Genomic DNA, 109,754 nt, shown 5'->3' on the forward strand with positions numbered 1-109,754 from the left:
ATATTGATGAAAACATTTCTTTCTACAGAGCGTGTAGAAAAGGTGCAGTTTGTCGGGTCCAGAATGATTGTTTCATGAATCCTGACAGTTCTGACAGCTTCTAACAAGGTTTGTGAGTCAGTAGTATAACAGCGTTGGCATCACGTGGTATCTGTGTTTCAACAGCGATCAACAGTCTTGGTAGTTGCCAGTTTGTGGAAAAATGGTTGAGTAAATGGACCTGCATTTCTACAGTCTACTGGCCGCTTAAAGTGCTTTACGACACTTGTCACATTCACCCGTTCACACACACATTCATACACTGATGGCCATGCAAGGTGCCAAGCTGCTCATCAGGAGCAATTTGGGGTTCAGTATGTTGTTCAAGGTTGAGCTTCGACATGCAGCCGGGGGAGCCGGGGACTCCAACGAGCGACCTTCGGCTTACTGGATGATCCGCTCTACCTCCTGAGCTACAGCCGCCCCAGCATACTGTACTGCCCTGACGTGAGCTAGCTAACGTTAGCAACAAAATGGCAACCACCTGAGGAGGCAGATGATTGGAACAACAGCAGTGTTGTAACATGAATGTAATGGAAGGAGGGAGATGGTGGAGACATTTAGTGGCTGAATGTTCAACAACACCTGCAAGTAAAGTAAAGTAAAAAAAAAGATTGTCTAACGGCACTAACATACATGTTACATACAATGTTTATAACGCATTATAAACATTGATGCAATACTTTATGATTGCTGTGATGAAGAATTATAACTGTTAACTGAATATAACTGAATTATAAATAGCTGTTAACCAGGACTGTGCGATATATACGATGTATACTGTTATTGTGAACGTCTTTTTTGGATATCGTGATATGTCGTGTGTTTTAAAGGCTGCATTACAGTCAAGTGACCCATTACTGATAAATATTTAATTAAATGAATTAAAGTAGTCATCCTTATAATGTGTCACAATATCGATATTAAGGTATTTGGTCCAAAAAATCATCCTGGAGATATATATCATGTGCCAAGATACAATATTTTGATAAGGGTTTTAAGGCCATATCGCCCAGCCCTACTATTACCTAAACTTTAATTAACTATAAATGTACGATTTATTAAAGATGGTTGTTAAAAAGTGTCACCCTCACTTAAACAAATACACACCTAAACATGCTATGAAGTGCTATGACACTGAGGGAGTGTCAGAGATGATGTTAAACTGATACAGCGGACAGAACAATACACTGAACACACATGTTAGCGTGTTACAGCGTCTGCAGAGGCCACACAATGCGCACAGGGATTCATAAAAAAGAAGCAGCCCCTCAGGGGAGGAATCAGCGAAGACAGGGAGTCATAAAACTGTAGATGCATGGCCACTGTAAAGTATATGGGGCATTCTTACATTGAAAACAACTGCAGGGTATTATTACACACTACGTGTGGCAACCAAATCCACCTGGTGCAGCCACCTCGGCCACCTGGACATCATTTATCTTGTGTGGTACAGTTTATGACACCACGGACAATCTTACAGCGGGGTTTGCCACAGGTGAAGCTCCTCGGCTTGTGTGGTACCTATTATGTTGATCCTTTCCCTCTCAAACATCTGGAAGGACTTGTCTGAGAAAGCCCAGTTAGGCTCCTGAAAGCCTCTCACATGAGCACAGGGAATGTTTTGCATAAGGGAGTTTATTTTAAATACCTGTCTCGGGATAAGAGCTCGCTTCTGACAAGCACAGAAAGTATGCCTGCATGACTCCTGACCCTCTGGCCCTCATAATCCTGCACAATGACTCCCTGAGGTCCTCACTCTGAGGACCCTGCTGGAATAGTTCACCCCAGCAGATGCCTGCCCGCCCAGATCCCTTCTGATCTTATAGCCCCGAGGTCCACAGACTTCAACACCCTTTTCAAGTGTTGATATTGTTGTAAAGGCTCCCACCAAAACCCCAAAACCAGATAAACACCACACTCTGCGTGAAACTGGGACTTCAAAATATACTGCAACTGGCTGCTTTTGAGGAAAAGCATTCCTTCAAATCTCTTAACAGTAATCATAACTTCGCTTTATTCTGTGATCAGATCAGAGAATAAGCCCGTCTTCTCGCTGACGCACAAGGTGCACATGGGAGTTAATGCAGCGAGTTTATAAAGTTACTTGAAGTTCAATCTAAACACTTAAAGAGCGTACGTTAACATTCCTTCATATGTAAGCCGAGCAGTGAGTGGGAGGTGTCTCCAGACGGTGTGAGGAAAAGGAAATCTGCAGTGATTCAAAGAAAATTCGAAAGAAAAGCATCAACTTCATCCTGTTTTACTTTGTTTATATGTGGCGGACCCTGCCACCTTTCTGGCTTCAAACAGTGTTCTGGGGACCTGAGAACAGCTTGTGTATTCATTCATGGAAAAAAACACATATTTCTGAGTTTGTGTTATTAATATTGTAAATATTAAAGTTCTGAGTTTGAATGAAACACAGCGTCCTGGACGAAAGAAGCAAATCAATCCAGCGTCTGACATGAAGTAGAGAGAGAGAGAAAACTGCAGCTTCGAGGCCCCACAGTGCTGAAAAAACCAGGAGTGTGTGAGTCAGTCAATGTTCCTCTCTGTGTACCAGAGGTAAAGAGAGGCAATTTGTCGCCGAACGCTTGACGTATTCTCTTGGCGATAGGAACAGAGAAGCTGTTAGGTAACATCTCTCTCTCCTTCCAACATCTCCTGTCTGTTTCTTCTCACTCTATTTAACACACACACAAAGACGAGCGCGCAACATCTCGCAGTCATTCTACACATTTCTAGAAACGTGCTCCTTAGCAACCCCCAACACGCTAATCTGCCGTGGATTCACTCTCTTTGTGGGCAGGCTGTGTAATGCTGCAATCCAATCTCATTTTTTTCCCCCCGTGTGTTTAAGACGCCCCTGTTTGCGGCTTAGCACGTGTGATTGAATAGGGTCCTGCGTGATCAATAGAGCTCATTAAATGTCCCTGTGGGCAGTTGTCTCACCCCGAGGCTCTCATAGATTGCTTTTACCTGAGGCCCTCTCTGCCTCTTTTCCTCCGAAGTGGTTGCAACTTTGTTTGCGGCGTAATTAATTTTCTAATTGAATCACTCAGGCCCGGCCTCTGCGTGCTATTTTTTTCTTAAATGTAGACTGAGGTATCCATTTGGCTGTGGGTGTTTTGGTGTGAGAAGGCTTTGGGTAGCGCTGTATGTTCGGGATGGGCGGGTGTTAGACTCTCGTCCAAAGGGAGGCTGAAGGAAACAGTGGCTGCACCTGTTGTTCCCCGCGGTTGCTGTGCTGCGGGGTTAGCACCTGCTCACACGGCTGCTGTGTGGCTGTCTGTGTGGGCAGCGGGGATAACAGGGAGACCATTCACACCCGCTCACACTGCTGTCTGCAGCCCCTCTCCCTCAGCGCTCGTTCACTCCGCGAGCTGCCCGCTCCATCATCTCTTCCTCTGCCTTTTTACATCACGGCGAGATTTCTATCCGCCACACTTTATCCTTTGTACCCCCCATCTGTCTGTCTGTCTGTCTGTCTGGGTTCCCATCTCTCCCTCCTCCTCCTCCTCCTCCTCCTTCTCGTCCTCTTTCTGTTTTATTTGTTTTTGTCTCCAGCCATCTCTTTTTTGCCTTTCAACTCGCGCAGAAAACACAAACGACAGCAGCTGGGAGCAGTTACAGTCCTTCTGTGGAACTCGATAGCTTTTAGTGTGAAGGATGAAGTTGTAAACAATAAATTACATATAGGAAAAAAGCCCTTCAGTACGAGCCGGGACGGCAGTGAGTGAGCATTTAACTTGGGCCGAGGAGGTTGAGAGTGTGGGCAGTTTAGGTGACAACTTATTGCAAGTGTGCAAGACAAAAGGATTTACTTAAGAGGTCTCACTCCTCCAGGTTTGAGCATCGTCATCTTTGGGAATAAAAGTAAAAATAAAAATTCAAACATTAATGAGGTGATGGCACAGACTCGGACATTTTCTTTTTTTTACATAAACAAGAGAGAGAGGATAAGGTCCCCAGAACACTGTTTGAAGCTAGAAGGGTGGCAGGGTCCGCCACATGTAAACAAAGTAAAACAGAAATCGTGTTCTCCTTTAAGGTCAGTTTGTTTATTCAGTTTGTTTAGGCATAAAAAAAAAAAAAATTCAAAATGACTTCCACAAAAAAACTACAGAGTGCTCCTTTAAACAGCAGGGATACGGTGTGCTCAGTGCATCCATCAAGCCACTCCTGTAATGACATAATCAATTGACTTTATGGGCTCCCAAATCATCACATGTGACCTTTCCTGCAACCTGAAACCCTTCAGCAAACATTTAATAACACAGCACGACCCCACACGATCCAATATCACATTTGAAAAGCTGATTTAAATCCCGACCTGTGATCGGGGTCGTGATCTAAATGAGAATTTTCGCACCAGGCTTTTGTGCTCGTCCCCCCCCTTTTTTTTTTTTTTTTTTTTTTAAGCAGTGCAGCGTTGTAAGTAATGTGAGCTCCTTTCTGCTGAGACATCACTGGGAGAATCAGCCTCCATGCAACACGTGAAAGAACAATGATATGCAACAAAGATATGCGCATGACACGCATGTTAGAAAACACATCAAACTTGCAGGCAGCAGACACAAAGGTCCGGGGCGATGCCAGAAACGCACATCCACAGGGCTCAAGGATTTAATGCAGCATCGCTTTTGGTGGCGGTGATAAAAAAAAAAAAAAAATTGCGCACATGCTGCATGTACCTGTTCATCCCATCCAACCCCCCCGGTCTCCCCATCGCACATATCCATCTCTCAATCCCACCATTTGGCACACTCACCGCACCAGATGGCCAGGTAGGGAGGCGGACGCAGGTGCCAGTCGCCAGCTCGCCCTCTCCGCTCGCTCTTCTTCCTCTCTGTGGAGAAAAGGGGGTGATGGATCGCACGGCTCTCGGTATCCAGAGCTCCTCTCTCTCTCTCTCTCTCTCTTTCTCTCTCTCTTCTGAAATAGCAGCAGCTCCTCAGCCGCACCTCACCTGTCTCTTCCCCTCTACGGTTCCTGCGCGTCGCCGCCGGAGCATCACCGTTTACCGAGCGCGTCCAAAACCGCCCAGCCAACTACAAAACGCGTTTTTCTTTCTCCTTTCCTTTTTTCTTTTCTCCCCCTCTCTCCTCTCTCTTCCGCTGGAGAGAAAGAGTCCGTAGTGTGGATGCGTAAAAAAAAAAAAGGCAACCTAAGGAGGCTCTGTGTGATCCAGGATCCGTAGCCTTGTTCAGAGCCTTGCAGACAAAAAAAAGGAAGAAGATAAATAAAAAATTATCCCAAATCCTGCAAATGCGGACTGTATTAAGTCTCGTGTCTGTCAGAGAGAGAGAGAGGGGGGGACCGGCCAGTTGTCTGCGCCTGGTCAAGCTTCAGCTGTGAAATGAGCAGTCAGCAAAATGTAATCCCCTTTTTGAATTTACAGTGGCGAGGTGAAATGTCCAACGCAGAGCAGTCACAGTGACAGCAGGGGCCCATAATTCACACCCCCTGAAACACAGTCCTGCAGTGGATCAATGATGAATGGAGGAGCTCTCTCTCTCTCTCTCTCTCTCTCTCTCTCTCTCTCTCTCTCTCTCTCTCTCTCTCTCTCTCTCTCACACACACACACAGACATCACACAAGCCATTATGCCAAGCCTTTACTGAAATACGTGTTCGCTGTTCAGGAAAGTTGTAAGTTAAAAGGCCCTTAAATATAAAAGCTGCAGAGTGCAGTGATATTAACCCAGGCAACAATCTGCAATAAATAAATAAATGAAAATGAATTAGACTTTATCACAGTTACAGTGTGTAGCAGAATATACTTCATCATCTTCAAACAGAATACAGATAGATTTTTGTTTAAAGATAAAGAAACACATCTGCACTCTTTTGGAGAAACCACTCCGGGGAGTATCAGTCAAACTGGTGTTTAAGGCTGCAACTAGATTATTTTCATTATTGATCAATCTGCCAATTAGTTGTAATTGATTGTAGTTTGGTCTATAAAATGTATAAGAAATGTGAAAAATGTCCAAAACTCAAATACTCTTCATTTATTATCATAAATGATGAAAAAAGGAGCAAATCTTCACATTTAAGAAGCTGAATCCAGCAAATGTTTTACATTTTTGCGTAAAAAATGCCTGAAATGAAAAGTCAATTATCAAATATGTTGGTGATTAATTTTCTTTCTGTTGAATTATTGATTAATTGACAAATCGATGCAGCTCTACTGGTGTTGGTGTTGCTTTTAAATGAATTCTCCATATAGATACAGATACAACACTGTTCTTGAGTATCATTTTTACACTTGCATAATATTTATTTTTCTTTTTTATGCTTGCCTGGACTTTAGAGGCTCTTGCCACAACATCTGAGAGGCAAATATTGCACTTTTTACTCTGGTACACTTCTTAATTACAATCACATAAAGATGAAACTTTGTGTTTGAGTAATGAACAGTTTCTAAATACGATTCATTATCGGAGTGGTATTGTAGAGACTGCCCAACAATAAAGGAAGTGATTAAAGTGGACTCCCGCTGGCCCGGCTATAATATTAAGTGCTGTTTAGATGATAATACATTAGTAGTATTATTCAAACAATGAAATGTAAAATCTTTGATAATAAAACACTGAAAGGGGCCATTCTGCAGCATAATGAGGGCCTTAACTTTTTATACAATTATATTTTATTTATAATACTTTTGTACTTTTAATCAGGTAAGATTTTGAATGCAGACTTTACAACTTAATATTCTTATTACTGTACTTACTGCGACATCCTTCACCAATGAATCAGCACACTTTGATCACTTTTATTGTTTTCTTATACCTTCTGCTTTATTGCTATTTACATTATGTTAGTAATTATTGTCTTTGCACGGCCTCATGTACATACATGTATTCTGTATACTCTGTTTTTGTTTTTCTTTATTTATTATTTTTTATTATTTCTTATATACATTTTATTTAATAATTTACTATTCACCCTTTCTGTGGTGGAGTCTCTAAGCATCAGAATTTCCCACCAGTGTACTACTACAACCGTAGTGACAATAAACATCTTTAATCTTTTTATATTGTAGTAAATTATCTGTTAATTTAACATTTAGGCTGGAGTGAATATAAAACACACATTATTAAACCTAAAGCACATTATTTGTGCTACATTCTGTATAGATCATTTTATTCTTCAGTTTCCCATGTTGGATTGAACAGACTCTTTTTTTATTGTTGATATTTTTCTAAGACTTTCTTTTGTTTGTGGGTTTTTTAAATATTTTGAAATGTTGTGTTTTGTGACAGAATCCTAACAAAAATGTAATAAAACCACCAGAAAAGCCTATTTTACCTTCAATATGAACTGTTATGTTGTCATATATATATATTTTTTTACAGATACAAGGTTTAAATCATGGTTAAATGAGTTTAAAGACTAAACACCTTGATGATAAATTAGCTGAAGACACATTATAATAAAGTTTTGAAATGGAATAGGCCCTGACGTCACTTCCGGGTTTAGTCGGACAGTAGTAGAAAAAAAAAAAAAAAAATCTGGTTGCCATGAATTTCAGCTAGCTAGCCACCGACAGCTGTCAGCACGCTTGAGTAAAACCATCCATGTCAAGACAAAAGCAGGATTTTCGGAGTCGTGTGCTGCTTCTGTGTACATATAGGCGCACACCAGCCTGCCTGCCGACCTACTGTGAATCGGTAAGTAGCTAGCTTTGAGGCTAGCGAGCTAGCGAGCTAGCCGCCGCCGCTAGCAGCTCTGCCTTGCTAACGGGTAAGTGGTGATATTTTGACTGTTCGCTGGCGTTTAACCTGCTCCGGTGGGTGGGTGTCGCTTGTCTACCTTCCCAGTTTATATGTATGCAACGTCAACGTACTGCTCCCGGGGGGTTTGTGCCCACATCACTGGCTAACGATAGAGGTTAATATCGTTGTTAACCATGTAGCTACCATTAGCATATCAGTCGCTCCCCTGTCGCTGTCTGTGTCTGTGCTGAGGGGGTGTTTTAATTAGTCACCGGTGTCCACGATCACATTAGGGGCATCTGAGTCACTTTAATCCCGATGTGAGGTTGTAGCAGCCCTGGTTCGTGGATAAATGCATGTAACTTTCGCCCTAATAAGCGCTGGTTGGTTACAGGAGCTGTAAAATGATGACAACAACAACAGCTGTCGCCTGAACCCATTTAATGAGTCAGTGTTGTCTTTTAGCTGCAAGTCAGTTATATCTTCCTCATAGCTGTCATCTCAGGTTACTGTTATACTACACTACCCTATGCCCGGTTTCTGTGTAATTTGGTCCCAACAACTGTATTTTATAAAGTGATTGTTAATATTTGTCACGTCACTTTATATCAGCACATTAAAGCCCCAGAGAGAGCTACAGTACATAAGAAAGACCAGGTCAACTTAGGTGATCGTGCCTTTGTGACTATATGTTTACACGTACGTTATGTTGCCACATGACGTCAAGCCATTTTGATGTGTTCTCATTTCTTTTTTTTTAATAAAGATCCAGCTGGCTAAGTGACCAGAGCAGGAAGCCTTGGCACCGTCGTGTGCCAGTTCATTTCAAGACCCACGGATCTCTGAATCCAGGTGAGTTCATATCGGGATAAACGTGCAGGGTTTGCACCTGGAAATCGGTTAATGGGTGGAGGTTGTAAGCACCATCTGTCTCTGCTGTTACTAACTTGAAGAAAGAGTTAATTTGAGCCTGAGCCTTGATGAGCTGAATATTATATTTTTAATAAAAATGTAACATGTTCTGGCAACAGTGGAGGCACAGACCCTGTTGAAAATCGAGGTTAAAGGCTCTTGTTATTCTGTTTTCCTGCCACCTAATTACTCCATCTGCCATGTTTGTTTGTTTTTTTTACCAGAAGATGAACGGTCTGTCCATACGAGAGCTATGCTGCCTGTTCTGCTGCCCCCCATGCCCCAGCCGCATTGCAGCCAAACTGGCTTTCCTCCCTCCAGAGCCCACCTACGCCCTTCTCCCTGACCCAGATCCAGGTTCTGGAGCTGGAACTGGAACTGCTGCTGGACCCACCTCTGGGGCTTCTGTGCCTTCTATCGGAGCCCCAGGACTGCGTTCCCGGCTCGGCACTAGTAGTGGAAGTGACCGAGGAGGTGGAGGAGGAGGCGGAGGAGGAGGTGGAGGCGGCGGCGGTGGAGGTGGAGGAGGTGGAGGGGGAGTAGGAGGAGGAGGAGGTGGTGGTGGTGGTGGTGGTGGTGGTGGTAGCAGCAGCACTAGCACTAGCACTGGGGCTGAAGGCAGGTGGAAGCTTCATCTCACAGAGAGAGCGGAGTTCCAATATTCACAGCGAGAGCTGGATGTGACGGATGTGTTCCTGACCAGATCTAGCCGAGGGAACAGGGTGGGATGCATGTACATTCGCTGTGCCCCCAATGCCAGGTGAGACGCACACAACGACCCCTTCTTTGTGTTTTGCTTGTGCTTTAAATGTGGCAGCTTGTCTGTCTTCTGATGGAACCAAATACAAACACTTCTCTTAGTCACACAGTTATATCCCGTGTTTTTCCATCAACTCCCAGTACAGCAGTGTCCCTGCCTAACCTCAGCCTGCTTCCTAACTTCCTTCTTTCCTCTTCCTCCTTTGTCTCTCAGGTTCACAGTGTTGTTTTCCCATGGCAATGCAGTAGACCTGGGCCAGATGAGCAGCTTCTATATCGGCTTAGGCACACGCATCAACTGCAACATCTTTTCCTATGATTACTCAGGCTACGGTGTTAGCACCGGCAAGCCCTCTGAGAAGAACCTTTATGCTGACATTGATGCTGCCTGGCACGCCCTGCGCTCCCGGTAAGCAGGCACAAACTGTCCCTTCCTGTTCTGATAGGGTCCAAAAATGAACACCAAATGCCAATTCAAGTGATTTTGGTGGATAAATCAGTGAGAGTCACTCACATAACTGGCCAGTAACGTTTTGTGAGGACGGCATTTGGTTGGCTCAGTTATACACAAAATTTGTCCCTGCTGACCACGGTACTAATCTCTGTGACCATCAGCCAGTCAAATCAAAGCTAAACAATGGCTCTGTATCAAACAGGCTGGTGATTGGCTGTCGCACGCTGTGCTCTGCAGGAAGTCACATCATTTATAATTCTGAAAAATAATCCTGTTGTTTATCTGCTGCCAGCTTGGTAAATGAGCCTAATGTTAGCAGAAACTTACGTTCCCAGGTGGCGATGCAGGGGAACTTTGAGGCCACTGAAACACTCTGGCTGAAGAAAACAAACTTTTATGGATTATGGAGTATTTACTCAATGAATCTGTGTTTAAAGTAGTCTTTACACAGGTAGGGTTATATGCTGTATTGGTATTAAAAATGGCTGGTAGTAATTGTTACATTTCACATTTTTTGGGGGCTTTGCAGTCCTGGGCAAGTGAGGCATGATGCTCTCTGCTTATGATGTTCTCGTTCAAACCGTCTATTGTTGATATGATACGAAACACAAAGATGCCTGTTCCCCTTTGTCGGACTGGAAGGCTTACCGAACCATTTGTTTATTTGCAGAATAAAAGAGATTCCTATTCTGATATTCTGTGCTAAAATCTGTGTGTGTGATGTCTCAGGTACGGCATCAGCCCTGAGAATATCATCCTGTACGGACAGAGCATCGGCACTGTGCCCACTGTGGACTTGGCATCACGGTTTGAGTGCGCTGCTGTGGTCCTCCACTCTCCTCTCACCTCTGGCATGAGAGTGGCCTTCCCCGACACCAAGAAAACCTACTGCTTTGATGCCTTCCCTAAGTAAGTTTCTGGACAGAGAGCGTATTTTAGTTTTATTTTCCCGTGTTTTCACTATAATATCCTAAAGTGACATTTCATTCTAAATCAATTTTTTTTAGTATCGAACACTCACACCACTGTAAACTCGAAAGGTTTCTGTAAAAAGAACAGAGCTGTGGTTGTTATTACTTGAATTTACATGAAACCCGAACTGCGACAAATTATCACGGCTGAAGAAGGAAATCTGAAAATGTCAAACCACTCCTGTGCTATTATCGACTTCTCTCCTGTTGGCCAAAATGTTCCAAAGCCGAAACATTTGTGAATCCAGAGCCTCTATTAAATTTAATATAATCGGTGTGACACGTCTAACTGTTGTTCCTATGGAGGTTGAATGAGCTTACTGTGAGTCGCGTCTGAGAAAACTGCATAGGAAATGAATTAGGCTGGACAGTGTTAGAGATTTATGTAATTTTGGTCGAATTATTTCTCCTCTTAATATCTCTGGTTATATTAGACCTCTGTGTGCAGTGTTGCGTATCATTTAATGAGTTTACAAGATTTTATTGTTTATTTTATATTTGGATCCCCAGTGGTTGTTACCTTGGCAACAACTACTCTCCCTGTAGTTCATATGTTTGTGTTTTGCAGATGTGATAAAGTACTATTTGTATTGCATATGCTGGTTATTTAAAACTTCTGAAAACATTGGGATTTCATGATTTATTCTTATAATGTGCTGTAGTGTATGGAGCCATGTTTTTGATTTAACAATGATAATTAGTATTTGGACGTGGATGAAAATGAAAACTTGACTGACTGGAATCCGTTGTAATGAAGAAAAACTGACTGAATCCACTGTTTTTTGTCAAAGGAGAAAACCTTTTACGTCCATCGTTACGCCCAACGGGGGTGGTTGATACTCATAAGACAGATTTTAGGTGTATAGTTTCAAAGAAAGGAGGAGGACGGAGCACACTGATACATTTGCAGGCTTTAATTGTTGTCTGCACAATTGATTTTATACAACGTTGTTTGCACAATTAAAGATAGCAAATTTATCAGTGTGCTCCAGTTCCCCTCCTTGCTTTAAAAGTTCTGCTGCATTTTGCCGGACGATGAGCGTCTAGTCTATTTATCCACCTTTTAATTTATTTTTGTTAAGCTCCGTCCACAGTTCTGATGTCACAAATCTTTAATACTGTCTTCTGACTTTATAACTGTACTTACCTGTTGGCAAAATGTAGATTAACCTAAACAAAACCTACGTCTTAATGGGATCATATATATATATACTACATAACGTAATACTTACCTAATTTGCTTGAATGATAATAATTAAAAAAAGAAGATAGTTTGTCCAAAAATCAGACCTAAATTTGGTTAAAAATGATCTTGAAAAGGTCTTAAAACCATTAACTTTAGGTATATGATACTGTAGACACCCTGAATTCACTGAAATGTATCTGAAACATGTTGACTGAAATGCACATTGTCATTGTTGGTCGATACAGATGGAAAAATGACCTGGTGTAACCTGATTTGTGCATTAATAGCCTGCCATCATTTCTTTTTCCAGCATAGAGAAAGTGTCAAAGATCCCGTCTCCAGTGCTCATCATCCACGGTACAGAGGACGAGGTGATCGACTTCTCTCACGGCCTCGCCCTGTTCGAGCGCTGCCCCAAGGCCGTGGAGCCCCTCTGGGTGGAGGGAGCCGGTCACAACGACATTGAGCTTTACAGTCAGTACCTGGAGAGGCTACGGCGCTTCATCAACCAGGACCTGGCTGCACAGCACGCCTGAGAAACAAACATCAGCCTCTCTGCGTTTTGTATGAATGGGACGGTGTGTGTGCGTATGTGTGAGTCGGTGAGGACGTCAGCATGATACAAAAGTACGGGTGAGAAACTGACTTATAATGGATGTGTGATTTTCGTCACATCTGTGTGTCTTTGAAGCAGCACACCTTTTAGGTTACTTTTCAACAACACCTTTGTTGAGATAACTTCCTGTTTTAAAGGTGAAAACGGTTTTTAACACATCATTAGCTGCACCCATCTGTGCGGCGGAGTGTGGTGAAACACTAAAAACAACAACTTCACAGATCTGTTTTTTTTTTTTTTTTTAAACATGGAGAATGTTATGAATTATAGTTTTAAAATGTGTCACTCACATGAATTAATTAAGAAGTAGAGACGTGTTTTGTCCTAAAAGGCACACAGATGTAGTTTTTAAGTATGCCATGTTAGTGAATGTATGAGTGTGTACTCATATCTCTCCTGAATAATGTGTGCACATGTTTGTATGTGTGTGAGAGTGAGTGTGTGTTAGTGTGTGTGTGCGAGCGGGGCATTGCTGAAACAAATGAAGGACATCCTGATGACTTGGACAGCTGCAAGTGGAGGAGGCTTACGGAGACTTATCAATATTGATGTTTTTTTTGTTTTGTTTTCTTTGATTATGCGTGTATGTATGAAGAATACCTCCACAGCTTGACCAGTTCTCTCACCAGTGGACAAACGCTGGTCAAGCATGTGCCCCTACACCCCTCCTCCACCTCCTACACTCCCTGTTTACCTGTTAATGGACATCCATCTGACTGCCAGGGCATTTCCCAAGTTGTTGTCCAGCTAACACTAACCTACTTTACTTGTGTGGTTTTGGGGGTCCATCTACTTTCCTTTCGGTGTCGGTTACGGCGGATACACGAGGACTAGTCTGGAATACTGTCATGGCTCGTACGGCTGTCGGGTGTCTCATACTTTCCCTTCATTTTTTTTCGACTCTGATAAGATCACAGAATGGCCGGCTTCCACTTCATTTCCTGGCTGTGCTATATAGCTTTAGCGTTTTTACTGTCCACAGAACAGGGGAAATTATTTAGATTTCCCCGCTTTTTCCCATCCAGTCGTACATATTTGCGATGAAGAATGATGGTGTGGTTGAAATGGGAACAGGTCGTCGAGAGCCACACCGAGAGTGTCTCTGTTCATGTGGACATTTCTTTGGCAGCCATAGAACAGCTGTAGGAGTGCAGGTTTACACAGTAATTTCCATGTCACATTCGATCTGTTGGCTCCCGTGACATGGTTGTATCCCTGCTGTATTTACTGATATTTGATGTTTAAAGGTAGACCGCTTTGACTTGGCAACAGCAGGAATAAGTCAGATTTAAAGGAATAGTTTGACATTTTGAAACGTGCTTATTTGCTTTCCTGCTGAGAGTTATGAACCTATCTGCAAAACCACAACACGTCATTTTCACACTTCAACTAATCGGTAATCGATTGACCGTTGCTGCTCTACTTTCAGGTGGATTTTGTTACCTTTGCACAGAGTCAGGCTAGCTGTTTCCCTCTGTTTCCAGTCTTTATGCTAAGCTAAGCTAACCGGCTGCTAGCTCTAGCTCCTTAATGACTGCGCAGACATGAAAGCAGCATCATTCTTCTGATTGAACGCTAAGCAAGAAAGCAAAGAAGTGTGTTTCCTGAGTGTCAAACTGAACATCTGAGTCTGAAGTGCAGCTGTTGACGAGGTCTGTGTATAATTTGTCTCTTCTGGTGAACGGACCCCTTCTGGAGCTCGATGTTCTGGTTCTAAAGGTGTAAGGAGACAAAGTAGCTGCTTGGTTCACCAAACTAATGAGGATCATGTCTGGTTTATTCAGAATAGTCGGAACATCTTTTGTGTAATATCGATTACTTGTAGTCTTACAGCACAGTTTGTTTACCCAGTGTTGTTGCAGTAGGACTCATTACCAGGCTCGGTCAGCCCGCTGTTCTCATTCACCCTCAGCACATTTGTGTTTTTCGTCGTTTTCGTCTCGATGTAATTAATCCGAACGTGTTTTTTGACGTAGTGTAGGGCCATGGATTATTTGTCTCAGAACCATGTGTCGTCGTCGTTGTGACTAACAGTGTGATTCAGATCGGGCGCCCGGACGGCACATCATGCCTACTTGCTCTGTTTAACCTCTGTGGCCCTAAAAATGTACAGGAGCTCTCTTATGGGTGGCAGCACGCTTCATGTCTGACACAAGCCATATTTGAGCCTCTCACTGTTTGTGTGGTGCAGGTTCCACCACACACACCTTTGCACATCATTACACATGCACACACACACACACATTGAAACACAACATACACATGCATACACGCGTAATACATGTACTGTAGGATACAGTATCTTTACACATTTATATATATCAGATCAAGCATGACAAAAGCAGGTCTTAAGTTCAGCACTATTGTACAAAGCATCCAAAGTGTAATAAGGGTATAAAATGTAAGTTTGTGTGTCTTCATTATTATTGACTGTCTTCTACAGGCCAGCATTAGGGATACTAACATCGCGTTTGAATCAGTAGGCTCCGTGTGTAGTCCTGAAAACGGACAAGAACTGTGGCGTCGCTATCACCACATTTCAGATCTACACAAGGCGTCTGCTGCATCGGAGACCCGTCAGTTTCAGTGATAGTAGCTGCGTTTTTTTTTTTTAAATTTTTTTTAAGGGAACATGTTCTGAACTAGCACTGATCTGATTACTCCATTTTTGGGAGTACTAGTGGGTCTCGGTAAGCAGTGGAAAGTTTACTAAAAACACCACTCGCTCTCTGTCATCTCTTTCGAACAGGGAATCTTTCCATTCTCATGCTGCGCTTCGTGTCTCTGATATTTAAATAATGGAAATCTGTTACCATCTTGAGCCAGGGATCTGAGCTGTCAGAAGAATTAGAGAGAAATATCGCCTCTCTCTGAGAAGTAGAAGTAGGCCTCAGTTTCTCCTGGACAGGTCGTGTTTATCAGGGAAACCACTGGATCCACCTTTTCATTCATGGGGTTCAAGAGACGGGGTGGAGACTTGCCGTTTTATTGATGCACCACTATGGTTGACGTATATTGTATCCTCTGGCCCTGAATGTTTATTGATGGGGGTGGGAGGGGAGGGTCGAACAGTGAAAACTGTATGCATGTCTATTGTGTTTTGCAGAGCAAGTGACGGGGTGGGATGTTATCTCTATTATGTATTCTATGTGAGGGTAAAGCTGAACTCATGGCATCGGAACATTGAAGCGCTTTTTAAAGAAAAAAAAAAAACGGGACGTTTATTTGAATTTTTTTATTGCTGATACTAACTGATGTATTGTTATGAGTTTCGTGCTAGAGTTTGAGCGGGGCAGTGGTGGGCGGGAGGGTGGCTAGGCGGGTGGGAGGGGGCTAGACAATATTAGTGGGCTGTTTATATGGTTACTGTACTTACCTATTCTATTCTTTGTATTATGATTTGTAATTTTATGTTGCTTTTTTGAACTGAGAATATGATGTAATGAAATTAATTCATGGGACTGAATCTTGACCTTTTTATGGACAACAAAATAATAAAAAAAAAGATCACTTATGTACAAAAATATGAAACTGAATGTATTGTTTTTATAATATACAATTTTACAGTCATTGTACATTTATACAGTGCATAAGATAATAAGAATGGGTACAAGATGTGGTAGTGATACAAAAATTGCAATATTTATATGTACATAAAGACTCGAGATATAATATTTGGATGACATGACTCGTTATACCAGTTACATTGGTGTTTTGAATAATATAAAAAAATCATACAATCACTTATGTATCACCACAGAGTTTTTAAAACCACATTATTTATTGTACCTTTTCAATGTATACACAGAACTCTCCGGATGTTTAGTCAGTAAGTTCACCCAAAAATTAAAATCCAGTCATTATCTACTCGCCCCCATGCCGAGGTAAAATGACTCCATAACATACAGCTCAACCGGCATAATCCAAGTCTCAGGAAGCTCCAAGATCCCAAATTGATTTGAAAAAACATTGTTTACACCTGCTGCTCAGTTGACCATGAAGCTAGTGGTCCTATTAGCTGACTCTGACTCCTGAGCTTTACTATCAGACGATCCCCTCTCCATTTTCAGAGACCGGCCGAGCCAGAGCTAGCTGGTTAGCATATTAACTTACAAAGATATCTCTGCAACACAATACATGAAGATTTTTAACGCAGTTTCTTCAGTTCTTTTGATGTTTTAGGTAAGTTTTGAATGTTTTAAACTAAAATTCTTACATGTTGAACCTCTAAAGCTAAAATCTCCACTGTAGGGTGTAAATAACGTCTTTTCAAATCTATTTGGGATCACGGCGCTTCCGGAGACTTGGATTACACTGGGGGAACTGTATGGAGCCACTTTATTTATTTTGGGTTTGTTTATTTTACATTCTTAAAGAAGTACCTATCTGCTTAAGTTGTTACGACTATGAAACTTCACCCTGTTATCCATTAGCATGAGGGTGAGTAGATAATGAGTTCCCATGTTTGGCTGATCTTTAAAATTGGTTTCAAGTCATGGAAATCAATCATGGCTGTCACAGACTCTCCAGTGTCTATAAACAGGGTTGATTTGACAAACAGGAAGCAGCAAAAGTTACATAACATTTTATATTTTGAGACATTTCAGTGCCTGGAGAGAACTCAGTGAAATCCTGCCTCTGCCTCGTGTAGCAGCCCTGCCCTCTGCTGGCTGATTGTTGTCATTAAAAGTCTGACGTGACTCCTCCAGCAGTGAACTTAACTGAATGTGAGCCCTCATTTCATAACATACAGATGACTTAACCTCAAGCAACGACAAAGAGCTTCTTTGTCAAGCTCGACTCGGTTGTGTTCTCACTGTTACTGGTTGTGTTGATCCAAAATGGCAGGGACTCCAGCAGCCTCTGCTAGCTGAGCTCAGCTGTTCACCGGCCAGGAAATAAACATGGCTTCAGCAGGCCGCCTCCATATGGCTCAGTGCAGGAGATCTTCGTGTCAGTTTTTGATCCGTCAGCAGAAAAAACAGCGCACTCCTCACAGAAATATTGTCCTGGTGTTTCTCTGCCAACACAGCCAGTCATCCAATGTAGTTCACCGCGTGAGGCCTGTTCAGACATCCCAAAAGCATCCTACTGCTGACCTGCATCCTCTGCAGACAGGGTGTTAACGCAGGAGGCTTATTTTCTACTGTGAGTCAACTTGTTAGTGCACAATGTTGTACATCGCTTTGGACAGAATGATTCACTGAAGGTGCATCGCATGTCAAATGGGCTGAGTCTCGCAGATAAGATGCTTTTGGGAGTGTGTCTAGACAGAGATCAATGAAGAGCAGAATCTTAATAAAGTGGATGCAGAGAGTTCCTACAAGGATTTGTTTGTCACGGCGTCCTGCCACTCGCTACGTTTCTTGGAACCTGCAGAAGAAGAAGAAGCAGCATGAGGAGGAGACAGTGGAGGAGGAACTGATCCCGATACCCGGAGAGAACCCACAGAGACAAAAAATATTTAAAGTATCAAATCTAAAGTTTTCAATTATGCAGAATGAGTCTAAATTTAGATGCATTAATATTTAAGCACAATTCTACTGTAGCTACTTTTCGTTTAATGTCCATGTTCAGTGCATCATATTTTATGTGCGGTGTTGAGCACTTGTAGCAGTCCAATTGTTTGACTTGCTATTTTTCTTAGTTTGGGCTGATTTTCCTCATGTCTGATCGCAGGGGATTCAGATCGCCTGTGCACAGGTGGGGAGACTGACTCCTGATTGAGGAGTGGAAGCAGCTTGGGGAGTTTCCCTCCCAGCCAATCAGGGTGTGACGACATCCTGATTGAAAGGCTTAAGAGAGGTGGGAAATGGCACACCGGTGGCTCTCACCCTCAGTCTGAATCGCTCCCTGAATTACCGAGAACCTCATTCCCCCTTAGATCGCCAGCCAGAAACTCTGGTCTGTTTAGGCCCTATTTTGTTTTCTTGTCTGTCCACATCTTTCTTAAGGGAACTTTGATTATTTGGGGAACCCCTTAAAACCCAGACACCTTCAGTTTACCATTTTATCTTCCTGGGGCTTGTAGGAGCACATTTAGCACATTGTAGCGGGAAGAGGCATTTGTTTATTGTAGTAGCGGACATTGGGCATTCCCCTAGTTTTACACGTTTTTTGGTTATATTTTTATGTAGTTTGGGCTGGCAGCCAGTACCGCCACATACTAAACAACATGTAATCAAATTACACTGGTAGTTTAACCAGAGTTCAAGTTATAATCGCAGCTATGTTGGGTTTTCGTTAGGAGTCAGCAGCAGCCTTTTGTTTTGGTGGCATGGGAGCTACTACTGTACCTACTTATTTTCTTTTAGCCTGTTCATATCATTCATGTAAGTGATATGCATGACATGGAAACATGCATTAAATTGTGATTAAAATAATGGTTGTTGGTAATTTATTAGCAACCCCCACAGATGTGTGATTTTACTGCTTTCATGGCAGCTCGGCCCCCACTGGCTGAGTTTAACTGTATCTTGCAGTAGCTCGGCTTGTGGCTCATCTACGTTCACATTTCCATCGTGATTCAAGTAGTTATTACTTTTTTTTGCCATTTTTTTGTGTAGTGAAACAATTTTGAGCCATGAAAGGCCAAATTTATCATTTTCTTTAACCATGTAGTTTTTGTCTCTTGGCTTTAGTTAAACTATATTTCTCTCCCTGGCAGCTGTGCTGTAGGTAAACTTCTAGTGTGGAGTAGTGGTAGCTTCCAAACTTAGTCAGTTCTATTTAAGTAGTGGTGCCACACTGTCGTACAAACCGGTGCATCATCTCAACACGTCAACGTTTAAACTGGGTGTGACGCTGCTGGAATGTGATCACTTATCTTTTGTCTACGCTGCCGTCATGAACCTGCAGAACTACTCCCACGTCTAATCTGATCTGCAAGTAATGGTTTTAAAAGTCACCTAAAACTGGTTTGAGCCATCTTGACGTTTTATTCCAACACACTTCCTTTTCTGTGTCCTTTTCCTCGACCTTTCCTTTTGTTTGTGTGTCCACTCACTCTTTGTGGCGTAGAGACAGCTCGGTCAGCGCTCCCAGAGAGTCCAGCTGTGCCTCCAGAGCCACGATCCTCAGGCCGATGTACCCCGACGCCAGCAGCAGCACCACCATCCTACAAGACACACGATAAACACTTTGGCTTTTACGCTCACCCACTACAATGCACTCTTCACTCACATACTTTCACTCACAAAGTGAAAGTATTGCACAGAACAAATCGAAAGCTTAGCAGACGGTTTCAGATCAGTACAAACTGTACAGTCCTAACAATAAGATATCAGTAAATTGCATCTGTGTTGAGCCTGAGAGAACATTGTGTGATGTTTCCACAACTCGAGGATTAGATTATTTTATTTCCTTGACGGATTCCAGTCCATCCAGAAAGACAACATACCGAAAGTTTCATGGAAGAATTCAACAAAAAGCAGACAAACTGTGTTATAGGGCCTTTAAGTGCTCTTTGAATGTCTGAACTCACAAAATCAAACTCCATCGCGCTTGTTTAACATCCATGTTTACTACTGAGATATGAGACATAAAAGTACTTCATTACCAGTAAAAATCCTGGAGTTAAAGCCTACAGCTCCGGTCAAAAGTAACTGCATTATTATAACTGATGCATTAAAGTGTGAGTATAGTTTTGTAGCTTTGTAATTTTGTAATTGATTGAGGCAGAGAAGATTTTTTCTTGTTTTTTTTTTCTTGTTTTTTTTTTCCTTGTAGTTTTTGGGTTGTATCTTTATGGCAAGAAAGCTGGCAAGCCACGGGCGGCGGTTTAAGACGGTGTTTCAACATCTGTAGGTGTGAAACCACTGGATATTTCTTTAAGAGGGACCACTGCACTTCAACAATTGTAATCATGACACCACTGGATGTTTTGAAGGAGACCTCGGGACATTTCCAGCCAAGTTTGTAGCAACTAAACCAGGTCTTTTAGGCCCAAACATGAACTTCATCTGAATATCCAACGCTGACATTTTAGACATTTATTCTGGTGATTCGGTACAAGGAGCCTTTATTTTTTGTTGATTCTGGTGGCCCCTGTGGACAAAAGCACTGCATCTGTTTTGGAGACCAGTGAAATTGAAATGTTTTCTTCCTTTTTACAGAGGGATGTATAGGGATGAGGTAATGCATCTTTTTGTGGCTATGTAATTTTAATAACTGTAATGTGACGATGGTGAAAAACAATCATTTTGTTGTGCTACAGCTGAGGTTATCAACAATCCCTGGTAATGTTACAGAAGGTCTTCACAATAATAAGCCAACAGCGAGATGTAGCTCTGTAGCTAGGCCAACGTAACATGTTCAGTTCTGCACCAGTTGTTTCGTAAGTATCTGCTGCTGACACCTTCAGCTTCTAAATATTGAGTTCGTTTTGTAACCAGTTAAAAGTTCCTTGTACTACGTTTAAGTAAAGTACTTGAGTGAATGTAATTAAAGCAGTGACGGTGGAGCCTCAGCTGTGAGAAACAATAACACTCACATCAACATGTAAAGGTAGAAGAGGAGGCTGAGATTCCTAATTTCTCTGAGGAGGAAGAACGGTGTGACCCTCTCAACGATCCTCCAAATCCACGATACAGCTAGTAGAGACAAAAATCAGCTGGTTATCAAATGATGGCACTCTCCTCTTTGCTTTATGGGTAACTATAAGTAGATATTACAGTATGTGTGTATCTGTGAGCTCTTACTCAGGGCTTCTGTATCTATTAAGCTGTTTTGACGGCTGGAGCTGCATCTTGGTGGACCTGGAAAGACACAAATAAACATTGTTGCATTCAGTGGTCTTGTTCTGATGGTGATGATCCAAACAACACAATATTAACCAGTGATGCTCACTCCACCACACACTCCTCCCTCTGTTTTCTCACCTTCGCTGGATGTCAGAGGGAAGCCGTTATCAAGACAAATGCTGTTCTGTCTGCTTGAATCTCGATCCATGCTGTCCTCCAAACTTGAATAACTCGAGGCCTGCTGACAAGGACATACTTCAGGTTAAAGTCTGTCGTTGCGTATTGTGCGCCCTTATCATCTCGACTATAACAACATGACTGAAATTCCTGCTTTGGTTGAGTTCGATGACAATACCTACCAGGTCGTGATCTGCCTCGTTCTCTGCAGAGGAGAGATGTGGGCTGCTCACGCCCTGTTTCAAACAAACACACAGAAGAAACACGAGTTTAAGCTGCAAACGGCTGTTTGATAAATGATCTCGTTATTCGCGTGTGGATTGGTGAATGAGCTACCTGTGCGTGCGAGCAGACGGTTTCGAGGAGTTTGTAACACATCTCACGGTTTCTCAGAGACACAAAAGAGTGCTACAACAGAGAAAAGAAAGAGGTTATTAATCCTGCACGCTCAGTGCTGAGGAAGTTAATTTGCTTTGAGAATCTGCTCCTTTCACTGCAGGAAGTTTGAATTCCTGCAATTTCCCTTCTTCTTCTTGACTCAGTTCTCATCTTTCTTTTCATTGATTAGTGGTTAACACTAAAACCAATGAACACACTGAGTCAATAATTAATTAGGGGCAGTGGTGTCCTAAGGGTTAGAGCAGCAGGCTTGTGACTGGGAGGTGAAAACTCACTACTACTAAACTGAATGTTTAAAAAGGTGCTATATGTAAGTTTACATGCAAGGGGCAGCAGTGAAAACGCTAATGCTAGGCTAACTATTGTTCTGCTTCTACTTCCTTCACTTGGTTTCTTGCCCTCGAAGCACCATTTCTTTATCCTCTCATGTTGGACTGACTAGGCCCTACAGTAACTCGCTTTCGCCTCTTGAGGTACAAAGTGGTATTACGGGACGAGACAGAGGACAACCTCAACCTCCTCCTCGTCTTCGGATCCCTATCCTGTAGCCTTCATCAACCTGAGTAGCAATATTTAGCTTTAGGTTGGATATTGGACAGACATTCACTCCGGAGACACCCAGCGACGTCTCGTTACTCAGTTTCACCCAGTGTTGGCAGCAGGAGGACGGTTAGCTGTGTGCTTCATGAAATCAGTTTAATATTATTTTTTTTTAAAATCATAATTTTCACTAATATCGTCAGCGTAGAACATTTTTAATCTATGTTTTTATTGCCGATTATACGCGTTACTCACTAACTGTATAATATTTAGGATGCTCATTTAAAAATATAAAGTCTTATTCAATGAAAGTCCATATGATTCTTCTTCATGTAGGACAGGTTGGGGCCCTTGAATTCAGAAGGTGTACCGTTGTATTTAAAAAAAAGAAAAAAAAGTGGTATTTTTCAGTTCAATGAGGAAAATATGTGTAAAAATATCTCCTTTCTTGACATCAAGAATAATAAATCAGATAAATAAATAGTGAATAAGAAGAATTCGTCTGACCTTCTCTCCATCAGCAGTTTGAACAGACATCATGGACAAAGCTGAGTTGTGTTTCTTCACCTCCATGACGCTGGACGCAGGAATCACCACCTGCAATGTGTTGACAACATACTTTTGATTTTGATTCCTTCAAAACCTTCAGGAGAAAATTACAGCCATGTAATCACAATGAGGCCTGCACATGGATAACCACAGTGAAGAACAAGCTTGTTCCTCCGAGAAGTCAGCCTTTATGTTAGGGGATAAAAGCCATGAGTGAAATCTCAGAAAGTGTGTTACCTTGGTGTCTTTCAGCAGCACAGACGAGTGAAAGCACACATGATGCTCGGACACAAAGAGTTTTCCATGATAGAGGACCTCCTTCTGCAGGGCACAGGTGAACGCTGCAACACAGATCGACACACAGGAACACAACAGGTATAATTTGAGGTTGTGAGGTAATAAAAGAAAGAGCAATGTCAACTCGACCGTGACGTGTTTCAGCTCCTACAGACCACAACAATAAAAAGGCAGCACTTAATCGAACAGAGAATAAAAAAGGTCACAATGTGTGAAGTCATCTCCATAATCAATATCAGCGAATGAGTAACAGACTGTGGACCTGAGCTCCACTCACTCTGTGTCAGGTTCTCCGCCTCAGGAATCTCTTGGAACAGTTTGTGGAAAGTTTTGTTGTGCTTCAGGAAGCTCTGCAGGGAGAAAATACTCAAGTGTTCACACAAGACGGTACACAAGCGGTATGATGAGTGACGTTTTATTTGTAGCACACAGGAAACAGGTTCGCTGTCTGTTGTCTGAAATGCAACACTTGGTGCAATATGTGAGAAACAGCCACCTGTTGAATTCATGGGGGAGTATTGTTGACACGTTGGCACAGGAGCTTTGAACCTGTACGGGCCAGGCTAGCTGGTTAGCGAGCTAACTTCAGTATATATTTCTGTTATAATATACAAAATGTCAAAACTGTTATTTCTTCACATTGTGTTGATTTTTTTGTTACATTTTTAATGCTTTCAACTAAAATTCTGACGTATTTCACCTTCAAACCTGCAATAACTCTTTTTGGCCAACATTTACTCTCTTTTGCCTCTGTTTTTGTTCTCCACCGCCAGCTCCTGAGTTAAATATCTGGCTCTTCAGCTGTTGAATGTTGAAACAGCTTTGTTCACAAGCTAGCTGCTAACTGTGTCTGTCTGGTGTTTGGTGCTCAGCAGGTAGTGTTCAGAGTTGTTAGAGATTATTCACTGAAAAAAGCTGCCCGCTGTGGTCGAAAACAACACGAGAGAATCAGGCAAAACTGTATAGTTGTAGCCAGACAGCTAAACAATGAACTGCAGATACATTTGGTGCATTATTATTATTATTATTATTATTATTATTAAAAAATATTGATCACAGTTGAATTAATGTCCCCTGTGCTGCAAAGAAAATGTGCTAAAACACTTGCAGGGAACAGGAAGCAGGACTTACATGACTGCTGATGAGCCCGTCTGATCGCTCAAGGTTCTCCTCCGCGATGGTCTGCCTCCTAAGGACACAAGCAGGATAAATGTACCACACTGAGACAGACGAGATAAGGCTGTTATCAGGTCTTTGTCTTGGCTCAAGTTTAAATCACCTGAGGGGCATGTTGGAGTTGAGGCTGTGATTCAGCTCCTGGATCTCCAGTCGGGCATCGTCCAAACTCTGACTCTTTCTTGATTTCTTACTACTGAACCTGCTGCCTCTTCTTCCTCCGAGAGGTCCAGTTCCCTCCAGAGAGCTGCCCCGAGAAAGCAGGAGCGAAATGTCACACTCATGATCAGGTTTTTTTATATGACGCACACAGGTGGGACGGATATAACGACAACGAAGTCAAGAAACTGAGAAAACAATGTGTTGGATTGTGATTGTTGGCAACAATCTTCTCTTTCATTGTTTTCATCGGCGGATGCAGATTTCCCACAAAGATTAGCCGGTTCATTCACAGACACAAAGAACTCGTTACGTAAAGGAACTAAACAAAAGTATCTTTTAAAAAGGGGTTTGAAACTAGAAAGGTGGCAGGGTCCGCCACATATAGAAAGTAAAACAGCATGAAGCTGTGTTGTCCATTTGTTGATTCAGTCATGAAAACAAAGACAGTTTGATTATTTAGTTTGTTCGGGCATAAAATAATCAGCCAAAGAAGATCTTTCTCTCTCCCGATTGAAATTTCTTCCCCAAAACTACAGAGTGCACCTTTAACCTGCAGCGCTAACAACACTGTGGACTGAAGGTAATATCTAATATCCCTGTCTGTTTGAATAGTTCCTATATGTGAGGGCAAAAAGGTTAATCTGGCTTTAAATTCCTTGAGAAACCTCCTCGCGTACCAGCTGTATTGATTTCCTCCCTTGCTCGGGCTAACTGTCAGCCCATTAGACCCTGTGGTTAGTCTGCAGTCTCTGGGCAACAGCAGCAGGTATCCTCTGGAGAATAGTTTCACTTTTGTAAACCAGCAAGCTACAAAACACTGGCGACATAACAAAGACTGTGTGCACACCTGGTGCTTAAAGGGGCTTCATCAATCACACCTGTTGCTCAGCTGTGAATGATGATTAGTGTTGTTTAATTTGAGCTAAACATGATGAAAGATGTGAGAGGAGCAGAGGAAGGAAGGTATTTATACTCACACAGCGCTGTCAAGTGAGAATCTCCTGCTTTTCATGTTCATCATGGAAAATAAGCACTTCCAGCTCACACACATGCACACACACAGACTCACACAGTTTCATACATGCAGAGTGACACTACACCACAGAGTGAAACGACTTGTGTGTGATTCTTGATTTCCTGCAGCTACTCAGAGGCAGGTGACAAAATAACAAAGGATTTAGGATTGGTTTGTTATTGTTGAATCAGCCAATCAGCTGTGAGAGGAGGGAGTCTGCAGTCAAACTGAACCAATGGGTGATGGCAGGCAGGTGGGAAGGCCACACGCTCTGCACAGCTTCTGCTCCTCATGGCAACAGTTCACACACACACACACACACACACACACACACACAAAGGTATGACACAGGTATGCAGGGACAGCGGTCAGGTGTTTGAGACATGTCTCCTGCTGGGTAACCTGCCCAGCCCTCACAGATAGCCATCAGACTGACTGATGCAGGACAGATAGATATCATGACACGACAGTTTTTAATAAAAATATTTACATTTCTAAAAGACATAATAAAAAATTACAGGCACGACTGGAGAAGAAAAGCGTGTTTTTCTGCTTGATATTGAGCCGAGCGCACTGAAATCGGTGCTACTTACTTTGCTAATGACTTATTATGACTTGTGTACATGCACAGTGGTGTGTTGTGACACGATCAACATGCTACCTGTCAAACAGAAATACAATAAGAGAAAAATATTATGCAATACAGTTGACTTAGCAGAGACACAAGGTCATATATATATATAGAGAGAGAATTGTGAGTCTCTTCCACTCAGACATCAACAGCTTACAATCCTGAGGAGGACGACAGACTGTGTGAGCTGTGTGATTTAAGAGAAGTGAGTCTCATTTTCCTTTTGTAGTTTCTGCACAGACTTTGATGATTTCAGAGAGCATTTTCCACGAAATGGCTCGACAGAACTCAGATGATCAAATATTTGTCTCAACAGCCGGATCACAAGAACTATTTTATCAGCGCTTGACTTCTCCGGCACAGACGATGAAGATCTGAAGATCTGACTGTCAAAGCTGTTTCACTTTTCATGTGTATGCATGCTTATACAGTACGAACGGTGTCTTGTAAGCCCATGCTGGCATAGCTTCATGCATGATATAATAATAATAATAATAATAATAATAATAATAATAATAATAATAATAATAATAGCATCTAAGTTAAAGGTTGGCCATCTGTCAAATAGGGGCAGCATATCACCCAAGTAAATGCAAACTGCTGCTAACTATAGCTGCTGTTAGTCAGTTAGCTCATTTAGCCATGCAGCTAACGGTCCCGCCGTTAGCTGCATGGCTAAGTGTTAGCGTTTACACCGCTAGCTCAGGACCTTTGACCGGGACAGACCAAGGCTAGTGGCGAGCTAATTTAAGTAGATATCTCCTCAATGCAATACAAAGACGTCATAATGACAAAACTGTTATTTCTTCACATTCTGCTGAACAGTTTTTGTTTAGTTTTGAATGTTTTCAGCTACAATTCTTACATATTGCACTTTGCATGTAGCTCTGACTCCAGTCAGGAGAGTGGGAGGAGGCAGGCGTACTGTATGTGGGCACTGCAGCGGTGCGTTTGTCGAGTAGCCTTTGGACATACAAGCTGATACTGCTGCATCCATACTGCAGAAAACTAGCACTGAAACCACTTCAGATATTCACAATGGATATGTATTGTTATATATAGACATGTTTTAATAACAATGCTGCACACAAGTCTTTTAGCACAGCCTCATGTGTACACCACTCTTCATTTTACTGCACATATTATTTAAGCACGTGACAAATACAACTTTTGAATCCTTTGGAAAACAATGTGGCCGTTACAGTTTGGTTCGGCTGGAGGATATACAGAAGAAACAGAGCGATCGCTTGTGTTAAAGGCCCACAAACAGACTGAATGTAACACCAAATCTAATCATTTTGGTCCTTTAGTTTAGTAAAATACAAGATTACACTTTCTCTACGTAATGCTTTGCGATCACTGTATGTATTCCTCAAGCAGAACCACACTATGCAGTACAGAAGCATCACCATCAGTCTCTCTTTGTTTTGAAGTTGTGGAAACCACTGGGCTTCAGCAACTTTCACATCCAGCTGCTCGCACCGTCACACCACAGGTGGTCACATGATTGGTGTCAGTCCAGATGTTGGCTCTCTCTTCACGCTCCCTCCTCACATCTCCTCCAGCTTTGTCTCCGTGAGCAGCTCACAGTTCTGTGTTTGACTCTGTTCAGGACTGAAACTGCCAAAATCAAATCAAATCAAATCGCATAATGAAACTGAAATGCATGAGGAAACGTAAAAAGGCAATACATAAATACATCACTTTGTGCAAAGGGAAAACAATCCAGAAATAGTTAAATAAAAAAATCTAAAAATGAATGAATTATTACATAAAATGGAAAATTACATGAACAGTAAACAAATGAAATAATAAATAAATGAATAGAAAAGTAAATAAAATCCAGCTACAAATAAAAACAGAACTGTGAATTTATTTCACTTTTTATACGTGTATGCATTAATACAGATGCTTAACATTTATTTTCAATATTATTTTGTTGCATTTAATGGCATATTCATTTATGTATTGATAAGTATTAGTAGTCAATATAACTGTACAGGGACGGGCTGGGTTAAATGATTAAACCGAGCTGCAGAGTTACTGTGTGTGGGTGAATTTACAGTAACTTCTCATAATGCACATTCTGATCTCACAGCAGATAAACAGGATCTATTGTTTGTTCGGAGCAACAGCAGTTCAGGGTCACGCTTGACTTATCTTCGTGTGCGGTGAGAACACAGCAACCTGCATTAAAAACTAACGCTTCCTTATACAAGTGGGTGAGATCGGTTTCATTGTGAATGAACCCTCTAGTGACAGTTGGAGGTGTAAAGTTACCGGGCCTGTCTCAACACATCTCAAGCGTTCAGCGGATGGACAGAACAATTCATTCCTCACATCCCCTTTTTCTTCTTTTTTTCTGTTTTCCTCTTATTACTAGAAAACATTACAGACCAATGGGGCGGCTGGCTGGCTTTCTGAGAGGTTTTCGGGGAAGTAGCCGGTTAAAGGATGAGCCAATCACAACCTGTCTTCAGTGGTAAGGGACACAGCAGGCTACCGTTCAGGTGGCAGCTGTCCTTCATACCAACAGACGGATTGAGAAACAGTGAGGACGATGTGTCTGTAGGTGAACTTTACACAGGCAAAACACTGAACAGAGCTGTGCTGAGTTTCATTATTACCGCTGGCTTTATCTCTTCATATATGGGTGTGTGTCCTGCTGTGCTCAAAATAAACACTGTGGTCACCGATCTGACATAAGGAGCAACATTCCTCTTCATCTCCTGATCGTGAGCGTAACTCGAGCAGCCGAAAGAATGTTAATGGCTCAAGGAAACGGTAGACAAACGCAAAATAATTCCTTCCTCGTTCCTGTAATCATGTGTTCATTTCCCTACAAACGTTTAAAGAAAAATCACCTACAAAACTCATTAATTAATACATACTGATTTATTTTATCAGGACAAAAGCTGAAGGGCAAAAATTAGGTTGTTGTGGTGGCCAATTAGCTGGTTGTGTTAGCCTAGCCTACCTTCAAACAGCTACTTCCTGTCCATCAATCTAACCAACGACCATATTCACACGGCGGCCATTTTACTCTGACATCACGTTCAGGGTGGGACGCTCCAATGAACTTGATAAAACGAGGTGAATGTGACAAATCATTATCATTTCAACACTTCCTGAAAAGATGATGCGTGGTAAAAGAAACCGGGAGGCCATACTTCAAGGTAAAACAACACGCTTGATATCGCCTTAGCTCCTCGCTTACATTATTATTTGACTGTTTCACTTGTAGGCTTAAATAAATGTGTCCGGGACGTGCGCTGATATTTGAGAATCATTTACGCTTTTCCTAGGGTATTGTGTAACACTATCAAACATGTATGTCGGCTAGGAAGTGGTTAAATGCTAAAGGTAGCTAATTTATATTTCTTGTCGGCTTTGATGCTGTAGTTCAGGTCGTATTGGAGTTATTGGAGTAAGTCTCCAACATCCAAGTCGTCATTATGACTGCGAAACAATTTATCAGACATGGCACTAATTATAGGCGACAGAAATGCCTGGATACCAAACAAATACGCCTCATAACAGCCGTATAATCTTGTCAAATGTAAGCAGACTAAACCAAAAATCTTTTGTATATTTTTTTTATTCGCCAGGAAGAATATTATTTGTTTTCACCCGTGTGTGTGTGTTTGTTTGTTTGTTGGTTGGTTTTTCAGCAGGATTACACAAAAACAACCCAACAGATTTCCACTAAACTTGGATGGATGATGGGTCTCAGCCCAGAATTGATCCTATTAACTTTTGGTGTGGATCCAGATGAAAGGGATGGATCCAGGATGTTTTCTCTCACTGTATTCGACATTGCGAGATCGGGCATTTTTCCAGCACTTTCGTTAATTCCTCAGGGAATAATGCACAGTGATGAAAACAATCAGGTGTATTAAGGTGGCTGGTATCTATGAGTCTATGAATCCTAGATCTGGTGAGCTTAAATTATGGTTAAAATTAAACTTGATACACGGCTATCGAGTTTGATATTGGATTAAATTGGACTGTTGGACCTTGGTGGAGGTATTCTACTTGTCAATGCAGAGTTTTTTAATCCTTTCGCATCTCCTGCTGTAGCAGTCCAGTTGTTTGACTTGGTATTTTTCTTAGTTTGGGCTGATTTTCCTCATGGCTGATTGCAGGGGATTCAGATCACCTGTGCACAGGTGGGGAGACTGACTCCTGATTGAGGAGTGGAAGCAGCCTGGGGTGTTTCCCTCCCAGCCAATCAGGGTGTGACGACACCCTGATTGAAAGGCTTAAGAGAGGTGGGAAATGGCACACCGGTGGCTCTCACCCTCAGTCTGAATCTGTCCCTGACCCATTTTGAATCGCTCACTGAATTACTGAGATTGTCAGCCAGAAACTCTGGTCTATTTAAGCCCTATTTTGTTTTCTTGGCTGCCCACATCTTTCTTGAGGGAACTTTGTTTATTTGGGCCACACTGCGTCGATACCACATGTCTCCGTCCTGTGTAAGTGTAATTCTAAAGCTGAAGTTGAAGCAGAACTGAATTTCACCTTGAAAACCAGCTGCAAGACGGGAGATGCTTTGTGCATCTGGTGGGAGACAAGAAGGTCAAAGTTGAATCAATTATGTGTAATTTTGTGACAGTAGGTGCAGTGACAGACATTTAAGAGCCACTTTGGTCCCATCTAGTGGACGAGGAGTGAGTAACAAACAAACAAAACAAAAAAAAAAAAAAGCCACAAGAACCAAGCAGCTCGTTGTGCTGTATATCCAATCATCCTGCTTTTAATACAAAGTCAAGATACAATATCTACATCCATGGTTTGAAAGGAAAGAACAGGTACATATGTGAGGGGGATGGCGTCATTAGAGCTGGCCCTCGACACATTTCATATTACGTTTCATGTGTGTGCCTCTTATATTTCTCTTGACACAATAATCATTAGAAATCCAAGGAATAACATATTTCATATATGTCACACACTGTCAAGACTTCTGGACCACACATAAATTTCATATCAGAATAATTTCAGGTTTTAAACAATAGCTTTTTTGAGTGTGTGTGTGTGCGTGTGTGTTTGTGTGTGTAGCGGGGGGTGATTCCTCACCCGTTCTCTGTCAAAAATACACTTGCTACCATGTGCTTTCCAGCAAACTAAATACCAACAGCTTGTCTGAGGTTTTCACCCGCAAGTCTGCTCTATATATCTAATTTCTCTGATGCCCTTGAACCTATCACGGTGGGGTGGATCATACCTCTGCTGCTTATGATCGCACAGGGAGGTCAACGTGAGGGAGAGGGCATCGATGTAAACTTAAACTAGGTCTGCCTCTAATGTACATCTCTAGCTATCTAGTCGGACATCAGTAATCAGTATCAAATAGCACCCTACACAGAGGGCATACTTTATAATAATAAAGCAAATAAAAAAGCACCAAAACTGACCATTCAAAATAAAATAAAAAACAAAACAAACAGCGACAATATCATACTTTAACGTTGGCTCGCCAAAGAAACAAGTAAACAACATCTTATTGGTTATAGTTTGCTAGATATCCCAAATAAATAAATGAAAAACATACGTAAAAAGTAACAAAATAGAATAATAAATATCTTAAAAAAATCATACGAAATAAATATGACAAAGTGAACGATAACAATAAGGCTTTTTTTTTTTTGCGACGATAAGAACTACATCACATCCAATCCCACGTTATATCTTGTGCTCAGACGTATGTAACTGTACTGTATAGGACTCCAATGATAGACAGTATGTACAAAAAATCGGTGAGACCGCCCGAGACGTCTGATACACTGGAACATCGCTGTGCTCTTCAAATCACCACATGGGGGACCAATTATGATTATATGTCAAATCAAGAAAAGATATATATCGATATCGAGGGCTTGTGCGGTTGTACTGGAGGAGACGGAGGCAGGGGGACGTCGTTTGGTTGGGTTGGGATGCTTCTGTACAGTGTGACTCAGGAACAGAGAGAAATTCATATGGAGGTGGGACAGTCTGGGTGAGGAGGGGGGAGAGGACTGCTGAAAGTGGAAATTCACCACTCGCGCTGGATGTTTCTGGGATTTCTCTCGTCACCTTTCAGTGGCTTTAAACAGTAAAATATCAAAGTGATTTAACTGCAAAGTGGTGCAATTCAAGTAGGTAAGCTTCAGAGGAGGAAGATGGTCAGGAAACAACTTTCATCCTCAGTTTAAGATACTGTATGACAATAAAAGTTTAGCACACAACGCGTGAACATTAAGCAGCATGTTAAAAACACAAGAAATAAGTCAGCATAAGGCAAAGACGTACAGTAAAAACACACAAAAAATAACGGCAGAAAAATGGACTGAGAGCTGCGAAAGAATTCTGTCATTAGCAATCTCTTTCAGTAAGCCACTGCTGAACTGACACAATGGGGCTGACATCAAGAGGAGCTGAGCTGGAGGATGAACACGGACCACAGCAAATAGCAAGCAAGCTTTGTCGACTGAAGAATGCACTGGACTACAAATCTCAGCCCAGTTGAGGATATGACGGGCTCTAATCACTGTTCAGAGGCCAGCTGTTACACAGCGAGGAGGACGCGATCGGGGAGCGTGAACTGATCCTCGGCCAGTGCGTTTTAAAAGGGTCTCTGGTCTGACTCTATGTTATGCTGGCTCTGCTCGTAGGCCGCAGTTCACGCTGTATGGTTTCTCTTGGCACTGTGTGTCGGGTAAATGAGCATCCACAAAGCTTCTCCAACAGTCCTCGGTGGTGATGAGTCCGCACTGAGGCGCAACCTAGTCGTCTGCTTTAAAACTAGAATCAGGACTACCTGTGGCAGCAGGAGACACCTTCGAAGCAGACTCACGGACACATAGAAATGTTCACCTTTTGCACTTTGTAACCCCTTAGTACACCAAACCAATAGATACAAAGTTGAGGATAAAAAGCCCATTTAGGGTGCAGCAAATATCCAGGCTCTTTGTGTTTTTTTTTCTTTTTGTTTTTTTATACACATATAGTATCATAATTCCTGTTCAGAAGCCGTTTGTATTTCACTGGTTCATATTGGAGATAGCTGACCACAACACACATGTATTATACGTCCTTCACACTGGAACACTGAGGTAAGTTATATGGATTACACATGGACAGTCTCCACACCCACCAGCTCCTCCTGATGAGTGTGGCTGCTGTTAGACACAGATTTCTTGTTGCTTGTTTTTGTTGTTGTTGTCGCTTTTTGTCCTTGTTGTTGTCGTCGTCGTCGTCGTCGTCGTCGTCGGTGTTGAATTCATCTTTGAGTCTCGCTCCCGGAAAAAAGAATAAAGGTTCAATGTTCTCGTTGTTTCTGGCCGTCTTTCTCTTGTTTTTCGCTTGTTGGTTTTTTTTGTTCGTGGACCTCGAAGCAGAAAGATGGATGGATGGTCGTCTCTTCACTTACGTTGCATAGTGGTCAAAGCTACCCAGGTACTCCAGAGCAGCCTGGTAGCAGAACTGGTACTCGTCCTGGGCGGGAAACAGAGGATGGAGACGAAAATCAATAAAAATGTTGAATTGAGCAGCTCACGCAAATACAGTCTCATTTTTTTAAACATTCAATTGTCACATAGGAATAATGATATTGAGGAATGCACAATAAAAAGAGCACATGAAATATAAAAGGTGGAAAAGAAATTGCATCATATAAATGGCCAAATATCTAGTATGATGAAGACTATTGTCATCTCCCAAAAAACAGAAGTTAAAGCTACATATCCTGGAAGGTTTTAGGTGGTACTGTGTTTGTTTTCTGCCTCTCAGTGCATAAATCAGTTGGTTTCCTCTTACCTGTGGTGCTATTATTCATCTAGATTGTTTTGCCACTTTTTGGAGATATCAGCTGTGGAGGTCTCATTAATGTAATGTCTCTAGATCACTTGTGGTGCTCAAAGAACCAACAAAATGTATCTGAGAAAACTCAGCAGCAATGTCTCTTTCCAGAAATCATGACCTGGTTAGATGTTTATGGTGTTTGTGTCATCGGTTAGGAGCCGTTTTCTTTCTACCAGCTGTATCACTGAGCAGAAGGAAGCAATCTACTCATGGACGAGAGGCTTGTGCCGTGTGCTCGTTACAAGATGGGATGTTATCGTTAATAACGGCCTCCTTTGGCTGATCTGTGATCTAGAGTTGCAGACGTCTCTACAAAACGCTGCAACCCACACCAAAACAATCTTGGTGGATAAATGGCACTACAGGAAAGAGGAAAAATATGTATTTCTGATTTTGGGGTGAACTGTCCCTTTAAGGAAATCAAACAGTTTAAAATATTTACGATCAGTCAAATATAGACGATAAAAACATAAAAAAATATAGCCTTAAGCAGGAGCATACTGTGCTGTATCTGCTGTGCTTAATGAATCAATTAGTCCCGCCTGCTGTTCAGTGTTTACCTCAGTCTGCACCATGGCTGGTCTCTGTGTGCGCAGCATTTTGACAGTCTGGAAGATGTCCACCGCCCCTTCGTAGCGCATCCTCTCCAGGACAATACTCAGAGTGATGAAGACACCTGTCCGCCCCACGCCAGCACTGCAGCCACGAAGGGAAACAATTAACCAGAGTTTACAGTGTGCCGCAGCGGGGACAACAATGCGCTAAAATCTGGCAAATATGCAAATAAATGTACTTTTAAATGGACTACAAGGAACTTTTAACTGGTTATGAAACACTCTAAATTTAATACTGATCCTTAAATATGACCTACATTAGCAAACAAGACCATCAGCGAATAGATTGGCTATTTCTTCAGAGTTATTACAGTTCTTAATGGCTGCACCGGGTCAGATTCAAACTTTTCCTGTTCGGATGAGTCATAAAATTTAAACTTTTTTTAGTGTTGAGGATGAATTGAGGAGACTCTCTGGTTCGCTTTGTCCACAGGGGCCGCCAGAATCAACACGAAGAAGAAAGTTCCTTGTAGCAGATGAAATTAGCAATGAATAGTTCCATCATGAGCTGCCATCAAGATGCTCACCTGCAGTGAACGCTGATTGGTCCATCCTGGCCGAACTGCTCCTTGGTTTTGTGCACCTGGCCGATGAAATCGATGAAGCCCTCCCCAGATTTGGGCACACCTTGCTCTGGCCAATCAGTGAACTGGAACTGACGCACTGTCCGCGATTGGCCGTCCTGAAGGAACGAGGAAACGTGTAGTTACTGTTTACGTGAGGTGATGATTTTCAAAAAGAGCTTCGTCTTGCTGTATTGACCGAGGGGTGAGACTCTGCCAGGCAACATCCTCCCCTCCATCTAATGATTACTGTTATCTGACCCTGGATCAGCGGCTGTGGTTAACTTCAGGCTGTAACGTCAGTGTGTCTTGCTATTGTCAGCCACTCAGTAGGCAATTACATCTTTTCTTTCTGCACAGCCTCTCTGACTCCCCTTTAATGGAGATCAATACAGCAGTTGTCAATGTGGCGTCAGCCCGGGACAGGCCTGACTGGAGTTATCTGTAACTGGCACATATGTGCACAAGAAGAGGTGCACACACACACGTAATGTCTGTCAAGGTATTCTGGAGACAGCACGGTTGAATGAGTAATTTAGGGCTGCTTGTCGATAGATGCTAACCTGTTGTGGCGCACACATTCACGTACAAAACACACGCTGACCGACACACCACAGGTCGATAGGACATGCTTTGCACAGCTGCCTTCTGACAGCGCCGACGGATCGGGAATAGAGCACGAAAAGTCAAGGAGTGCGATGTTACACTGCTGTTTGAATACAACATACAACACGAAAACAAGTCTTTAAACACACAGACGGCGTCAACCCACCCTGGCGTCCGTAACTTTGAACTCCCGGAGGATGTACTGAGGCATGTTGTACTCAGCCATGGGGTCGACCACGAAGTACTGGTACCTGGCAGAGCGCTCAGCGGGCCAGTACTGGTGACACTTCTCCTGATAGAGCAGAACAGACAAAAAAAGGTATTGATGACATTGTGTACAAGGTAGAAATGTTATGTTATTTGTAGCACTCGCGTGTGTTTATATAATTTGTCCCTACCCGTCCCATTTCTCTCAGTTTAGTGAGCATGACCACTATAGTGGAGTTGTGTTCCCACAGCATCCTCCAGAAGTCCTCAGTAGTCTCCGCCAGTGGACCCTGGGTGGCAATGTAGCCTCTCTGCTGCCTACACACACACACACACACACACACACACACATTAAGAAGACGCCACCTCCTCCTCCTTGTTTCTTCCTCTGTCAAGCATCAGACTGAAAAGGGGGTCAGGCCTCAAGCAAGAAGAGGAACAGTCAAAACATGTGTGTACAAACACTCTGAATGCCTGAATCATCAGACGCGATTCAGCGTGCGTCCCCTCCGATGGGGTGGGGGGGGGCGGGGTCCGGAGCGAGTGCCGTGCAGCGAGACAAATAGCAGGAACATGTATACAGTAAGGACAGATCTGACAGGACGTGACAGGTGAGAGCACTGTGGTGAAAACCTATCCGATCCATTCACTCGTCAAGCCGTCATAAGAGGACGAGGAGGTCGGGTCATATTAGCGTTTACGGGATGAAAACATACCTGTATCCGTCTATGTAGCTGGCGTTGATGTAGTCGGAGCCCTCCAGGCCTCTGATTGGCTGGAGGCAGACGCGGGTGGTTTCATAGGGCATGATGTTCACCAGTCGGTTCTTGAATTTGTTGCAAGGCAGGTTGGCTGTGACAAACCGGGACGTGTGGGCTTTGGTATTAGCCAGTCGCTGAATGGATGGCGAGAGAAAAATGTATAAATAAAGTATATTATCATAAAAAATAAATATATTAAAAAATAGATTTTATATGTAAGACTGAGGGATTATTCAGGATTATTTGTCTTGGTAGCTAACGTACAAGGCTGCTCTATTCTAGACTCTCGTTGTTTCTAGCTTGGGGGGTTTGCAAAATAAATCTGAGGGGTTGTGAGATGATAGGATTAATTTTTCTTGGTTTATTTTGTTAATTAGCTGTACTGTTAATTTTTTTGGGCTTTTCTTTAATTTTTTATGTTTTTCTTCATGGGCACGTTTACATCTTCAGGCCTCCTAATGTTATTCAAGGGAGCAATTTTAGAAGAGAGAAACAATCTCATGTTGAACAGCTCACAACTCATACTCGCTTGAGTAAATGTATACAGTTACATTCCATCATTTCTTCCTGTGATAAGTAGACATGACTTCACTTCAAGGAGCCACAAACTAAACTGTCAGAAGCACTGTTGTACGTCAGACAGCATATCGACTCCAGCCCTCCCCCCTACCTTAAACTCCAGCTCCATGCCGGTGACGTGCTCCCCGCTCTCCACCTTGGACAGCTTCTGCATGTACGAGTACAGACTCCTGGCGGCCACCTCAGTGTTCCCGCAGGCCACAGCCTCCAGCAGGGCCTCGTGGATGAAGCTGTACTGGTCCTCCGTCTGCACCATGTAGTTCCTCTGTGAGCGCATCAGCGTCACGTGACCGTAGATGTCCACGGTGCGCTCGTGTCGAATGCGTTCCAGCATGGCGTCGATGACGATGAAACAGCCGGTGCGACCGACACCAGCACTGACAGAGGGAGACAAATGATTTGGATGTTAGGGAGGATTTTATTTTTGACATTTCTTTTGAAGCAATGTTATGTAGAAATCGGCATTTTTTGTGTGTTGAAAACTTGCATCTTGAAGTAAACATGTGTGTAACGCTGTGATCCTGTGCAGAAACAAGTGACAGAGAAACCATTCACCCTATTACAAGACACTGTACCATCAGCATGATGTTGAAGCTGTTATTTTCAGGTAAAAAAAAAAAGAAAGTTACATAATGTTGAATTATTGAATTATTCAAGATTTGGGGAAACAGTCTTGTTTACTTTCTTGAAGAGAGTTTAATAAGAAGACTGTCACCACCTCCAGGTTTGTGCATCGTATATGAAGCTGTAGCCAGCAGTCAGTTAGTTTAGCTTAGCATAAAGACTAGAAACAAAAGATTAAAACATTTATAAATCCACCCTGCAGCTCTTCTAAAGCTGACTCATTAATATCCATAATGCAAAAAGAACAAGTTAGGATTATCCAGGGGCTTCAGTTTGTGTATGGAGGCAAATAAGGGTCATTAATATTTTTGAGCTTGTGAAATGGTTTGCACATTTAATTGCAGTTGTTTGTTTGTTTGTTTGTTTGTGTGGAGGTGTTAAAATGAATTCCTGTATCCGAATGTGAAAAATTGTAAAAGAAGAAATAAAATAAATTGATAAATAACCAATTAAATTCAATGTGTGGCAACGATTCGCAGCTGTAGAAATAGTTTATGTTGTATGTGTGATTACAATTTATGCAGGAATATTTTCAACTGTGTATCTGTGTATGCAACGCTGAAGTTAAAAGCTAAAAGCCAAAAGCTAAAGGGTTACAAGCACATATTTTGACCCTGATTTTACACCTTATCTGATCGGCCAATCAACACGTTGCCCACTGACCATTCAGTAAAGTCAGCCATTATAAAATCAGGCTGTGAAATTATTTGTGAACATCATTTCAGAAGCTCCAAATATTAATGACCCTTTTCTGCTTCCACATACTGTATGTGCTGGACTATTTCTTGTTTGGACGTGGAGACTTCATGGAGTCGGCCAACAAATGGAGACTGCAAGAAGTTATTACAACCAGCCAAACTACTAGCATCCAAAGGATGTGACTTTATGCCAGTCTCGAGTGCCTCGCCTCAGTGCCTTTCTCCGCTTGACTAACAGAGAGCAACAGTATCTAAGATTAGTTTAGGAATGAAGTCCGCCAACATAAACTAAACGATCAGCTTCCAACACATCCATGGAGCAGATATAACAAATACGATGTGATATGCAATTTCATGCTGATAGATGTATTTTATTACCCTTTGGTCAAAACTAGTCTAGCTGTGAAAAATAAATAAAACTCTCGGCAAGAAGGCAAATCCCCAAGTCTCAAACAACCCCTTTAAGATAAACTTGGCTGTGTGTACTGTACCTGCAGTGAGCGATGATAGGTCCGGCGTCCGGAGGGTTGCAGGCTTTGACCCTGCGGAGGAAGTTGAGGAAGGGGGTGGGATACTCCGGCACGCCGTGATCCGGCCAGGCTGTAAACTGGAACTGACGCACTTCTCTCCGTTCGCTGTTGCCACTCTGATGTGACAAGACAGGAGATTATTGTTCGTGTGCATGCGTACGCTGTGTCCCTGCTGCATTATTAAATGTTACAAGACAAAACCTATTAGGTAGTCAAAGGGAAGTGACACGTTTGTCGATTTGTTTGAGTGCAGCTTCTCTGACATGACTCCATTAATTGTGACTGCATCCTAATTACTGCCAGTCATAAAAGCCACGACACACTTTCTTCACACAGAAAGAGGCTTTTATATTGACGAATGCAACAAACCCTGTATTTATTACAGGAAAATGCACCAAATATTCCTAGATTCTAACCAAAAGAGTACTAGCATTGCTGAATATTTCATGTGCATTACGACGGATCTCCTATCTTGACTTTTCCCAACACATCAACAAAAATTTGGAGAAGCGATGCTACACTTGGAAGCTACAGTTGGCCTAGTTTTCTGTGTTTGTAAGTAGGCCACAGTGACACGCTAGTCTGGCGGTCTTAGATTAGCCCTGTGCTATAAGAAAGTGCTCTGCTTCCAACGGTGATCAAATCTCAGCGCCTGACACAGGGAGCCTGGCCTGGTTTGAACACTACGTGAAGCCCCAGACTAATCTATTCTCCCCCGCGTGTCCACCTGCACTGCTCATCGAGCGACGGTGGAAATTCATGATCACTCCGGTTGGTCCTGGCACCTGACTGTAAACTCGACAGATCAAAGCAGGCCCCGGTGGATGTGACAGTAACTAATGAGAGAGAGAGGGCCGAGTGGTGAGTCAAGGGGTGGAAGAGAGGAAAATGGAGCGAGATAATTTACCTTATGCAGGGAAAAGGTGCGAACACAGAAAGTAGCCAGCTCCATTGTGTCCAGCAGGCTGACCTGGATCATGCCGTAGGTCTCTGTGCCACGACTTGGCCAGTACTGGTCACACTTTATCTACAGGGAAAAGCATCATCATCATCATTACTACAACTGTCACAGCAAACAGCCTCTAGTGCTTTAAATTACAGGTAAACTAAGGCATATATTATGTAACATTACTAGATTACTGGTTCCCAACCCCTACTAGGGGTCGTCGAAGCTTCAGGCCTTCTTGATTTTAACACCGTGTCCTAACTGAATGTGATGCAAGCGAGTGTCACCAACAAAATCAGCTTGATTTCTTTGAGTCAGATTGGACTGTCATTTTGAGCCCGAGGCCCTGTTTCTATTTTCAGTCCTGTCGCTCGTCTTGAAAGTGCAACATGGACAGGGAGCGGATTATTCATGTAGTTGAAATGAGAACTGATCGATACAATACGGTCTCATCTTACTACAAAAACCTGAATAGGGTATCATCTGGCTGGAGGGAGTTTGAAAGTTTCTGGAAAGAAAACACACCATTTCTGGTTGTTGTTGTTGCCTATACCGCATGTCATGTGCAGCAGAGAAACATCTAAAAATGACAGTATAAAATGTGTGTTTTCTGTTTTAAAGTGTAAACATAGGAAGATAGGCTATTTTAGCAAATTCATCCATCTTTTACTAGTGGATTCAGTGTGGACAGCACGCATTCAAAATTGTGTTGCATTGGACGATCGAATGCAGTTGTAAAGAAGCCTATTAAGTATGTAGGAAATAATCTGCTCATTATGAACACAAATGTCCTGCAGTATTTGGGTTTATTGAATAGATTATCAGTTGTTCTCGGCTGTTATTGTTTTGCACTGAATATAAAATGAAATGTCCATAAAAGATATCACTTAGTCCGGGGTCATCACTTTACTTAATGATAGGATTGGGTCCCTTAAGGCATTGGTTGGTTAATTTCTAGGGGTCGCCAGATGGTTGTGGAGACATAATAAAATAACATAATTTAGACTGGAGAATAGTTTTCACATTACATCGCCTGCACCAGCAATATAATTTGATTTCAAGGAGACATATTATGCTCATTTTCAGATTCATAATTCTATTTTGTGTTACTACTAGAATAGTTTTACATGTTTTAGTGCTCAAAAAACAAATCAGTTTTCTCATACTGTCCAGTGCAGCAGCTCTGTATTCCCCCTCTGTCTGAAACGGTCTGTTTTTGCTCCTGTCTCTTTAAGGCCCCTTTGCTCTGATTGGTCAACTCACACACGCCTGAGCCAGGGGGGGAAGAGGGGTCGTGAACATCTTCCTGACTTATCTGGAGGATCACGACTTGAAAAACATTGGGAACCAGTGCCTGCCGTAGAGAATGAAACCTGTGGGTCAGTGGGTGAACCGGCATCCTACCCGTGACTTCTCCTCCAGGCGCGTCATCATGACGACAGAGGCGGCCCGCTGCTCCCACACCATCCTCCAGAAGTCCCCGAACGTCTCTGCCAGCGGCCCCTGGGTAGCGATGTAAGCATTCTGCTTCCTGTAGCCATCAATGTAGTTGGCGTTGATGTAGTCACTCCCCAGGATACCTGTGAGCGAGACACGAGTGAGGCGCTCCCTAAACTGCAATCTGCATAAGCGACATAATGAATTAACCTCCACGTATGACATCAAACAGCCTAACGAACTGTGTTGTTTCTGGCGGCGGCGGCTTCCAGCTGATGACTCGCGGACGACAGCAAACAAACAAGACTCTGTCGGCGTGAATTCATGAGCTCCAGATCAAACCCATTCTCCCCCTTCTTGTTCTGGAGGAGCGCTGGCTGCACTTGAATGCACCCGCGCTGTTTGTCAGTCTCATGCCGCTGCACACAGCCAGGCATGGGCACTGCTTGCACTTTCAGTTTTCATCCATCATGCAGCCCCCCACCAACACACCCACACACACGTGAATAAACACACACCATCTTTGTGTTCAACCCCCTGAACCACACACATGCTCAGACTCTCCTTTTATCATATAAACATCTTCTTGAGCTTGCTGATCCTCACCTTCTATTGGCGCCAGGATGACCCTGGTGTGGTCGTACGCTATGACGTTAGCGTAGCGGTTTTTGGGCTTGTTGACCTCCAGGTTTGAATGCTCCCAGGTGAACTGCTGACTGGGATCGATGGACTGGAAAAAAAAGCAGCAAACACACACACGCGCGTTAACAGTGTGTGGAGGCGTATTTACCAGTGCATTTGAGGATAATGGAAAGAGAGTGCTCCGTAATGCAGAGAAGTTACGCGTTAAATTGCGGCGCTGAATAAATCATGAACATATAGTCTGCACACAGAGATACAAATGTTAAATAAGATCTGCTTTATGAGCCTTAACTGGCTTAACATCTGTAAACAATGAGGATGTCATCTATTTACTCATATGGAATAATAATGTGTTTCTCACCTCGTACTCCTGGGAGAGTCTCAGGTTGTCGTTGGCTTTCAGCAGCTCGATGTGCTCAGCCAGCTCGCTGATGGGGATGGGAGGATGGCTCATCATTCCTGCGTGACAACGAGGGGGTCAGAGGTGGCACGCGACTTCAGCCTAAACCTAAATCACTGCGGGTCAGCATCACTCATATGCAAAGACGTGAAGATAATTATCCAATCAGAGAACATCACATATCATTAAGGAACCCAGTGAGGCAGAAAATCAATTTTGATCCATGTGTGAAGACAAAGTGAGGCGAGTGTTGGTTGTTTGTAAATTGTTTTTCTTTGATAAATTGCTTTCTCTGTGATCAGAGGAGCAACGACTCAGAGAAAACAAACACAGAGCACTAATTAGGAGGGCTGTGCACACGCACGTACAGACACACACACACACACACACACACACACACACACAGGAAGCAACCTATGCTTCCTGCAGTCGTTTCTTTTCACAGCTGGAGCGAGAAAAGAGAGGTGATATCGCTCCTTTGTCAATTCAAAAGGCAAATAGCTACAACAATGAATCAAAGCGATGCATACAATCCATTTAATGCCAAAGTCAGAGTGTGTTTCGGCGTTTTTCTCTTATTGTAATGTACGTCGATGCACTATGCAGAGCGTTTAAGTCGTTCTGCTGCTACAGCTATAAAAAACAGGCTCATATCAACGTTTACTTTCTCCTGCAGCCTGGCACCGCAGCGCCCACAGGTAATCACGACAAAACGCTCCTGTCACGACCAAAATGACCTCGGATAGCATCAGCCGGTTTTGTTGGAAACAAATTTAATCTCTGCCGAGCATTTCAAAAGCACAAATCTCAGGGGAGAAGAAGTGGGTGAGCTGGGAGCTTCAAGGTTGCAGCCACATGAGAGTAAGAAAAGATAGAATAGAAGAGCCGAGGCGCTTTATTCTGTGGGTTTCACTTTGCTTCCCAGGAACGAAGCAAAAAGGAGAATTCACACCTTCATCTATGGATTTAATAAAATATCGTTTGAATTTTATATATCCTGGCAGGTTAGACTAAACCTTTCTCCCTGGCGACACATTTGCCACCTTTTCAACAACTGTTAGGCAGCTATGAGCATGAAAATGCAGCGAGAACAGTGATTGAATTCCTCCAGGCCATGCGTGTTATTAGGATGTTGTTAATTTAATGGGAAGAAGAATTGAAAGCGAACCATTATCGGCTTGGTTCCACTACCAAAGCGGCTGTGTTGTTAGATCTCACTCGGCAGGGGGGCGGGGAGCGTCAGAGTCCATGTAGTTACTTCACAGTGGGGTTTTGGTTGGTTATTCCTGCTAAGACAGAGTCGATTCCTTCATAAACGATCACAGTTACCCCACCGCTCGCCTCTTGATGTACCATTTTGACCATTAAATCTGAATTTGAAACATATGAGAGCGGCGCGGTTTCTGTCGCTCCTGTCTGTTTGTGCTGCCTGGCATGTGGACCGTGGGCGAGCGGAGATGATCAGATTTTGTCACACCGTCATGACTCAGCCGTGACTAAGCACTGACTGTGCTACCTGGGTGGCGGCCATTTTGATTGTGGCTCTTGGTTGTGATGCGGAGGAGTGCTTTTCACAATCTTGTCTGCATAATCTCACCGAAGTTATAATTGGTCGCATGAATATTTCATTATCCAAAGATGAGCAATCGGAAGTATACTTTATTATGCAAATAGAGAGCCTGTGTTTGGGTGTGTGTGGGTACATGCTTCATACCGGGAGTCTGGAAGTTGATGCGTCTCATCTCCACGGGGTCGGTCGGGTGATGGGCCATCATCTCTGCGTTGCTCAAAAGGCTCTTGGTGCCAGGCTCGGAGTCCTTGCGTTTGCTGCTCACACACCAGTGAGTCAAAAGAGCAATTAACACATGCAAACAAGCAGTGAGAGAAAACCAGACGACTCACTGCTGACACATCATTAGCATTGCTACTTGAAACGAGTAAATAGCGCATTAACAGATATGCTGTTTTAGAGCTTTGTACAAGTTCTCCGTGCAGCATCTGGTGTTGCGTAATTGCTGCGGGTTAAAGCGAACAAAGTGCTTGACATTGGTTTAATCTCACCTGTCAGGTTTGCTGCTTCCAGTGAAACAAGAGCGAGGAAGGAATAATTAGAGGAAAGAAAAGGAAGGAAACAGACACATTGTTAGGGAGGGGAATCAATATTTTGCATTAGTATTCAAAAGCTTGATGGTTTGCAGCAGATATCACAGTCTTACAGCTGGGCCGGGCCGCTTCGTGGCTGTCTGAGGGGAGCACAAACTTCTAAATTGGAACAAATTTGATGAATATCGGACTGAAAGTTGAGCATTTTGTGGGGGGATAGCAGGAGATTAAACAGGCCCGGTTTGGGAAATATCAGTGGGAGCCGCTGGCAGAGTGTAGCAGGATGGAGAGGAACTTAAGGAATAGAGCTGGAAATGATTTCTTACTGTCAACAAATCACGAGAGACCAAAACTAACATTTAATTAAAAGAGTATTAACAAGTATTGTCTGTGTAACCTCAGCATTAGATAGTTTGTTCTCCCCTCCATTTTTTAAAGACTAAGACAGTGATGATGAATAAGGGCTTGAGCGACAGACTGGTGCGTTCTTTTTTCAGTGGATTTACTGACGTTAAAAAGTCATAATCTCAGCTGATCAACTATCTGTCTCATGGTTTTTGGCATTTCGTGTCATAGAATGCATCCATCCCACTCACTTTTTGTAAAGGAGGATAGCGATGACGATGCAGATGATGAAGACCACGGCCAAGACGGGTCCGACCACCCAGATCAGGCCATCGCCTGCGTCCAGGGGCTGAGGGTCTGAATCTGGGGCAATGACGGGGTCGGTGTAGGGGCTGGCCACGTACATTTTCTGTAAACAAACACAGGCACATGTTTAGGAAACCCCTAAAGGAAACTGGACATCTTTTTCTTTTTGTGTGTCTATTTTAGAGATAACAGATTAAATCATTTCAGCTGTAGCAGTATGACTTTTTATCAAGGAGACGTGTGTGTTTTGGTATTTCTCAGTAATTTGTTTCATCTCAGTGGACAAAATATTACGCAGCATTAAAAAGCAACATATAAAGAATGTACCAAAGCTCATTTGCATTTAATGTGTTTTATAATGCCTTTTTATTTGCTCTGAGGGACTTCTAAAGACAATCCCCCGGAGCTGAAAGTGCACCCTATAAAATCTAATAAAAATAAAAATCTATCCTGTTGTTGTATATTTAAGTCTATTCCAATTCGAATGCACATATACAAGCAGCGCACAGGGCAATATCGTTTCCACTGCCACAGTAGGCACACTCACTCTTTATTATCGGTGGTGATGGAAGTACGTGAAGGTTATTGCCTTTTGCTTACACCACTTTGACTGGCGTGCATTTTATTGTTTTAGCAGCGAGGCCTTATTGATTACAATGTATAGTGACAGCCTGCAGGAGAGAAACGCAGGCAGCGGTGGAAGGAGGGAGTGGTTATAAAGGAGATGTGACACGGCGGCTGTTTTACCCCGGTCGTGGAGTTGAGCTCCGCCAGGATGAAGAAGACGTACTCCTGCCCTGGGTCTAGAGCTCGGTTCTCGAAGCCGCCGTAGTCCAGCTGGTCCCCCAGGGTGAAGAAGGCTGGCAGGGTGGCAGGTGTGAAACGGGCTGTGATGTAAGCACGGCGCAAGTCCACCTGCTTCTGCTGACGAGAATCCCTCTGCCTTTGACTGATGTCTTTTAACAGCTGAGAGACGGAGCGAGGAGAAAACACGGACAAGAAAACTGAGTCCTTCCAATATCTGTGACTAATGTTTAAACACTGATATTGAATTATAAAGGGTAAGCTTTGCCAGGAGTTCTTAGCAGTGTGTGTGTTTATAGGTCTTTCCCTCCTTCCAGGCACAGACATCAGTGGCTGCTGTCATTGTTGTGGTTCTCACCTCCTCTAGGTCCATTTCATCTGGGCTCTTGAGGTGTCTGATGACGCCGCGGGCTCTCCTCAGCGGAACCACAACAACATAAACATTCCTGTGGGAGCAGAGGAGGACAAACAGCATAACACCACTGGTACAACAGCAAACCTGTCTCAAACTATTTTCACGTTTTCCTCGCCTACTTGTCGCACTAAATACTGTCTCCACCATCTTATCAGGCAGGTAGCGTTATCATCATTCCCCACATCTGGACTATCTCAAACACTAACAACATCTGCAACTTCAATCTCACTTGACAGGACTGCGAGTTTCCAGAGACGGCAGGATGATGGTGACTGTGGTCTCGGTGTCGCGGGCGTGGTCGATCTCGGGGCGGCGGATGGTGATTGGCGGGGAGGTCTTGGCGGAGATGCGGTGGCGAAGGCCTCCCATGTTGCCCTCCGGGGCAGTGATCTTAAAGTCGTAGCTGGTGTCAGGCTGAAGGTTTGGGATGACTGCCTTTCTCAGACGAGCGTCCACCTCCATCTTCTGTCGGTTGTACTCCACCTGGAGGACGGGAGAGGGTTAGTGAAGTTAGAAGGAATTATTTACTGGATTTATTAACTGGAGTAGTGAATGTTTCCATTGCATAAAGACCTTATAGGATACTTTTTTTGTAACTGTAAGCATCAGTTGTTCAGTAACTGTAACTGACAGACCATCTATGTTTATTCATGTATTGAGGGAAGGGCAGGTACAGTTTGATGTTTTTCCTCCCTTGCTCCTTTTCAGTCATAGAATGTGAGTCAGTTTATTTATTTTCTCGCTGGAGTTGAGCTGAATTAATAATAATAAAAAAAAAAAATCAATGAAGGAATTTTTTACTTCAAAATTGCCCCAATTGACACCATATTTGACAGAAAAAGTTTATCATATTTCCCAAAAAGTTGTGCCGGTAAGCTGATTTTGTTAACTTTGGACAGAGCCAGGTTAGCTGTTGCTCCTTGTTTCCAGTCTCAATGCTAAGCTAAATTAGCCGGCTGCTGGTGCTAGCCTAAAATTTTGCATACAGGCATGTGAGAGGTTCCTTTAGGTGAGAAGCCTGACACCTCTCAAATATCTGTACCACCATCAGCCAGTTAACTTAGCTTAGCATATAGACTGGAAACAAGGAGCAACAGCTAGCCTAGCTCTGTCCAAGAGTTACACAATCTGCCTTTCTGCACCTCAAAAGCTCACAAACTAACACGTTTGCAGAAAATGGGTTAAAGTTACATCATGTTAATTAGTAAGCTCAAAGGTGCTGGTTGGACTTTGTTATATATAGTTAAAATAATTCATTTTCAGGTAACTTTTCAAGGCATTATTCCATGAGATTCTACATGTTAGTGTGGCTCCGTCTTTTTCCCAAAAATGCCCACTTCATCGGTAGAGTCAAAGCATTTAGTTGACGCTTGCTTCAACAAAACTCTTTTCAACTGTCAGCCTCAAAAACAGGATCAAAAAATATATATACATACAAAAAATTAAAATATACTACACAGATATGATAAGCACATTAAGAATGGTATGCTCAGCATCTTAAGGATGGTCAAAGTGTGCTCTCAAGGCTCCCGAACTTCAACTAAATGATCTAACATAGGACAGCATATACCTTTTAACCAATCAGAAGCCAGAGCTGACAGCAGTCTTAATTGGTGCTAATTAAGCATGCTGTGATAAAACCATGGAGCTGCTTATCCTTAGCAAATCAAATAGAGTAAAAGATAAATTATTTACAACTATTTTTCTATTGTGTAAATGGCTCTTACACCACACAAGGCAAACATCCCACAGATGGATCAGAGGGTGCTCAAAGTTCAAAGCGTCCACAGTGGGGAGTAAAAGTCATATCGGGGCCATGCATACTTAAAAATACATAAACTCATGATAATGTGAGGTATTATGATTGGAAGCATCTGGGGACAACATAATACGCTGTGTTATGTTATAAATTATCTCAAGGAATGACCAGACTAGGCATATGTTACTACACGTGTACATACAGTAAAGCGGTAGGGGTTGCTGCTCTCTGGGAACTCCCACGTCAGAAGAACGCTGGTCTTAGTGGCCAGATTGACTGAAAAGTTCCTCGGCACATCTGGGAAGCAAACAAAGAAAAAAAACACAGTCACGCGTGGTGAAGCGGCATTCAGATCGGCGGCTCCTCTGCTTTCTCACTGCAACACCTGTAAAAACTGAGGACACGTCAGTCAGATCTGTTACTGGGGGAAGAAGTCATGACGGTTAGGAGGATGGGCAGGTGATGCGGAGAGTGGATGGCGAGAGTAAGTAAGTACAAGTATCAGACAGAGCGGCTGCAGGAATGTGACATGCCACATTCTCAGAGTGTTAGGTCGTGTTTGTTAGACTCAGAATTCAGCATGTCAGCAAAGGCTTTTGGAAAAAGGTGAAAGTGGAGGTCTATCAGATAAAAAAGCTTACCTGCAGATACAGCAGCAGACGCCACACTCACTTGAACTCAGACTGAACACTTACCTTGTGTATTAGATACTGTATACTCAGCCCTGTATTGACTTTTACCTGAGGGTTTGTGATAAGCAGTGCTCTCGAGGCAAACATCCATTAACATTCAGCCTGCTCCCACTGGTGGTGAAGGGTAGGTGATGAAGGTATAAGTGAGTGAGTGGAGAAGATTGGGGGGAGTAGTCGTGTTCCCCTGGACTTTGCAGTTCTTGGCCTCTCTGAGGTGCATGGGTAAAAGGCCGACCTGTAAGAACTGGCCCACACTTCGTTTAGTTTAGTGTATCGGAGTGAAATCCACATTAAGGGGAGATGTGAAGCTGCACCAGTGCTTACAAGGTGAAGGGTTGTTCCTGAGGCCTGAGGCCAGCCCTACCTGTTTCAAAGGCCAGGGTTCGGCTCCCCACAGGTGGGCTGAAGGGGCCTGGCCCTGCCTTGTTGTGGGCTCTGAGCTGCACCTCGTAGGCTGTGCTGTGATTGAGGCCCAGGATGGTGTAGCTGGATTCACGCGCTGGTACTGTGATCAGCCATGGGAGAGAAGGAGGGGCTGGTAAGGATGAAGGGCCAGCAGGGTCAGCAGAGGGTTTGGGGCTTGTAGCCTCTTTGTAAGCTACGGTGTACTCTGTGATGACACCGTTGCACTCGTCTGGGGCAGGGGGCAGCCAGGAGAACTGGAGGGAGCAGCAGGTGGCGTTAACAAAGTCAGATATTTTGGGGTATCCCACGGGTGGGAACATGGGAACTGTTATTTCTTGCTGCACTAAATCTCCGTAGCCTGCTCGGCTCTTCGCAGAGAGGACAAAGACGTAGGAGGAGCCTGGGGAGAGGTTTCTGACAGTGAAGTTTTTCTCCCGATCGGTGAAGTCCACCGTGGTGTCTAAAGACGTATTCTTCAGGCCAAACTGTAGGCGGTAGCCCAGAATTTGCAGCGGGGGCCCCCGGCTATCGGAGCCTGACTCAGAGCACTCCAGAGGAGGAGCCCACCGCACCACCACTGACGGACCCGATCCTGGACGCACCCAAAGAGAGGGGGGGCCGGGCACTGCAAACGACAGCGTAGGCAGCAGAAAATCAATGGGAATACATATATAAAAACATATATCATGTAGATCTTGTACAAGAATTAGAATTGATTCGGCTGTTTATTTACTGCCTGCTCCTGGTGCAGCTTACTGTTAGATCAATTCTTGAGTATGTTACTAAATCCAGTGCACTGAACTGTATACGTGGCATATGCTTACCAATCCCCAGGGTCTGCACCAGCTTGGCTTTGCTGTGCGCTCCATCCCCTTTGGTGGTGTATGCCGCCACTGAGATGGAGTACAAGGTCTCTGCTTTCAGAGCTCCCAGGATCATCTCCTGTGGAGGAAAACACAAAACAGTGACACATCACATTACTGCGAACAAACAGATTTCTTCATTACCTTTCTTTTTGGTTATGCATCAGTAGGAATTTATCAATAAATTACATATCAGTGGCTAAATGAGGATTTTATGACCGTCTCTGTGTATGTATTAATAGTGCACTCATTTATAATGAGAAGAGGATGGGTAGTCTGCACTCACATATTGAGTCGAGTCATCCTCCTCCATCTTATCCCGGAGACGAGACACACCCCGCAGGCAGCCGAGACAGATGAGAGTGAGTCAAAGGACAAAAGGGGAGAGCGACGACGTTTAATGAAAAAATAAACGGCCTTCATTGAATCATTTAAATATTCAGCCGTGACGTCACCTGGGACTCGTCCAATAGGAGGTCTTTGATCCGGGGAAGGTTTCGTGATTCACCGCTCTCTGCGTGGTTGAAGTGCACCTGGTAGCCACGGATCTGGCCTTGCCGTAACCGTGGCAACACCGACCGCCATGTGACCCGAAGTGCAGAGGAGTTCAGCGGCTGGACGTCGACCTGACGAGGGGGTGCACCGGGAACTGAGCACACGCGCACACACACACACACACACACACACACACACACACACACACACACACACACACACACAAATGCAGAAGTAATTAAGTGACCAACAGTCTAGCCAGTAAATAATCAGCTGAACAATCAATACTGATTAGGTCTGATCTACGGCCCTCACTCTTACCGTCCTCATCAGTTCTGCACAGCGCGGGCAGGCTCTCGGGTCCAGTTCCCTCTGCAGTGTAGGCTGCCATGCTGATGTTGTACCAGCTCCATTTCTCCAGCCCCTCTACCACTGTCTGCCCCTGCTGGGCCGGGATAGGCAGCCCCTGCACCTCCTGGCCCTGACCTCCGCCTCCTGCCCCAGAAACTCTCTGGTATCTCAGCTCATAACCTGCCAACTCGCCATTCTGGCCCTCCACTGGAGGGGGCCTCCAACTAACTCTCAGCGAGGTGGAGCTGGCACTCTCGCAGGACACACCCTCGGGTGGAGCGGAGGGCTCTGATTGGACAAGGGGCAAGAGGGGCAATTGGCAAAGAGTTTAGGAGAGACCCAAGAGATTGGGGGTTGAAAAAGCAAGAAGGATAGAAGATAAGGATAAAAAGGAAACAATAAGAAACTGAGGTAAACTGAACTGAAAGAGACAAACATAACTCTGGCATACAAAGCGAGGGGTGACCACATAATGTAAAAGCATAATGTTGGGCTTAGAGCCTAATGAAATAAACCAGAGACGAGAGTATCGACCCTGAGTGGACAACTTAATTACACCCAAGGAGAACGTGCATCTAATAACCAACGATTACATCTTATCCTTTGGCCGTGGCTCGTGGCATAAAAGGATCCAGATTTATGAATGAGACACAGATAAAAGTATTTCTCACTGAAGCAGGGATGTACAGGAGCACGGACAAATATACACATTTCAGAACAGCAGCCCCCATGGTGGCATAATCCTTGAGTCCTTGGGATAATAGAGTGGTCTGAGACTTTCCACTGCGGACTAGGGGAAGGTCTTCACAGAGGGAAGAAACAAACAAACTAAAACAGATCTCACACAGCGCAGAGAGGATTTAGGAGGCGGGTTAAAAAAAACAACCAAAAAAAAACAAAAAAACAGGGAGCCCGGGAGAGAAAGGCACTCAGACGGATATTGAAAGTCAGGCTAGAGTGATGAATCGTAGACGAGAATTGAATCAGAAGCAGGCTGGGATATTTACTGTAACAAACACGAGGACAGAAAGCCAAACATCGACTTCATCACCACAGATTTCTGAACTGTTATCACTCACCCTATAAAATGTTCCTTAAACAGCACATACACACACACACGCACAAATACACAGACACAGTGGCGAGCCCAGCTGAGGCGTGCTTGAGCTCGGGAGTGTATAGCATGTGTGTATGTGTGGGAGTGTAATAGTCATAGCTGACAGGTTCAAGTATCTATCCACTCAGCCGTACAGCCACTGTTCTGTTGGCCTCGGGGGACAATCTAGATGTGCACCAAAGCTTGGCGATAACAAAGCACACATAACCTCCCTGGGAAATGAAATCTGCTGCATGAAATAGTCTGCTTATCTGGCACCTTCCCTTTCCTGAACCCCCCCTCTCGTCTTCTGCCACCTCCTCCGATGTACCACCTTGGTGTCTCTTTCTTTTTGAAGGTAAAGAGAGAATAGCAGACAAGCTAAAAATGTTTAGCACACTCAGGTCTGAAAATAATCTGGTTATTAATACACTGATACCCCTTTTACACCAACATGGAACCGGTTCTGTGCATTTCATTTGTACAGTTCAGAGCTTTTCGACCAAAAAACAAATCGGTTCATCGCTTCCAGAACCAGAGCCATCATGGTAGAAAAGGGGTCAATATGAACCTTTTGTGTCTGTAAATACTTTACAAAAACTTACCACTGAAATGTCACGGTGCCATGATCCGCAGGACTTGGGGCTCTTTTCTCGATCTCGACTACTTTATTAATTCTTTCCCTCGCACCATTTTCTCAGTTTTCTCCCCATTTTCTTTTCTATTCCTTCTTGAAGGCAGACATGAAATGATTCGATATGAGCTTATTCGACTCTATCGCCGCTTGTGAAGGAAAAAGAAAATAGAAAAACGGCGACGAGGGAAAGAATCCAAGTTCAGAGTTGGATAAAATACAGACTGACCGGCACTTACCTGTCAACACAGCGGGCCAGCCACCATCCTTTAATGCTCGTCGCCACTGGCTGCTAGCCAGTAAGTGGCAGACAGTTTCGCCCTTTCAAAGACATTAGACACTGATAGAGTGGAAAAAGTGAAAGGAGGGTGAAGAAAAGGAAGAGCGAGACATTAATCGGTGCTCCATCTCCATCTGTCATGATGCTTCGGCTGTGTAAGAAAGCGAGAGGCTGAGCGGAGGAAAGAAAGGCACAGTCAAATGTAGATGGATGGATGGGAGGGGGTGTTGGACAGATGGGTTGATAAATGAGATAGATGTGAAGATGCTTCCCAGGTTTCACCAGGTCAGGAGCTGAGGACAAAGCACTACAAGCTGCGTGTGTAGAGGACAAAATATTTGAATAAAACATGTGCACAACACTCACACATAAAAACATTGTTTAATTAACATTTATGGCGTCTCTGTGTGTGTGAACCCAGTGGGATGGAGACGTACTGGCTTGCGACGTCCTCTGCACCAGTTCGTTGGTAAAAGCTCCGATGCCTTTGGTTGAGATGGCGGCCAGGGAGAAGGAGTACTCAGTGTTGGCTTTCAGACCCTCGACTGTGTAAGAGTTTCTCGGCCCGAAGGTCAGCTTCTCCTGCGAGAGAGAGAGAAGAAAGGGGAGCAGAGGACAGGACGAGAGGGGAGTGAAAAGAAGACATTAAAGCAGAGTTGGAGAGAAAAAGAGATGAGGACTGTCACCGGACGCCTGGGTTAATCTTTTTAACTTCCTCTTTTATCCGTCCTCTCATCCCCTCTGTCTGGTTAGGAAATCTACTCAGCAGACAGATTTATATTAAAAAAAAAGAGTAAGAGGTCTCACCAAGCTGCCAAACTTGACAGGTTTGTAGAGCAGCTCATAGTTGACGATGCCCTCCTTGGTGTAAGCAGGTTCCCAGGTCAGCTCGATGCTGGTGTCTGTCACTCTGCCAACTTTAAATTTGCCTGGTTGGCCTGGGACTGAGGAGGACACGCACAAACAGTCAGCCAGGTCTCCGTCTTATCTAAATATATATGTTTACTTCCTCAGCACAAATTAACAGTAACAAATGAGTTTTATTCTAACTAAATACATTCTCTCATACCAGTATTTTGTGTTTAATTTTGATATATTTGATAAGTTAGTATGTGCAATTAATAACAAGACACTTTTTGATGTATTTGTGGGCATCTCTGTTGGTCTTAACAGCATTTTAATCCAGTAATGATTAATCATTAACACCCCTAATCCTTCATTTTAATTTCTGCATTTAATCCTTTAAAGAATGTCTGATTACGTTAGCAGGGTTATTTTCCTCTCTCCTGGTTACCTCATTACTTCAGAGAGTTATGCTCTTTCTTTCTGTGTCGCAGGTTTTGTTGGTTTTACTGTAATTGTTCTTGGAAAAGTGCTCTTGAAATAAAGTGTATTATCATTAATGATATCCCTAATAAGGGAATGGGAATTATGTTGGCGGCGTAATGCTCATGTCAATCAAATCTGATTAAACCACTCGCAGAGTTTTGTTTGCTAGTGTGAGATTATAATTAAGTCACTGCTACGGATGTTTGTTTTTGTTACTTTAGCTGTAATAGTTCTTTCTTTCTTTCTTTCTTTCTTTCTTTCTTTCTTTCTTTCTTTCTTTCTTGCTTATTAATTTTCTGATTAAAGTTGTTCTGTTATATTTCTGGTAGATTAAACGCTTCACAGAAGGCGACACCACTTTGAGCGTGTCAAAGAAGTTGGTTACAGCATATTAAAAGCATTTGCATGAATGTAGGCACACATCTAATCAGATCACTTTATTAAACTGTAAAAAGTTTAGTTGGAATCAGAATGACTTCAAATCGAAGATTCACACAGATCCATGTGGAGTATTTGGCATTTTATCTGTTTTATCTTATTTATTTGAGTATATTTAGATTTTATTCTCTATTTTATGTTTCTCTCAGTCAGTTCCTGCTCTCGCGCTGAAACTATTGTTTGCAAACTGTTTGTTCCTTTGCGCTGCTGTGCCAAACTGAATTTCTCCTAGTCAATAATCAATAGAGGTACAACTTATCTTATACAATCTTATGTTATCTTAAGAAATATTGTCCATGTAACCACAGTTAAGGTCACAGAAAAGGTGGTTTGAAGTCATAGTGGAAGCAAGAAGGAACCAACTGACCCATAAATGCCCAAACCCTTGCATTTTTGTGCAGTTTTTAGATATTGTTATTCCTCTTAGGTCCTGGGAAATGAAAGGCTTTTTAGGGACATCTCATGGCGTAGCAGTAGCCGGAGCTACACGAGAATTTAAACCAGTAATGCCATCAGAGTAATCACCTCTACGTCCCTCCCTTCTCATAAAACCTCCGACAGCAGCTGTCACAGCGACATGAGCAGTGGCGAGGTACGAGGGACATGTTTGGCTCTTAATCCCTGTTTCCTTTTCAGAAGTATGCACAGCTCCGTCCCGGCAGGTGGAATTTATTCATTTTAAAGCAGTCATATTTCCTGACAGGTCAAGCTTATTCGCAAAAGCATTTCACAGTGGATTGCCTAACAAACTTCACGTAAGTCACTCAAATAAGCTACTTAACAGTTTGTATACATGCACACACACAAATAATGAGTCATTTGAACTCCGCTGCATGCACACAGCCGCACAAACAACCACTTCTCTCCTGCACATGAATAAATGAAGACCGTTACTCGGATGTTATTTATGCACCGGCATGCGAGGTAAATGCGATAGCTTATACAAACTAATGATTATGTTGATGCACATTCACATTCACAGCCACACAAAACACACACACACTGACCTCCAGGCATGACTTTCACATGGACAGGGTCCGAGAAGGGTCCGTCCCCCACAGAGGTGAAGGCCAGGACCTGGATGGTGTAGGTCTCCGAGGTCACCAGGTTCTGGATGGTGGTGATCACGCTGTCCTGGACGTTGTGGATCTGCCACTCGTTCATGGGCCGGGACGGATCCATGGTGTAGTACACACGGTAACCTTTCACCTACAACAAAGGGCCGGGTTTTAAACTCAATCCATGGTAATCCATAATACCATCTTTCAACACAACTTCATTACAGCAAAGGTCATCATCTGTGAACGAGTTTTAAATCCAGATGGTCGCGTGGATTCGTTTGTTCGCTGTTGTTAGAGGTCGTTGTCACAAGGTGATGACCTCGCGTCGTTGTTCACTTGATTGATAAATCTCAGAAGAGTTCAAATAAAAACTGTCTCACACACTCATACTGTAATGCTTAAGATATAATCACTATACCTCCTCCTATGGGGGTTTGTTTATGGGCAGTTCAGAGTGTAATCCTGCTGCCGTGCCATCGCCATCACCCTCCACCTCTACCACCTCTCCTGTTATTACTCTTTAATATCTATAATCCCCATATGCACTCAATTCAGTCGTGTACTTTTATGAACCTACCGCACGGTTAGGTAGGCCAGAAAAGGAAAAATAGGCCTCAAGAGGGAGTGCTCTTAACTTAGAGAGGACAGTCCAATTACCTTTTCTTTCTTTAGAGGGTGGGGAAAGTAGCGAGGGAGTTACAGGAGGGAAATCTCCAGCAAGACACAATCCCTGCAAAAGGACACGAACCTGCACGCTGGAATAAAACTCCCAGTGGTGAATTTTATTAAAGCTTTATCGTTTTAACCTCGTGCGAGATTGATAATAAGTTCAAGTTAAATGTTATGTCAAATGTGTGGGGCATACACACTCCATACCATCTCACTACTTGTTCTGTTTTAGATATATACACAGTAAAAATGTACGGCTTTTTAAATAATTTTGGAACAATGTACTTCAGTTTTAAAAGACAATAGAGTTCATTTTTACTCAATCAGTCACTTTATATGTTCCCATTAATGTGAAAAATAAAAAATAAGTAAAGATTATGTTGAATTATAGTAAAAACTAAAAATTTAGGGGCTGAATGACTATATGTGCTGAACGTTACTTTATTACTTGCAGACTTGAGCTGAGAGATGCCCGAGGGTGTAAGCGGTTTTTATATGTTTTAGTTTTGGATTATGGGAAAAAAAATCTGAAAATCTGGATGTAGGATCTGCGGGCTGTCACACCAAACACTGTCTTTAACGACTTTTGTCTTATTCAACACATTATAACGAACAGACTGGCTTCGCAGCAGACAATTACCAGCATGTTTGGAACAATTTGTCTGGAAGAACAGAACACCCACAAAGAAAACAAACTGCATGTTTTCCTCTGCCGAAAAAATGATCACAAAGAGCTGTTTCAGTCCTCATCCCACCTGTCCATTGGGCTCCTCCGGCTCCTCCCAGCGGACCATCACTGTGTTCTGTGAAATAATGTGGGCCTGGACGTTTCGGGGAGGGCTGGCCGGAGCCTGCTCTCCTGTACGGGCCTCCACCCGAGTAGAAGACGGCCCCTGGCCGATGCTATTGAAGGCTGACACTCTGATTTCGTACTCAGTGTTGGGGTACAGGCCCCCGATGCTGTAGCGGGTGGTAGTGATGCTGTCCACCGTTTCAAACTTGCTGTCCGGCCCCTTGGCTCGGTATTGGATGATGTAGTAGGACACGGGGTCCGGGTTGCCGGAGTCCCAGGTGATGGTCACACTGGTGGCGGTGGTCTCGGTGACAATGGGTGTGCCCGGAGGCTTTGGCAAAGCTGGAGATTAGAGAGAGGGGAGAAGAGATATTGTTTGGTTTATATTATTGATTACTCAGTTCACTCTGTACCTATTACTGTTGCATTAATGACATATTGTGACTGCATTTATTCAAACAAATCGCACACAGAAGTACATTACTCAGGTACTTTTCTACTACGTTGCCCTTCTATTCCATGATTCAGAGACAAATATTGTACTTTTTAATCCACTATATTTATTTTACCACTTGAATCACTAATTACTTTGCAGGTTTTATTTATTGATACAAAATATAATCCAAAAATAAATTATGATGTATTATTATAGATTAAGTCTTCCCAGCAGACTCACTTTCTGAAGCGGTTAAACTGCCTTTGCCAGCTTCAGCTTTACAGGAAAGTGCTGAACACATTAATGCATCAATAATCCATAAAATACATTATTCTTAAATGGGCCATTCTGCATAATGGATATTTTTTACCTCTGATACTTCAAGTACATCTTGATGCTAATACTTGTACTTTTATTTAAGTAAAAAGGAAAACAGAAATGACCCAGTTGTCTTTGCAACAGCGGCACGAACAATAATACCACTTGGTAACACTGGGGGGGAAAAGTTGTTGCCACTTTAATTAAAAGATCAGTCACCTCTCTATTAATATACATCTGTATGCCCTTTGTGTCTGTCTGCAGTATCTAGTAAAAACTGCTTTTGGTTGTCATAGTACTCACTGCGTGCAATTACAATTAAGTTGAATCTCATCTAATCTAATTAAAAGAGTACACTACATTAATTAGGCAGCTTTATTTGACCAAAGCCTCCTACAATAAGGGATATATTAAATGACCTTCCACACTGTCATGTGTCAATGATAAACTCATGATGATGAATGTGCCTCAATCATACTTTAAATACGTGCTATAAAAGGTGAAGTACAGGGGAAATTTGCTTTAAATCTAAATTAATATTCTGGAAATTGAATTATATCAAAAACATGGAAATACAGAAATCTATCCTCATATAAAGCAACAATAGAGGCGCTCTCCACCCGCTTCTCTCTCTCCAACAGCCAAAATGATTAATCATGTAATTAGAGAATCTCTTACTCTTCACTAAGACCTGAGCGGTGGCCTCAATGATGCCCAGGCTGCTCATGGCCACACAGGTGTAGTTCGCAGACTCCCGGACACCGTTGAGCTCCAGCACGTTCCGTCCGATCGGCATCTCGTCCTCGGGCGTCAGGTCCTCGGTGCCCAGCATCCACTTGACGTAGGGCATGGGCGAACCCACGGCCACGCAGGTGATGTTGACGCTCCCTCCCGGCATGATCTCGTGGTTGGAGGGGAGGATGGAGAAACGAGGGGGCACGCGGCGCACTGGGAAAGGAGGAGAGCCGGGGTAGAGAGGAGAGGTGGGGGGATAAGGGGTAAGGTGAGGGGAGGAGAAAAAGTGGGGAAGGGAGCGAGGAGAAGAAAGGTGGAGAAAAAGAAGGAGGAGGGGGGGAAGGAGTGAGGGAGAATCAGAGAGAAAGAGAGAGAGAGGAGGAGGAGGAGGAGGAGGAAGAGGAAGAGCGAGGCAGAAAGCAAGGTCGAGATTGAGAGAGAAAGTGAGGGCGAGAGAGATAAAAAGAAAGAAGAAGAAGAAGAGAGAGGAGAGGTAACAGGAAGGGGGAGAATGAACTTCAGGGTTTTTACAGAAAATTACAAAAGGGATATTTCAAGTTTAGTCCCAATTACTTTATGGTACTGATGATTCAAACAGAAAGACACAAATCTTGTGTTGAGCTCAACCAATCAGAGTGAGCTGCCTACTCAAAATAATAAAGTGACAAACTCTTGAGTATCATTTCAACCAGGACATGACACCTATAGTCAGTTTCTCTTCTTAAAATCATTTATCATCATTAAACATGAAGAATAAGTGATTTAGGTCTTTTGATTTTAGTTGTATAAATACAATACCCCCCCTTTAACAATGACTAAACATGTTAAACTTTACAAGAAACTTCAGGGAGAAACTTTACTTCATTCAGATTTCTGTGCCTCGAGGTGCTTGTGCCTCTAGATGGGCTCGTTTTAGAGAGAGCGTATGCATCATAGCGGGGCCGATCAATAGGCCCTGCCTGCTACCCGTGTCCCCATGAGAAGAACAACTAAAGTGGCAAGTTATATCCAATACTGCATCTGTCAGAGCTTTTGGTTGACTATTTATTAACGAGAGATGCATCGAGAGACTGAACTCATAGGTCACTCGCATGCCTGGGCGACTCAAGAGGGATAAAAATGGTGGAGGAACACAAAGAAGAGAACGAAGAACTGAAGACAGAGAGGCAGACGGAGAGGAAGCGAGACAAGACAGGTAGAGGGATAGAGGAAGTGGTAGAGAGAGAGAGAGAGACATAGCCAGAGAGAGAGAAAGAGAGAGAGAGAGAGAGAGAGAGGCAGCTCTGCTTCTCTTCAAGACAATGACAGGCAATGTAGCAAAGGACAGCCACATTGTACAACAAGATACTGTACAATACATAGGATTCATAACTGATACAGTGTGTAATCAAATGAGTTGGAAATGTGGACAGGAGTGGATCGAGGGGTTCTACTAAGGTGTTGTGGCAATTACAGAGTGATCATTGGACACATTAAGTAAAAAACACCAAGACAGCATGAAAGAGGCAGAACGGGAGAGAACGAGTGCGAGCAAAAAAGAGAGATATGTGAGGTAGTATGTGCATGTTTATAAGTTAATAAACTTATGTACATGTGTCTGTCGCTCCTACACATCAGGGTGCAGACAGAATGCAGAAGAAGAAGAAGAAGAGAAAAAAGGAGGGGGAGGGAGAGGACGGGAAAAGACAGGGAGTGGAGATAAAGAGAGGATTAGAAGAGGGTTTCGGGGGGAAGGAGGGAAAAAGGGGGGAAGAAAAGAGGAGCGAGGAAGAAGAAAACACATGGATCTATTTTAAAAACACGGCTATATACCAGAGTCAGGCCCATTCAGAAAGTAGGTGCTTCAAAAGTAAGACAAAAGAAAAAAAGAGATCGGATGTTGGAGGAACAGAGAAGAAGAAGAGGATACCCCAGGGTCACAAAGACAGGAAACAGAAAGAGAGAGGAACGGACAAACATCTCTGCATGGGGGGAGAGAATGAAAGGGAGGGCAGACAGAGAGCAGAAACATTGTCGATAAACTCAACTCAACTCAACACTACAGGAAACTATATGTGTTAAAGAAAACAGGAACGTAAGGAGCAACAAAAATTAAAATAGAGTCAAATAAAAAAAGATGCTAACACTTTCTAATACCCATCGTTAATAAATGGCAAATGCAAAGTTAATTCAACATTAGTTAGTAGTTATTTGACTGTTAGTGAACAAAAACATGCTTTATAAACCATTTATTAAAGGTGCAATATGTAAAAAACATTCTGAAATAAACAACAATTATCAACCAAATATGAAGAAACAACAGTTTTGACATTAACTCTCTGGCTAGCTGCAGGGTTTGCTGGGCTAACAAGCTAACAGTAGCTACAGCCTTGAGCAGAATACAGGTAGCAGCAGTTAGCTTCTCTGGTGATATGCTGCTCCTATTTGTTTGGAGTGTGAGTTCACCAAGTGGTAAATTCTTACGTATTGCACCTTTAACCAATAGTATATTGTTAAGTGGCGGCGAATGTTTATAATACTTTGTAAAGGGTTATATAATACTGTGTAGTTCATCTACACAACCAGTATAAAAGCTACTGCAAGCACATTGAGGCAAACAGGAGGATCCTGATTGGATAAAGTGGGCAGGGATACCAGAAAAGTTATTTTCTCTGTTACTGCATGAGCAGGAGGAGGAGAGACATGGCTTACTGAGCAAACACTCACAAATATAGAGCTATTTAACACCTACTGTAATCAAACACTTGCTGTTTATAAGCCTTAATTGCTTAATAAATGGTTTATTAAGCTTTTCATTGTTTCTTAACAGTCAAATAACTATTAACTAAAGTTCAATTAACTACAAATTTAACATTTATTAACGTAGGTTCCCAAAAACTTACTGTTAAAACCCTACAGTAACAAGACAATCAGAGCTTTCTTTAGATGACTTGGAAATCCAGCTGTAATTCTAATATATTTATATAAAATACATGAAAAATAAAATAAATACAAAATAAATGTATAAATAAAAGATAAGTAAATAAATAAATATGGGTAAATTTACTGCACAACCTCCACTCCTTAATGTGTAACATCATTACTTGGAATCTTCACGGGCCACATCCCCCCTACTCAAAGAATGTAGAGACAATTGGATAGAAGTTAACATTTTTGCATGAGTTCAACAAATTAAAAAGAAAAGGACAAAAAAAAAAGTTGACGTGACGTCACTCTCATTTCATGAAGAACAGATAATGTGCAAAGCATTTTTTTGTTTTAGAAAAAAAAAAGAAAAAAATGGAAGATACCCAGAATTGGATACAGAAGTTGAAGACACGAAAGAGACAAAGAGACAAAAACAGGTAGATCTGTTAGAAAACAGACATGATTAGGCAGGCATCTCCTCATATGAGCATGCTGACAGACTGACGGACAGACAGACAGACAGACAGTCAGACAGACAGACTGCATCCATGACAGCTACATGCACAAGACAGACAAAGCAGGTGCAATGCAGCAGGACACAACACTGTCGGCTTCATTCACTCAGTTATTTTGCATGTATTAATATGGCAAAAAAAAAAAAAGACGATTAATTATAAGCATGTGGATTAGTTTGGTAACGTGAGCAGCGACAGGATGAAGGTGAAGACTAGAGGTGATCATTTAGTGATCGGACACATGAACTCAGCACTCTAAGTATTGTGAAAATATATCAGTCAGGACCAGAGACAAAAGACAGAAGAATCCACGGCGGAGACACAGCCGAGTACTTTACAATAAAGTGAGCTCATAACAAGGGATAATCCTTCACATGCTCACAGAGCCTTTAGCTTAAAGTTAATCGAGCCGGGCCGCATGATTCCCCTCCATTTTCCATAAAGTTTTTTGAGAGCCAGGAGCTTCAATCTTTATTAGCGGGAGCTATCATTAGTCCCGTCCTCTGCAGGGAGTCTGGAGGCTACAGGCTGGGGGGACCTTGGCACAGCTATAAGGATTACCGCTGTATCTCAGCGCCGCTATATGCCCGCTCAGCACCGTCACCGAGCTGACATTTACGCAGCACCATCCCGTCTGTCTCAAGGACACGGCTTTCATTAAGCACTGTAGTAAGAGGGAATCATTAATATCCCCCTCGATATCTAAAAATGTGAATGGATATGATTAATTTCAAATGTCAGTCAGTAGAGGCGTATCAGAGTGTTTGGCCAAGATAGCAACAGCCAGAGAGATACAGCACAGGCTACGCTACTGTCAAGTGGGCATATTGCTATTCCTGTAAATACCAGGCCTATTGATGGTTCAGTATTCAGACTTTTTACTAAATATACTCAGTCACAAGTAAAGGCCCTGCACTGACAACGTCACTGACAACGTCAAAAGATGTAATTATTATCAACAAAATGATGAATTTTTGCTACAAGTGGAAATTAAAGGATAATGCTGAATGCTAAAGTACAGAATACAAGTAGCAAAAGTAGAAAAGAGTCATAAAATCAGTGAACTGACTTAGTGATCTAGCAAAATCTAACTGTTATATGCTAAAGGTAGCTAATGTTAGCTGCCATAAGCTACTGAACATTAAGGCTGAGGTTTCTCAATATTGAATTGAGCAAAGTTGGACATTTTAAACTTTAATCTGTAAGAGACAGAACATATGAATAGTAAAAATAGCACCTTGTGAGTGTTACAGTTTACTGTTATTGATCTTATTATTGTGTATTTATTACTGATGCATTTATAAAGGTGTCTTCACTGTTGCAATCGGTCGAGGTGGAGCTAATTTGAACTATTTTATATATATATAACATGGCATCATCCTATACTTTGCATTCAAAATCTTAATTTTCGGTTACTATAGGAGTTAAATAAATATAAAGGAATAAAAATATAATATTTCCCTCTAAATATTATTCTCAAATAAAGTAAAAATACCTTAAATTTGTACTAAAAGGTCCAGTGTATAGGATTTAAAGGCATCTGGTGGTGAGGCTGTAGATTGCAATTGATTGTTTGATTTGTCCGCTCTGGGCTACTGTAGAAACATGGAGAGGACCTGCAACCTTTATAGACATAAATGGACCATTGTGAGGCAACAAAGACACAATAATTCTGATTTATTATTTATACACTATTATTTTATACACCAAAGAGAACATCATTATAAATATTATATTTAATTTCTGCCAATAGTTGCCACTAAACCCTACACACTAGACCTTGAAGCACAGTACACAGTGCCTTATTTCCTTCCACCCCCGGTGACATTTTGGATCTCCTGCCATTTTGAGTTCATGTCGTGAATCAGGCAAACTAAAGATGCTTCTCTCCTACAAACCTGCACAACACGTATGACTTCAGAGCAGAAGGGCATGTACAAGCATGACCGCCAGTGCAACATTTTCCACTCAGTGCAACAAGTGCAGGACTGGAGAGGATGACATGGGAGCTGAGACACAAACGTTACACATGATGACAACAAAAGGGAGAAGAGGCAGCAGTAGCGGGACATGACAAGGCAGCAAGTTCAATAATATCACAACCCGAGCATATCAATAGGCGTGAACACACACTGTGCCATGCTCTTGTGTCAGTCCGTCAGTCAACACACATGCAAGCGGTGCTCCTTTCTCTTTCTCTCTCACTCCTTCCATGCAAACATCGCCTCTTTTTTAATCTTCCAATTCTTGGGTCTCCATGACAACAAGATCATACCATGCAGAAAACATTGATCGGGGAGTGAAGGCAATACCAAGGGTTCTGCACACAAGGCCTCACAATGCAGTCAATGCACTCTGCTGCGTAGGCAGACCACTTCATCATCGTAGCAGCTTTAGAGAAATCAACTCTCTTCATTTTTTGGAAAAGAAAATCACTTCACATCAAATCTACCTCGCCGTTCCTTTGAATGTTTTTTTTTTTTTTTTTTTTTTCCTTTTTTGTTTCTCTCTGTTTCAATAAGTGAAGCTTTCTGAAACAAAGGAGTAACAAAAGAAAAGAAAGAGCACACCAACCTTCTCGCAGCTCTGAGGGATGGAAGGGGGTTGATGCAGAACACAATGACGTGAGGGGGGGGGGAGAGAGAGAACGGGGAAACACAGAGAGAATAAAAACGGCCAGCGCAAAGCCACTCATTCCACCGCATCACACGCACGCACACACACACACACACACACACACACACACACACACACACACACACACACACACACACACACACACGCACACCTCTCACCAGCACTCGCACATCGCACGCACACACTTCTCCGAAAAATCGCACTTAACACAGAAACTAGAACTTGTAAATGTGAACATTGGTCGTGGTCTTTCAGCCATAAGCCAGTGATACATGGGTGCCAAATGATGCCGTTAACAAAATTTAAGAATCAACTGTTTAACTTCCAATTTCATTCAAATCTTCAAATCAAATCTGTGCATTTTTTTTTTTTTGTGCAACATTTTCCTCTTAATCTGCCTCTTGTACAGAAACCATTTTAGTAGACAGATCAGTGATGTTTCCATGCAGTTAAACCGAGGTGTGTCCCCCAACTTCACGTTTAATTTGTATTCTGCTGTAGGGGCTCGCACCAAGGTTTAAGGTGGACTTGTTAAGGGTGGTTGTGAGAAATACCAAACAACAGGATCAACATATATTGTAGACAATGGATGGGTTAGTAATACTCGTTTTAGAGAACAGTTATGGAAAATAAATAGCTGTATTTAAACCAAGAGCACCTTAACTGTTGGGATTTCTGCGTGTTTGTCTTTGTGTTTGTTGTGTGCATGTGCACGTGCGTTCTGTGTTCACGTCCTACCTCGCACGTATAGGTTGGCAGGGGAGGAGTAGCGCACGCCTTGAGAGTTGGTGGCCACACACTCGTACTTCCCTTGGTCTGTTTCCTCGCTGTTCTCGATCTGCAGCGCTCCTGCAAGACGGACGGAGACACAAAGAGAAAGGAACAACGATGTTTAGTGGAGTTTGCAGAAAATGTTTCCGCTGCTGTCTGCTTCGCTTTGCATCCTCTGTACTTTTCATCCAGAGATGTTTGTCCTGCCATGGTCTGTTGCTGGTATATTTTGACCCTCAGGTATCCTCTCCTCTATTGCTTCACCATCCAATAAAAACAGCTTTGTTATTATCTCTGTGAGGCGCCATCTGAATGGCTCGTGCTCTCATACACCAGCAGTTGTATTTCCCTCCCTCTTTTCCTATGAAGCGAACAGAAGCGGCGATGAATTCAAATCTGAAAGTTCGTCCATAAAGTTTGGAGCTGAAAAACAAGCCTCAAAATGACTTTTTATAAACTTAGACGACAGTTAAAGGAGCTTTTGTTGTCTAGCGAGTGATTCCTCTCCTACAGCTGGCTCACTGCTGCTGTGAAGAAAGCCTGTTTCCATCTTGGCAGTTAACTGGCAGCAGCTACACAGCTTTACCCCACGGCAAGAAGCCGACGATGCTCTTTAACTCCTCAACTTGTGTCTTTTACTTCTCAATTTTTATTCTCCTGCCCTGATCCCGACGTGGTAAACAGTGTCTCCCCTAAATGTGCTATAATTACACACAGAGCACGTCAGGTATTCTTTTGTTTCTTTTGTTTCACACAGTGCTATTCTTACTGCTTTTTTAAATTTTCTTTTTTTTTTGCTACCGGCCTTTTGAATTGCCAGCACAGAATTTTTTTGCTCTTTCAGCCTGCTCTGTCACATTCATCTCATCTGAAACTGACTTTGACATGAAGCCTGAGGAGGATGCACAAAACCATGGATTACACTCTCTGCTGCAGGAGGAGAGGAAAAAGACACAACTCAAAACGCACATGACACACACACACACACACACACACACACACACACACACACACACACACAGACATAAAGCACAACATTTAGTATCAGATCTTCTGGGAGGCTGATAAAAGGGATCTGGCTTGTAGGAGATGTATGGATATATATAGAGAAACAGAAGATATAGTGTGCTCTGCCTGATAATCTTAATGTTTTCACACACACACAAACGGCGATGGAAGCTGAGTTTAGTATTAGTAATAATACCACAGGATAAAATTGCTGAATTACTGGTAAATATCTTTTAAAATGACAGAAAGTGCAGAAGTATTATCAGAAAAATGGTCAATAAATCACAAACAATGTATTCCCAGACTGCATTATTATTCATCATACATTAATATGCTTGGAGCATTTATAGCTGGCTGAGGCGTCATTTCACCCAAATTATACACAAAAAACATTATTGATGTGAGCACAAATATACTTAAGGTGGCAGCAGAAGTCTGAGGAAAGAATGCCTCAAAACATCAGCACATAAAACCATCTGCATGATAGCTTTTTACTAAGCAATAAACAAAACAACAACAACAAAAAGACAACAGAAAACACAGAAAAACAGCAGTAGTTCTTTTTGTCTAAGTCATACTTGTTTCGCAGGTACAACTAGGTGATACTTAATATATTGTTGGGTAATTAAATCTATAACGATGCATCCTGCTTTATAAGATGGTCTCATGATCTATATGTAAAATCTGAATTTATGCAGAAACTATAGCTGTGATTAATGTTTATAAAGTAGTAGCATCCAGTAGAGTAGAAGAACAATGACACAAAATGGAGATATTTAAGATAAGATAAGATAAAATAAGATAAGATAATCCTTTATTAGTCCCACAACAGGGACATTTGCAATAATGCAGTAGCAAAGGGGATAGCAAAAAATGGAGGGCATCAATTGAAACAGTAGTAATAAATAAGTCAATATATATATATATATATATATATATATATATATATATATATATATATATATATATATATATATATATATATATATATATAAAAAAGTCAAAAGTAAAAGAGCAGTAGAAACGATATAATCATAGAAATAATATTTATACTATTGCACATTAAGTGACAATTGATTAACCACTTAAATCAACATTATGTGATCTTTTTAACCTTAAAATAACAGCTTGAAAATCTTTTCAGATCATCAAATGTTGTCTCTGTCTCAACCACTCCACCCCTCATCACTTGTTTCTGCACTGTGTGACTTCAGTGAGAGGGGAGGATCACAGCGTTACACACATGTTTACTTCAACATACAAGTTTTCAACACATATCATTGTTATGACGTAATGAGGTTTGTTCGTAGTTAGCAGCTACATTACGTCTGACAAGTTGTTACAGACCTGGGATTGGTTTTTAAGACAGTGGGGGGCGCCAAAACGCACAAAAAGCCAATTTCTATGTAATTTTTTTTTAAGAAAAACATGTCAAACAATCTCAGGTTCTCTCTGTTTCTCTTTGTCATATCGCTGTAAACTCAACATCTGTGCTTTTGTGCGTCAGGCAAAACTAAATTTAAGAAAATGTCATCCTGGAATCCGGAGAAATCAGTTTTCTGTCATTTTACAGACCATTTGATTAAATCGACTGATCGAATGAAAATAATATATACAATATATATTTCAGCCCTTTTCTAAAGGACAGCAAAAGTACTTAAAAATGAAACCTTCTACTTGAGTTAATATACTGGCTGGTTCCTTTCCACCACCGTGGTGTGTTATTCTAATGGTGAAGAAAGCTTTTAGCAATTAAATCTTAAAAACCCGGCCAGTTAAGCACTAAAAGGTCCACAGAGTGTAACACAACAGTTTTTGCATTACTGTGTATGAGTCTCCAAACTACACAATAGCTGATCAACACATGCAGAAGTTGAAACAACATGTTTTTGGAGGCTCTGAGGAAGCAAACTTTGACTCGTTACACTCGCACAGCTGGGACGCAAGTGTGTGTTTTGTGTGTTCGAGCATGTTGAGTGAGCTGAGGCCCTGCTAGCTGGAGCTGTCATCCATTTGCTTCCGTCTTCTGCATTACATGAAAGAAAAACAGCATCGTGCCCTCCTCTTTCTCTCTGTTTTTTCCATCTCTCATTTCCCTGCGGTACAGGGCAGAGTTGGGAGATAAACAGGAATAAATTATCTGCTCTACGAGCCGAGCCTCGTCTCCAGAAAGCGGCGGAGGCAGAAGGAGAAGCGAGAGGAGAGACAGAGCGGAGGAGCGATGGAGCTGGACAGGTGGAGCTCTGCAAACAAGAACTCATCTGACAGCTGGAAGCAGCTCATATGGCTAACCATCAGCACAAATTTGAAATAGGCAATTGAAATCTTCTTTTATGCAAAACGTGCTGTTACACGTCCAGTATTTATGCTCATAGAAGATTACCACATGCTGTATATACATAAACACATGGTGTGGACGGATAGCTGGCAGCAGACAAACCTAATGACAGTCGGGATGGAAAAGCAGGACAAAAAGAGAAAGTGAAACATAACGGATAAGAAGAAGGGGGAAGCAGTTTGTTAGTGAGCTGCTGACGGACCCAGGATGAGATGTGACTTCAGTAAATTGAGCTGCTGTGAAATCATGGACGGTGTATTACGTCCGCCGGGCAGAAGAATGAGCCGATCAGATGACAACAGATACCGCTAACCTGATAGCTCTGCCAGAACATGTAGGTCAAACAGATCACCTGGACTCTCCCGCGAGGTGAGACATTAACTTTTAACTGGACCGGACAACAATCAGCACAGGCGGACGCTATTTTTACACAATCACTCGACGCAGTTTAAAGGGGCTCTGTGGAGCTTCTGTGTTGTGTTTTTGGTTTGATGTCAGCAGACTCCATTTCTACACCAATGTGAGCTACTGCTGCTCTCCGTCCTCAGAGAGGCACTGAGATAAGGAACCCCAGGATGTGCGTAAAAACACATCCTTTGGACTGTCAGGGAAAATGTGATGCAAGTCCCGCACAAAGAAATCCACAGTCCAGCAGCACTGAACAACTTTTACAAACAGTCCACAGGATTGTGAAGGCAACAGAGAGCAAAGGAAGTCTCACATATGGCCGATAAATAAGTGATTAATACATGTAAATTACTACAAACCATTATGTAGAGCCCCTTTAATAATAAACTGTTAGGATCCAGCAGGTGATAGTGATGTCAGACTGTAAACCTTCTGAGAGTTTGGATATCATATTAAGTGGTGACATGTCAACAATAATAAGTCGCTGCTATATCTATTGATTTCATGTAGGCAAACTCAGTATCTCCTCTTCTTAAAAACTCACTTTTACTGTAGGGCTTTTTCTAACTTACGATATTTATTGTTATTTTTACATTTTTTAATCTTGTTCACATCTTAAGTTCTGCGTTTTATTGTGTTTAATATATGTTTTTATTGTAAAGCACTGTGTCACTTAGTAACTACCTAACTAACTCAACATTTTCTGAAACATGATCCGTGAAGGGGTTTTTCTAAATTGCATTTTTTTTAAAAATCTGGATTTTTACCCAAAATAGATCATTAATTTTTTTGGCCAATGGCCTAATATCCCACCAAATTTCATTAAAAATCTGCTTTTCAAGACATCCTGCTGATTAACAGACAGGCAAACAAACAGGATCAAAAATAACCTCCATGGCAAAGATATTTAATTATGCACAGGCCACATTTTGAGTCAGCTGCCTTTAATAAAAGATGGTCACAACTGATTTTGAAGGATGCCTGTCATGTGAAAAAACTCAGTATTTCAGGTATTCTGTGCAGCGGATTTAAAAGAATTAAACTGAGTCTTTATGTTTTCCTCTACTCTTTAAGTAAAAGTGACCCAAACTGTGACCGTTAGCATAAGCACAACCTTTGATCAGATCACAGGTCTTGGCCAAGACAGGTCCATCCATTACCCAGCAGTCAACCTCAGGGTCCATATTGCATGCCATCTGTTAGAGCGTAGGTCTACGAAGGCTCTTAAGTGCTTAAGTAAACTCTCCAGATCTCGGTCCCAAATGTCAGCAATGGGCAGATAGCTTGTCACCGTTCTCCTCACGTACATCTAAACTGGTGCAGCAGATGGTGTGGAAAAATAGATGGATGCCTTGGTTGAGGTATAAAGATGTCAGGAGAAGTTCAGCCCTATACTGCGCCATATGTTTCTCCCCTCAGGAAGCCGATGGCGCGTGCATGCGGGCTTTAGGTGTGCACGCATGGCGCTCATGACTGTCAACGGCCACCATTTGGACAGTTACCTGCAGATGATGGATAATTGTGTGCTGTGAAACGGCTAAGAGTCGTCGTTTGTGGGATTTCGAGTGAAGTCATTCGCTATCATTTTTCATCCTGACCCATATGGGCCATAAAAATATTTCCAACACCCAACAAAGAGAGAGAAAAGGAAAAGACGGAGAGAAAACAATGTTTGTGGCCCAAAACAGATCCCTGGCTTCGCTCCAACGAGAGCTGGCAGCCGTCCACTAAATCAGAGGCATTGCTTGGAAGGCGCCCCCATTAAACAGATCTTAAAGGAGTGTTTCATCCATAACACATCTCCGTGCTATTTTGTGCCTAGCTCAGGTGTAATTGATTTCCTCCAAGTCATTTCGCTGCAGTGTTCGGTTCATTATACAGTGCATTTTGTTGTTCGGCTTTGTGATGCTTCTGGTGATTTGAAATCCTATTAAACCCAGCGGTGAATCTCGCAGAGCCATTTGTCTTGCTACTGTTTCATTGATGTGATATGTGGCCTAACGCTCTGTACCGGTGAATCAGTGTCATGTCTCCGCGTGACAGCGTACAGGGGACAAAACGAGCCTCGGAGCAATGAAGTGCAACTTGTTATGATGGATACTTAAATTATTTACAATTTTAAGGCCACCAAAATAAGTGTTCGTTGCTCTGTGCACCAATGAGAAACTACTAAGAGGGAAAATAGTAAACAAAAACTATTGTTTTAGAGATGCATGGAGCGTTGTGAGGGAGTTTCTTTGTTATTTTGTAGCTGCAAGGCCACCAACGCTTTTTCATAAATTATAAGCAGTGAATAGAAAAACATTTGCATAGTGTTTATCGTAATTAGGGATCTATAAACAATCACTACGCCGCTGCCTCTGGCATCCTTCTCGTGTTTCCAATGGACTGCAAAAGGCTTTTTTGGTTTTTAAGTAGATCTATTGTCTCACCTGCCTCCATGCAGCAGTGAATCTGGTCCTACACCAAATTCCACCCACACCCACTGCGGAGTATTTTACACAGAGGCAATTACACTTCAGGTACTGTGTATATCACAACATCCACTTTTTCACATCGGCGCATTGCAGGCCTGACAAGCTTCGGATTTCTCCGCATACTGTATGTGAGAGTTTTAAGGGCTTCATTTTCAGAGCAAAATCATAAAGAACTGATTAAACAGTGTGCTTAACATTAGCATGGTTGTCAGGCTCAAGTCATCAGCTTACTACCGAGAGTAACACTAATGCACTGTTAATTCCAAGACCATGGAGCACGTCATTAGCTAATGTGTTATCTTATTTTGTCAGGAAAAAAAGCCCCATTTAGGACTGCATGGTATTACCCCGCTGTGTGAGAGCCAACCCTTGACGTTACTGTATCAGAGTTTGGGCTAACGTTAGCGACTCTGTCCTGCTCTTTATTGGATTTGAGAACATTCCAGGAAGCCCGGCCAAACCCTTTACCCGTAATATCATTATATTTGCCAAACAATAAGTCGTTATCCTGAAAGCTTTTCCACTGTAAAAGTGAAATTACAAACAATAAAGAATAAATCTAACCTCTGTTGCTTCAATACAGAAAGCATCATCCAAATCTTACATTTCAATTTTGCATCTTCATTTATTTGTCCTCTTTGCCTGGGATGAATGTAGCTTTGCATAATATTATGGTATGTTTAAGAGCCTTTCATGTGTTTCTGCTTTTGACAGGGTGTCCAACTAACTCAAAGAGTTAGCAATAAGCATCTAGCCAGCTATTCCTGATCAAATCCACAAGGTATTGTCAATTCAGTAGCAACAGTAAGTGACTAAAGAAATGTGTAAGTGTGAGACTCCTGAAGTTTGATTAGTTTAAACAGCATCAAGGCAAACGCTGCAAATGGAGACACAGACACAGGGTTGACGGGGGGGCAGTAGCGATCAGTGAAGGATATTGGCTGACAGCGGGGAGCTATCCGCGCTGGCAGGACGAAGGAGCACAGAGAATATGGATGAAGCAACAACAAAATGGTTTCGCCTCACCATCACTTTCACTCCCCCTGAGGACGACCGAGTGAGAACACGCTGAGAAAAATATGCGTCTGCCTACTCCAGGAGACACTGTATCATCTATACAGAAGAGCATAAACAAAGCTGAACAAACTGTCTTAAGCGCAAGATGTGATCCTTCTGCATTCACCGTTCGATCTGTCTGCACACACACACACACACACATTCCTCTCTCTCCTAGCAGCATGGAAAACTTCCCTCCTACTCGTCCTTGTTAATGACTCTGGCAAAGTGATCTTACATTCAGATTTGAAGACACTGAGCTCATTTCACACAATTTCAGACGGGGCGGGTCAGATGATAAGAGGATCATCAGTAATGTGCAGAAACTCCCATCTTCTGTTGCTATTGATTTTGAGATCTGACAAAAAGAGACTTATGGTTGTTTTGGGGTAGATTGATTATTAGATTAAGTTTATATTTCAAAGTGGATTTACTTTATAATTGTGTGAACTTTTTCAGCCCACTTGTGATAAGTATATGAGACCTACAGTCGCCTTTTGTTTTTTTCAAATCACACGCGCAGCCATGGTTTTTGACCTTTACGCTCCACAATGGAAGGACATTTGTGCCCTTAAAGTGTTGTCTTTTTATAATCTTTTCTCCCAAATGTTAATAAAAACAGCATTTTTCTGCCTTGGCTTAAGGATGGCACAATTAGCCTTTTATGAATTTGGCTTTAAAAAGGTTTTACCCCCCCAAAGGATGTAGATAAACTCAGAGAGGAGCATGTAATCCCTCAATCCTAATTAAAACATGATAATCACCAAATTTAGAGCAACAGGGATTTTACCTGATAGCGATGCTAAGCTTTAGATGCCCTGTTTGTTTACTCATTTTCGAATGAAATAATCTGACAATAACTCGTCCATCTCACCTGATCGGAGCTGTTTGATGCGACCCTGGCTGGAGCTGGGGTCAACGGGCAGGAAGTCTTTGAACCAGGAGATCTCTGGGTCGGGGATGCCGCTGGCTGCACACAGCATGGTGGCCGTCCTTGTCCGCTCCACCACCTTCAGCTGGGGACCCATGTCTATACTGGGGAAACCAAATGGCAACAGGTCCTCTGGAAGCAGACAGACAAAGAAAGAAAGGATTCAGAATTAACAGATGCTAGCAGCATTCGAAAGTCAAAAGTGGCCCTTTGAGACAAGACTAAGAGCCTAAAGCTATGCTGGTGGCTGTGTGACTTGTAGGCACAGCCATACTTTGAGCTAAATGCTAACATTAGCGTGTGTTAACATGCTCACGACAAAATGCTAAGATGCAGATGCTCAGCAGATGTAATGTTTACCATCTTAATTTAGCATTCTAGCATGCTAACATTTGCTAGGTAGCATGCTAGAACAGCTGAAACTGATGGGATGCCATTAGCTTTGCAGGTATGCACAGTTTGTCATTTCTACCAGTAAGGGTCTCTATCAGAACAATGAAAACAGAGATGGAGTTTGATGATGTCGTAAAGTAGCGTGGGATCATGGGAGTTGTTGTCTTCATTGTTAAACAACCATCATAGCAACTTCCCAACTTGTTGTACTGGAACAAGGTCAACTTGGATATGATGTCATTCCCAGCAGGTAAGTGGAACGCAGCATCCATACAAGACTCAACAAAATATTTACCAAAGGTGTCGTCGTTTTTAGACATTTTAATGTTGAAATGTGACACATTATATCTTTAAGTGATCACCAACGTTAAAACAAATTATCCAGAGAAGGAATATGAATATCTGGACTGGATTTCATGGCAATACATCAAACAGTTGTCAAGATATTTCACTCAAAGCCACAAATGTCAACCTCAACGTCATCGGGATTCATTGCATCGGAAACAAGAATGTATGTACAACATTTTCTGTTCAAATTTATTCTGGACCAAAGCTGTGGACCTCTGACCGTCCAACTGACTGACAGACTCGCACTGCCATCCACGCTGCTAGCATGGCTATAAAGAGATAAAGATAAAGCGATGAAGAGAGACAGAGGGCTGGGGGTTGGGGATCAGAGTGGTTTAGATGATGTGAGGCTTGCTCATACTTTATTCTGGAGCAAATCCATCGGGACAATAATGAACAATTGTGTGCACTCCTTATTTTTCGGGGCAGTTGATCTGCAGTTTTTCTAAACACAAGCGACTGGTTTATCTGCCTGCACAGAGGCAGAGTCAGCCCTGCCATGCATTCATTCCTTACTTTCCCTCTCGCTCACACACAGACAGTGATGTGAGAGCCACTGTTCCTCCGCCTTTAACATCTGCAGACGCTTGAAAGTAGAGATACTGGCGAGGACAGCAGAGCCACTATACCCATCCTCATCAAAGCCATGTGTTCGTTCCTACAGCTAGCTTGTCATTAGGTGATCTGGTAGGCGGGCAGAAACACATCTATGGTTTAGTGTGTGTGTGTGACAGGTCGCTTCTACAGGAGTATAAACATACCGCCCAGTCAGCAGGAGTTACTTAAGTGCCGACACACACACACGATAAACACAGCCACGCGTACACACATGCAGTACACTCTTAACCTCGAAACACAGGTGTTTGGTGGCAGTGGCAGTGAACTGTGAGTTTTCCGTGGTGTGGCTCCGTGGTGGTAATGATTCCTGTCTAATAACTATGCAGAGAGCTGCTCAGAAACAGCAGCAGCAATTAGAAGCTGGGATCAAGAGGAGGGGCAGGGCACTGGGGGTAATAAGGACTTGTTAGCAGTAATTGTTAAAATGTACCAACGATTAGAGAGGCCGATCTGGGATGTGTCTGGATATGTCTGATTACGCTGGGGTGGGGGGGTGTGTGTGGGGGCAGTGGATAAGTGTGTGTTGTTTGTGCGTGTGTACATATTTGTTTCTATAGGGATGTCCTTATTAGCATCTTCGCAGATTTGTGCGACATGTGGAATAATGCACACACACACACACACACACACACACACACACACACACACATATCCAGGAAAATGAGGGCCTGTGCACGCAGAAAAGCAGTTGCTTTCCATTTCACACACACACAAACACTTTCACACACTTTCACTGGTGAATGGGATTAAGCAGCTCGGTGACAACAGTCCAGATGGCCAGACACGTAATCAAGCATCCATCAGGCTTCCTGCTTCCTCCTCTCCTTACCCTTTTAACCACTCTATCTCTCTCGCACATACACACCGACACCTCCTCCATACCTGGGACTATAATTATATATTCTCCTTTTCCTACAGCAGCAAAGCAATTATCATGATGGCAATTTCCGCGGCTAATAAATCAAACCCACAGGAGACTCTTGATTGTCAAAGCACAACAAATCCCCCTAAAAGTTAGCTCGCTCAAACCGGGCATCACTGACAAAATCTGGAGCCAAACACAGTCCGAGATGCAGAGCGTGGCCACGTCAACTGTCTGTGTGTTTTTTCCTGCGCTCCTCTCCTCCTCCGGGCCCCCTGCTACCTAACCGCATGACAGACGTGTACCATCTGTTTCCACGCGCTCTGCGCCGGGGATGAGAGGCTGAGTGGAGATAGGATCTATCGCTCTCTTCTTCCCCTCTTTACCACAGTCGTCAGCTCTGGAGAGACCCCGTCAGATTGGAATGTCAAGCCGCCGCTGCTGATGGTGCGTTTGAGATGAGGAAGGAGACGAGAAAATGCCACGAAATACAGGAGAGCGAATCAAAGCTCAGAGGTGGTGGCGACGTTGAGTCTGTGGTTAGAGCGCAGGTGGGCGTTAAGGACTCATATCAACCTTCTGATATCAGCCAACAGGGACCCCAAAGTGGAGGGAGGGGACCGCTTTGACTACCCCCCCCCCCACCCTCCCTCCTGCCTCCAACTACCTCCCCTTCCACCGTCCACGACTGATCAATGTTAATGATCCATCTGAATGGAGACCACTGGTACGGCCATTGACGAAAATGGAGGAAGAGAACGGAAGAGGGGGGGGATCGATGGGGAGGTCAGGAGGCGAGCTCCCCCGAGGCGAGGAATATGGTAGGCTTACATCTGCTCCCCCCTCTGCCCTCCCCCAACCCCACCCCTCTCCTGAGAGGGTTCAGATGGTCTTTTTATCACCCCGCCGGCTGCAACTACATGGACTCCCTGGCTGTTAATTAGAGCACGCCACTGCAGCGGGCTCGGGGCGTGTGCTTGTACGTGTGTGTGTGTCTAATCCTGTGTGTGTGTTTGTAGGGGGTCGGACTCTGTATTCCAGTCAGGTCTTTATCAATGCTGCAGATATAGAGTGTAGGTGGACCTTGGACTGAAGCTGGAGAGGAGAGGGAGAACCAGGCAGAGACATGAGCTGGTTTAGATATCGCCTCGCTGTAGGAAAACAAATTTATTCTAAAGAAATATAAAATTAATGTTTTTGTTGTTTATGGCTTAAACTAATAGTCCATAAAATGTCTTAATAATTGGGGGGAATAAATGGCCGTCATAATTCCCAAGAGCCCGAGGTGATGTATCTGACAAGTGACCAACTGTTAAAAACCCCAAAGATGTTTAATTAACAAATTAATTAGGAGGCTATTTTCCACATTTGAGAGGATGGAAGTTGAAAAATGACTGATCGTCATCGAGATGAATGTCCTTTGTTCTGTTCATGGTTCGGTTTATAAATAGAAACAAAAACAGTGAACAGTGAAAGTCTCTGGGACCAGCGTGTCAGCTCACATGTGTACAGCTGGAAATCAGCAGATGTTTTAGCTTTTGTGCTTCGACATCATCACCGATCAACTGTTCCTCATCTTAGTTCATTCGTTTGTTATTCGTAGTGGCTGAGGCTGAATCTTACAATTATTTTTCATTGTCGATTAATCTGTCAATTATTTTTTTGACTAATCTTTTAATCATTTGGTCTGTAAAATGACAGAAAATGGAGAAAATTGTTGATCTTTTGTCAACAACCCAAACATATTCAGTTTCCTATCATAGAGGAGTACACCAGAAAATATTCTATATATTATTTAAGAATCTGGAATCAAATAAATTACTTTTTTTCTTAAAAATGTAGTCAAACTGATTGATTGATTATCAAAATAGTTGTAAATTAATGAATAGTTGACAACTAATCGATTAAATGCTAAATTGTTGCTCTTAGCATGTTGCACACAGGAACCTGGACATAAACATCCACAATGGAAATAAGTCTTAACAAGATTAACGTCTTAATCTATTCGGTTAGTTGTTTAATTTGTAAATAGAAACAAAATAGTGAAAAATCAATGGGACCAAGGTGATGTCCCCAAATTGCTTGTTATTCTTAGTAGCATGGTCGAGGCCGTAACTAACCATTTGTTTCATCGTTGATTAATCTGTCGGATCATTTCCTTGATTAATCTATTAGTTGTTATCTGAAATCCTCACACCTTTCTCGTCCTCTCCTCTACATGCGGTGTTATTTTACTGTAAATGAATGCAAACATCTAGCCGGTGATAATATATTCTAGATATATACAGACAAATGCAGACAGACACCTTCTGTTCTGCAGGTACAGACAGAGCAGCAGACTCAGAGCCGTACTGGACACCGAAGTACAGTTCACTGGAGAGGAGAATAGAGAGCTACAGGTATTCAGCCCGGCTCCTGGATGAGTCAGCGGCTGCTTGAAATAGATACTGCGGGCATGGCCTTGATCACACTTTTCACCAAATGAATCATTTATCAAACACAAACACTGCTGCGCAAAAGTACCGCTTATTCTTCATCTCCTGGTTAAATTGATAAGACAGCCTATGGAAAAATGCGCCATGTGTGCATAAACACTGCGTGTGTCAACAGCGTTTGGGGGGAACATTGGCACTGACCGACCAGCATTGTTCCCTGGAGCTTTGTGTTTGTGTGTATTTGTGTGTATCAAGAGGTTGAGAGCGTAAATTTTGGCCTGGTTATGTTTGCAGAAGGGCAATCAGGCCCTGTGCCCAAAACTAGTCGGTGGAGCCAAACGAATCTGGGCAAATATGCAATTCGTGCACCCGCGCAAAAGCACACACACACACACACACACACTAATACTAGGACATACAGGCACACACACAAAGTCAAACACACAATGCATATGATGCAAACAAACAAACATGAATCCAGGTTTTCTCTTCCTGTCTCTCTTTGTATTTCCGTCAGCCACCCAAACACAGCAATGCACGCACACAAACACTCGCTCTCTGACAGAAAATCATCATTTGTCCCGGTTAAGAAACAGGTTGCCTATTCATCTTTCAGTTCATTTCAGCGGGGAACGGCCATGTGCATGAAAGAAGCCTGAATAAAAGCCGATCTCGGGGAGCCTGATTCAGGATTAATCTGCCAGCGCTCAGCAGTCTTCAGAGGCTGTAATGCTTTGACTCCCATAGACTGCAGGAGGGCTGAAGGGGAGCACTTTAAATGCTAATGGTCCTTTATGATAATAGATCACAATACAATGCAGACCCGGACTTAGCATCGTAGATCAATCCCGGCAAAAACCCCACATGTGTCCCCACCGGCCTGACTTCGGCTTCCCTCACATATCGAGCAGCCGGAGACTAAACACGATGATGATACATAACAGTGTATTACGTACAAACATGCATGAAGAAAAGACTGCATGAAAAAGAAAAAAGGAAGAAGGGAATAGAAACAGTGAAGATGACAGGGGTATATATATGATGAAAGAGCCGGTTCTCCACTCAAGGAGTGTAATCCTCTTGCAGGGTGAGTTGATACTCTCAGTTGTTTTCAGACCGAAATGCTGCTTGAGCCGCCGGCCTGCCAATGCAGCAGACGCCTGGGGGGAATCACTGATCTGACTCTGTTGTTCATTTGAAGGGTGTTTGCCGTGGTGGCAGAACATCTCTCCTCCCCCTCCTCTCTCTCTCTCTCTCTCTCTCTCTCTCTCTCTCTCTCTCACCCTCTTCCTCCCCCATCCCTTGCCTCCCTTTCTCCTAAAATGGGACACTGGGAGGTGAGTATAATCAGGATTACTCTGCACAAACCAGCCCTACACACACAGACATGCACATGCACACACCCCTAAACAAAGAAATCCATGTGCATGTATTCACCCACATACACAATCGTGATGATGGGTTGTGCATGCACACACACATACACATACACACACATACGTACGAGCGCGCACATATATACAGAGTTGCAGTGATGAGAATATCTCGCCCACCAGAGGTTTTCAAACATGCAGAGCTGCAGATATTCACATCTCCTGAAGGCGGAACAACACAACTGCAGTGTCCATAGAAAAGAGCAGTTGGGGTGGAAAAGGGATGGGGCGGGTGAGGAGGGGGTGAGGAGCAGAGAGCCTGTAAAAATGCAAAGGGAGGAGAGGAGACAGAGTCCGGATAGACAGTGAGGGTCAGGCAGAATAGATGGCAGAGAAAATGAAAGAATGAATAAAACAAGAGAGAAGAAATTAGAAACGGACATCGCTGTGGGCCAGACAGAAAAGGCTGCTGGAGTCAAGTGCACAAAGATAGAGTCAGAGGAGGAAGAGGAGCAGGTAATGTGATGGGAAGGCTGTCGGTGATGATGATGTTGAAGGCACAAAAAGAATGATCTCCCCCGACCATAACCTACCACGTCTCCATCCATTAGGCAGGCTGGAGCTGCAGCCCATATCCTGTGGCCAACCACAGGCCCCTCGCACTGTACAACACTGCTATTAGTGTCGGTCAACCATTAGACAAAATGATGAGATGAAACACATCAGGGGATGAAAAGACTTTTCAGTGGTTCTGTCAGTAATGGAAAGCATCCTTTCTACTCCAGTGGCTGGTGGACGTTTTCTCCAACGAAGCGTTGTGAAAAAGACTGACCCAAACGTATTTTTTGCCAACTCTTGTGCATTCTGACATGATCTATCTTACAGTATATCACTCAGCATACTGTAGAGTCATTTGCAGGGGTGTGTGGCTTTGAAGACATACTGTTAAATAGTCAGAAGTAATGAGTTATACTTTTTGGCTGGACTGGGAAAGTAGAGCCAGCCCTACAAATGCATTTGTCCGTGACTGAGTAAGTGTTTAACCATTGGTCAAGGCAGTTGAGTCTTATCGCTTCGCTGGCCAATGAATTTTCAAAAATTAATCTGCACAAAAAGTTATTACGTCACCAAGGGGCATACCGCCTGGAGGCGTTTGCTCCGTGAAGCGCTGCCCGCTTCCCTTATGTTCCCAACTGGGCTGTCCAGATAGAGCGCCCCGCGGCGTGGCGCTCCACGGCCGAATGGCTGCATGTCTGAAGGCCCGCAGCGGGCAGATGGGGACAGATGGTTGTTTGATGAAAAAAAAGAAAGTCATCAGTCTTTTTATAGAAAAATCATAATGTAAGTAGAGAGAAGTCAACTGTAAGCTTCTTGGTGATGAACATCCAAATCTCAGTAGAGAAAAGTTTGTCATACAGAACCGTCTGAGAAGTCGTCCTTGGTAACTGTTTGGAAAATGGCCGGCACTTCTTCAAAATACTTAGCAGGTGATTGGAAGAACCATCCATCCCAGGCTCATTTCAACCAATCAGATCAACTAACCATATGATTGAAAACGTTTGGTGCTGGCCTTTGCTTTTCTTTCAATGAAATATACCTTCAAGTTCTGATATGAGCGATGCTATAACAGCATCTAGCTAACCGCTTAGGAAGCCGCTGAACGAGCAGTCGGCTCTTCGCTGTCGTCTCATCCAAACCACAGCCGTATAGCTGCCAGGAGCTCCTTATAGGATGCTGATTGGTCGGAACCAAACCACTGTGGTTCGGCCACAAACACATAGCTTGGAGCCTGAGCCAAGATCCAGCTGCCTCGCAAGGTAAGCAAACAGAAACTAAGCTAGAGTTAAGGCTTAAGTTTAAGAAGTTTATTTACTTTACAGTTAACTTTTAAATTCTGGACCAGTTTCGAATAAATTGTGTGACAATAAGTGCATTGTGTTTTTTTTCCCCCCAATTGCGCTGATAAAGTGTTTCTGAATTGGCAACGCTTAAATTCGCACCTCTGACTGGCTTCTCCTCCAGAGCGATTGCTACTGAGGCTTATGGGTATTGTAATATTTAGAAGCATTAGTCATGCCAAGTGGAAAGAAAGAAACATGACTTCTCAGAAACAAAAGCTGAAATCACTGAAATTTGTGGCCAGAATATAAACTTTGTTAAATTTTCAAGGACACTCATGTATCTCTGTGGTTGATTGAGGATATCTTAGAAAACGCTGAAATAGGAATCAATAGGTAATATAGACAAAATCCTCTATCACGGATCAATATATATATATATTGTGACAAAGTAATGTTTCTGGAAAATCTATAGAAATTGTTCAGAAAGTAATGTATGTTGTTTGGCAAAGCCAGTGAATTAAATGACTAAAATATTGAGATAGTTTAATGATACTGATCTTAAAATCTAATGAAAATCCATAAAATTGCCATAAAACCGTCCTGCTCATTGATTTGCAACATGGCCCGTGGTAACGTAACACACCCAGCGATATTAAAGGGACATCCAACACCATAAAGAAAATCTTCCATACTGCCTTACCAGTATATATCACATTACCCACCATGCACATTGGCAACCCGTCTCTGCATCCTTATCCAGTGTTTGAGAAATGAAATTATTATGCTACTAACAGCTCTGAGTCTGGTTGGTGCTTTGGGTCGAATACTGTTTCATTCATCAAGGTCCTGTTTTCTATTTACGGCACAGAGCACATCAGCAGATTAGGAAGAATCAAAGAAAGCTGATTCTATTGTCACAGAGGGAACAGGGGACGTCATAGTACACAGATCTCGGTAAGAGAAAAGTTTACACAAACCGGGACAGGCACAGGCGGCCACACACGCTGCGAGGCTCGCCCTCGAGGTGTACTTTATGTGGTAATGTGCTTTAGATTGGGGCTGTGTGTGCAGAGATGATGGGCCGGGGAACAGATGGACAGGAGTCTATTCCCTGGGCTACCAGCCTTCTGCTTACCACACAGCCCTGCCAACTCCACAATCCTCATCCATCTCCTCCACTTCTACACCCCCCTCCACTACTCCTCTGACATTTCATCTCTATTGTTTCACGCCATCCTGTTGTGTTATCAAGTCATCCCCACCTACTCGCCCTCCATCGCACTCCTTCTCACCTCCCCCCTCCACCTCTTCCTCCCTCGTTCCTCCTCTTCCTCAGTGTCCCCTGGCAGAAATAGGTTGTCTGCCAAACGGAGGCCTAATCCCCTGATTTTTCTTCATGTAGTAACAGCCCGTGCAGCCATCCCTCTATTCCTTCGTCCTTTCCTGCTGTGCTGGGCGAACGGCCAGCTCTCAGATCCCAGGCTTGCAGCCACATGCTGCAACTTTACTTCATCGCATGTTGGAGCAGCACATTAGATAAGTTTCCCTCCAAGGAGGCAGGGTACATTAGATTAACACCCTGTAGCTGGGAAGCGCAGTGATTACAGCAAACTGGGATGCTAAAACACCCTTCAGCTTGCACGCTCGCTGGCCCTGTCTGCGGCCAGATCACGCTCGGTCGCACTCGAGAGGGACTATAAAAAGAACAGTTGACTGCAGCCTGCTGTGGAGGCAGGGTGTGGCATGGCTCTATTGTCACATCGACTACTGACAGCACAGGGAACTGGGGACGACGGCTGAAATCAGGTGTGTGCACGTGAGAGGAAAGCACCACTCAAGTGGAAAAGGATGGAGATAGGTGTGTGTGTGTGCGTTTTTTTGTGTGACTCACCTCTGATAATGGCCAGCTTTGCAGTGACGGACACCTCTCCTTCACTGTTGCGTGCCACACACTCGTAGATGTTCTCATCTCGGGGTGCTCTGAGCGGTTGGATCCTCAGCACAGCACCTGCACCTTCATCAAACTCTACGGTCTGAACAGCCACAGGACAAGACAAATCAGCCGCAGCACAGCAAGCACATGGATTATTATTGTCTTGTTTATCATTAACTTAGCATCGTCTTCTTTTAGAGCAATAATGTGATAACAAGAGTTTAACACTTTATCGATCTCCTGAAGGAAATTCCTTTGTTTTTACTTGCCCTCGCTTCCACGAGGTCAGGCTCAGCTCGCCTTCCTGGAGCTGGGAGGGATTCAGTGTCTCACACAAAGACACTTCAGCAGGGTAGATACTTACAATCATGTGGGGGGGGGGGGGGGGGGGGGGGGGGGTTGAATGTGGGTTCTCTGGTTGAGATCTCTAACTATGAGGTCATATTACCGCACTGATACACAATCAGGCCTCTAAAGGGATTGAGCTGCAGGCATTAAGAGCTCTGTGGAGAAGCCTGCTGAACAGCATGTAGCTTCGGGACAGCAGTATGTGCATTCGATAGAAAATAAATCATTATGCAATGTGCTTCATTTTTCTTCTTACATGCGAGTTTGCTCTGAATTCCTGTTGCATTACTTTGTCGTCAATGATTACATTTTATACTTTCTACTCAATAAGGCAACCTATAGTTGAAATGAGCAAAAATGTATATTTTAATGCTGAAGTTAAGCGGGGAGTTAATTAGCTTAGCTTAGCATAAAGACTGAAAGCAGGGCGGAAACAGCTAACTTGGCCCAAATTTTAAAAATCCACCTAGCAGCACCTCGTATTTATTATTTACTCATTTTTTACACATAATATCTGGCTTATATCTGACTGCCAATAAATAGTTTCAACAACCTTACAGAATAAACAAATGAACTATAACTTGTAATTGAGCTTCAAAGATGCAGGTAGGTGGATTATATTGTTACCTTTGGACAAAATCAGGCTAGCTGTTTCTCCCTGCTACCAGTCTTTATTCTTTATGCTAAGCTAAGCTAATCAACTCTCAGTACGAAAGAGAAAAGTGAATTTCACAAAAAGTTTAACTGCTCATTTAAGAAACAAGGTTATAGCAGATCTAAAATCAAAAACAGAATATTAACAATTTATATGTAAAGCCATATCTAATTTAGCAAGAATAAATATTGCAATAAACAGCATAAGCTAGTAAGTATATTATATCGTATACGTTCAAATATTAACAGATCTTTATGGCTTTGTATTTCTCATGCTGCTACAGTGGGAGGTAACCATTGAGCACTGTGACAACCACCTCGATACGCTGGGAGTTGACCTTCTTGCCCTTCTTGTTCCAGTAGACGACAGGCTTGGGACTGCCACTGGCCTGGCAAACAAATGATGCAACACCCCCTGACACTCCGATCTGGTCCGTGGGAATCTTGGTGAACTTTGGGGGAGCTGAGAGACGGAAAAAGAGGGGGGGGGGAGAGGAGTTCATAAATAAAGAGCACAAACATGAAAATTGATAGTTACGCCCAGAGGACATCAAAGTGACTCTGCAACCAGCAACAACCCCCCGCTGACCACGCCCCGTTTCGCTGTCAGCGACTGGTCGGGCTGACTTGTGCCTCTGACGGCTGTGTGTTGTGCTTACTTCCTGGGTATCATCTAGAGGACGTGCTGAAGGACTTCCTGTGGGTCATAAATAAAAGATGGGGTTGGGCTTCAGAGGAACATCTCTCTCTCTCTCTCTCTCTCTCTCTCTGTCTGTCTCTCTCTCTTTCCCTGCTTCCTCCAGGGCAGGCTACCCTGGTACTGCAGGCAGCACAGGCTGTCATGACACAAGAGTGTTTCACAGGTAGGAGAAGTGTTGGCTGCAAATTCACGGCATATAATTGGTTTAAGTGTATTAATACCAGAGGTGTCATTTTGTGCCTGCACTATAAAGGCTTTGCACTCGCAGATTCTGTTGATGTTAACGAACGCAATGAATCCACCGACATTAGTCGTGTTAATTTTCCAGCTTTGGCCTCGGGGGGGGGGGAGAACAATCAGAGCTGTTGTGATGTGCGACGCACAAATGCAGCAGCTGCCCTCTGTAAGAAAATAGCAATTTCCCAAGTCTGATATTGAGCCAACAGTACTGAACCTATATTTTTCCGCTGTGGCTGAGTCAGATCAATCAAACAACTTCATGCACCCACCCACCCCGTGCTATCTGTCTGTGGCCTGTTGCCATGGCGCCCAGCTTAACTCCTCCTCAGTGCTATCCATCAGGGTGAAGTCAGGATGACCCTTACCATAGCAACCTGGATCCCTCCTCCCACTTCCCCTGAGTCTCGGTGGGTGAGGTCCTACTGTGTTGATTCACTTCTGCTCTGAAGACAGAGCATGATGTTCTGATGCGAATCTGTTCAGAACAAAACGACATCTACTGCGTGTCTGTCCAGAGAGGAGAGAGTTAGCATCCTATGTTGCTCTTCTTGACGATTCTTTCATTGTTTTTTCTGTTAAAACATGTTTTTTTCTCTCATTTGAATCAAAGGTCTAATGTACAATGTAAAGATTGTAAAGCCCCTTGAGGTAAACTGTGATATTGGACTATATAGGCCTGAATAAAACTGAGGTGACGGAGCAGGAACAGAAGAAAAACTGCATATCAAAAGATCGCTACCAGTTTCTAAAGAACTGTTTGCACGACTTCTCACTTCTGCTAACTTCGCTGGCTAACTGCCACACAGGGCGCTTTCCAGTTTCACTACAATGCCTTGACAGTAACTGAAATAATGGCATGTCAAAAGACTGCTCCTGCGCCTGCCGCACTGTGTTGTGCCTCTGAAAGAAGCGCTCTGAATGTCAGGAATAAAGTGGTTTCATTTTATGCTTGCCATAATCCTCAACAGGAAGAAGCAAAAAGCTGGTTCAGTATAGTCAATCAGAGCAAAATTTATGCCCACCATTTTGAGTCTGAAGAGCAGGATATTTCCTGCCTGTTAGGCTCTCAAAAAAGGCACACACAGAGCGTTGAGCAAATTGCCCTTTTACCCTGCCAACAATATGAGTACGTGGATGTTCAGAAGTCCAAAAAATGTCATGGCTGAGGAACGATCTTCTCCTGGCTATGGGATTATAAATGATTTTCTTCTTGCTTCTTAGGGGCCTCTACATGGGTTTCAGTGGCTTTATGTTGAGTCCAAAACTGTGGTTTCTTAAATGCGCTTCAACACCAATCCTCGTGCAAAACCGACCCCACTGGCGATGTTACTACTTAAGCCTCTTGTGAAAGCCAGGGAAAAGCCCTGCAAGGCACTGGCTCCGGACGGATTTGCACTCAACAGAGACTTGCTATGATGGGATGGTTCTAGAAACCTGTCTGGAAAATGAGAGACTAATGAGGAGCTCTGTCTCTTTAATCGCAGGTTTCACTCTGCTGCACCGGCCCAGGCGGGTCTGCCATTGATCTACCACTGGTTGGATTTTAATGAAACACCTTTGTAACCTGCAATCATCTGACTGACTGACTGACTGACTACTGCTGTGCTGAGATATGCCTGGGACCGGCAGGTAAAGCGTAATAATGTAGTCGGCACGTCATGTGAACAAAAAAGGTATTCTGAGGTGAGTCTGCTTCAAGTCGCACTATTACCAAGAAAGTTAAATTTGGCCTTTTAAAAATGTTCCTTTCGGGAAAATATTGTTCCTCCTGGTAAAATGTTGCGCTGCCCACTGCCTTAAAGAAACATTTCTCAACAGTATTAAGTGCAACCAGCTGTGGTCTGACAAGCCTTTGAGCCACTTTTAATAATGCATCCCTTCCTGTTTGTGTGTCTTTGCTGTCAAGTCTGTTTGCCTCTCAAAGACAAATGTGTGCAGCAAAAATGGTTCTGCGATACAAAGACGATGAGGGAGTGTGCTGTGCAGTTGCAGGAGGTATTTTATTACTGACTTCATTTGCATTATTTTGTTTGAAAGTTAAATGTGGATCATGTTCTGTGAGGGGAGACGTTAAACGTGTTTTGCATAAAAATTCAAAATAGTAATGGAAAAGTGTCATTAGCAAAAAAGGAGGATGTAATTTGAGACATGCAGGGCAGATAAACAAATCTCACCGGTAGGACTGAATGTTACCTTTTATCTGATTAATTCATCATTTTCCTTCACAAGTTAAGTGATTTTAAACTACATTTGAATTATTGTTAGTAGGAGTCTTTAAGAAAAAGTGGTTTTCCTTGTTAGGTGACCCTGTTGTGTTCACAAATAAGTCATTACCTTTGGGTAATTAAGAGTTCTGTGTGACTTTGCAGCCAACTTTAGCCAAACACCTGCAGTCTGAGACGTTCCCATTTGTTGTGAGCACAAATCAATCAACAGTTAAGAATAAACTTCCCTGTTTACAATTAGTGAACATTTTTGGTTTAATTGTTTGGAGGTGGTTCAGTTTCAAACCTTTAAATACGCTTCTTCAGTCTAATTTACAAGTTCTGCACTACATCCTGTTAAAACTCAGTGGATGCGCTGTAGGTGGTCCGAAGGCAGAGAGCTTCAATCCCACAACATTTCAACCGAATGCCGTGTGTTGTGTAATTCTCGCTCTTCAGTGGATATAAAAATATTTCTGTTGTGACGTTGGTCCTATCAAAGGATCACGGCCTCATACTGGTTATACAAATGGAAAATAGAAAATACTTTTGAGTAGATTTTCCATTTCCTGAGAAGATCTATCTGCATCTTTAGCCTGTATTCGCTTTCCAAAAAATCAGCTTGGTTATATTTTCAGAGCAGTGACAGCTGTGTGTGTGTCTGTGTGTGTGTGTGTGAGAGTGTGTGTGTGGGTGTATGTGTGTGGATCACAGAGGCATAAAATCTGTGGAAATGTTGTAATCAAGGAGATGATGAGGAACATGCTGATGGGACCTCCCGGCTTATCAAAACACATTAACAACGCCACAGTCCATAGATGATGTACTAACAGGCGCGCACACGCACACGCACACACACACAAGGACGAGCATACACACACACACACACACACACACACACACATATTCACACCTTTGTATATCACATTTACTGCCGACAATATATCAGCTGTCATTCAAGTGAGAGACAGAAAGGTATAGCCAGCGAGCTATATCTAGATGACTGACAGATAGATAGACAGATACTCTCACTGTACAAAGTGTGGTTGAAAATAAGCTATCTATCCAGCTAGGTAACGCTAGCTAACTGTTAGCTACACCAATAAAGCTTATTTGGATTTGAATTGAATTGATATATAGAAAGATTGAAAGAAACTCTAACATTTGTGGTTCGAATATATTGAAAAGTACATTATCAATGTACAAAATGTGGTTGAAAATGAGCTTTTCACACCACGCCGGACAGCTAGGTACTGCTAGAAAGATAGCGGGCAGCCAGATAGATAACTAAGTTTTATTTAATTTGAATTGAATTAATAGATAGATAGAAAGGAAGAGAAACTCCGGCATTTGTGGTTCAAATATATTGAAAAGTACATTATCAATGTAGAAAACGTGGTTGAAAATTAGCTTTTCACACCTAGCCAGATAGCTAGGTAATGCTAGCGAGCTAGGTAGCTAAGCAGCCCCCCAGCCAGATAGATAGATAGATAGATAGATAGATAGATTCAAAATAAACTTTTAACAGCTAGCCAGACAGCTAAGTAATGCTAGCTAGCTACATATCTAGGTAGACAGACAGACAGACAGACAGACAGACAGACAGATAGTCATACCTGGCGGTCCACACACGCTGCTCAAAGGGCTGGTTAGCAGGATAACGAGGGGCAGCAGCAGACACAGGGGAGAGGAGCTAAGGCGGAGCCCCAGGATAGGCCTCCTGGACTGGGCTAGAACTCCAACCGTCCTGGGCAGAGGCATGGTACCACCTTGGGTTTGGTCGGAGACGACGGAGATTCGAGTCGGGCTTCACTCAACAGGGGTAGGCACTCTGCAGACACAGACCAAAAAGACATGAAGGTCAGCTGAGTCGAGCGAAAGCCATATTTCCTCAATCTGTGATTCATCGTTCTGCATTTAGAGCGACGGCGGAAATGCCAGCGCGCCATGAGGGGAGAAGGAAAAGCATACAATAATTCATGCAGATGTAGAGAGAACATCCTCATGAAGAAAATTAAAGACAAATTCATGCTAATGCAGGATTAGGTCTTTTGATTTCGCCAGAGCACTTCTGACTTGGGATTAACAGCTCAGGCAGGCCAGCGCTGACTGAACTAATACCAGAACAATAGAGCCACTGCTCAACAACTAAGACAAGAAACAGACCGAAAATAGTTTTCGGCGTACTGCTTCTGTATTAATAAGTCTCCTTTTCTAGTGAGCCGTGAAATGAGCTGCAATGATACATTTTTAGGAGTTTTTTTTCCCCCTCTCAGACGCCCTAATAATTTCATTTCACTTTAGCTCTGGCCTAATTCCTTCTTAGCGCTCAGTATTTTACTGTTCTGGTGGCACATAAAAGTGTTAATGCAATAATACACCCGGAGTGTGCCGCAGTAATGGAAAACACTTAAACAAAGAGGATTGAAGGGGTCAGTAGGAATGCAGGAAAATTCAATAACAGCAAATGTATCAGGAACGGCTGCTTTAATAGATGTCCCCCCTCTTGTTAATCCGTAGCCTTGGGGGGTGGGGGGGTGGGGATCTCCGGGAGTATTTTATTTGCTCTCTTTCCGCACACAAACACACGCGCACATCTGGAAGTCTGGACATAATTCGGCCCCGTCTGCTTTACAGAGATTTAGACAAGCTGCAGCAGAAGCTCCTCGGTCTGAGAGTCAATATCTCCTACGGTCCTATCGAGCTCCCGACCCCCGATGTGTCAGAACGCAGGTGGGGAGGCTAAATGAGAAAGGAGCCTTTGTTAACCTGACATATATCACCACACGTACGCTTCAAGCACCAGCGCGGGATAACATATATGCTCCAGGGGAGACGTAAAATGTTCCTCACAGGTGAAGGGCCACATTGTGATCGGCACATAAATATGCACGCCCAGAAGCAAGCCTTCACCCTGACACCACCCATTACAAGGGCAGAAACGGAGAGGCAGAGATTAGGGCCGACCCTTAACCGCCTTTACTAAACGAAAGAGGCATTTCTGGTGAGTTACATATTCAAAGACTCCTCCAACCACTTATTGAGCTAATGACCTGCTCAAACACATTACTGTCTGCCAGTTCCTATGCTATAAATAGCTCATCTGAAAACATGGCTGTCTATCTGATACAGGGCCCCGCTTTTTTTTTTTTTTTTTTTTGCTTTTTTTTCGCGCCGCTCTGCCCTCGTCTTATCTGACGCCGCGTAATAGACGTCGAATAGAAAAGCTTTCAGCGTCCCCTTTTCAATTGAACAATGCGATAAGAGAAATCAGATCAGCGCTCATTCAGGCACCATTGGCAGCATGTTAAGTAAATTCTCCTCTTACGGAAACTCAATTTGCTGCCGTTAATCTAACTAGGAATACTGCTCTGCGTGGAGCCACGCGGCCGCTGCAACATTAGGTGCTCCTCGTATGTTGCAGCGTCTGCCCTCCTCTGCCCTGTGTGGTAGGATTTGCCTGGGCCCTTCATATCTCTCCCTGACCTCGGTCTAACCCTATCTATCACTCTCAGTTCATCCACCCCTCCCTGTTGTCTCTCACCTGCTGACAAAGCCCTCTCTCCTCCACCTCCGCCGCAGTCGCTCACCCTCCACCTAATCCTTAATCTTACCCTCGTCTCACTCCTCTATTAGTCGGCGTATTCCTGAAATCTCTTCTTCTGCTTTCATCCCCCCCTCCATCCTCCTCACCTCCCTAGTTAACCTCTCCTCTCTTGGCGCCGTCTCCTCCCCGGCGCCCCTATCATTCATCTGCTTCTCTTTTCTATACGCACTCTAACCCCGCTTGTATCCGAAATCCTCTTCCTCTCCGCAGCTGCCCTGCACCGGCTGCTCCAGCTGTTGTTGGTCCATTGACACAGTTCAAACAAAGGGGCTTAGAGCATCCTACAGCTGTGAATGTCGAGGGAGCGAGCCAAAAACGGATACACGGGACGCAGCGGCGGACCGGGGCACGTCTGCGCTTGCGATGATGGTATTTAAATGGGTTTTCAAAGAAAAACACCCTTCCTCTCTGGACGGGTAGATAGCGGCCTGTCGCAGAGGCAGAATTAAAAGGTGTGAGCATTGTGAGCGTGAATATTCTCATGACTCAGGCCTACCTACAGTCTGTACAGCCCCCTCACTGATACAGACAACCTGCTCTCCCTGATCATCTGGCTCAGCATCCACGGAGAAGACAGCAGGAGGTTGGTCTGATTACCTTTTCAGCGCGACAACACAGATGGTCAGCCAGGCAGATAGATTGATGGGGATACATGTGCTGTTTATTGCGGGAGAGCAGATAATGACACCATAGCTCAGGTGGTGAAATGTACACCGGTTATTGTGCTCCATCAGGCTGATGAAATAACATTGTTTAGGTGGCATCCAACCTGCCCCTGCTCCGTCGGGGCCCTGGGAAGATGACATGTTTTGTTTTTCTCACCACGACCGACTCCACCTCCTCCCCCTTTTACCCCTTACCCATGATGCCTTTCACCACAAGTGGGTTGAGATGGTCTCACAAGGCCTGTCTCCATGACAACCAGCTAGGAGCGCTCCATAGAAAGACCAGATCTGTTTCCTGCGGCACCCAATGCTAGCTGGGAGATGGCACACCTGATAGGACGCTATGTGTGTGTTTTTTTTTTTCCTCCCTCTACATCCCTCGCTCTCTTTCTTTAATTCGGATCCAGCGCTGTGAGCAAATGCTGCGTATGTGTTGTGACGCTTGGGGGAACCTGGTTCAGCAGAAAAAAGAGATCATAAAACTTTCTTTTTCATTTATATTTTAAGGGGGGAACACGATGGAAGGAAAAGAAAAAAAAAGAAATCCATCCCTGCGCAATGCACCACAACGCTTTTCAGGGGTGAATAACAATATTACATCCACCGTCATTTGTCCTCTTTCGCATTTTTTTTCCCCAATGACTCTGAATTTGTAGGGTACACTTATATTTTTCAGCGTGACAATAACCCCATCTTGAATTATGCATGGCTTTGTTCGCCAGCTTTGGCGAGGAAAAGTTTTGTCGTGGAAACTTTTTTTTTACGAAGGAGGGGCTGGGACTGATATTACCTCACGTTTCCTCTGACCCCCGGACCCCGTGGGCACATAACACTCACAGGGCTACACACACACACACACACACACACACACACACACACAGACACACACACAAACAAACACAAACATGGCAGATGGCAAAGCATCATGGGGGAGATTGGCACTCACTCTCTCACACTTCCTTCTCTCTCTCTTAAACACACAGCCCACAGACACACAAATATGCAGACACACATGCATGAGCACACACACACACACACACACACACACATTCAGGAGGATCAGAGGCACAGGATGAAGCACGGCTTACTGCAGGCATGAGCTGCACCACCCTGGTTACATTTTTAGCTGTGGAAATAAACTATCTGAGGCTCCTCTCTAACAAGAAAACACACCTGTCACTCAAATACGGAGATTCTTTGCCCTGAATATCAATGAATCCTGAGACTCGGGTGCCTCAGCTGAAGTCTCTATCAGTCTGTCCTAATGCAGCAGGATGCCGGAATCGGGAATGCGGTCGCCCCACACGACACAAAACAGGGTTATTAAGGGTGGTATTGACAAATAGCAACGACATTCCCATCCAGGAGCAACAATTCTCCGTCACCGGTCTGAAGCTACGAACAATGTTGGCGCTTGAGTTTGAAAATCACAGCGGCGAGAGGGAATATGAGTCATGGAAACAGCGAGCCCACTCCAAACCCGTGGGTACGGAAGGAAAGCCCATATTTGTAATTATCTATCAGGCGTTGCGTCTTCATGAACAGGCAGTGTGCTGCTGAAACTCAATCGATTGGATCAGAAAACACTGTCACTGACGTGGACTGACGTTACCATCGTTTATTTATCCTGATTATTTTACCTATTGAATCTGACGAATTTTTTTCACTTCTTGTCATTTTAAATTCAATATTTTTAAGGGGTTTGACTAAAAAAAGACATCAGTCTGGTCTGTGGTAAATTATGATTTTAATTTCTTATTTTTAATTGGTGATTGCTAAAACAAAGCTAAGGGTGAATGTACTAATTATCCACTAAATTATTAATTAACCTAAAAAAAAGTAGCTTAATCGAAAATCAAATGATTGAAGCGAACATTAGGTGTATTTTCTTGAGAAATAATGCATGTCTCCATTCTTAGATGTGTCTGTTTTGAACCTTCTCTGAGGCTTTTTCAGTGGTATTATTTGTTCTTTGTACTGTTTCATCTGTTGGCTCATTGTGCATTAATCTCTATGCTGCAGTGTTTGCCAGCTCTGCATTAAAATAAAGGAGTTGTGTTGAACAGAAAAGAGAAAATAGAATAATGGTTTGATGACACCTTATTAATTAATCCTTTTTTTAAAAATATTTTTTCTTCTTCTCTGGATTAAGGGGAGGACCTACAGGTTAAAACACCATATTTAATGCACTGGTCTACTTTGTTTAGTTACAGTGGCGGACTCAGGATGTTTTAGGGGCCGGGGTGGAGAAAATAAAAAAGCCCCCCAGGTCCCCCAGGTCCAGATTTCTACTCTATACAATGCAACTGAGTGCATATTTAATTAGATAACATAATTAGCATATTCAAAAATAAAATATCAGAAAACTTGTAGTACGAACATCAATTTTCTGACTGTGAGTATCAACCGGTGAAGTTTCACGGTGATATCTTAGTTAAAAACTGTCCCGTCTCCCCTTAAATGGACAGCAGGTGGTAGGTGAGAACTTGTATTTGGTAATTTCTTTCAATTGAAGGATTTCCATATCGATCTATGTTCACATCTGTTCCTTCTCTCCCTTTGATGAGAACATATGTAGGTATTCAGCTGCGTTCTCTGTTTGAGTCCTTTCAACTCCTCCGGTGGGAGTTCTTCCTTTCATACGTTCATACGTGATCTTCAGAAAAACCAGCAGGATTTTCTCATTATTATGAAATAAAGATATCATAAAAATAGCTTTCTTGGGATCGTGAGAAAAATGAATTAAAAAAATAATAATAATGATATCCACCCACATCCTCTCTGTGGCTGTCTCTGGCAGGGAGCGTGAGCTTTGCTCGAGGCCACAATTTAATTAAGTGATCACCTGCAGCTAACTGAGGTAGAGGACACGTGCGCTAAGCGTTTAAAGACGGTAGAATGGAAAACTTAAACTAACGTAATTGTGTACAATTACCTCAACTCTACACTTAAACATTCTTCATTTTAGTCACATTTGCAGCAACTTCTGACCGTTTAAAGGTGCAATGTGTAAGATTCGGCCAGCTGTCTAATTCACATTCATATACAAAAAGGGGGCAGCATGCCACCAGAGTAACCACTATGTGCTGCTGCTAACTGTAGCTGCTGTTAGCCAGTTAGCTCGGTTTGCCATGCATCTAGTTGTCTGGACTTTGAGCTCAGAGCACCAGGGGAGTGTTGGTGTTTACACTGCCAGCACAGGAGCTTTGGACCGGACAGGTCGGGGCTCGCTGGCTCGCATGCTGACTCTGCAGTACAATACGTAGATGTCATGACGTCTTCTAGTTTGAAATTTTTTCAATGTTTTCAACTAAAAATCTCACACAGTGCACCTTTAATAGTAACAAGGAGTGAAGAACATCCATAGACGTCAGCGGCACACTGACAGGATTACACACCATTATTTCAGGCCATTTCAGCTGTTAGATTCTGTTCCCTATTAAAAGATTTTGGCGTGTACTTCAGTTTTTTTTGTTCAGCACAACCCCATTTCATAGCCGAGACACCACACATGGATTCGTGATTGAAGAACAAAAGGAGGGGAGTGGAGAGAGAAGCGTGACTGAAGCCTTCTCCTTCCTCAATCCCTGTGTGCTAAAATAACCAAACAAAGTTTCTCTGTGACCTCAATCTCTGCATGTCTAGGACATAGCAAAGCTGCCGTAGCCCAACAATAGAGCGGCAAATGTACGCCCACCCATCTTAAAGGGGCTCCAAGGTCAGACGAACCAAAACAGCTCAGAAGAGGCATCTAGTAATGGATGCACCGGCCTCGGATGAGCCCGGCAACAGATGGACTGGCTGCTGCGAGGCAGGAAATGTATTACCAAATGGTATAAAAGTACATATAGGGCAGATTATCGGAGGGGATCAGTGAAACTTACAGTTAGTGCTGCTGGGATGAGGAATAAATCAAACATTTCCTGTGAGAAGGATCATTATGACATAAGTACATTAACAGAATATCATGTAATACAATATTTTTTAAACTGTGGTAAATTGCAGCACATTATTCTCTCACCTTTATTTCCACAACTAATGGTTCTTTAATTAATCTCTAGTGCAGTGCCACCTGTTTTCTGAGGTGCTACTTTCATCCACCGACTGCTTATGCTTCAACAAAAGACTGTCTCAAAGGTAAAAACTAATTTTCTGAAAGGATTTTTTAAAAAAGCATTATAACGGTATAAATACTATCAAATCTTTTAAGTTATTGCTTTGCCAGTATAGGTCCAAATAGACCTGATTCTCAGTTGTGATAACAGCAGACTTTAGTGCATTATATTTATATATTTTTTTGAACATAGGTAAGAAAGTCAAGAGTCTGACTGTGCCCACAATCTATACGCCTTAACATGTGCCATATCCCAAACGGGGTTTAAAAATGGAGCAATGCGTCACACCGTTGGGTGAAAAAACCTCACAGCTTCAATTTCCACAATTTTCATGCTTTCAAATAAGTTGAAGGATTACTTGCTCCTCCATGAGCTGACTCAATTTTTCAACCCCCTTAGGCTCATAAACCTCTTTCAAGCCCCTTAGGGTAATGCCAAAAATGCAATGTCATCCAGCTGAAACACAGCTGCCTTTTTTTCTTTTCCCGGTGCCAAAAAATTGACATTTTGCGGATACTGTCTCACCCGACAGGTGAAAGTTTGCCGAGCAACAAGATGTCCACACACACAGACGCCTACGCAACGTTCACTCAACTGAAACGACAACACGGAGCTCGCAAAGACCCAAACATGTCTCATAATTTCTCTCCCTCTCTCTCTCTTTCTTGCTCTTCAGAGGCAGCCGATCCTCTGTGCAGCGGCTCATTACGCAGGCTGATGGTTGAGTCCTTGTCAACTCACTGTCCAATTAGCATATCTGAGGCTGGCACAGACTCTTATCCTAGCGGGAGAGAGAACTGTATATACATACTGATGTCCACATAGTTATGCACCTGCATGTACATCCCTAATTGTTAAACAGCTCCGACATACGAGGGGAGAAGCTCAGTGTAAATGATCCAATCACAGGGCGCAATCCTCAACTCATATATGAGCCACACGGCGGCATCTAAATTAGTGTTAATAAATGCACTTTTGAATGAATTATCAGTGGGATAAGTTTAGTTATTTTTGGGTTAATTAATGGTTCAGTTTGTCATTAGTTACTTTATTCATAATTTAGTGCAGCGATTAATAATTCAGTAATGATAATGCATCGCTCATGGCACTGTATGTGGAGATAAGAGGATTAAAAAAGGTGTGATCAGCTTTTTTTCCATCGTTTGATAAAGCAACACTTAGTGCAGTGTCTGTCTGTCTGTCTGTCTCTCTATCCAGCATTCATGGCTGTTATGCCTCAAAGCTTCACCATCATTTCTCAATAAAAATTAATGATTAAAAGTCCATCGAACACCACACACACACACACACACACACACACACACACACACACACACACACACACACACACACACACACACGCTCGCAGTAAAGACCCGTGTCATCGAAGACGCACCGCAGCCAATTAATGAGCTCCCGGAGCAGGACTGAGGCTCCCTGACAACAGAGAACACCTTCATCTTCCTGGACGTCATTGTCATCACCCCGGCCATCATCATATTTAAATGGGCCCTTCATTAATGAGACATGCCGGCCATTTTTCCCCTCCCCTGTTTCAGCTGTTTAGCAAAACCTCCACATCAGTCAGGAGACAAAAGTCGGGGCTGTGTGAAGCAGCTTTTTAAGGGCTTGTTGAGAGTGATAACAGCAACCTTGAAGACACAGCGCTCTGTTTTAATAACCTCATATTGACTGATCACTCTTATGGTATTATGCAACGGGGATGTCATTAATGTGCGCTCTGCGGACGGACTCCAAGTGGATACATCCTTCTATTGATTTATCGAATTAATATTTTGCAAGCAGAGAACAGACACTTAAAATACCATCACACAGGCTTCACAAGCACTGATGTGCACCGCGCGCTTTCTGTCCTCCATTCGTGTGCTGCAATCTTGAAGCAACCCCTTTAATTCATTCTTTTCTTATGTAAAATATCTCCGGTGCCTTCGGGAGGCGCCTGTTAATTTCCTGGAGACACACTGTGTTTGCCCATGATCCAGCGCTCTCCTGTGCATTAGCGCTGCCATGGTATCACCTGTACTGGATTGGTCACATGATGAAGTCGTCCACTGAGAGCTCATTATCTCACAACTGTAACTGCAACAACACTGAGATCATCTTGAGAACGTTAACGGTACGTTTCACACTCCTCACTGTTTTGGTCTTCGACGGTCTATTCATAGCACAAAAATGTTGCCAGATTACAGACAACTTACAAGGCTATTACCCTAAAGAAATTACGACTAAATGGAAATACATTTCTGAGGCTGCTTGTGAACAAATCCTATTTAGGTGCTACACAGGCGACCAGCCTCAGCAGTGCTGTCACTAACCAGCCATTGCATGACTTCCTGATGGAGATGAGATTTGTGACGCCAAATGAATTTCTCCTTGAGGGACGATAAAGTTGTGAATAGAATTGAAAACCGGAGTAATGGCGTAGAAAAACTGCATTTGTCCTCCGTCTCATTGCTGGAATCAGACGCTGTGTGTGTGTGTGTGTGTGTGTCTGTGTCTCCGTAAGTGACGAGATGAAATGCTTGTCAAGGGTAACAGACTTGCGCACGGATGCTTTCCACCAACGACTAGCCATTATTTTCACCTCCGTCAAACAAATACTTTATCCACCCTGGCATCCTTCAGCAATGTGGAGACGGAGTAATCATGAAATGCCACAAACAAATGCAAGGCCACGTCAACCAGTCCCCGCTACCACAACCTGCACCTCCACACGCTCACACAAACATATCACAGGCTGCAGAGTGTTCCTTCTGATCCTCGAGCGAGTCGACTTTTCTGGCTTTTAAGTTTTCTGACTGTGAGTTGTGATGAAGGAACAGTTTCCTGGACGTTGTCCCTTTCCCATCCTGCATTGTAAAGGTCTTTTAGTGGAGCGGAGCTGTCTCTCTGAGGCAATAAAGATGTTCTTTCACTAACTGGCAAATGGAGGCATGCCAAAATCTTTTTCTATTCTTGGATATGTGGAGCTGACTACAACAGGACGCACTTGACTTGGATAGATGGTTGCAGACTGCCTGGGCTATTCGCAAGGAAATTTAAAAATTGTTAACTGTATAGTAATGTAGAATTACTCTGATAAGACATTTTTAAACTAGACTAAGAGAATAAAGCAAAGCTAGCAGCTCTGTGAGACTGCTAACTGATAGCTGATGTCTCTTTACAATGTTCAACATCGTGGTTTAACATATAAGTATGCTAACATTTGCTAATAAGTACTGATGAGAAAGGTATAGTTTTGAAGGTATTTGGTCAAAAACCTGGACATCTTGACCCGATGATGGCAGTTCAACAGAAAGTCAGTGAGTACAATTCACCCTGATGCGGACAAGAAACGTCGATACCGAACTTCACGGCAGTTCATCCAACAGTTGAGACGTTTCCCTCAAAACCACAAATCTTAGCGGTGCCAGAAGAAAAGCCGAGAGATCAACAAAGTTATTACAACTCATCCTGAGGAGGACATGAATGTCTGTACCAAATTTCACGGCACTCCGTCCAATGTTTGCTGAGGCATTTCACTCAAACCCACAAGTGTCAATCTTTTCAAAAGTTCGAAAAGAAAAGTCAGCGGACCGTCTGATTCATCCTGCGGGGAGCATGAATATCTGTACTGAATCTCAAGGCAGTCCATCCAATAGAAGAAAGACCGACACTGCCATCCCAGGAGCCAAGTCACAAGCATGGCTGAAAAGACATATTCACGCACAGGGCTGTTAACGCAACGCTGGAGGCGTGTGATCTGATGATTTTAGATTGTGACTGATCTCAAAGGCGTCCGCAATCTGCTTTTCAGGCAAATCATAAAGACTGCAGTATTCATGGTCCTCTTACTTCTGTTTCCAAAGCTCACATAACCTCATTGAGTAGCGGATCTACACTACGTGAACAAACCAACCAACCGAGTGATGTAGACGACCAGATGGCTCTTCTACGTGGATCTTCCTCGGATAGCGTAAACAATGAAACATGAGCTATGATCGGAAACACAGCAGATGAAGAACAGAGTCGTCTTAAATGCAATATTGTGTTTTAATGGTACAAATTGATAAATTCATGGGCTATTGAAAGTCTGGCTATAGGCTACAGCAGGGTTGCCCTAAATAGGGCCTGTGGGCCAAAGTTGGCCCGCCATCAGATTCAATTTTGCCCACCAGATGTTCTGAGCAGAAGAAAAAGAAAAAATGTAAAAATTATAATCATGTTAGATAAAATGTTTTTTAAATGTTGTTTATTAACAATTACATGAATAATTATTTTTCATAATCTGAGCACAGCAGGTAGAGTGACACTTTACATTGGGAAGTCAGTAAACTAAGACAACTTGGGATCTCTGTACCATTTTGCATCTTAACAATACAATAAAGTAGTAATAAAATGAATTTGTCACTCAACAACACTAGGGTTGTAAAATGAAACTGTGTTTATTAAGTCCCAGTGCGCTACAAAAGAACAGTTGAGTGCGGTGGATGAATTGAGGAAACATGATGGTACGGCAGTGATACTTCTGTATCTTTTGCCGGATGGCAGCGGACTGAACAGACTGTGGTCTGTGGTCGGGGTGGGTCTGTGCAGACATCTCACTTAATAGTGATATAATGGCTCTGAACTGATAAGTAAGAAAAGCTATTACATGTCAAACACAGATTTGATTTTTCTGTTAAGGGTTTCATGAGGCTTCATCCTACCACATAAATCAAAACCCAACCAAAAATCATATTATTTAATGTTTGCAGGATATATTTTGGCCCTCATCCAGCCCAGATAAACGTATCCACCCCTCTCTGCATGCTCAGAGGAGATTTTCCCCTCCATGACTTGAAAATACTCTTGAGGACTTGTCAAGCGCTTGAAGCAAGGTGCATCGAATATTCTGCCGTTTGAACATTTACTGGCGGCTTACTGTACACTTCAAAGCGGACGGTGCCCACTCTTTCTCCAAGTTCTGATTAGGCAGTTTGTCTCCTGCTTTGTCAGCCATCTTGTCAGTCAGCCCTACCCTCCTAATGACTCCTGTCAGTCAGGGATGTAACTGTCAAATCGAGTCAATGGCTGCACTCCCCTCCACCCATGATTGGATAATGAGCTGTGTACATCAACACATTTAGCCATTTTCAGCGCAAAAATGTCAGCGGGATACAAAGAAAATCGTGCCTGTTGTCATGCAGCGTGCGGGAACTTCTGCAAAAGAAAGAACTTGGGCTGCAAAAGATAACTGCCAAATCTCATTGCGGAGGAGAAGAAGAAAGAAGGAGTGAGCTGTTGAAATGGAGAGAAGGGTTGACCAGAGGACAGCGAGGCAGCGGCGGCAGCAGCAGCAGCGGTGGCGGCGGGGGGATATGATGCCCTCTTTTGCATAAGGGGAGGAGAGGAAGAAGGGGGGAGGGGTGAAGAGGAAGGTGAAGATGTCTTCAGATGTGGCAGCTGTGATGAAAAGGGAGGCGAACGACCGAAGACAAGAGGTGGAGAAGGGAGGAAGAGGAGAGGTTGTGAAGGGGTGTGCATTATTCATCCCTGCTGACACATCAGAATCTCTGATTCATCTGGAGAAGGGCATCAGTCAAGTCACAACCTATCTCTTAGCCTTCACTCATATGCACACACGGGCAGCACCGACACACGATGGAGACACACACGCACGCACGCACGTGACGCACATGACTCGCAAATGGTTGAGAAAGGGATAATTATGGGTCTGGCTCGCTTGAGAGACCCTCGACAACAGATTGAGAGGCATCTTTGCACAGCAAGGCCATGGCGCGTGTGTTTATTTCAACATGAATAGAAAAAAACCTGTCTACCTTTGTCACATGCAGCTCAGGAGGGACGTCAAACAAGTTCAAATTTATGCTCTTAAACAAACATGGGGGCTACAGCTGGATGACAATGGAGTGTGGTATTTTTTAAATCATTTTAACAGTTATTTATTATTATTAATCATTATTAAGCTACTGCATCTTGGAATGAAAAGACTGTTTTTGTTGACATCTCTTGCTTAGTTGCATCCAGTTGATATAATATATTATATTTACACAGATATTCTGTCGTCCGCGGTTTGTATTTAACACTAATTGCGATTCAGTGGTAAGTGGGGCTGCAGGGTATGCTTTTATTTTGATTTATGATTGCAATATGATTCAAGTTTAGAGGAATGATGATGGTCCACAGTTTTCATCCAAATCACAAAAGGTGTTAATGTGTTGAGGCCTGAACCAAACAAACATGTTTTCTTACATCTGGAGAACAGGATGTGGAGGCCAGGGCTTCTCTACAGCACAACAACATTTCATCATGAAGCTGGTTTTATTCACACATTTTACCTTTATCAAAAAAAAAAATGTTGGACACTGCACTTGGCCATCTTTTGGATAATAATTTGATTCATTGTGAAGCCTGAGTGGAAATGGAAAATTGTGAATTGCACATGTTAAATTGATATGTGATGATGCTCAGGTTCATTAAATTGAGTTGACTTTTAATCATCTGATGTGATAATTACTTGTGGCACAAATTGAACTCACAATATGTGATTGTTGTATACTGACTGTAGGAATGGCACGATTTAATCTTGTTTTTATCTTGGATGGTGATAAAAAAACACAATAAGTTGATCCTCATGAATGTTATTATTGGGATGATCGTGAATTTCCTCACATGAATGACTTGAAAAGGCCGTCTAGCTCGCTGACGTGCACTTCTGTTGGTTTGTCCTGATTTATTTTGAATTGCCTGAGCCTGTCACCATGGCTGAAGGCTCATCTTCTCATCGGATGTGTGTAAATACAACAGATCCCAAACTAAATAAACAACAGGGAGATTTCTTTATCCTTTATTTGTGCAGGAAGAGCTTATGACTTATGATGACTTATTAAAGATTCTTTGATTTATTGTATTTGACGAACAAAAACGTGTAATCTTACATTTTATTTTAAAGGTTTTATAATATTTTGATGATTATTGGATAACATGGTGAATCACAATAACGTTGCACAGGAGGATAATCGTGACATGAAATCTTCATTTTATCCCATGCCTATCTGACTCACGATCAATCTGAGAGATTAAGAGAATTTTTTTTTTTTCCAAAATCAATATACATGATTGTTGAGCTGATGTGAACACAGTAAGAGCACACATAAAACAATCAGACCTGTAAAACAAGAACTTAAACACCTCCTTTTTAACATTTTTAAGCAGAATTCATATTCTGACTCCTCTGTGGCTCTTCTTCTTTGTTAAACTGACTTGACATCAGTTTGAATATTTCCCACAAGATTCAGATTAAAGCTCTCTTGTTATGAAGGAGATATATATTCTAACATCATAAAGCCATCTTTCTTAGTATATTGTTCTTATGATTTCCACAGTGTTGGCCAGCCCCTCATGGGTTCATTCTGCATGCTGTACGCTTTGTTTCCAGCAGCTCCCCGAATAAACAACAAGAGAAGCGGAGCAGACAAAAGCTTACTGTTCGGGAAAGGCTTTGAAAAGGTCAATTAATATCAATGCCGAGACAACAACAAAGTTTCTGTCTGCTTGTAATACAGGTGGCTACGCTCCCCGGCATCAAAGTTGCGTGCCTTGATGTTTCTCCTTCCTGCCAGCCTGACATGGGCCAACAAAAGCTAATGGAGAGTCCTGACAAAAATCCATGGACATGTAACATGTAACACAGGGGAGGAAAGAAGACAAGCGGAGCAGTTAGGGTAAAGCTGCAGCGAGAATCTGGGAATAAGACTTCAATGAGGCCTTTGACGTGAAACCAAAGCTGCTCCACTGGGAGCGCATGTCATCCGGCATATTCGAGTCTGGATGGATCTTACACTGGTATCTGCTTGGAAAGAGCAGGAAACCACTGAGGCCTATGGTTGAACCCTTGTGAAATGCTATTTAAGGGAGAACATGCCATCACTGATTTCATAAGCTGCTGCTCCTGACAGTGCCTGGATGAATACCTGTGGGGCCGAGCATCTCTTGGCTCAGTCGTATTTGATCTGAGACAGACAGACGAAATTTGCCAGTTGAATTATTCTGCTCCGGCATAATGACTTTTCCCTGTCACAATAATGTAAATATCCAGATCTCTGGCCCCTTTCCATGAAAGTATGTGGCTTGTGTTATTTCTGCCACCCCCTTCAGTGGAGCTGAAAGCCAATGAAGGGAAAAGGGGGGGGGGGGAAATCTTCTAAAGAGAGGAATCCATGTGTAAAAATGACTGATTAAAATAATTAGGGATGTGGAAATGGTCTGGAACAATAACCAGCAAACGCACGGTGCCCCAGGGAAAATTTTCCCCCCATCTGTGCGCGAGGAGGAAGACCTCCCTCGGATTCACCACGACAGTGCTGATTTTCCAGTTTTACGCAGGGCCACACAGCGGAAACACAGAGAACCTAAACAGGCATTTGGAGTGCACATGATTAAATCCCAAACAAGCAATAGCCCCTCGGAAAATGTGTCAGGATGAATCCATGTATCGTTAAATTACACTCTGGCTGCGCGCTTGAGTGGCTGCGTTAACATCAAAATCCTGCTGCGTATAATTATAGACATACGAGAGGTCTGTGGACAACAAAACCTATATGTGCAGATGGGCTTGTTTTAAGTAATGCCTGAGAGCAGCAGATGCAGCAGCCAGTCTATTGTCTAGAAAACAGTCTTGTTAAATAAGTCCATCCGCTTTGGCACCTGGTGCCTTCCACACCAACTAATACCACAGTGCATATGAATGCATGATATGCCCGGTAGCCTCCTCAAAACACAACAGAAATGGATTTCTACTTTGCTGTGGCATCACTGAAATCATTGAAGGACTTCCTCTTTTTTTTCCTAAACATCCTTCACAAATCTACAGGATGCAGGTGCTTTTTTCATCTCTCTTCTCTCTCTCTTATTTTTTTTTTTTAAGACTTCTCCACCTGGAGGGCTGCTGTAAAGGGCCATCACAAAAAAGCCACTTTAAATGAGAGTGGATGAGGAACAAAGGCTCTGCCAGTCTGCCCCGGTCCCTCATGCTGCCCAGCCAACAATAAGCAGGGAGGAGGGATGAAGAGGTGGCGGTGGGGGGAGGAGGAGGACGCGCACTCACTCACTGGCAGCGCTGTTGCCAACCAGCCTGGTTCTGCACAGCCCCGCGGTCTGATCCTCACCCAAACGCTCGGAACAAAGTCTCAAGTGATGCTCAGATGAGAGAGACGCGCAGAAGCCTCCCGGCCCTTGAGATGCTGAGATGAAGGGGTGAACGGTGAGATCTCACCCTCCGGCAGCAGAAGGTGAGATTTCATTAGTTCCCCTCTATTAAAAAAAAAAAAGGAGGCTATTCGACAAGTGCACACGTCTGGGTGGGGTGCCCGGCTGCAAACATCAACTGTATAAAAGGACGCTTGGTTACCTTGGTAGGAAGTGCTCCGTCTTCTGTACTGTCTGCCTGATTCATGTGGGTGGATTTGCAGCTGGAAGCTTCCTCGGAAACAGCGGGGATGAATGTAATCCAGTGGCAGCAGAGCTCCACTCAGAGAAAGGTCTGCCTTTGTGGAGCGGGACGCATGCACGCATCGCCGGCCGTTTCTTCCCCCACCCACCGCACCGCACCGCACCGCACCGCACCGCCCTGTCCGGCTGTCGACCGAAGCTCTCGGGAACGCAGCGGGTCACGGCTGCTCCTCAGCCCTTTTGTCGGGAGAGCATTGCTGGTCGGGCGGCCTCAGATACTGCTGGTTGATGTCATTGATACTCCCTGCCTTCTTCCTTAGTGCCCTCCTCCTACCCTCTCCTCTCCTCCCCCTCCCAGCTCTCTCTCCCTCTCTCTCCCTCTCTCTCTCTCTCTCTAACACACACCGGAGCCCTCCCCCTCCCCCCCTCCCCCCTCCCCCTCCTTAACACATGACGTGATGCAGGCAAGGTCTCCAATAGCAACCGTATCCCCCATCACCCCCTATTACCCCCATCACCAACCCACACACACACACACACACACACACACACCTCCTCCTGCTGCTCCGGCTGGATCGCTGACTGCTGCAGAGAGGTGGCTGCTGAGAAAAGGTTTGCTCTTGTGTAGCGGTGGCTGATTTTCTCCACAGTGCTCCTCCGGGGCTAAAATGAAGATAAGCACCTTGAAACCCCGTAGATTCCCCTAATATAGTGTCTAATTATAGCTGCTGGCAGGGATACAGGGTCAGAGCTCCGTGACAGCTCCTACAGAGCAGAACTCCCTCACTAAATTATAGCCGGACCCTCTATAATTCTCTGGAGCAGGGAGAGCGGGCTCACTGTGGGACTTTATTAGAGCGTATTCATAACACGACAGGAGGTGGATGACCCAAAAAAATAGAGATAAGGTAGCTGTAGTTGAGGACAATAGATGTGAGGAATCAAAGGTGCTATATGGAAGAAGAACCGTTAACTGTAGCTGCTGTTAGATAGTTAGCTCAGTTAGCCGTGCAGCTAGCGGTCCAGATGGGGAGTTGATATTTACGCAACTCAATACAGACGTCTTTTTTGAAACAACGTCAAAACTGTCCTGGTTATTCTGATTACTGATTTGCTGACTTTTTAAAAATGTTTTAAACTGTAGCTGCTGTTAGCTCGTTAGCTTAGTTAGCCGTGCAGCTAGTGGACCAGACTGGGAGCTCGGAGCAAAGGTGTAGTGTTGGTCTTATTTACACAGGAGAATTAGCAGCAGCTTGCTAGTTAGCATGCTAACTTCAGTAGATGTCTCTGCAACTCAATACTAGACATCAGAACTGTTATTGTTTTTCTGATATTAAGCATCGTAGTTAATCTTTTAATGTTTTAAACTAATATTGTTACATACTGCACCTTTAATAACCTTACACCGCAGACCTAAACTCATTGATATGAATTGATTATTCATATCAATGAGGTTAGTGTGTTGTCCCAAAAACACATCTTTTGAATTTTTCCCACCTTTCATAAAGTTTCTGAGTATGTCCATTAATTTTAATGATAATAGAAGTTTAAAAAAAATTCTAATTGAGATTATTTTGCAAGATAATTTGATTTTGATATTATTCACAATTAATGATAATTTTGACCTCACAATTTTTATTTTCACTGAAAAAATAAATGATATTAAGCTGAAAATGGATACTTGTGTGGATATAAGGTCACCATGGGACCTTGAGATCCTCCAGCAAGAGTTGGAAAGCGTCGCTGGGGAGAAAGACGTCTAGAGTACTTTGCTAAGTCTGCTGCAAACGTTATCTGACCCCAGATAAGAGGAAGAAGATGGATGGATGGTCACCATGGATATCAGCAATGTCAAAAACAATGAGTTAAGAGCAAATTTTCTAAAAATGTTTGGTATTTGTATTTTTTTTTTGTTCGGTTGGGTGTTTTTTCCCTGGGTTTCATGTTCTTCTTGCTATATGAGTTACATAAAAGAGTGCAGAGATGTTTATTTATGTGTGATTTTTTTTTTGGAAGGAATAAAAAGTAAAGAAAAAATCACAATGATTTGATTTGTTGGGGTCTCTACCAAACCATCTGGATAACTTCTTAATAATGCTGTTTTGTCACACATTTGTAAATTGCACATTTACGATTGCATCCATATTTCTATTTAAATAGCATTTTGATTAATTGTGCAGCCCTCATTTAAGCATATTGACAAGCGATTAAAGAGACAATTAACAGATTACTCATCTGTCACATTATATGGCCAAATCCTTGACACAAATTTGGGCTGTTAGCAAGAGAAAATGACATGAAAATAGCTGATGGAAAACTCTCAAACCGAGGACAACTGGGTAGCAATTATCCATACCTGACCTTTACTGTACAATACTAACAAAGAGTAAAATACCAGGGAAAACTGACCTTTTCTTATGTGCAGGTGTCACCCATTATGAGTCTTATACCACAGAAAGATCCTGTTCCAGTACAATTACTGTTGATACCCACATCGACCCACTAATTATGCCAATAATCAATCAATCATTAAAAATGAAATTGAAAAAAAAACTGTAAAAATTATAAGAAAAGCCCCATTGATTCAAAAAAACACATTCACAGGCGACACAGTCCTTTGTTTTATACGATTTGGTCTTATTTAGGTCACACAATGTGACAAAAACAAGCGCCATGAGGGCAGAGTGTGAGGTGTTGGGACTGTGGCTTTGGAGGTTGGCGTGACGCTTCAGGACTGTGTGAACGAGGCTTTCTTCGTGCTGCCTTGCGTCTTTTGCTGACCACTCGCTCAGCGCTCTACAAACGGCGTCAGCAACTCTGGCCCTGCCTGTATTTTTTTGTCCATCCAGATGCATTACAAATGAGTACTCAGCCCTGGCCTAATGGCTTGGTAAAAAGTCACTCTCGACAACTCATTCTCTCTCTCTCGCGCTCCCTGACAAAAAGACCGCTTGACAGCAAAATTAACCAACTGCCACCACTTGTGATGGTAATTGGAAGCTACAGTTTCTGAGTCTTTAGCGTGGTCTTGAGGGGACAAAGGCTGCTGCTCTGATTGATTTTCTTTGTTGCTAGTGACATCTAGTGGGAGCTCACTATTATGTGATGGTGCATACACTTAAAATGAACACAAAAAGGTTTGTTTTTTTTAAATACAGGATCAGGTATGTCATTGTGTCTCTGCCAGAAAAATTATTTTAACTTTATGACACAAAAAACAAGATGAATTTAGCACAAAGAAAAACTTTATAATGAGGAGGATGTACTTCTTATTACTCTTTGTCTGCAGGCAGTGCAGGAGACATTTTCTCTTTGTCCCTGGAGCTGTCTTTGACCTCTTGACATCATAGGTCGAGCTTTCATTGTCAATATATTGCGGCTAAACATAATGGTTACCACATCACCAGACACCCTTTACAGAAAGGTCAGAGGTCAGGTCAGCTAAAGAGATCTCTTGGATCTATGATCTCATTTAACAGGGGGGGGGAGCATTTTGCCCAGGGGATTTGAACCCCTCTTTACCAGCTGGTGTTTCTCTGCTGACTGTACCAACATGACACCTGTCACATTCACAGTATCAACAGCAGATAATTTATATTTCAGCCTGAGCTGACTTATCTTTAAAATAAATGAGCTCATACTGTTTCTGTTTCCTGTCAGAATAATGCCGTCTCTGTTGTCTGTGTACTGTCTCCGCCAGTCACACTGTGACCTGCCTGACTGTATAGCATTACAGTATTCCCATTTTCAGAGTTGAAGCTAGGGCAAAAGATCCCTAAAATTAGCAGGGT

General features: G+C 43.0%; 3 protein-coding genes across 6 annotated transcripts; 1 reads left to right on the plus strand and 2 right to left on the minus strand.

Moving 5' to 3' along the window:
- Positions 1-7,559: 7,559 nt before the first annotated feature.
- On the plus strand, positions 7,560-15,948 carry LOC141017254 (alpha/beta hydrolase domain-containing protein 17A-like). Of its 2 annotated transcripts, none has more exons than XM_073491906.1 (6): positions 7,560-7,717; positions 8,529-8,614; positions 8,899-9,434; positions 9,648-9,842; positions 10,617-10,796; positions 12,355-15,948. In XM_073491906.1, the coding sequence occupies exons 3-6, from the start codon at positions 8,902-8,904 to the stop codon at positions 12,578-12,580; spliced, it is 1,134 nt and encodes a 377-aa protein (XP_073348007.1). In that variant the 5' UTR covers positions 7,560-7,717; positions 8,529-8,614; positions 8,899-8,901; the 3' UTR covers positions 12,581-15,948. The 2 variants fall into 2 exon arrangements, with proteins under 2 accessions (XP_073348007.1, XP_073348008.1); XM_073491907.1 differs by having other exon boundaries at positions 8,902-9,434.
- Positions 15,949-16,186: 238 nt separating this feature from the next.
- Positions 16,187-25,827, minus strand: LOC141016903 (uncharacterized). 3 transcript variants are annotated; one of them, XM_073491483.1, is made up of 13 exons: positions 25,679-25,827; positions 24,643-24,786; positions 24,495-24,552; positions 23,641-23,713; positions 23,304-23,407; positions 23,025-23,114; positions 21,915-21,986; positions 21,761-21,814; positions 21,540-21,639; positions 21,360-21,416; positions 21,152-21,251; positions 19,667-19,777; positions 16,187-18,033 (listed from the first exon to the last, which is right to left on the minus strand). In XM_073491483.1, exons 1-13 carry the CDS (start codon positions 25,750-25,752, stop codon positions 18,018-18,020), a joined length of 1,053 nt encoding a protein of 350 aa, XP_073347584.1. In that variant the 5' UTR covers positions 25,753-25,827; the 3' UTR covers positions 16,187-18,017. The 3 variants fall into 3 exon arrangements, with proteins under 3 accessions (XP_073347584.1, XP_073347583.1, XP_073347586.1); XM_073491482.1 differs by having other exon boundaries at positions 21,540-21,642; XM_073491485.1 differs by lacking the exon at positions 16,187-18,033 and having other exon boundaries at positions 19,663-19,777; positions 21,540-21,642.
- Positions 25,828-33,197: 7,370 nt separating this feature from the next.
- Positions 33,198-89,884, minus strand: LOC141017074 (receptor-type tyrosine-protein phosphatase S-like). The gene is made up of 36 exons (XM_073491692.1): positions 89,740-89,884; positions 85,297-85,442; positions 83,936-84,077; positions 74,118-74,306; positions 65,924-66,034; positions 65,123-65,134; positions 60,718-60,732; positions 59,070-59,339; positions 57,600-57,979; positions 56,122-56,323; positions 54,155-54,291; positions 53,785-53,929; positions 51,308-51,625; positions 50,947-51,140; positions 50,778-50,804; positions 50,453-50,570; positions 49,588-50,253; positions 48,734-48,828; positions 47,002-47,255; positions 46,716-46,803; positions 46,301-46,519; positions 45,499-45,656; positions 44,861-44,875; positions 44,514-44,626; positions 42,761-42,858; positions 42,355-42,487; positions 41,725-41,903; positions 40,282-40,401; positions 39,336-39,490; positions 37,614-37,899; positions 36,899-37,077; positions 36,374-36,500; positions 36,142-36,267; positions 35,334-35,488; positions 34,753-34,888; positions 33,198-33,826 (listed from the first exon to the last, which is right to left on the minus strand). The coding sequence occupies exons 1-36, from the start codon at positions 89,882-89,884 to the stop codon at positions 33,758-33,760; spliced, it is 5,922 nt and encodes a 1,973-aa protein (XP_073347793.1). The 3' UTR covers positions 33,198-33,757.
- Positions 89,885-109,754: the final 19,870 nt, after the last annotated feature.

Source organism: Pagrus major, chromosome 21 (genome assembly GCF_040436345.1).
Source record: "Pagrus major chromosome 21, Pma_NU_1.0".
NCBI lineage: Eukaryota > Metazoa > Chordata > Actinopteri > Spariformes > Sparidae > Pagrus > Pagrus major.

What these genes read in the sequence shown, in the direction of transcription:
- LOC141017254 (XM_073491906.1), top strand. Translation starts at nt 8,902, where the DNA reads ATGAACGGTCTGTCCATACGAGAGCTATGCTGCCTGTTCTGCTGCCCC. An exon ending in CGCTGTGCCCCCAATGCCAG is followed by an intron (nt 9,435 to 9,647) that starts GTGAGACGCACA and finishes TTTGTCTCTCAG; the next exon opens with GTTCACAGTGTTGTTTTCCC. An exon ending in TGCTTTGATGCCTTCCCTAA is followed by an intron (nt 10,797 to 12,354) that starts GTAAGTTTCTGG and finishes TTCTTTTTCCAG; the next exon opens with CATAGAGAAAGTGTCAAAGA.
- LOC141016903 (XM_073491482.1), bottom strand. Translation starts at nt 25,752, where the DNA reads ATGTGTGTGAGCTGGAAGTGCTTATTTTCCATGATGAACATGAAAAGC. An exon ending in AACTCCAACATGCCCCTCAG is followed by an intron (nt 24,553 to 24,642) that starts GTGATTTAAACT and finishes TTGTGTCCTTAG; the next exon opens with GAGGCAGACCATCGCGGAGG. An exon ending in ACGAGGCAGATCACGACCTG is followed by an intron (nt 21,643 to 21,760) that starts GTAGGTATTGTC and finishes TGTCCTTGTCAG; the next exon opens with CAGGCCTCGAGTTATTCAAG.
- LOC141017074 (XM_073491692.1), bottom strand. Translation starts at nt 89,884, where the DNA reads ATGCCTCTGCCCAGGACGGTTGGAGTTCTAGCCCAGTCCAGGAGGCCT. An exon ending in GGTGCAGACCCTGGGGATTG is followed by an intron (nt 50,254 to 50,452) that starts GTAAGCATATGC and finishes TGTCGTTTGCAG; the next exon opens with TGCCCGGCCCCCCCTCTCTT. An exon ending in CCTATCATCGCTCACTGCAG is followed by an intron (nt 37,900 to 39,335) that starts GTACAGTACACA and finishes TCCCTCTGTCAG; the next exon opens with TGCTGGTGTCGGTCGCACCG.